This window comes from Toxotes jaculatrix, chromosome 4, assembly GCF_017976425.1.
Source record: "Toxotes jaculatrix isolate fToxJac2 chromosome 4, fToxJac2.pri, whole genome shotgun sequence".
NCBI classification, from domain to species: domain Eukaryota; kingdom Metazoa; phylum Chordata; class Actinopteri; family Toxotidae; genus Toxotes; species Toxotes jaculatrix.
The window spans coordinates 14,945,397-15,078,472 of record NC_054397.1 but is presented as its reverse complement, the minus strand read 5'-3'; the positions used below and the strand labels follow the sequence as shown (position 1 = coordinate 15,078,472).

General features: G+C 39.4%; 6 protein-coding genes across 11 annotated transcripts; 3 read left to right on the top strand and 3 right to left on the bottom strand.

Moving 5' to 3' along the window:
- The first annotated feature begins 25,932 nt into the window (after positions 1-25,932).
- s1pr5b (sphingosine-1-phosphate receptor 5b) lies at positions 25,933-29,915 on the top strand. The gene is made up of 2 exons (XM_041037164.1): positions 25,933-26,021; positions 27,484-29,915. The coding sequence occupies exon 2, from the start codon at positions 27,731-27,733 to the stop codon at positions 28,958-28,960; it is 1,230 nt and encodes a 409-aa protein (XP_040893098.1). The 5' UTR covers positions 25,933-26,021; positions 27,484-27,730; the 3' UTR covers positions 28,961-29,915.
- Positions 29,916-32,239: 2,324 nt separating this feature from the next.
- keap1b (kelch-like ECH-associated protein 1b) lies at positions 32,240-50,662 on the top strand. 4 transcript variants are annotated; one of them, XM_041035566.1, is made up of 8 exons: positions 32,240-32,323; positions 32,641-32,830; positions 40,604-41,994; positions 42,715-42,960; positions 44,693-45,369; positions 46,651-46,856; positions 47,521-47,697; positions 48,425-50,662. In XM_041035566.1, exons 3-8 carry the CDS (start codon positions 41,689-41,691, stop codon positions 48,688-48,690), a joined length of 1,878 nt encoding a protein of 625 aa, XP_040891500.1. In that variant the 5' UTR covers positions 32,240-32,323; positions 32,641-32,830; positions 40,604-41,688; the 3' UTR covers positions 48,691-50,662. The 4 variants fall into 4 exon arrangements, with proteins under 4 accessions (XP_040891500.1, XP_040891498.1, XP_040891501.1 ...); XM_041035567.1 differs by having other exon boundaries at positions 32,252-32,323; positions 32,695-32,830; XM_041035564.1 differs by having other exon boundaries at positions 32,242-32,830.
- Positions 50,663-51,781: 1,119 nt separating this feature from the next.
- si:zfos-323e3.4 (volume-regulated anion channel subunit LRRC8C) lies at positions 51,782-67,923 on the top strand. Of its 3 annotated transcripts, XM_041036630.1 has the most exons (4): positions 51,793-51,835; positions 52,328-52,426; positions 52,556-52,714; positions 62,084-67,923. In XM_041036630.1, the coding sequence occupies exons 3-4, from the start codon at positions 52,574-52,576 to the stop codon at positions 64,370-64,372; spliced, it is 2,430 nt and encodes an 809-aa protein (XP_040892564.1). In that variant the 5' UTR covers positions 51,793-51,835; positions 52,328-52,426; positions 52,556-52,573; the 3' UTR covers positions 64,373-67,923. The 3 variants fall into 3 exon arrangements, with proteins under 3 accessions (XP_040892565.1, XP_040892564.1, XP_040892566.1); XM_041036631.1 differs by lacking the exon at positions 52,328-52,426 and having other exon boundaries at positions 51,782-51,835; XM_041036632.1 differs by lacking the exons at positions 51,793-51,835; positions 52,328-52,426; positions 52,556-52,714 and adding an exon at positions 61,510-61,638.
- A 2,868-nt stretch (positions 67,924-70,791) lies between these two features.
- Positions 70,792-73,716, bottom strand: cdkn2d (cyclin-dependent kinase inhibitor 2D (p19, inhibits CDK4)). The gene is made up of 3 exons (XM_041037012.1): positions 73,298-73,716; positions 72,760-72,918; positions 70,792-71,933 (listed from the first exon to the last, which is right to left on the bottom strand). The coding sequence occupies exons 2-3, from the start codon at positions 72,898-72,900 to the stop codon at positions 71,580-71,582; spliced, it is 495 nt and encodes a 164-aa protein (XP_040892946.1). The 5' UTR covers positions 72,901-72,918; positions 73,298-73,716; the 3' UTR covers positions 70,792-71,579.
- A 134-nt stretch (positions 73,717-73,850) lies between these two features.
- Positions 73,851-78,681, bottom strand: ap1m2 (adaptor related protein complex 1 subunit mu 2). The gene is made up of 12 exons (XM_041037011.1): positions 78,469-78,681; positions 77,279-77,435; positions 76,984-77,051; positions 76,675-76,805; positions 76,409-76,556; positions 75,867-75,993; positions 75,621-75,763; positions 75,299-75,370; positions 74,975-75,133; positions 74,677-74,802; positions 74,258-74,333; positions 73,851-74,103 (listed from the first exon to the last, which is right to left on the bottom strand). Exons 1-12 carry the CDS (start codon positions 78,508-78,510, stop codon positions 74,078-74,080), a joined length of 1,275 nt encoding a protein of 424 aa, XP_040892945.1. The 5' UTR covers positions 78,511-78,681; the 3' UTR covers positions 73,851-74,077.
- A 7,236-nt stretch (positions 78,682-85,917) lies between these two features.
- ldlrb (low density lipoprotein receptor b) lies at positions 85,918-98,090 on the bottom strand. Its single transcript, XM_041035822.1, has 18 exons — positions 97,818-98,090; positions 92,969-93,094; positions 92,176-92,298; positions 91,204-91,581; positions 90,856-90,978; positions 90,567-90,689; positions 90,162-90,284; positions 89,836-89,964; positions 89,558-89,729; positions 89,096-89,323; positions 88,851-88,969; positions 88,589-88,728; positions 87,984-88,125; positions 87,730-87,882; positions 87,446-87,640; positions 87,111-87,185; positions 86,848-87,008; positions 85,918-86,741 (listed from the first exon to the last, which is right to left on the bottom strand). Exons 1-18 carry the CDS (start codon positions 97,897-97,899, stop codon positions 86,703-86,705), a joined length of 2,631 nt encoding a protein of 876 aa, XP_040891756.1. The 5' UTR covers positions 97,900-98,090; the 3' UTR covers positions 85,918-86,702.
- Between the last annotated feature and the right edge of the window lie 34,986 nt (positions 98,091-133,076).

Below are 133,076 nucleotides of genomic sequence, written 5' to 3'. Positions count from 1 at the left end.
CTGTATTTGCATTGAAGTAAAAGATTTGAACCCTACCACTGCAAAGTGTTATTTGGTCTGTGAATGAGACCGGGCCATAATGATTTCTTTTTTCTTTTCATATGTAGCCTGATCTCTCTGGAGATGGTTTAAGTGAGGATGACGACACAGACTTGGCATTAACCTGCTTATTTACACATTTTTCTCTATTCATTCATTGCTTATTTTATATTCTTTCTGATTACTATCTCCAAATCAAACTGCCGCTTATAAAAACCTCCACCGCATTTATCTCACTTTGCGGACACAGATTAGCTCCACCTCAACTCACATCACTAACTGTAATACATTATTAGGAAATACAATGATTTATGAGCATACTGCATTTGATGCTATTGTGTTTTGTTTAAGTTGCCGTATTCACCAGTATAAACCTGTTGAAGTCATGTTCCAGTTAAGGAACTGGGACTTCCCATAGTTCAAAGGAATATATTTTATATTTCCACAAAGTCATAGTCAATGTTAACCCCCATGTTCACCAGTATCACACAACAGTAAATACGTGTTCTGCCCTGTTTTTGTGCACTGTAGAAGAAAACAAAAACCAAGATAAGTAATTGGATGCAGTTTGGCTGTGGAAATTATTTTTTTTTTTGTTTTTTGTTTTTTGACTATGACCACTGGTGTGTGACGTTAAAGAAGCACTGTTATGACTACATGCTGGTCTCTATCTTACCTCTCTGGGAGAGGGGTCTTTCTTACTTTACAAATGAGAGAGAAAATATCAGAAAATATAGATCACTGTCTTTGACATCCAGTTGGAGTGAAGGGAAGTTATTTAAAAAGGAATAAAGCTTTTAAACATATAATCCCTTTACAGAGTAGTAAAGCTCCCACAGGCGAGCATTGTGTTGATGTTTGAAATGTGATTTATAGGCTTGAGTGACTCTATAACGACTGATAAGGTCATCCATTGGGATGACACTATAACATTTTGTTTCTTTTTTTTCAATCTTTTTTTTTTTCATTGCCTCAAAATGATGTGTGCATTCAGGGAAAAGCACACATTTAAAGTTGGTCTTAAAATGTATATTAAACAAGCCCCCCCATCTGGATCTGGCTGCAGGAATCCTCCCATGTGGATGGTAATAAAAAGTCAATGGAGCGCTCTCATGTCTAGCTTTTATTTCATTGTGAGTGCTAGGAGTCAGCTCACTGGCATATAGATTATTGCACTTTATATACTCTAAATCCACATAATGAAACACTGTTACACTTCCATGTATGTACTCTCTCAGAGACACACCTGCACATGATTAGTGTCCAGGGACAGTTTACCTGTGTGTCTGTGAAGTCTGTAAAGTTATAGCACTTAGTATATCATTGGGCCCTCTTTGTGTGTGTGTGCGTGAGTGCGTGTGCGTGTGTGTGTGTGTGCGTGTGTGAATAGGTGTGGTGGGTGGAGGTTGTTACACGCTTGACTTGGATATAAAGTGGCCCCTAGCTGTTCCTTCAGATTACATTCCCCTCACTCCCTGATGACTACACATTACAATAACTCATACACCTCCACACAGACAACACACACTCATACTTCCTAAAACCATTCACCCTGAAATACTTAAACAAGACACTTCTTGAGACTGACATGCACATGAAACACGCGGTTCACAAACACTATTCTAACACATCCCTCCTGCAGAGCCCAGCAGCAACAACATGTGTGGACATTTGAGCAGTGATATAGCAATCTGATGAATCTCCCCGGAGAATGCCATGTATATCTGTACAGCCTATGTTTCCAAGGACAGATAAAGCATGGAAAAACACAATATTTACCAGCAGTCCTTTGGGTGCCATTGAGTAACTCATCAGAATTCCCATTGTTCCCATTTGGATGTACAGTATTTACATTTTTTACATCAACATTTGGGACCTGGAAGACCGGCTTCTTTAAACTTCTTTAAAAAGGCAAGCCTGGGATTATTCTGCCCAAGAATGGAAAGTACTGAGAGATGAACAAAGACATTGTTGGTGTTTACATTAAGAAGAACATTGAATGATGCCTGCTTTCACAAAGTCAAATCAAATATTAATTAGTCAAAACATGAAGACATCCAAAGCTGGAGTGCAAGGTTTTTCCAAGTGTATCAGAGTGTGTGAATGTGATTTCAAATGCCTCTTGCATGCTTACTCACAGTCTGCATGTGTGTTACTTCCCACATTTGTTTGCTCATGATTTATTGTAAGTACATCATCAGTTATGATAATCTGCTCTAGGCAACTGAGTTGAATGACAGACGCTGTTTCGTTTGATTTCACTTGTGTTACTTTCCTCCTTCGGGAACAGTCGGGGAGTGCAGACTTTGAACATTTCACGGTGCGGCATTGTCCTTAAAAGTAGCTTTGAATGATGCAGCCAAGTGCAGGGAAACATTTACACCCCAAAAGTAAATGCACAGATTTCCTTTTGCTTTGGGGCAACATTTTGAATCAGTTTTACTCAAATTGCCAGCAACTTTACAGCTGACATCCTACTGAGCTTGAAGAGAATCTATTGACAACAGGACATGTCTGAACCACTGGTTTTACTGTAATCTTATCATATCATCTTCATCTTCATGTTTAAACCACTTGCTTGCTTGCTTGCGTGTATCATTGGGCCCTCTTGTGTGTGTGTGTGTGTGGGCGTGTGTGGGTGTGTGCATGTGCGTGTGTGCGTGCACGTGTGTACTTGGCAGTTGTGTAGGTTAGCAGTGTTTCTCAAGCCATATCACGACTCCTTCTCTCAGATGACTCACAGAAACTTCTGAGAGTAACTAATTAGAAACAAGTAAAAAAAAGTAAAAAAAAAAAAAAAGTAAGTGCCCCTATGTCCTTTCTCACTTGATCTGTGTGGGAACGCTTGTTTCTCTTCCTAGACAAAAAGCAAACTCACCATCCGTGTGAGTAAACACACCAACAGCCTGAGAGCTGGCATTATTACAGAGAAAACACCCTCTTACTCAAACTCTTGGGATGTTTATATGTCTGGGACACTTTCTCTATTGTGTGTCACACATTTAAAGGTAGCACATTTTAGGAGTCTCCCCTGGGCTCAGGGTTGTGTTGCCTTGTTTGTAATTAATGACCCTTTTCACACACACAACACTGAAAACTGCACAGCGGCCAGCAGTAAGATGTTTGTTTTAGCTTGAGGTCTGGACGCAATTTAGCAGTTTCAGTCTGTGCTCTCTGCAACTGCTGTCTGCACTGTGACAGACAGCACTGACCACTGACTGTTGACCTTTGACACCAGATAAAGAAAGGCTGCAGAGAGGGGTCAAAGACTTGGGAGGTCAGAGAGGTGCAACGAATCATGTCAACAAATCCAAACACACCAAGGAAGTCATGTGTCCAATCCAATTATGCTGTCTTTTCTCTTATTTTGGTAAAAAAGTTTGTAGAATGTGGATAAGGGTTTAACATAAAATGCCCGTGATAGGATTTCATATCATTTAAAGAATAAGACTGGATATATTCTATGTTTTAGTTACTGTCAAAAAATCCCACGAAGAGACCAAAACCAACAATGCCTTCATTAGTCTTTCCCAGCCTGTCTGTGGCTTTCAGCCTCAAGTCAATTCCTTCCTACTAAAGACTTTTAAAAATAGGTCACGAATATACGTATACTTTCACTTTTTTTTTTTTCACTTTGTCCTAAAACTGCTGGACACTGTAGTTTTTAGCAAACACTGCAGAGTAAATATTGAATTTATTATGAATTTTCGTGGCAGATTAACACACATTAGCGCTAAAGAGCAGCTCCTATCCCAAATCTCATGGTGAGATTGTTTTGCAAACTGCGAGCACTTAATTTCTGCAGCAGGACATTGTATGTGGGATTGACTAACAGCAGTTGAGGCCTTTGGCACAGAAGAGTAAGCTCTATCAGGCTTTGGCTGACCACAACACAATTATACTGTGAGCCCAACCTCAGGCCTTCTTCTGTTGCCATGGCAGCAGAATGATCGACAGGCTTCTTGAGGAAAGAGAGCAGCTCCATGCCTCCTCCCTGGGTTGACAGTCAGGTTAACTTCATACACAGTGCAGTAAATAGAAAACAAATCTGAAATCACGATTTGGAGTCACTGCCCTCCGCCTTTAAAGCTGCACCAAATCTACTCTTGCATACTGACTCCATGATCAAGGCTCTGTGGGGTCCATACCATCAGTTGCAGCACAGTTTTTTTTTTTTTTTTTGAAGATAGTTCTTTAAGACTCTGGCTGTATGTTTGGTGTTGTTGCCACATGCTGCAGAATGAAATCTGTGACTGATCAGACGCCTTCCTGATGGTATGGATAGTAATCTAAACATCTAAACCTAAAATGTTTGCACAGCACAGTTGTGATTGGCTGCCTACCGGCAATGTGTGTGCGTGTCTGTCTGTTCGTGGAGTTCTGGGTGCTGTTGTTGAATTACGGCTTTAACCGTGACTGTAATTGACCCACCATGATCCAGACCTACCCCCTGTGAAACATTTAGTCCAAAACACAGTACAATGTCTCTCCGGGGACTGAGAGGTGTTAACTCTGTGGCTAACTGGACTCGGTTTCTCTCCACATGATCCAAGTACAACTTTTCATTGCAGCAGTAAATTTTTTTCATTTCAACAATATATTTCAAAATGGCTGAATAGCCTTTAGAAAGCACCATGCCCGTGATCACAGTTGTTTGCTTTTACTTTTAGAGGTAATTTTCATTAAAGAAAATAAAGTATGAGTGCATGCCATGCCAGGGTTTATGAGCACACCACCCCACTCTGTCTCACTGAATAGCAGATCTAACTGAGCACCAACAATTCCCAAACTGTCAAGTCACACTGTAGTTAAGACAGAAGGAGTCCAGACTCACAACTAAACCAACACGAACAGAATCTGGTTCTTGTTTGCCTGCTTTGTACTGTAAAACAAACATCAGCACATTGCAAAGTCTTACATCTGTCTGGCTTTGTGAGTCTGTTTGGATTTTTTCCTGTTTGATAGTTTGTAGTTTATATCTTTATATTCAGATCCCATTCTTTAATAGTCTAAAACAGTTTCTTTGATAATTTCTTCCACTTCATGGTACAGCTACATTTTTCTGCCTTTGGCTCCGAAAGGTGCTGAAACCTACAAGAAGATCAAAATACATCCCATGTTTGGCATCAGGGGTGTACGTGCTCCTGATCATTGTTTTAATTTGTTAGCTTCATATAAAGTCTTATCTTCCTCTTTTTGCCTCAGCAGCTTTTAAGAGAAGCATCACTCTAGTATCACGTCAAGCCTCAATACAGGATTTCTGGTGCTTCTCCATCCTGCACATTCTCCCTTTCCATTCTTGAACCCCCATCCCTCATCCACTACGTGACCAAAACACAGCACAAGCACTATTTTTTTTTTTTTTTTTAGTGGATCAGACATGTCTGCCGAATAGCCAGTCTAAACAGTGTTATCTGTGCTACTTGCAGACTGAAACAACCCAAAGCAGCATGAGGCAGGAAACCTATTTTGTGTGTGGCTATTGTTTTGTTGTTGCATAACTTCATGGCAGGCATCAGAGTATGAGCATAAAACTCTGACATTTCCATGTGTTTATTATTTGTTTCCTGGAATGTGAAATGAAAGTCCTCAGGAACACATTTAAAATCCACTCTGAGATTTTAAGGTAAAAAAAAAAACAGCCATGTATCACTGATTTAATCTGCGTCTCAACACTGAGAAGTGCCTTATCTGTTCTTAACCATTAGTTCCATATTAATCGTAGTGATGTTCAGTAAATAGTTTATTTTGTTATCTGAAACGTATGATGTGGTATGTGGAGCCAATATGTGGTATGTTTTTCTTTGCATGTGTGGTTTGTGTGTGTATTGCATATGTTGAGGTTGTCGTCTCCTGCCTGGGTACTGTTATTCTCTGGACCTCAGGGCTTTATCATTGCACAGCAGAGACGATAAGAGACAACTCAGGCCTTAGCGTAGGCCAGTCTGGGATGCGTCTCTGTCCATAATACACACACGACTGTTCACACTGGTACATGCACGTTGGTACCAAATAACCAATTTAAAGTCTAGCCTGGCCCCTATATGTGGTGCTGTAAAATTCATGATTCATTGCAGTCTTTGTCCTCAGGATATAAATCTTTAATCTATGAGCACTTTTCATTTGAACTACTTATACTGAAGAAATAGTCCCAGTGAAAATAGTTGACAGCTTTCTGTGGATCATCAAAAGTAAAGAGCTACTGAGCCTGGAAAGATTTGTTGCTGCCGAGCTTTTAAGATGTTGCCTCAGTGCTGTGAACATCATAAACGAAATTCCATGCACATCCATTGTGTTGGGATGAAGGCAGGAAACACAGAGGCGGATTATTTAAAACCTGGACAAAAGAATCCAAAACTACACTAAATCCAAAACTTTTTTTTCTTTTTTTTTTTTTGTAATTTGGTTGTACTGACCCTTTAAGAAGTTACACAAACTCTCAAGTCAAATCACATGTGTGAGGAAATCCCTAAACATGATAATTTCGTGTTTGTCAACCAGCACCCTTTCCACATGTATAATGCACGATGTATGCAAGCCATCCTTGGATCTGAATTAATTTTTCCTTTCTGGATTTTGATCATCCAGATGTGTTGAATTCACTCATCTCATTTTATTTTCTTCACTAAAAAGTACAGAAAACTCAACAGACTAAAGCACCTTCTTTGTTTCCAGGATCCCAACATGTGTGAAATCATTTGAAGTTCTGCATATAAAACAACTCTTCTGTGAATTTGTTTTTGCAGTTTTAACAGAGCTTGAGCGAGCTGCAGAGGATTTTCTCTTTCGGACTTCAGATTTAATCTAGGTCTCTCTCTGATGTTGGTGTTTGCACTGAAAGCTCTGCTGCAGTTGAAGACATGTGAGAAGATTAGTCTCTCCAAGCTGTAAGATGATGATTTAAGATTCAAGCAACGCTTTAGCAAACTTAAACAAAGCCTTCATTCTTTTAACATCTCAGGGGTTTGCGCAGCAGGCTGGAGGAGGATTATGACAGGACAGATTTACAGGGAGATGGATCGGAGAGCGTGCAAGAGTAGAATATAAAAGGCCCAACTGGGTCAAATCAAACTCAGGAAAAGACATCTAGTTCAAACTGGCACCTAATGGTCATTACAGACCAGACACGTCCAGTGAAAAACATATTACATTACATGAGGTATGATCCAAAGAACAGCCAAAACTTTCCTTTCATTTTAGATGATAATTTGTTAAGTAAATGAACATTACGCTATCATATTAGTAAGAATGTGCTCATTGTGTGGAAAAGATTAATGGTTTGCATGATTTTCATTATGGAAATGAAGGCAGGCACACATACACACACATACACACACATACACACACACACACACACACTCAAACACACCAACACACACACACATCTGCCTTCCACCAGCTTTTCTGTCACTTTTACTCTGTGCACCAATAATATGACGCAGTTCTTTAAACAGATCCCTTCACTTTATCTCCTACCAGTGGCCACATTGTACCCCTTCCCCTGCATGTCCACACACACACACACACACACACACACACACACACACACACACACATTTCTACACTAGGACAAGGAGGTGATGATAAAGGCTTGGCAGGTGGCAGTTGAACGGTCTTGTGTGGTTTTTCCTGGAAAAGGGGGCAGCTGTGAATGGCATCACCTCAGTTGGGACGGTGTATCTGCACTGGGCATCACAGCGGCTCCTGTCATTGCCCTGTGTGAATTATTACACTGGGGTTTTCCTGCTGACACAGTCACAGACACGGACATGAACGCACACAGACACACTTGCTGTCAAATGTGTGATGTATACATACACTGTAAACACACGCAACCAGGAGGGTTTTTGGGTCACGTGTGTTGCTTGATCGTCTCTTTATCACCTCAAAGTGAAGTATAGTGGACTCACGCAGACATACAGTATATCTGTCTTTAGGGTTCCCTCATAAAAGAGTGGAACCAAAACCAGACAGTCCAGGAGGTGACATGGTGGGAACAGGTGTGTCATACGCTACTGTTTGTGTCTGTCAGTGTAACATCAAGCCGGTGCACAATGCAGCTTTAGTCATATGCATTCCAAGACATGAACATTCACACCCGCACTGCACACATCCAAACAAGTAGTCAGACTCAGACAGACAGAGAAATGAGCATTCAAACCCCTGCCGCACACACACACACACACACATACACACACATACACATACACATACACATACACACACACACACACACGGGGTCCTTTAATTATCATGATACACTTACCTCATCCGCTCTCTCAAGTCTATACGGCAGCACCTGGTCACATTAGTCATAAAGACTAAAATAAACCTGCACACACACATGTACAAACAAGCAGTCAGACTCTTAGTCAAGTCATTTTGATTTATTTACAGATCACATTTACAAAACAGCAAATGCTGGCAAAAAAACTAAAAGTAAAAGAAGATAAACAGATGAATAATTAAACAGATAATTTTAATAGTCAATATTGTAAACAAGGACGAATAAGAAGATGACATTCAACAAATGAAAAAAAGACTGAAAAGACTGTATCATTACTGGAAGTTTAGCCACAGAGGTCGTGTGCCAAATCTATGGTCGCACAGTCATTTGACAAAAAATCCATTTAGTAGTCTGGTTTTTAATTAAAGTTGCTGCATAGATGGGGGGTTTTAGTTCTCATAGTCAGTGCTATAGGGATGAAAGGGGAGCGGGGGGTTGCTACACATTCCACTGGCAGAACACAATTTAGACAAGTCTAATAGTAACCCACCAGCATGTGGAAAATCCCTGCATGGAAAGTATTCATTAGAAATGACTTTTTCACTTTCCTCAAGGCATTTCATCACTTAACATGCCAACATTTCTCTCTGTGAGTCAGCTACAAGTCAGTGGACCCTCAAAAGTGATAATACTTTGTGAAAGATTATCAGACAAATCAAACGTATATACATTTTACTCTTCTATTTATCTGTCACTATCTCATTCCCTTTTTGTTTTCTTTGCACATTTGATCAGTTATCTATGTCCTGGTCTCTCCACGCAACATGTACTGTTTTTCATTTTCAGTTTTTGTTCCCGGTTCTTTGGTTGTGTAATGTCAGTGAAGTGTGGTTAGCTCACTTAACTGAAAACACTGGCATGGATCATCCTTCTCAGCGAGCTACTAGCTGAAGCTAACTTTTGTCATAAAACTATGCCAGATATTGCACTAGAACAGCAACAGTTACTCAGGTGATTGCTCACTGACTATTTTGATAATCAGATAATGTTTCTTTCTTTCTTTCTTTCTTTTTAGTGGACATTTTTTAGCAAAAATTCCCATGTGCTGGTTCCAGATTCAAATGTGAGGATTTGTAGTAGACTGTGTAGGTCTAGGTTTTGGACACTTGGTCAGAAAAAAGACATTAGATTGTGTCAACTTGGGCTGTGGGAAATTATAAAGTGTATTTTTCACTATTATTTGACATTTTATTGACAAAATGATACAATGGCAAAAATACTCTGCAGATTCACTGGTAAGGTTTGATTAGTTAGGAAATAATTGCTGCAGTTGCAGCTCATACATATTACATACTGCTGTTGCATCACTGCTTAAACTCTAATTAGCGAAAGCATTTTATAGACACAACATTATCTTCAAATGCATGACTTTGTTTTTGTCAGTGACTACAATGGAAATGTATACTTGAAGGATACGTGCATGTAACTAACAATATTATTTATTGATCCAGTTATATTTTTGACTTATTTGACAACATTGTACTACAGGTCCTTCGCATACAGTCTGGCTTCAGTTTTTTGATGTTTTTTGATCACTGCATTTTTCATAAAGCTTTTCGCTGATGTAAGTTTTTCCCTGCAAAGAAAATGAATAGTTTGTGCCTTCTGGTTTGGGTTGCCTCCACCCGAGAGGTCAGCTTTGCCATCTGTGTACAATATGAAGACATGCTTGATGAGGAGCCACAATACCAAGCGTGCAAGCAGGAGCAGCAGGGGGATGAAACACACGATGTGTCCTTTTAGCAGGTTCACTCTGTGAGTCTATACAATGGCTTTAATAAAAAGTACATGTGTGAGAACTAGAGTTGAAATTCTTCTGTAAACTCTTCTTAATGATTCATATGAAACCACAGGATGGGAGGATATGCCAGTTACACAGACTGCACTCCCTCCTGACTCTATAACTCCCACCGTGCCAATAATTACTCTTGTTCTCTTCCCAGCTCCCATTTCCATCATGTGTTTCATGTTGCTATGTTGAAAGGACTTTGGTGGAAAGCCCCGTCTAAGGAGCAGGTCTCACAATAAATAACTTATGTTCAAACACTGGTATCTCTCTATTTTCTCTCTCCCTTTCCCTCTGTCCTTCTGTGTTCTTTTCCACACATGATGAATTGAGTGTGACAAGTTGCCCATCTCCCCCAGACCCATCTTTATGTTTGTAAAAAACAGATAGCATCTACAGCTTCATAAGCTCGAGAACATCATCCATCTTATCAACAAAGGCCTCCTTCATTGACATCTGCAGGGGTCCATCTGCCCTCCCACACCCACACAATGGTCGTAAAATGTTGTGTATGTACGTGTGTCCCCTCCACCCTCTACGGCACGCATGCTTCTTATCTGTCCCTGCAGGTTTCCATTAACTATCTGCTGATCTATCACATGTTGAAGTTAAACACAGACACTTGGAAACAGAGAAGAATTTTACGGGCAATTTGTGGTGATCTGCTTTTCTAAAATTTAGCTGTAGAGTAAAAGGAAACGGAGAATTTAGCATATCAATGTGCTTGTATTATTGTCCTGGCAAGTGTGTGAGTGCATGTTTCTGAGTGTGTTCAGTTCAGCGGGTTCTGTCTGTGTGAGGTAAATCACTCTGTTCCTGGGTAGAAAGCCTGGCGGGCCGCACCCACAAACCACACTCTCCTCTGGCTCACACTCTTACCGGGGGTACAGGCCCGTTGGAATCTATACATCTTGACTTCCTGTGTTTTCTCTCAAACTAACCTTTCGTCATTGTTTCTCTCTGACATGTGCTTTGGCAAGGTCTCCCCCTTTAAAAAACGTGAACGCCCAGTCCCGAGAAAGGGAGTCAAGGAAGGAAGGAGAGAGGAAAAAGAGGGGGAGAAGTAAGAAAGAGAAGAATTGAGAGAGAGAGGGAGAAGAAGTCAGTTTCTGTGACGCCTAGCACTCGCCAACCCCAAACCCACAAAGAATGAGATTGGAGGAGAAAGGGAGGAAGGGATAGAGAGGAGGGAGTAGAGGGGCTTATGAAAACGACCATGGATGAAGGCAATCTTTAATAAGGAGAGAGCCTTGGGTTTCTGTGGTGGCTGGTAATGGCTCCAGTTGTCTAGGAGGAGGACTGAACAACACAGTTTGTTTACACAGAGTAGTGGGATTTGCTAGTTTTACAGTTTGCATCTCCGGAATGGTGACAGCATGGACCGGCTCTCTGGTCACTTTCTGTTTTTCTCTTTGTTAACAGTCAGCAATCCAACATTTAGATCCAGAGCAATCTGAACTTGTGGCTGTGACAAAAGGTCTTGTCACACCAGAAAGTAGAAAGGTGAAGTTGCGACCTAGTGACCAAGTGTTCTCAGGCTTGGTTACTGCTAACACACTAGCATGATGGGAAAAGGTGAGCATTGGTCAGTCAGCTCAGCAGTTGCAACATCAAGCTAGCTGGATAAGTTGCTAACGTGACCATGAGTTCATACAGTTTATTCAAGTGATGCATTTGTACAATCCACTCCTGTCTCATCATAACTGTCTGCAAACCATTCCTGTTTTGTGTTTTGTGGAGCACTTTATTCTCCTGCTGAGATGGCTTATTCAGTTACACAGCAAAAAAAAGCTGCAATAGTTTCCTCTATATTCCCTCAGAGGTCAGCGCCGTCAAAAGGGCTTGCTATAGGTCAGCGCAAATTCATGCATCGAAGTTCAGCCAAGTTGAACAATGCAAAAGATGTGTGGGCAAGTGCGCTGACTGTGGCAATTCCACTGAAATGAAGTGATTTTTCCACAGAATTTTCCCGTTTAAGGCCCACTCACACAGTTCCTGGTGTGAGTGGGCCTTAAAATGGGCAGAAACTATTATGAGGTTTCAGCATTGTGAGTTCGCCAAATCAAGTGCATATTTTCATTCTGACAGTGTTTTGTCCCAGCAACAAGCCTACGTGCAACAACCAGTAAGTATTCCTACCCCCCCACTCAGAGAGAAGAAACACAGGGGAAACACAAAAAAAAAGGAATTAAAAACTGTAACTCTATACTCAAATTATCTGGTTGTTAACTCTGCTGCTGAAACCTCATATTAACTTTGGCAGAATCTTCAGCATTTCTTATAGTGGAGTGGTGGGGAGGTATCACGTCATCATTACAGCAAACAATAACTTTTTTTGGCATAAATGTGGCATGGGAATATTATATTAAAGTAGACTTGAAAAAAATTCTGTACTTTGTGTATCATCACAATAAATTGAGTTTGGCAATAGGAAGAGAGCATTATAACCTTTCAAGTCAAAAGTTTCACTCTGGCTCCGCTATTTTCCCATCAGCAGTGCGCCTAGACAACTGAAATCTTTTTAAACTGGCCTCTTAGACAAAAACTTTAAAATACAGGGGCTGATGGTCAAGGGTGGATCATGTTGTGAAAAACAGCAGTAATTCAATAAGATTTATTGCTGAGGTTTCAGGCAAAGATATGTTAGTTGGTCAGTGATAAAAACCTAGGAGTGAGAAAATTAACCTAATTGTGACCATAGCCTCCAGAACAGTAATTGACTCTGCAGCAAGAATGTCAGGAATGTCTCTCTCTCTCTCTCTGTCTCACTCACTCCCCCTCTCTGTAATGTGTCTCTGAAGGGTTCATTAGTGGGGGATGTGACATCACCTAAAGACTGTGCAGTCGCTTGTCTGTCGACTGCCATGTTGTGTACGTGACATTAATTCTATGTTATTAAAGCAGCACCAAACAGATTTGGATTACTTAGAGTGCAGTTAATGTAAACTGAGGATCCTGTGACGCCATTACAGTGTCACTCCCTTGTTTAAAGCCAAAGGTCATTAATGACCAGTGTCACTCCCCACACACTTTTTGTCTTCAAAATGTGCTTTTCTCTTGCAGGGAGTGAGAAGAAACACTTTGAGGGAGTTTAAGTTGGGAATGTGGCTTGTCTGCATGGTGACAGCACAGCACTGCCGGACAAAACTTGTATAAACCCTCCCTGGGCAGCCAAAACCTTTTGCTTTGTCACCGCTAACTTGCCGCCTGCTCCACAAAGGGGTAAGATAGGAGTGTTTAAAACACCGTTGACTAACTGACAGTGTTTTAAAGGGTTTTAACACAGTCTGTGAATTCACAATATGTTGGTCTAAGCAGATAAAAGATGTTGCTTTGAGGTGGAAAGAAGATGATCATAGAGAACACTGCTCTTCCTTTGTTTCACCTCTTGTTTACATGAAACACACACATGCATTCAGTTCTTCATCAGAATTAGACGTGTTTTATGGTGTGCAAGCAGATGTGAACCACATTAGCATCATTAAGCACATAAGCGACCCCAATGACTGCGTCATTAAAAAACTCCCCAGACGCCAATTCTTCCAATTACCTACTACTTAAGCTATGATGTGGCAAAAGTCTTCTCTCGATTCAAGATCTGCTTAAAATTTGAGATTTATAGTCGAGCTGACTGCTTAAGGAGCAGTTAGATCCAGAGATCAGAGCCACATAAACCGATACCACAAGAGAACACAACCAGTGTTAACTAAGCACAGATGAGAAGATGGGCTTGTAAAAACCACATTGCCTGACACAGGAGAAACCTCCACATTGGCGCTCGGCAGAAAAGCAACCAGTGTCCCAGAGTCGGTTTGGGCTTTAAATTGTAGATTCTGCATTGCCCTTGTGTTTCTGAAAGACTTATTCAAAATGCCAAAGCTTTCAAGGAAATTAATACTGACTTTCAAATTCTTGACTTTCTGAAGTTTGTGCTAATTTTGATTCCCTTATCTTTTTTTCCCTTATGATGTTTATAATGGCACCAACTTCATCAACTGCGTGTTGATTAAATGGGAGTTGATCATTTGGGTCAGAGGAAAGATTAAGGTTTTTTAGTTCTTCTGTTTATTATCTTTCAGGTTTAATTGTTTTCAGGTTTAATTGATTTTGCTATTGGCAAAACAGAAATGAACGTAAATCATCCCTGACAGGAGGCCAGATGCAGTGAAGGATACATGTACATGATTTGCAGTCATAACAGAGGGACTAGAGCAACTTGCTAAATCACTTGTATGGTCCTTAAAAGCTCCCTCTTTATCTTAAAACAGTGAGTGAGTGACGGTGCTACTCTCAGCTGGTGAAATTTCTACCCCACCACCTGTCTGTTATTTCAGTGAGCTGTCATCATCCCTGGGGCTCAGCTAACCGGCGTGAGTTATGCTCCCAGAACTGGTGAGTAAGCAGATCAAACAATACAGGTGATTTAAAATGCAAAACATACATAAAATAATAATAATTAAAAAATGAGTAATCATTTTTTTATCCTGGCATTTGTTTACAATATGTCTCAAGTGGAAACAAGAAATCCTGAGTCATGAGAGAAAAGCTTTAAAGCTTGATTCCACATGAACTGCCTAAGGAGAGCAGCGATGATAACTTTCCCTCGAGAACACAGCTGTCTGGTTTGGACAAAGTTTACCGGCAGTAGAATCTGCAACATTAGTTTACCGGTACATGCTGCTAATCAGAGGCCAATTTCTCTGCACAAACAATGGAAATTTTTATATTTGGCACAAACAAACATTGATGAAATAGCCACAGGACATGTTTTTAGACTACCAGACAAACATCACACTGATAGAAGCGTCTCCTGTGATCAGCTTTGGTTCTTGAACCACCCAAAGCTGTTTACATCGTTAAAACACAAACATGACTTAATCACCACCACAGACTGTTCAGTTTCCCAGAACCAAAACATAATATCATAATCACTGAGGTGTTATCATTTAGACAGCTCATAGGATATGATTGCTCATGAGGATTTAGCAAAGACAGGCTGCCTGATTAAATGCAGCCCAACAGTCTCTGAGCTGGTAAAAATAGAGCTCCTTTTAGGGTATTTAAAATCAACAGGGACAATTCTCATCCTTCTCTTGTGACAGAAAACACATCTCCTCATCTCCCCTGTTGTATCCTGTGAGTGTTTTTTCACTGCCCTGGAAAACATCTGGATCCAGTCACTCCACCGCTGGCTCGCGACTGCAGCTCCTAATGGAACATGTGAATGTGTTATAAGATCCGGCTCGAACAGCTGCTATTAGCTCAATTACATATTTGGCTGGAGAGCAGCAACGTGTTAACTCTTCACGCATTCTAGTTTAATTGTGTAAATTGATGTTAATGCGGATCTTAAGAGCTAAGGCAGAGTGTCACAGAGTTAAACAAGTGGTCACATCTAAAAACAAGAAAACGTGACGCTGAGCCCTGAGGCTTGGATGAAGGGTTTAACAGGAGCGGGTGGGGCGTTAAAGCGGGAATGAGGTAAATGTAAAGAATGAAAACAAGCTCTCAGGAATCACCATTAAGAGCCAGAGGTCAAAGTTGACAGATACTGTTGCTGAACTTCGTGAGAATATTTTGGGTTTTTTTTTTTTTGTTTGTTTTTTTTTTTTTTTTTTGGAGTCCATGACTGTACCTGTCTCTCTGGCCTGGGGCAGCATTACAGCAGCACACACACACAGAAAAACGTGCCTAAACATATGCAAATACACATGCTCGTAAGTGAGCCAAAGGTATCAGTAAACCTCCCCTCCATAGTTTCCTGCAGAAACTTGAAAGGTCACCCATGGCGAGGTGTATATCTTTATAAACCAGTTAAGAGCCACTGGAAAATCATGTCTGCAATTAGGGAGTGCTTGAACAAGAAACAAAACAAAGAAGTAGTCCCAGTTGTAAAAATATACAAACAAGGCCTGGAGATGTAATCTGATTTGTTCGCTTAATCACTCTTCCATGTCCTGCTGGCATGACATGCATGCCTTCATGCCTGAAAAAAGTAATAGTAATGCATGATAGTGAGTACTAGCCTTTAAATGAATGCACTTCGATGATGATAGCCTGTTTTGTTCCTGTATTGCTTAGGTTCTCTAACAGAGTTATCCAGAAATGGGCATGAAATTGTCAGCTGTCCTGGAGGAGATGGAGTTTGGGCAGTAGCCTGCAAGGAGATTTGGTCACCATCTGTATTCTGTTTCCATTAGACCCATCCAAATATTACCAACCAACAAAACTCTGCAACTGAAGTGGATGGAGAAGTACTAATCATGGGAAAGTGAAGTCCTATAATCTTTTTCCGCCTTGCTCAAAATGACTGTGACAGAATGATCACACTATTTCTGTATTTTCTTTTATGTGTCATCTTCAGGCTGCATGGTTATGTTCTGAAAGAGATGTGGACCTATTTTCCAAATTCTAGTTCCAGAAATTTTGGTTTAATTTTACATTTTCCAATTTCTGTCTTTGTTGATCACAACACTGACCATCTAAATCTGTGTGTAATGTGAGTCTGCAAGAGACACTGATTAAAGAACAGAAAGAGATTCTGTAAAACAAGAGTCAGCGTATGCGGTGGGTTACAGAGCAAGTCACACGCTTAAGACTGGGACATGGTTGAAACAAAGTTTGTCTGATGTGGCGTCTGTATAGATGTTCCAAATGGCAATACTCAAAGGCAGAGAGAAAAGTTTGATGTCATGGAGAGGGGAGAGATGCAGTAATCTTGCACCTGTGGACAGTTTTGCTCAAAGGCGTTCATAGTGTGTCACTTGTTCATACACGTGGAAAGTGATGTGAAGAATAAAAACAGAGGGCTTGAGAGAGAAGTTTCTCAACTCTGCTTACCTGGCCTAATGCTGCTTGTCAGGTTGTCTGTTTTAGACTCCACCCCCCCCAGTTCCAATGTAAGAAAAACCACACAGAGGCATTGATGCTGATCTGTGAGTTCACGGGCAGACAGAGTCAAGCAGATGACCATGAGTTAGCAAAGAGTGATCTGAAGGGAGAAATAAACTGGAAAATAGTTTGAATGGGAGCTGTGGTGTGGGGGACTAAGAGGAAACAGGGGGATTCAAGGAAACAGAGAGAGAAAGTCGGAGCCAGGGGTGGGTGAGAACGGAAGCGCAAAATAGTGGACTGTACAGTAAATAAACAACCCCCACTCCTGATGAGGAAAGAGCCCTGCAGCATGTCCAGCTGAGTTCACACACTTGTACTGAACGTGACCATGTTTCATCACATCCCCATCCCATTCCCATACTCCTCTGCTAAGCCCTCCATTCTGATGTTCCTGCTGTCCCATGCGCTGCTGCCCAATATGTAAATACAGACTTGAACCCACTGATTTATAGTCAAACACCAAACTAGTGGACTTAATGTAAGTGCATGTTATGTATACCATGTGTCTTTTGTGAGGTTATTAGACACAACATGCTAAAATACGTGCCACAGCTGATGCATTTTTTTTGTGAACAGTCATCAAGTGTTGCAGGGGGTTTTATGTTGTCCTGTCCAAACATTAGCACAAATGTGCAAGAGGAGACATTTATCCTCTGAGCCCTGTATAAGGAGCAAAAGCCAGATGAAAGCATGATCAGAGAGGGAGCAAGGTTTAGGTTATGGAAGGGGAAAAGACACCAGATGACAGCGTGAGGAATTATAGAGGATCTTTTGCTCTCTAGTCTAAACAAGCTTTAGAGAAGAGAGCCATTTCTCTTCAGGCACTGGCATATTCCTGGCTATTCAGTGAGAGAGGCACTCACGGCTCTTTTCCATGTTTTCACTAAAGCTGTTTCATGAGTGAGGCGGGAGAAAAGTAATGTGTAACTGGCTAATGTTTAAATCTAGTATATTGCCGTTTTTGTCTGAGTTGTCCTTTTTCTCCCTGTCCAGCTTTCTCTTCCCCTCAAAGTGACTTTCTTTTTCTTTGTCCTTGACTGTCTTTCTCTCTTCCTTCTCCTCTCCTCCTCCTCCTGGCATCATACCTTTTAGAGGGGGGGAAGGGGAAAGGTCCAAGATGACAAGTCCCAGTGGGAATGTCGGAGGCACCTCAGGAAGCTTGTGAAATCCATCACCATCGGCTCCGTTTCCAGCTTCTCCTCCACATGTAAAAATACCCCCACCTCTATCAGTCCCTCTCAGTACTAACATTTAGCATTGAACACCTTTCAAATAGGCACTCAGCACAGCGTCTACAGTGTCAGTGAACAGTAAAATGGTTTATAGCAGCTAGCAAAGACACTCCCAGCTCTTTCACCAAACTTCAACAGTTATAGGGTGGCCCTTAGGGGGCCCTGAGGGACTCATTTTGGGATCAGTGTGTTGCCCAGTCACTCATATAATTGTGCTTCCGTAAACAACGAGGCCTATCAGTCATTGGGAAAACTAAAATACCCTCCCTCCTGAAAAGCACCCAAACAAAACACCAAAATAAGACATGGAGCTGAAACTCAGTGACCCTCTGATCCCTGCAGTCCCGTGGTGCTGATTAGTACTGACACACAACTATGTACAGACAAAACATGAAGTGTGGGATTTTAACTGTATTATTCCAGAGATTTCTCCCAAAGTTCCCCTGAAGTAGTGTCAATGAAATAAAATGAGATAAAACGAGTTTTCCACAGATATCGTATACTGCTTCTACATGTTCCAGCTCGTCACTGAAGCTACATTAGGTAACCGAAATATTCTTATGAAAAATGGAAAATTCTGATGTCTTGTGCGTCATTTTGTACACATTCCCCTGTAATTCATCCTGGCATGTTTGATATCATTTGCTTTGGCATCTTGACATCTTGAAGTTGCAAGTTCTGTGGGTTTGAGGAAAGTGTTGCATAGACCTGCCAAAAGGTTTGCCAGGATTGACGAGTAAAATCCTTAGAGCCAGGATGTTTAGTTTAGGCAAGTGAGCCCGAGGACCGCTGCTTGATTTGACCATTGGGTTGACTTAACAACTTTGATTGCAAATGCTAACAAACGAACGAACAACTCTAAGATTTGGACTTGTCTGGACATAAACCGCAAAGTAACTTGATCCCTTTAGCGGTTATGGGTTGCAATCAAATGAAAACTGTTTAATCAAAAGTCAAGACTCATTGGAACACAGCTGAAAACATGAGAAACGGACAGATTTTTTAACAGGATGATGTTTGACTGGGAACTCTGCGACACTGGAGATTTCTTCTGTCCCTGCTGGCTGTCAGCTGAGTCTATTTCTGATCTCCTGAAGCTTGAGGGCAAAGAGAGGGGAAAACTGAGGAGTCAAATATGGCTTTGGAAGAATTTACCCCACTCCCAAGTGGTTATGTGTGTGTGTGTGACTGTGTACATGCCCATACATGTAAGTGTGTAGGCCGATGTGATTATTCTGCTGCTGTAATCGCTCAAGGTGGAGTAGGGGAAACCCTGCAGCTCACATTTAGAACAGTTCAGCTGAAATTAAAATTCCCTTTTCTTTTCTTTCACTTTTCACCATGGAGCAAATTAGCTGCAGAGGCCAGCTGGTTTGTATCCATGTACAGTCTCCTGATGGGCTCATAGTACATTTACTGAAACCTGCACTGAACTTGCACCGCGGCACACAGAAACAGGACCCAGCTGCTGGTGTGCTTGTGACCTGACATCTAACTGTTTGCAATGGAACAAGCAGCCCCGAAATGTGGTTTCTGGAGGAGGAGGGGAGGTGGCAGTGGGGTGGAGGGGGAACAGAGAGACTGGTGACTGACACATAGATGTGAAGGTTCAGAAACCGAGGAAGACATTAAGTTTCTGCATTTGAATTTCTCTGAACCGCACATAATTGGTTGCAGAGTCTGAATGACATCAGAGCGTTGACTTCTGCTAATGGGCTCGCTGAAAGAGCCGTGGTGTCATTCAAAACAAAATCATACATGAGGCTTTACACACAATACAACACACTCTTTCATAATCTAAAGGTCTGTATGAAAAAGCAGTGTGACTTGAGTTCTTTGAATTAGAATTTCCCTCTTTCCCATACCGTCTATCTCAATGTGTCATGTCAGGCATCTGTTGGCAAGGCAGTAGGATAAGATGTGACAGGTATTACAGGCACAATAAGAGGCTGAAATATGTGCTGCTGCTCTGATAAAACTTCCCATTGTAAAACTGAGCAAAAATGATTTAGGATAACAACACATATCAGATGGCAGAGTGCCAAATGTGTTAACAACACAGCTCAGATCTAGGACACATGTTTAGCATGTTGCTCAATCCTGCAGCTTTGATTCTTTCAAGTATGTGACGTAGCAATGTTTTGAATTAACTTCTTTTTTGTGTGTGTGCGTGTGTGTGTGTATAATATGTGTGGGACTGTGTGTGAAGATTTACACTTTACAAGTTGTGCTAAACATTGTGTTAACAGGACTGAAAAGGGAATCAAACTGTCTAATCTAATCAGCATACTGGAAAACTCTAAATACTCAAAAAATTCCATACATTCAGAGGTCCACACCTGGTACATACCAAGGGCCAAAAACACCTGAACATCCCACCAAGGGAGGGGAGTTTACATCTGCCCAAAAAGTCACTAGATTTGTTGCTTGGCTCTTTATCACAAAAACTCACTACAGGGGTCTTTAAACTTCCCAACTGTTGTAAGAACATCAGGCTCCAACACTGGAGCCAGGACACAATTAGTTTAGGTTAGCCAGTGCAACTCCATCTATTTGGAGTTGCACTGGCTAACCTGGTTCAAACTTGCCCTTTTACACTTGTCACAGTTTCAAACTGACTGAAGAACCAATAGGAAAAAGTCTTTGAATCATCAGTGCTGTCAGCATCACTTTGGTTTGGTTTGAAGGAGATGTGAGGGGCTAATTGTTCAGCTGAGGTCAGCAATTTCTTGAGTGGTGTGCTCTTCAAGTATAAACAGTGGAAGGAAAGGGGGAAACCAGACTTCATTTCAAATCACTTCCAGTCACGCTAACCTTACCGTCTGGTTAACTGAGCTTATACTCTGCCCATTTTGCCGGAGCCTCTCTCTTTATAAAACATCTTCTGAATGGAAACAAAGAGAAAGTTAGTAAGAAAGAAAGTGAGTGGAGGTCAAAAGCGGAAAATGAGAAGGGGGGACTAAAAAGGAGAAACAGAAGGAAAAGGTTTCAGGCCTGAGCTTGTCTCGTGCCGTTCTCCTCACTCACCTTATCAGCGTCTTGGCTGCACGTTTTTTACAAATTATTCCAGGATGCAGTGAGGGGCCAAAACTTCAGGAGATCTGGCATTCATTTACATTCTTACTGGTTTGTGCCTTTCCTGCTCTCTTTTTTTTTGTAAAGAAGACAGAGCAAGATGGAATTTCAAGGGGCCAAAAAGGCAAAACAGAGCGAGGCTCGTTCAAGCAACAAAATCCCTGAGTGAGCGTCCCACAGGGATCTGTATGGCTGCCGTGCGGTTGTAATGTCTTTGTCCGCCCATCTCCTCTGATTACCATCATGTCTCTAGAGGGGTCCATGAGGGCAGAATTCGTGTGTGTCCATGTGTGTATGAGTGTGTTTGCAAAAGTATAATCCAGCTGCAATTATCATATAATATGGGGGGAAAGTATCATATTGTGACTTAAATATGTATTTATATACTTACAAAATTCTTATGAAATGTATTTGGTTAAGTGGTGGGCACAGTTGTGCATGTATATTGGATAAAGTTGAATCTGTATTCATTCATGGGGTTTTTTTGGTCAGACAGCAGTGACATACAGCACCTTTTAAAGCTGATATAGCAAATATGTCTGCAAACAGTTGTTTATTTACACCAACCCCAGACACAGAGCAACTTTAGCATTCGTGTAGAGTTGTGTTTTCTGTATACCTGACAAATATAGTCCAACATTCACTGTACTGTACTACTGTACTATAGCCATAGCACTGAGGGAAACTACAATGATTGATGATAATGATAAAGATGTGTGTCTCTGAGTGACAAACGCATGTCCAAATGCCCTCAGGGACAAAGCCTTGAGTGGCCTTGTGTGTTTAAGGGTTGATCGAGATGGTAACAGCCCTCTGGAGGGTGGGGGGGGGGGGGGTTCAGTATCACACACTAAACCAAGAAATTTCTCAATCTGGATCTCATTAGCCCTGTAGTCTGCCAGTGTTGGAGTGAACACATCCACAGCCACACTCACCCAACAAAGCTTCGGCACTGAGACACAGCCAAGCCAAAAGAAATAGACTCACCAATAGAGTGCTCAGTGACCAGAACCACCTCTACAGTATGGGGATGGAAACCACTGGATGAAAACTGCAGACGGGTCCAGATGTCTGCCTTCAGCAGCAACAGTGAAAAAACACACAGAAAACAGATGTAGACACAGTACATGCACAGGTATACTTCCATTCATGCACGAACACACACAGGGATCATTGGTTTCTCTTTGTCCAAGGTGTTATCTCCTGTTATCACTGTAATTGGGGAAATGAGGGGCCATTTCCTATGAGAAAGGAGCTTAATTGTGATGATTCATTGCTCCTCGCTACATCTTGCAGCAACCACTAGACTGTCGTCAGAAGAAGACCAGATCGCCTGTACCCCCGTCCCACAACCCACCATTCCCCCACCCTCCTTCCTCTCTCAACTTTTCCTCTGAGCTCATTCCTTAACTCATCCCTCCTTCTGCAGCCACCGTGCTCTGCGAGCACTTCAAAAGAACACGGATCCTCGTAAATCGCCCTTGAGTGGACCCCAAACCGCTGCAAGTCAGCTGGAAAGTCCAAACAAACAATGCACTGATGAGTGGGTTGGACTGTCTTAGGTCATGCGACACAACTCCCTGAGCCCATCGAGTGATTGGATGATGGAAAGTAAAGATCAAGCTTCAGTGAGTCTGTATGGAAATGTGCAGAGTGGTTGATAAAGTTTAAGTGGAGAGTGATAATCTGCTGTTGCTGTGTGTGTGCGACAGGGGGAAAAAAAGGACAAAAAATGAGAAAGAGATACAAATGCTAGCAGTGAGGAATGTTTTCTTATCGTCACAGAGCTGGTCTGGCTAGTCTGATTTTCGGGACTTATCAGTGGATTAGGACTGAGGACTGAGTGGTGATAGATTGCAAGAGGGGCAGCGGCGTGATAGCCTTAGAAAGACCCCGGCCTGAAGTGTTTAGGTGATGAGGAAGAGGACTGCAGAGAACTTGGCAGGAAAGGAGCATTTGGATGGCATATCTCTGCCTCTTAGGTAATCAAAACCTCAACCCGTATGAATGTCTGACAGGCAAAAGCTGAAACTCTGAAATAATGTCTGGGATATTTTAAAGTTTTATTGCACTGAGAGGAAGCATGGGTCAGGTTCATGTGCAGGACAAAATTCACCGTCAAAAGTGAAATAAATACCACGATGCCATAAGAGTTACATGTTTCCATTCTAAAACTGTAGGTGGTCCTGATTTACTAGACTCTCTGATGGCAGCGTGCGCCTACTTTTGACAACTATGTCTTTCCCCACAGGCTGCAAAACATCAAAGACATAAAAATATTAACGTTACATCATGTAGTGTGTGTGCTTCCAGTGTAGAAAGTGGAGCATGTGAAAGACAGACAGTGATGAAAACGAGTCAAATGGGAGGGAATGAAAAAAAAAGAACAGGAAAACTGTGATAAAGACAGAAACAGCAACAAGGAGGCTAACACAGACAAGACTGAGTAACCCTCAAACGATCCAAGATGAGGAGATGAAAGAGGGCAGCTTTTCCTTCCTGCTCAGGATAGTGTGAGTCCTGTTGGTCTGTTAGACTACTCATCCTCAGTGTCAGCGTCCCATTTCTCTGTGAGGCTTTGATGTGAGGCCTCTGCATTCACCCTGACAGGATAATGATCTCCTGAGAGGGACTGCCTCCTACACAAAGTGGTGCAGCCAGCAGGGAGTGTGGGTGAAACATGTAACATTTGCACAGACTCACACTCACTCAGCAAAGAAAGTTCACCCACCATGCCCTGCACTAGCTACACCAGTGGTTCTCAAACCTTTTCTGGTATGTCCCTTTCAGGGGGCAAAAAAGTTCAAAACCCCCACCCACTCATCCTACCCCATAATTTTTATCAGCAAACTCTTGTCTGGTTATCCTCCCCCCCAAACACACATACACACACACACTACAGTAATTACTACATACAATGCATTACACAGCACTGCAGCCTTCTGGCTTCCCACTGACGCAAGTAGGATGCAGTCATCTTTTGTGATGGGAGAAGTTCATGTTTTTATTTCTTCCAGAGGCTCCGCCTGATCCCGTTTCAATACAAAGCCCCGAGCACACTGGCCTTTTTCATGAGCAGGCTCGGGGTATTGTTACCGTTTGATCTGTTGGTTCAATGTGTGTCAGTATGTCAACGGTCACTCTTAACCGACATTATCAGGGGCCCAAAAAGCAGGCACTTGACCCTGTCAGACACAAACACAAATTTTGATGAGGAACATGCGAGGCAGAGAGAGTAAAAGAAGAGTAAAAATAGAGGAGGTGGGATGACAGAGAAGAAAACCAAAAGAAAGACATAGTCTCAGACACAGACGTACACAAAGGAGCCACAGGATTCTTCAGCTAAACCAACTAATCCCACAACAAACAGGTTTAGCTGAAGGAAGCCTCTGTTTGAATAGTCACACGCTGTAGTGTAATGTATCAGAGGAGCAGCCGGATAAAGAGCAGGATTTCCAACTGTCAAAAAACTGTGGAAAAGGAAACTTGTTTGAAAGAACCACATACCAGAGTATTGGTGGTATGTTAGAGCAAAAGAAAAGTCACGGCTGCTTCAGATATTGTCAAGGGACAGTGAGTTTGTGTGTTCCTGCATGTCTAATATCATGTTTGTGTAGTATGAACATGTGGGACAGCATGTGGATCACACCAACCACTGGCTTTGAAACATACAACAAACCAATAAAAGTTTTATTTGGGGCCTATACAGCATCCCTCTCACCTCTCCCCTGCTCTGTTTTTGTCCTGATAAACCCTGTACAGGCCCTGCAGGGGGAGGTTTGCAGGTGAGCTGCTGAAGCATGTCAAAGCACGCTGCCGTCTCATTGACAGGCTCTTGGAATGGTTTACTATATAAACCATGTGAATCAGATACACTTCACTTCCTCCTGCTGCATAAGTACGGGCAGTAAAACAGATAATCGTGGGAACAATAGATCTAAATTCTCAGGAACTTTAGAAACACAAAAGCTCAGCGTCCACATTTCACTTTGCTCAGGGAAGTTGGAGAATTGATACTGAGCCATTTCTTTTCAAAACTGGTTTCTCCAGCAAAATGGCAGCAACATTTCGTCAACCTTTAAGGAAGCTGGAAAGTGCTGTTTGTTTAGAACACATGGACACCTGAAAAGCAATAGCAAGTTCAGGATTTGGGGAAAATTTTGAGGTAGCCTTCATAAGAAAAGTCAACTGATTTCTTTTGCTGTTATCATGTTATCATTGTAACAGAAAGAGAGGAGTCCTTGTGATTACGTCAAGAAGACACAGTTTATTTCACCCATTTGTGGTAGCCTGTAGATCAAGGACTACAATGTGAACTTTGAAATGCAAAAACATCTCACAGCTACAACAGCTGGGCATAGTTGACAATCCTGATGTAATGATCGTTCCTGTTCATCACCCAGCACAGATTTTTTTTAGTTTAAGAATTTTCAACATGCACCCAGGAGAAATGTTTTTTCCTCTATGTCTGTGTGTGCATGCACTCAAATGTCTGAGTTACTGTATGCAAGCGGGAGCGAGAGCACGCGGGGGAGAGAGGGAGAGTTAGTTAAGACCAACCCCCTTGTAGCTGTTGCATGTTTCAGCTAAGGTCTCTCTTCACTCCCTCTGCTTTGTCAGTTTGACTGTGAGCCGCTTGGTGTTTGGATTCTCCTCACTGAAAAGCAGATGAAGTGTAGGATGAGGGCAATGCTTCAACAATTTCAAGGTAATTTCTCTGGGATTCCCATGTCTGATGCAATATGTGATAGAGGAAGCTATTATTGGTATTACTTGTTTCAGATATTTTCCCTGCAGGTGAATTTGTGTCGTAATTGTGTCTTGGTGATTTGTGTTGAAATTAATTCATGTTTATGAAATGATTTACACATGAAGAAAAGACAGGCTGCTAAAACTTTTGAACTAAATTTAAAGGAGATTGTACTATTAACAAAAATGCACATTCTCCAAATTTACTAACTACTTTTTTTTTTGTTTTGTTTTAAACTTCACCAATTTCATTGTGCAGTCTACGTGTACAATGATGATAAAGACTTTTCTATTCTATATTTTTGAAAGAAAGATCTGGTTAGTATTCACAGCACAAATGCTGATGCATGCAGTTAAAATGTACAGATTCTCTCAATCGTATATTGTTATCGATCATTTGACACTCAAATAGCGGTACCCATTTCATAATCTCCATTCATATTTTAATCCAATCTGTGCTCCTGGACACTCGGCACTCAGTCGTTTGTGCCAACATGGACATGTTACATTATTTTCCCAAATTCTTGGCAACAGATTGAATAGGTTAAAATCTCCAGACCGTTTCTTAAATGTTAACATATGACTCAAGAAGCGAGAAAAACATTCCCTCACACAACAGAGACTCAAAGGAATGCAACCCTAATCACCCCGATTATTTTCAACATGAAAGTGTAAGGTCAAATAATTCAACCACAACCTTCAGTGTATTTATGATTGCAGTTTGCAAATGCCATAAACTTTGGACGTGCTGTTCCTGTCTTTAAACTGTGGAGGTTTAAAATATATTTGCATGTGTTGGGCAATTCAAACACACCTCATCTATACTGTGAAAGTGGAATGGTGATGCTGAAGGGAAAAGCAGCTGCATGTGTGCCAAATTAAGTGCACATGTTGTGATGGTTCTTGTCTAACAGCCTTACACTGACTGACATATGCTTTAAACACAACGGGAAAGACTAAATGTTTGTTTGACATTAAAATGATCCCTCTGTGCGTTTGGCCTTTAGTATCACATTCTGCTCTGCAAACACAAAAAGCACTAATCATTCAGTTTCAAAGGTCGTGCCTGTGGTTTAAGTTTCATATCATGACGATTTCTATTCAGACGACAGAAGAACGTGTGCGTTGAACCTATCTAGCAGCAGTATACTTTACTGTATATGGCAGGGCAGAACACAGGATGTTTTACATTGTAATCACATCACCATCTTACACTTTGCTTTTCTGTGGAACTATGATTCATAAATCCTCACTGCATTTCGGCTAAATGATTTGAATGTCAGTAATGCAATGTAATGCAATGTAATGTAACTTAATCCTAATTTAGTGCTAAAATGAATGTTCACTTATTTGTTTTAACTGAATAGTGGGATGTTTTGTAAGTAATCTTTAAGGATCAGGACTTTCTTGTCTTTCTGCAGAGTCTGGACCCTCTAACAGGGACAAACAGAGCTCAAGAGCACCGTCTTCTGGCAAAAAGGAAAACATCTAGGGATTCTGGTGGATTACACTCTGTCAACTTCATGTAAGCCCTCCATTTGTTAAAGGAGCTTGGGCATTTTTTGTTCTTGGACTAACTCTTCACAGCTCCTCCTGCCAGAGCATGTCTGCAAAAATGGCTTTATAGCCAATGACTGTAGGCAGAATAGAAGAAAAACAACATAAAGCATGGAGGCTTCAAGTTCTGCTCATGCAGGGACTTCCCCCTCTACACCCATCTTCCCCACCTCTCTTTCTCCATCCTCTCATGGCTACTTTCAGTTCTTCTTGGAGTACCAGTGCAATTCTGTCATTGTGGAACATTACAACCACACTGGCAAGCTGCAGAAAGACCGCTACCGTGAGGGGCTCAAACCTGAGAGTATTGCATTCCTGGTGGTGTGTCTTCTCATCGTCCTGGAGAACGCTGTGGTTCTCATTGCCATTTGGAGGAACAAGAAGTTCCACTTGCCCATGTATTACCTGCTAGGTAACCTGACTCTGTCTGACCTGCTGGCTGGGATTACCTACATGGCCAACATTATCATGTCTGGACCTAATACTTTGAAACTGACACCATTGCTGTGGTTCCTCAGGGAGGGAGGGGTCTTCATCACTCTGGCTGCCTCTGTCATTAGTCTGCTGGCCATTGCAATTGAAAGGCATGTTACTATGGTGACCATGAGGCCATACCATGGGGCAAAGCGAGGACGGATGTTGGCGCTGATTGGTGCAAGTTGGGCCCTGGCAAGTTTTTTGGGGGTCCTACCTATTCTGGGATGGAACTGCATCCACAGACTGGACCAGTGTTCAACAGTGCTCCCACTTTATGCCAAAAGCTACATACTCTTCTGCGTATCCGTGTTCAGTGCAGTGCTCCTGGCTATTGTGGTCCTTTATGTCAGGGTTTTCCGCATTGTCCGCACCAACACGCAGCGCCAGCGGCTGGGTCTGTCAGGCAGCATGCGAAAAGGCTTAGCGAGGAAGTCACAGAAATACATTGCCCTCCTCAAGACAGTCACCATCGTGCTGGGCGTCTTCATCGCTTGTTGGCTGCCCCTCTTCCTCCTCCTCCTCCTGGATTTTTTTTGCCCAACCCGCAGCTGCAGCCTGCTCTACAAGGCTGATTACTTCCTGGGAGTAGCCATGGTCAACTCGCTTCTCAACCCCATTATCTACACTCTGACCAGTAAAGACATGAGGAGAGCCATTCTGAGGCTGCTTTGTCGGCCGTGTCTGATGACCAGAGACGGCCAAGTAAAGAAGATCGGGATGCCATTCCTGGAGTGCAGTTTCAGTAAGACTGAGGTGGCTTCACAGAAGTTGGAGGGGGGACTGGAGACGACCATTTCCTCTGGGAACGTTGTCACCACCCCATCTCCAATTAAAGCTCTCTACCCTAAACTCTTCAAGTCATAAGGAGATAGTCTGACTGGTTGAGTCCATAAACGTGTGAATGGATTTCCCACAAAACAGAGGACATGTAGCACAAATGCATCTTATAAAGAAGAAGCAGATCTGGTATTCTCAAATTTGGAGTATAGCCAGAAGCAGATGTTATGGAGGCACAAGAGAATCATGTTAAGGCAAATGTCTCACATTGACAAGTCAAAAGTGGTGCGGTTGAAGCAACATAACCACATCCACAAACTTCACTGTGACATGATCACAGAACAAAAGGCCATAAGGATGCTACTCAAATGTGAACAAGCCAACAAACTAGCCTAACGTTCATGAATATAATGCAAGTGATGAGTCTCCTTAACAGATTTGCACTGAATTCATAACCATGAATGGAGCCGCAGGTTTGTATTAAAGTTTCCTGCGGCTCTGCAGTTTGCTTTGAAGTCTGGAAGTATGTTTCTGTGAAAGCAAAGACTCTTGTGACTGAAAAAGTATAAACTGAGCACAAACATTTTCACCGAGACCTGCTTGGTTAATGGTGAATGAGTGTGACTGTCTTTTCCACTCTCCGCAGTTTCTTATGCCTTTAATACATCACAGGCACCATGGTGTGCTAGATTTGATATTGTTCAGCACCCCTACGCATATAGTATCTGTGTACACAGGGAGAGTTACGGGGTAAAGAAAGATAACAGGAAAGAGAGAGGTGGCACTTACTCTTAACTGCTCTTGCAAAGACAGCTCAGTGGAGAATGCTGCGACCTAGTCGTGGGAGGGAGGGAGGCACAAAATTAAAATCCCCCTCTGTTTTGAAATGACAGATGGTTAACCAATTTAAACCCAAGCGGATGGTTGCTGGAGTTGCTCTCTGACCTTTTGAAATGTCATTCAGGCATCTGCAGGAAAATTTCTATACCAACTAAAAAAACAAAACGTCATCATATAATCTGATTAATTGTCAGACGTAATAATGCTTGGAAATAAAGTTGTAGGTGTAATTATCATCATGCAGCTGCATTGGGATTTTAAAGGACAAGAATGAGCCTGCACTTGCAAGCTAAATCATGTAGAATCAGAGCAGATTCATCACTCCAATACTTCCCTTCGCTATTCATCATGTTAACAGAATATTTGTGGTTATAGTTTAAGGTACTGAACTTTTCTTATTATGAAATTCTTTTGAGATCAGTCTTTTTATACTTTTTTTTTCCAGACCATAATTGATGAATGAGGCAGTGTGCTTTTTTGTACTGTAATTCATGTAGAGAACTTTTTGTATTTCTGAGGACTTTTTATGTCATCTATATTGTAAATTATATATATTTTGTAACAAGAAAGGGCTAGCAAACTTTACCTTTCTTTTCATAAAAGAAATAAAATGGTTTCTTAAATGCTTCAGAAGAGTTTTCATTGTGTGGCCACTGAAACAGTGCATTCATAAAAGCTTATCTGTGTGTATTTCTTTATGGTTATGCACGGTTGTGTGAATGGAAGAACAGTTCTTGAAGAAGCACCACAGGAAGTCAGCCCCCTTGTCTCACATCTGGTAATGGCATTGGCCTACATACACGCTCTACTATGAGCTCTGCATGTCTGAGGACGGCTCAAGCACCACACAATGCAGCTTTTATTCAGACATCGAACTCTCCATTTTTCTTTTTCTTTATTCTGTCAGCCTGTGGGTACGATTGGCCATCACCTCAGTCTGACCTGCTGTCCACGCTTGTCATGGCTGAAACCGAGAAAGTTAATTTGCAGCTGGCTTTAATGTTAGCTCCTGGGGAGCTGTACCTTCTGTAGACGGGACAAACTCAACAGGCTGTTAATTCAACTAAAGTTTGTGTATTTCCCTGCATTTCCCATGGCTAAAAGAGACATTGTAGTCCCACTGTGGGGCGTAGTTCAAGAGAAACATTGTGTGGGTTTTATTTGGTATTTTATCTCATACAATTACGAAACACTGATCTGGGGTATGCTTATTCTAAATGCCACAAAGGGAAAAACATGTGAAATGATGTCTTGATCTGCTGCGATATTTTGCAACCACAGATGCTGAAGGCTTGCCACTGCTCGTAGAATCTCTTTCCAAGCATAAAACATTATTAAGATTGCAAATCTTTCTGACTAAACATAAGCATGGTGTGGCAAGGCAATTATTTATTGTTTATGGAAATACTATATGTGAACTTTACACAGCTCTCAGAGGAAGTTGGTTGTGTGCAAAGAGACACATTCGGTAGCTTCATGCACAGCAAAGTCCTACAGTATCAAAACAGGTAGCCTGACAAACTATATGGTTGTTTCACTTTTTGTTTAACCTTCGGTGACCCAAAGACATACTGAGACACCTTTGATACAGTTTATATGGGTGCAGGTGTTTCTCCAGATGTGGGCTGTTTCCACCAGCGCGGTGCCTGCTCAGAGAGGTCAGCAAGTCTGGGAATTTTTCCTGTCCCTCAGCTTCCTTCCTGCTGCTGAAATCACACAACAAACTGGGCAGGTACATGCCGTAAGTCATTTGTCATGACCACCAAGGATAATCCCACCCTAAGGGTTTGTATTACAGATGTACAGATGCAGACTGTACTGTTCCCTGCTCTATACCCAACACTTCCTAGCTTCACACCCACCAGAGCTTTGGCTTGTGTAGTTAACTTGTTAAATAGTAATGGTATAGTATACGAAAGTAGATCACAAAACTGAGCCTAGAGCTGTATAGGAGTGCGGCTTTAACCTCCAGAGGCATGAGAAGCAGACAGACAGTATGACACTTGTCTAGGATTGTCCATGTGGTGTCCCAAGGTTAACCTCACGTAATTCCTCTGGCTATGACTATACACAGAGTGATGGCAGTCATCGCTCAGATGGGTAATTATTAGTGAAGGTTGATTCAAGGCTTGTCATAACATATCATATCAAAAACTTTTCATGAGTGCTGATGTTTTATCATCTATTTCGTTTTGGCTACAGGAGGGGAGATATAATCACAGCATGAATTAGCTGATGTAATCAGCCTTGAATCCTGGCTATAGGGCATCAAACCTGAAATATTTTAGTACTCTACAATTACTGGCAGCTCATTTTCAAATAATTAAAACTCATCTGACAATAAGTAAAGTACATTGAGCTAGTGAGGCAAAGTGGGTCTGTGGACGTGCGGTGTAACAGTTGGGTTTTGATGCCACCTTGTGGCTGTTAACCAGAATAGAGGCTACAGAATGCTGTATTGACCTGAATTACGTATTTTGCAAGAAAGGAAAAAAACTTAGTGGTGTGTCAGCACCTGTCCAGAGCAAGCAGATTTCAGTCAGGCTGTTTTGTATTGAAGGAGCCATTAACAAACGCGGAGGTTTTGAGGAAGAAAGCCTGACAGGCAAGGTGAGCCGCACATACAAATGAGGAAAGCAATTTGACTTATAGGCTAATCAGGTCTCATGAGCACCATTATGCTTTCATTTCACATAATTAAATAACGGCGTTTTTTTTTAATGTAATTTCCTGTTGAGCTTGCAAAATTTGTTCACATTGCTCTGAAGTGATGTTACTGGATTCGTCCTTGTGTAGTCTGAGATGAACCTTTTCTTAACATGACGGCATATCCTTTTCTTACAAAGCGTTGCAGGCACATTTTAAAAAGTTTATCGTATAGGTGGTTTTATTTGTTTAATTTGTAACCCATTTGGTTGATGTTAAAGCTACAGTTCGTGGCACACAGCCAACAATCGGCCTTGTTTTTCCTTCATTTTGAGAGCTCCTTCTCAATAAAAGCCCCCTCCCTCGGGATGTATGTCATTGCCCTTACTCTTCAACGGAGGCGGGTCCAGTGCCGTGGAGGCGGACTCTTATTGTGAAAGCGAGAAGAGGCCGGTACAATGCTTAGTCACGGTGAGTTACAGCTTTACCCCCCCCCTCACCCCCCACCCACTCTCCCCCCCCCTCCTTCCTATGTGGCGCACAGCTCGGCAGTCGGCAGACCGCGATGGAGGAATTGAACTAGACTACGTGAGTTTCTTTTATTACAAATTTAAGCAAACGGTAATGATTTATAGGAACGGTGTTGTGGGGGAGAAACGAAAGCCCGCGCTCGGCTGACAGTAGGAGTATGTTTGGAGACCGCTTTGTTAGCATTTTTGAGCTCGGGTCGGCTCACAGCCGTTACGCTACTGTCTATTATTAGGAGCCTATTTCGCTGTCAGCTCTGTTTCCGAAACGTTTAACTTGTTATTTGCGGTGTCTCCGGCTGTTTGTCAATGGACAGCTCGCTTCGGTCCGAAAAAAACAAACTCGACCCCGCTTCACCTGTGTTGCCCTAATGTTTCGGTGCACGCCAGCGCTATGGATCATTTTCTTGATCAAAACAAGCGCAGAAATGATCAGCGTAAAACTAGTGATTGGACCGGGAGGCAGAGAGGGAGACAGAGAGGGTGGACGGGGCTTTTGTGTGAAAGCTCTTCATGTTAGATAGATGGCGCGGAAATCTAATTCCATCTGGTTTATGTAAGGACTGGCTTCCCTTCTGGGTCATGTTTTGGTACATCCAGTTCCACTGTTTGCTCGGTGAAGAGTTCAGGATGAGTCACCGAGGAAAGCTCTTTGCCAGAAATGCTCATGAAACACGTTAAACACTCCTGTTTGTTCCACTCCAGGCTCGTCCTCGTTCGCCTGCTTTGTAGCCTGAAAAGCGTTCACACGGCTGTGCAATGTAGGTGTAACTCTTATTGAACCGATAAACTTTAAAGTTTGAGTCGCTCCAGTTATTGTGCAATCCCTGCTGAAAGGTGTCCAAGCACTGCAGGCCTGAACGGTGGTTCCTAAACTGAGGTGCGGGGTCTATGAGAGGTCCTTGAAGGTGTTGCAGAGAGGCCGCAAGTGCTGAGGAGCAGTTAAATCTCAACATAGTATTACCTAACCTCACACTGTCAGAGAGGGGCCTGTATGCTTGGGTCATATATTTGACTGTACCCACCGATTAAATTCATCTCAAGTTTTAGCAAAAATGCCAAAAATTGTTGCTTTTCTGTGTTCTGTCAGTGCCACTGTTGAATAGCATTGTAAACTAAACATTTGGACTGTTAGGCAGAAAACGATAAGACATTTGAAGATGTCTCCTTGGACATGAGGAACTTCTGATGGGTATATTTTATCATTAACAGAGGAAGTAATCTGCAGATAATCCAGTAATGAAAATTATCATAAGATACAGCCATAATCATTTGGTTTCTAAAATGTCAGAAGTCACTGTTTTGCAGATCTCAGCACGATGTACCAAAACCAAAAAAAAAAAGTCAATTTGCTGGGATGTAAGACACGCAAATAATTTAAACAATGAATCGCTTCGCAAAATAAACACATTTTCTGCTGATCAGTAAAGGCACCAGCTCAGGCACAGGGAGCCTGTTTGTCAGCAGGCAGTTTCTGTCTGCCTCTGAGAGCAAGCGGGTTGAGCAATATGTTCTCCTGTGAAACTATTTTACCCAGAAACCTGGGAGGAGAAATGCACGGCAGTAAATCGGAATCACAGTGTGTTTCATATTACAGTAGGCTCTACTGCTGGCTGGCTGGCTGACTGCGTATATGAGGAGCTCCATGACGGCCGCTGACGTGTCACCATCAGTTCATAAAATAAAAATGTCCAGACATAATAAACAATTTGTGTCCTCGCCTTTGCTGATTAAAGAATACACAGTAACACACAGGGAGATTGGGAAGTAGAAAGGCCGTACATATCTGGCCTGTGCACTGCGTCCTCTTATCACCACTTCAGGGTAATGATAACTGTGTGCACAACCTACAGGTGTTTTGTTATATAACCCTGAGCACTCACAAAGGCATTGTTGCTGAGTAATTGTGACTCTTACTGATTAGATACCAGACAATTAGCGACTGTTACTGTTACTCTTACAGGCAGTTCATTTTCTGAAAATGGACTGACAGTAAAGAGAGGTTTTAATTTTGCAGCCTCCGTCTAGGTTATTTTAATGCCGCGCAAAAGTGCAACTTTTCCTCTCCATGGACCTGAGCCCGCATATTCCCAGTAGAAGTATTCCTTTCCTAACTTGTCTGCATTGCTGTCCCCTGCTTGGTTTATCATCCACTGCAGTGGGTTTCTCAAGATTTCTTAAAGTAAAAGTAGCCCGTGGTGCAGATTGAAAGATGATGTTTGTTGTTAAATTGTTACAAGCTTGTCTCGTTACCATGCGTCTTTTGTTATTGAGAACTGGGCACAAATCATTCCCTCTGTTCCAGCCCCCAGCTGGACTGGTCACAGGACCGAGTAAAAACACTCAGTCATGCTGGTCAGCTAAATTCAAGCCTAATTTGAGTCACTCCGTCGTCCTTGAAAGCGGGCATTCCTCCCTCTCTATTCCTTATACTCTCATCTTCACTATTTATCTGTTTCTTTTTTGGCTAATATTGTAAAGCTCTTTTGTTGTGCAGTTCTTTATAAATTTGGGGGATTAGATGTGGAAGTGTCACGTTTGTTAAGCTTCTTTCAACATGTTGAGGAAACTGAGATTGAGACACCTATCAAGGTGTCAAGTTTAAAAATAGCAGACGCACCATGAAAAGGAGGAAACTTTGACCCCATTGACCTGCAGGAGGAAGAATAAACCATGGGTGCAAAAGGCATAGGTCCACAGTGTGTTGAAACTTTGGCTGTATATGCTGATTGAGAGAGACGCTGAGACACTTGATTGTCTCTCGCTGCAGTGTAAACAGCTGGGCGTCTGACGTCTGTTAGCTGTTAGCTGTTAGCGCTAACTGAAACTTTGTGCGATGGAAAATTCGTCCAGCAACAACCGGTTTCGGTCCGCAATGTTCAACCACGACGATGAGACGTTTTCTGACATGGATCCGAATAAGACTGAATCTGAGAACACTACACTGACAATTGCACTCAAAACAATCACTAACCTTAAAGAAGATGTTAGACGACTGTCCCTGGAACTACAGAGCAAGGAAGCTATGTTTTCCAAGCTTATGGACGTTGCTTGTGGGCAACATAAGCGTTTAACGTCTATAAGCGCTGCATACCTGGACACAGTTATCTGGGACCGGTCCTCTGGATCACGACCATCTTCGTACTCTACTCCGAAGAAGGAATCGTTGGACGGAGAGGACACAGTCCACGTACGGATGAGACGTTCGGCTGGGTCCATAAACGTGCCCTGCCTGAGCCTTTCCAACCGCTATGCAGCCTTGGCCCCAGTATCACCAGTCCCACCAGCTGCAGCTTCAGTGACACCGCAGGTTCTGCCCGATCTGGAGTCGTCTATGGACTTTCCTGCCTTACAGAGAGATGCCCCACACTCTGTGTCCACTGAGCCCGTCGGCTGTGACAGTTCCCCGGCTCTGCATCAGGCGCTATCCTGTCCAACTCCAAATGCTCCTGCACCTCGAACAGCTCTGGGCCAGCTGGACAGTGCCAACAATAAACTGTCACGTCGACCTACAAAGTCCTCTGCTCGGAAGAGAATTCTTAAGGAGGCGGTTCTGAGACGTTCTGGCGGACTCCCTACACCGATAATCCCGAAAGACCAGCGGCCAGCGCTGGTGGATCAAGCCCCGACTAACAGCCCACCACTTCAGCAAGGCAGCCCCGATGATCCACAGACGGTGCCACACTCTTCTTCCCTGCCTCGTCCACTCTTTCCTCCGACTACCCTGATAGTCGGAGACTTCATCATAAGAAACAGTCGATTCTTCAATGCTGTCACACACTGTATCCCTGGAGCCACAGTTCCAGTCCTACTAAGTAAACTTCCACCTCTGCTTGATTCCCTCCCATCCACAATCCACAGAGTAATAGTGCATGTTGGCACTAACGACACAACACACGGGCAGTCCGAAGTCACGAAAAAACATTTCAATGAACTTTTTCAACTTCTGCGACCCTACCATCAAAATGGATTATCTGTCTTCATCTCCGGCCCCATCCCCACTCTGAACCGTGGAGTTGGTCGGTTTAGCAGGATACTAGGTCTCAACACATGGCTCCAGTCTGCATGCAGGTCGAACCACATGCAGTTAATAGATAATTTTAACTTGTTCTGGGGCCGCCCTTCACTGTATTGTGCTGACGGCCTTCACCCAAACCGACAGGGCAGCGACTTGTTAGCGGCTAATCTGCAGCACGTTGTGCAGAACTCCACACGTGACTGACTGTTTACAACAGACACTCCTTCAGAACTCCCGGAACACACTATCGGTCCATCTTCACTCAATCAATCTGCGTACACCCCCTGTCTGTCGAGCTGTGCACTGCACCGTTGCAAAACCTCAGGCACAATGACAAGCAAGTCTGACAGCACGGACGATGGTATAACAAAATTAGACCTGAGCGAAAATCAGGACAGTGTGCCCAAGGCTAACCCTACTACCACTCTCTCTGCTCCTTCTATAATACCAGCCAGAATCACCAAAAGGCGAAATGTAGTATCTCACTCATCCAACTCAGCTCGACTAAATAACCTGATTCCTGTAAGGACTTCAACTCAGTCCCCCAACCCGATGGCTCATCTCTGCCTGATTAATATCAGGTCTCTGGCCAACAAATCCTTCCTATGTCAGGATTTTATTTTAAAAAATGACATAGATTTCCTATTCATAACTGAAACATGGCTAAGCCCTGGTTACTTCGTTCCACTGTCTGAAACATGCCCACCCAACTACCTATGTCTGAACCAACCCCGACTCACTGGCCGTGGAGGTGGAGTTGCAGTCATTTATAGAAATTGTTTTAAATGTTCCTATTTACCAACAGACACTTTTACAACGTTTGAGTCATTGGTTTTTCGCATATGCGCCCGACATCCAGTAGTATGCATTTTAATTTACAGGCCCCCCAAGAGCGTCAATAGTTTCATTGATGAATTCTCTGATTTTCTCTCCAATATTATGAGCAGATATGACAGGGTTGTCATCCTTGGCGATTTTAATATACATGTTTGTTGCCCTATGTCTTCTGGTTTGACCACCAATTTTGTTCATCTTGTCGAATCTTTTAGTCTTGTACAGCATGTAACCGTTCCCACTCACTGCAAGGGACACACACTAGACTTGGTACTTTCAACCTGCGACCTTATTAGAAATGTGCAACCTCTGGATTTTAGTGTGTCTGACCACAAAGCTGTAACTTGCTTGTTGCAACTATATACTCCTGAGCTAGACACACCTCATTTAAGTATACGTACACGGACATTTAAACCTAATGCATCTGCTAATTTTGTTAGAATGTTTCTGACATCTAATAGCTGTCACACAACTAATGTATCCGTTGACACCCTACTTGATGGCTTTAACAATACATGTACAGCAATTCTAGATGTAATTGCCCCATTCAAAAACAAGCAACCAAAGCACAAATATTTACCTTGGCTAAATGAACACACTAGAAACTTGAAAACGCAATGCAGAAGAGCAGAAAGAAAATGGAAAAAGGATAACCTCACTGTGTCATTGGAAAACCTCAAACATCTAATGCATGCATACCAACAAGCAGTAAAAGATGCACGAAATTCCTACTTATCCGATCTGATAAACAAAAACTGCAACAATCCCAGAATACTCTTTCAAACAATCCATTCTGTAGTCAGACCTCCACCAAGTACTCCTATTGAGATATCTGCTTCAAAGTGTGAGCAATTTCTTCACCACCTTTTGAAAAAAACTGAAGACATCAGGCTCCACATCCCACCAGCCTCACCTAATACTGTCCCGCTGATTGAACCTGCTTCCTACCTAACTCAATTTAAACAAATAACACTAGCAGAGTTACACCATCTCATTAACCAAACAAATAACTCCACTTGTCAGCTGGATGTGATGCCTACAAGATTTTTAAAACAGATTCTGGATACAATTGGACCTCATATTCTCTCCATTATTAACTGTTCATTGTCTACTGGTGTGTGTCCCAACAGTTTTAAAAAAGCCATAGTGCGACCACTTCTTAAAAAGCCTACACTTGACCCTCTAGATTTTAATAATTTTAGACCAATTTCGAATTTATCTTTCTTATCAAAACTTTTAGAAAAGTCAATTGCGTCTCAGCTTATTGCACACATGAATAATAACAACATTTTTGAAACTTTTCAATCAGGCTTCCGTCGCCATCACAGTACAGAGACTGCCCTCCTTAAAGTCATGAATGACCTGCTTTTAGCCGCTGACAATGGGTCCTGTTCAATTTTGATCCTGCTGGATTTAAGTTCCGCTTTTGATACAGTTGACCACGGAATTTTACTACAGCGGCTGGAAAGCTGGGTTGGCGTAAGAGGCACTGCACTTTCCTGGTTTAACTCCTACCTATTAGAAAGGCCATTCTCTGTAGTACTCGGACAGTGTGCTTCTTCTTCAGCCTTGTTGTCCTGTGGAGTTCCTCAAGGTTCTACTCTTGGTCCAATCTTGTTCTCAATATACATGCTCCCACTTGGCCACATCATCAGAAGACACAACATCCAATTTCACTGTTATGCTGATGACACACAGCTGTACATCCCTCTTGCAGCCAATGACCCAGATTCACTGATCCACATCTTTAACTGCCTCTCGGATATGGAGAGCTGGATGTCTCAAAACTTCTTAAAGTTAAATAAATCTAAATCAGAAATTTTAGTTTTTGGGCCTAGGAATGCGAGAGAAAACCTGAAAGAAAGCCTCGGAAATTTGAGACCTCTAATTATGCCTTCTGCTCGTAACTTGGGTGTAATTTTAGATTCGGATTTTAACTTTGAGACACATATAACAAAGGTGGTGCAGTCATGCTTCCTGCATATACGCAATATTGCCAAAATTAAACAATTTGTGTCATATGCTAACCTTAATAAAGTCATTCATGCTCTCATCTTCTCACGAATAGATTATTGTAACTCTCTATACACAGGACTGAGTCAAAAAACATTGAATCGTCTTCAGCTGGTTCAAAATAGTGCAGCAAGACTTTTAACTGACTCAAAGAGGTACGAGCACATAACACCTATTTTAGCATCACTTCACTGGTTACCAGTTAGTTTTAGAATTAATTTTAAAATTTTATTAATTACTTTTAAAGCTCTTCATGGCCTTGCCCCCTCCTACATCTGTGACCTTCTCTCTCCCTATGCTCCGGTTCGCTGCCTGCGCTCCTCAGGTCAGACCCTTTTGGCCATGCCCTCCTCCAGACTCCTCACCAGAGGAGATCGGGCTTTTTCAGTTATTGCTCCAAAGCTTTGGAATTCTCTACCTGAGGAGATCAGGTTGGCCAACTCTGTGGTCACTTTTAAATCTAAACTGAAAACACACTTTTATAGATTGGCGTTTGGGTAGAAATGCCCAAATTGTTTTATATGACTGATTTTAAATGTGTGTCTTATCCTACTTTTTTTTTTTTTTTTTTTTTTTTTTTTTTTCTCTTTTGCTGTTTTATTGATTGTCTGTTCTTATTCTGTAAAGCACTTTGTAACCAAGTTTTGAAAAGTGCTATAGAAATAAAGTTATTATTATTATTATTATTGTTTCATAAGTACATATGTCAGCCTTTAGTAAATATGTACACAGATTTAAACAGTAACAGGATTTATAAACTGCATATTTAAAAAAAGCATCTTATTAAATTGTAGAATCATTGTATATACATACAATCTCACTGCCTCTCTCTCCCTTTCTCTTTCCTTGCAGTTGTCAGCTGAGCCGACAGCTTCCTAGTAAACACAGCAGTGCAAACAGATTCCTTAGCTGGGAAACCTCAAGGAAGACTTCTCCGTAGAAAGCCACCGAACACCCCCCCCCCACCCTCCTCATTCCCAAAGGGCTCCAAGTTACCCATATGACGCTTTTGGCACTCGACCTTCAATTTTTTTTTTCTTCCCTTTCAGAGTTGACAACCCTTCCATTGCCTCATCTGCTGTATCTTACTTTGCAGCTCTCAGCAGAAGCACAGCACTCCGAAGGCAGATTTAATTAATACTTCTTTAAAATGAAGCCGTGAATCAAATTTTTTTTCCCCACTCTTTGGAGTAATCAATATGCAGGACAGACCTGCCCCAGTGGTGAATCTCGCAAGCATTCACATCAATCTTCAGATAGGTTTATTTTTTACTTAGGGGATATCTGATGAATTACTTTATTAACAACATTTGAGCAATTTAAATAAATCTGTTGACATAGACCTAAAAAAAAAAAAGATGATTCCCTAGAGAAGTTACACATATCTTCATATCTGACTGTTTTTGTGGACTCGATTGATTGACAAGCTGCTGTCGACGTCCCCAAGAACGGAAAGAAAAACGCTTCTGTTGTCAACTCAAACAGCTGAACTAAAAGAGACTCTCTTCAGTTTTCTTGAACGTGTTCAGTTCTTACTGTCACAGAAATATTCTGTGCCTGTCATCCTCTGGCTTGGTTTTGTAAAGTTAACCCTCAGAGGAAACCCAGAGGAATCCTGAACTCAAAGACATTTTGATTATGTTGGAACTACAGCATGTTACAGCGCACCCAGCTATGACTGGCAGCTCGCATAGGCATCTTTAGTAATGCCCTAATGAGCGGTATGGCTGGACTCGAGTGCTGAACAGAGCAAGGAACTCCTCATGTCCTCATAAATCAGATTTAAACGTGAACCCTTCCACACAGACAACAATCAGGCATACCCAGGAGAGCCTTTTCTTTTATTTTACCCATGCTTGCATGTGGTGCAAGGATGCCCCATAACAGTGTGTGCTGTTCTTGAGAAAGAGACTAAGGAGGAGGAGAAAGGGTAGGAAATGACAGAGTGCCTGACAGAATGCAAAGCGCTGGTGACTCCGTCCACGCGCAACGGCCACCGCGTCTTCAGCTACACGCTAGAGAGCCACACGGCAGCCGCCTTCGCCATCATGAACGAGCTGCGTCTGGAGCGGCAGCTGTGCGACGTCACACTGCGTGTGCGCTACAAAGACCTGGAGGCGGTGGACTTTGTGGCTCACAAGGTGGTGCTGGCCTCCTCATCCCCGGTCTTCAGGGCCATGTTCACCAACGGCCTGAAGGAGTGCGGGATGGAGTTAGTGCCCATCGAGGGCATTCACCCGAGGGTGAGTCAGACGTCTTGTTTTCTTAAAAGAAACGTTTGCTTGACATGTTTTTACACACTGTTCCACTCACCACCGCATGATTAAGCATGATTCAGGGTCTCAGTACAGAAAAGAGGACTGGAGTTACAACCATCTTAGAGGTGTTATGTGTGACATTTTAATACAAATAACTCAAAAATAAATTTGAAATCAAAATAATTATCCGAAAAAGATGAGAAAATAGCATTTTTATTTTTGCACTAGGTTTTATTGGCACAATTTCCACTACACTGGGATACATTACAATGGGATTTTTTTTATAACTGTACTAAACAGTAATAAAGTTTTTTTCTTCTTCTGGCATAAACAGAGCTTAAGTTCAAGATTTCAGCCTCTTGCCATGGCAGCATCATTGTGTTTGGAACCAAGTGTACACCGTGTGAAGTACAATAAGACCTGGCCGAGTATACTTGGTTTGACCTCTCTTACTTAACCTGGATGTTTACTAAGCTCACATAGATACATACATGGACACAATACCTACCCCTTGTTAGCTTATGAGATGCCAATCTGTCTGTACTTTCCTGGGAGAAATGAAAAGGCTTCTGAATAGAGCGTTAGAGCCTTGCTTTCCCTCCTTTTCTCTCCCAGTGACCGTTTCTGTTCCGTCCTCACCCCATTTTGTCTCGCTCCGCTCTGCCGTCACCTTCCTGCAACCCTTTGTCTTCTTCGCCCATTCAGGTAATGGACAGACTGATAGAGTTTGCCTACACAGCCAGCATCTCTGTGGGGGAGAAGTGTGTGATCCACGTGATGAACGGCGCTGTCATGTACCAGATAGACAGCGTGGTCAAGGCCTGTTGTGACTTCCTGGTCCAGCAGCTCGACCCCAGCAACGCCATCGGCATCGCCAGCTTTGCTGAGCAGATCGATTGCACCGAGCTCCAACAGAAGGCCCGAGAGTACATCTACATGAACTTCAGCCAGGTGAAGACCAGGCAGCATTTCTAACACAAGCTCCTCTGTTTTGACATGCAACAAATATATCCAGCTGGGGAACATGGGGCTTATGTGATACGCATCTTGACCATCGTCTCATAAAATTTGCCTTGGATTGAAACTTGGCTAGCTGCCTGTTGTTCTGAACAGATGTGAGATCAGTCAGGCTGTGCCACGTGCACATGAAAGAACTGCTCCTTCTACCAGTCTATGTGGTAGATATACTTAACGGCAAACGAGTTGTCCATGAATTTTAATCGCATGATTTAGTGGCTGATCCCTGCTGCGATAAATCAGTTTTGGTTGCATATTTTCTGATCAGAGTCTAGCCACTAGCCACACTGTGGTTTGACTTAATTTGAGGGCAATGACATGCTCATTTAAAAAGTCATAATATCAACTTAAGTAATGCTCATGTAAGCTGAAAGTCATATAAAATAATCAGAGTTTTTCTACTAGAGCAGTGATACACTATGAATGTATCTTCACAGCTCATAACTGAAAAGAGAAACTGAGCTTCACTATTTATACTACTGTTTGTACCAGGGGACTTGTGTGTTAAGCGTTTCATGGTGCAAGTAAAGACTGTTTCACTTGTTCCACTGCGGTTTTTGTTGGCTGGCTTTTTTTTTTTTCCAACTTCAGACCTGCTCACAATGATTGTCAAGAATGCAAGCTATGAGTCATAACAAGTGGTGTGTGGGTTTACATGTGGCTGGAGCATACCTGACTGCAAAAGATGACAACACAATGCAGCAACAAAGAAACAAAGCACGACTCGATATTAATTCCTCAGAAGTCGGTGAGAAAGACACGGCAGTGGCAGGTTAGGGAGATCACTGAGTCATAATGACGTGTCACATAATATCTATCAGTGTCGCTCCTCGTGTCTTTTGATATGAGGAAATGAGTTAAACCCAGACGGTGAGGGCATATTTTGAAACCTATTTAGTGTTTCTCAAAAATTACACAAACAAATAGCGGCATGTTTGATGCATGCACGCCCCTCCAAAGATTTGGCTTGAGATGTACTTTGACAGCCGAGGCAGGAAGTTAGATTTCCTGGGTTTTCAGTCTGTGTGCTTGTCTAAATAAGCCTTATCTTATTCCTGTATTGTGTCCAAGATAATCTTGACATTTGACTAAGGTGTGAATTATTTTTGCCAAGAGTTGGATTTGTTTCCAGTCAGCACATACTGACTGTTGTATCTGATTGAAACAATTAAACATAATACAGCTGTCATCTTGACACTGAAATGATTAGTCGGTTAATCTGTTAGTTGATAGATACGACAAGAATTGCACAATTTTTCTGGTTCCAGCTTCTCAGCGGTGAGGATATTGTGTCTCTCTTAGTCTTATGTGATAGTAAACTGAATATCTTTGGGTCGTGGACTGGACAGACTAAAAGAAACTATCTGGAGACGTCTTGGTCTTAAAGAAGCTGTGATGGACATTTTTTCACTCCCTCTTTGATATTTTTATAGCCCAAATGATCAACAAATCAATTGAAATCAGATTAAGTGATTAAAATAAAAATATTCTTTAGCTGTTTCACCATTCTGAATTTTATTCTCCTTTCCTCAACACAGTTGGTTAAATTCCTCTTAAATTTCCTAACACCTGATATTTTCACGACTCTATATTTAATTGATCAGAGCTCAGCACTTGTGTTGTAAAAACACTAATAAAAAGTTTTTATTTCTACTTCTGTTTCCAGGTAGCGACCCAGGAGGAGTTCTTCAACTTGTCCCACTGTCAGCTGGTCACGCTCATCAGCCGCGATGAGCTCAATGTGCGCTGCGAGTCTGAAGTTTTCCAGGCGTGTGTGGCCTGGGTGCGCTACGACCGGGAGAACCGACGACCGTACGTCCAGGCCTTACTCCAGGCTGTCCGCTGCCATTCCCTCACCCCCAACTTCCTGCAGGCACAGCTCCAGTCTCTAGACTGGGACCCCCAGTGTAAAGACTACCTGGCCCAGATCTTCCAGGATCTCACCCTCCACAAGCCCACCAAAGTAATTTCTTGCCGAACTCCCAAGGTGCCACAGCTCATCTACACGGCAGGGGGTTATTTCCGTCAGTCTCTCAGTTACCTGGAGGCCTATAATCCCTGTATGGGAACCTGGCTGAGGCTAGCTGACCTGCAGGTACCCCGCAGTGGCCTGGCAGCCTGTGTGATCAGTGGGCTTTTCTACGCTGTTGGTGGAAGAAACAACGCGCCTGATGGTAACATGGACTCAAACGCGTTGGACTGCTACAATCCTATGAACAACTGCTGGCTGCCGTGTGCACCCATGAGCGTGCCTAGGAACCGAATCGGAGTTGGTGTCATCGATGGCATGATATATGCAGTTGGTGGATCACATGGGTGCATTCATCATAATAGTGTGGAAAGGTAAGTGAGTGGGGCATTTAATGGGAAAGGCAGACCGTTTATATTTGATATCATCTTCAGCAGCTCCCCTGAAGCAGTTAAATACAGTTTTAGCTAACACGTATTGCTTGTACTGCCACAGCCTGGTTCATTGTTAATAATAATAATAACATATAATTTTTTAACTAGCAACAGCTATATCTGCTTTCAGTGTGCTGCAGGTGTGCTTTTATATGTTCCAGGCTGTTTTTAAAGCCCTTTAGTTAAAGATGAATGTCAATACGTCTGTGTTTCTGTGGTTCCTATTATTGTATTGATTTAGTTATAAATCAACAGTGGGATATGTGACTAAGGTCCAGCAGAGGACAGTTACAGTGTAGACTTGAGCTCTGGTCAGGTTACTTCCTGGAAAGTTTTGTTCCACTTCCTGTAATATATTTTCAATTCACATAAATGTCAATGAGGAAGTTTTAAAGACTGGGAAATGTTTTTTGTGTTATAAACCTGAACCGTGGATGATGTCATGGCTAAAAATAGAAGTTTTCATTATTATTTTTTTTTATCTTCAGCCTAACGAAAAGTGCCCATTAGCAGTCATACTTACTGTATTCCTAATAAATGCTTGAATTACCCAGCCACACTACTGCTACAACTGTGAAATAGCATTTTTGTTTGTACAGCTTTCTCTCAACAGTTGGCCTGGACAGTGAGCCAGCAACAACAATCAATTTTAATAAAGAATAAGAGGCAGGATGATGTTAAGCACATAGCCCATCAACATGTCCCACCAACAAGCTTCTAATGTACTTTCCCCTGCTGCATTTGGCTCGGCTCAAACCCAGACAGAGACCTCTGACCCAGTCCTTAACCTGTCAGGTTGTCTATAAAACAGAGAATTATGTAAATTATATTAATTTGCAGTTGAAAATTTACTAAACTCTGGTTTTGGATGACGCAGACAGAGAGCAGTGACAAATAGCAAATATTAACCAGGCAAACCACTATGACTGTGAAAAAGGAACATACCTGACCTGTCTGAGTGCTCACAGACTGACTCAGTGCAGCACAATCACAGACTACAGACACAAATAAATCTGTGCCGCACAGTTCAGTTCCCAGTGGTAGTACATTTAACCTGGGGGTGCGTTCCAACAAAAACAATAGAGCTTTGAGTTGGAGTGAGAATCTGAGTTTTGTCCTTGATCAAACATTAACTAATCCTGCTGAAGGAAACCAGGAGAAATAAACCCTAGAAAAAAAAAGTTGGAAAACAAACTGATTTCTGTTGGTGCTTCTCTGAAGGTATGATCCAGAAAGGGACCAGTGGCAGCTGGTAGCCCCCATGTTGACACGGCGCATCGGCGTGGGTGTGGCTGTCATCAACCGGCTTCTTTACGCCGTGGGAGGGTTTGACGGGGCCAACCGGCTCAGCTCCTGTGAGTGCTACAACCCGGAGAGGGACGAGTGGAAAACTATGGCCCCCATGAACACTGTCCGCTCTGGAGCTGGTAAGTGAAAAATAGAAACCCACTTTCTAGTGAAGAAGTCACATTGATTGTTGTCCCTTAGGGGATCAATAAAGTATATCTATCTATCTATAGTCTGTTTGAAAAGTTAGGCAACTCATAAGTGGCTGTGCAAAGTCACTCAATAAACGTCAACAGAAGTCTGATTTGTGCTGGTGAGATCATAATGGGGTTTTAAACCACACAGGAACTGGGTCCTGGTAGCCCAGTATTTAATACACATCTCTTATAACCATAATGTCACTGGTTTGATTCCCACCAGGAACACTTTGTTGCATGCCAGAGCCCTTGTTATACCCCAAAACTTTCCATGAGCACTTAGTAAGAAGCAATGAATTCATCTTTCACTGAGTCAGAAGGAAATAAAATAAAATAGCCACTCTATTAAAAAAATCATGCTGTCTTCACGTATTCTTAATTATATATTTGAGCTGGTGTTACAATATTTAGTTATATAATTATAGTAATGTGGATATACTTTTTTCAGTATTCTTTCTGACCATGATGGCAGTTATATATTGGTACAGTATAAAGGTTAATCTTCTGCTATATCATCATGTGTCGTGTAGGTGTTTTGCAACACTGCTCACTCATATTTAGATAAACTAATCTAACGCTTGAACATCTTTTGATCTGTGTTTTTTAGGTGTGTGCGCACTGGGGAATCACATCTTTGTGATGGGAGGCTACGATGGCACCAACCAGCTGAACTCAGTGGAGCGCTATGACGTGGAAACTGATACTTGGAGCTTTGCTGCCTCCATGAGGCACCGGCGCAGTGCTCTGGGAGTCACTGCATTACACGGACGCATCTATGTATTGGGTGAGTATTAGTGTAAATGGAAACTAGAGTAAAAAGCACCAAACCTAAGTGATGCATGAATTTCACTGTAGTTGCTCTATAGTTTTGCTGTTTGTTGCAGGCACATTTAAGTCTTATAAACTGACCACATTTGTTTTGGATATCAGGGCCGCGGCCAACTAATGTTAATCAAAATAACTTCATAGATTAAGTGAGGCCATGCTTATGTATTCATTTTGTTTGTCAGTTTAATGTATCACCAGCAGTATAAGTATAAGTAGGCTTATTTTATTTACTGAATTTGCACATTTAAAAAGAAAAAAAGAATAAATAAGGAATTTTCTACTTTCATGGTTTATTGTCATACATGGCTCAATACTAAAAATCATACTCGAGTGTATGAAACATTGATCTATGGCCTGGACGTTGAATTAAATAATGAGCTGATAGTGACAGTGTAACAAAAAGAAATGTATATCACAATTAGATTTCATTTATGTGTCCCTGTAAGCCAGGGGTTTTCAAACTATGAGGCCTGTGTAACTTGTACTTTCTGGGGATATCTCTGATGTCCATCATGAGTAAACATCTCTAACTCCCCTTAGACATCAGAGCATCTTTTAACTCCAGAACTTTCCTAGGAAACTGTGTTTTTAAGCTTTGTTCTGTATCAGAGCAACTAAATCTCTGAGCAAAAAGTCTGAGCATAAGCTTTATGTGAACAAAATCTCGATGTTATTATTTACAGGAGGTTACGATGGCAACACTTTCCTGGACAGCGTGGAGTGTTACGACCCAGAGAACGACACCTGGTCAGAGGTGACTCACATGACCTCAGGGCGGAGCGGCGTAGGCGTGGCCGTTACCATGGAGCCCTGCCAAAAAGACCTGTCACCGTGTCAAAAGTCTGAGAGGGAGAGTGGTGCAGCGTCCTCGGCCTGTCAGTCGGCCAGCTCCGGGTTTGGCTCTCATCACAGTCCGAGGCAGAGCGGGCCCTTCAGCAAAGGCACCTGAAGCTCAACTCAAGACCCTGTCACACATGCACATATACAAACAAGCACCCCCAAAACCCAGCTCTGTCTTCCCAAATCAAAACAAGGACCCTCACAACTGATTAGAAGCAAAGGTGAGCTGAAACACCACATGCTGCCTCACTGGTTATAGATATCACACTTGATGTGAATTAAAAACAACAAAAAAAAAAAAGATAGAAAATCTGTGACACTTTATTTTGAAAATGCAGTGTTGATACTCTTCTATAAGGTGACAAAACTGTCCAAATCACGTACGATCCCTCAGACCAGTTTCCAAGACTTGAAATTTGATGAATTTGTTTGTGGTGAGTTGCGCTTCGCCAAATCCGACCTGGACCTCAGACCATCTGTGTGTTCACATCTGGTATTTGAAGTCCTTGGTTGGACCATCACCTCCCAGGTTTGAACCATGGGAGGAAAGGGCTGCATACTAAATCGAGTCACATATGGGCTCACAGTGTCATCAGGGGAAAAGTTGGAGAAGTTTAATTTTGAGGGGAGGAAAAAAAATCAAATAATCCCATTATGTAAAAAAAACAAAGACAAAAAAAGTAGCATTTGTCAGTTAGTATGGGCAGTAGAGATCAAAGTGCCATTACAATGCCTGTGGGCATTACTGTCATCAGTATATTGTCACAAGGTGCTCATGTTGGAAAGCCACAGTCAGTGTGGTGCATAGAAATTGTACAAGTAAACACAGGCGGCCACAAAATGACAATTCTACATGACGATGGACCTCATGCAAGAACATTTTTATTTTCTTGTCCTAAACCTTTTTCTTTTTTTCTGTGACGCTTACTCATGTGTTCCAAGTCAGACTGAGCAACTCTCTTTACTGCACAAACTTGTTGTAAATTGCTCATTTAAACCCAATTTATGCCACCTCTTCGTGAGGAGGTGCACATTTGACTTGTGTGCATAATCAGTGCCCCCAGGGCACTATATATGTCTATTTGTTCTGCTTATTCCAGATTCCATAAGTTGTCACTGCAAAATCTGGCAGTAAAATCTTCAAAGATACAACAGAAATTAAGCTCAAAGTACTAATAAATTGCTTGCACATGCCAATTAGGAATGAATCTAGTGGTTCTTGCATGAGGCCTCAAATTCAGGTGTTGATATGGGAGAAGCAGGACCTTACAGTAACTGCATTAGTAACTAATGTGTCCTTTGACTAATATCCACTGGTAGGTTCATAAAATGTGAAATTTTTTGGAAAAAGGTGTTAGAAAAACAACGAGAGACTGAGCCTGATGTAATTGGTATCCGGAGTGCCAAGAGGATGAATTAAATGGGTTTCGACTGTGTTTAGAGGAAACAGAATACTGTAGCATTTAAAAACTTGGATTCAAATATCTCACTGAACGTGTTTTATAAAAACACTAATTACTGACACGATTGAGAACCTCTCCCTACAGTTGACTCTTTGGTTTTCACATCCACCAGACCTCAGAAACAGAAGTGACCATGTTTGTGCATTAGTGTTCAAATATTGTATGCTAATGACAAAAACTTGCTTAAAGAAGTGTATTTGTAACAGCAATTTAAGCTACAAAGGTTTTTAAGTGACGTTTTGTACATTGATATTCTAAAAAGTCTTGTACAGAATTTCAGAGCTCACTTTTTTATTTATTTGTTCAGATTCTTTTGGTTTTTCTCGTTCCTCTAAACTGACATCAGCTTTGTATTGAATTGGACCCTGGTGTTGTGTTTTTGAATAACTAGCATGCATTGTAACTGAGTAGGAATGCCTGTTAATGCTAATTTTGGATGTTTGTAAAAAAAAAAAAAAAAAAAAAATTTTGCTTCACTTTTAAAGGGACTTTTTTTCCTGTCCGTCATTAGTTGGAATGGAAATTAGAATATTTAAGGTCTGCTTTGTACATTTTTTTTCCAGCAAAAAAATGCCCTGTACAGTAATACATTGTAAAGTAAAATATATGTTTATTGTACTGCAGTAGTCATGTAATGATTTGTTAGTTCTGATCTGTAAACATCTTTTGTTTTTTGGGGGGGGTTTTGGGGTTTTTTTTTTTTTTACATTTAGCCCCAAAGCACAAGTTTTAATGTGAGGCTGACATTTGGATCATAAAATTACGTTTGTGCAGGTTTTCACAGCCGCCTTGGCCACTGGAGGGAGCTGTAGATCTTTAATACTGAACAAAACGTACCTGTTCCTTGCATATTTGACATAAACAAGTCATTGCTACCAGGTTTAAATTAGACTATAGATACCAACAAGCCAAGTCACATTTTTTCTTTGGTTTCTACTCTTTCATTCAGTCTAGTGTGCCATTAATCGACCACCCAAGATGGCTGCCAACACATCTCATCTCATTTCCTCACTGAGCCTGGCAGGTGGATGAGATAGACCATTATTATATTATCCAAGAGGAAAACTTCCCTGATTATGTGGACTTACGAGCGTATCAAGGCCTAATCCTGCCAATCTTAGGAGAACTGCAGCGGCCCTCAACAAAGGAAAACTGACTGAGCTGCAGTAACATCCGAGCCTATAAGAAAAAGGATTGTCATCATTTAATGCATTTAAGGCAGATGATTTGCTGTGAATTCCACAAGTCAACTACCGTTGTAAATCCACATTTCAAAATTCACCAGGTCTAACCCACCTAATAACAGGATTACAGGATACCTCGACCATTAGACCCTCAACAGGCAACTGGTAATATAGTTTAATGGTTGGGATTCAGTATGCAAGAAAGTAAAAATCTCCTTTTTTTTATGTCTGTAATATATCTCAAGATATTAGTGTGTCATGTCAGGACTGTTCATTTCTCACAAAGGAAACCTTATATTTGGACAACAGAGTGGAAGTTGCAGCTCAGAATAGTAGAGCGATTTAGTGATTAAAACTTTATTAATTCAACACAGAGGTCCCTATAATCTACAGCAGGCCCTATGAAGTCTCATCGTTTGTAAAGTTAGCGATCAAAAGTGCTGAACTGGGTTGTTGCGAGAGTGTATCTGTTTATTTTGAAAATCCCGTCCGGATGCGTTGTGTTGTTTCTCTGTAACTTGACACCGGTGCGGTCGTCTTTAACCATGAAAAACAGAGTCCCGATCCCGATCCTCACCGGACACCAGTGGATCCTCTTCTGGCGCAGGTAAGTTAAATTCACCTGGTTAAAGCTGAATACCACAAATTTGTTTACTGCGCCGTATGTGCTTATACTTTAGACACACATTTAAGAGTATTTTCAAAACAAATAAGTTAATGGACGGTAGTTTGAACTTTGACTGTAAAGGTTTTACAGAAAGTCGTGTAGTACCCTTAACGGTGTGATGTTAAAATGTATGGTTTTAATCAAAAGGACGTAGAATCGTTAAGAAAGATGATTAAAATCCCACTGAAAGTTTACAGCAGTTTGTCTTATTCGTTGACTCGTGTTAAGTGTCACGTCTGAACGCTTTACACCAGAAATTAAAAAGGCTCATTTGGATCAGTGGTGTTTTTAAGGGGGTTGAACATTTATGGAGAAATCTCTTCACAATTATCAGGAAAATACCTTAAAGATTACCTCAACCCTGCAGAGTTACTTTTTGTTAGACTTTGCTGTCAAACTAGTTTATCCACTTTGGACCCACCTTCCACACAGGAGCAGGCTCTCCATTCACTCAAGGCCATTGATACCTGAAGCTTTTAGTCACTATCTACATAATGAACCCAGAGATTCACTCCTGAAAACATATTATATGTGAGTAAATCATGTGTCATTTTGTGTCATATGGCTTTAAAACCTTTGACAAGATGTTCTCCAGTGGCTGCACTGTGTTGAAAGCCTATTTTAGCCTCATTGTTCACAGCCACTCATTTCTTTCATCAGTGTGGAGCAGCAGCCAGGATGATCCCTGTGGGTGAATTCAGAAACCTCGGCACAGAGCAGAACTCAAAGTATCGGGTCCTGAAACCGTGGTGGGATGTGTTCTCAGAGTACCTGTGCGTTGCCATGCTAATGATTGGAGTCTTTGGGTGCACCTTGCAGGTGAGGCGCCTACAAACCAGCCACTTTGTAATCATATGCTCTTAAAATCCTTAACCGTTAGCCTATTTAATAACATAACCATTACTAACCTAATACAACCCTAACCTGTCTGATGCAATATTTGCATCATTTGTATTTATTGTGGCATGTCAGAATAACTTCTGGGGAATATTTTGTTCCCAAACACCCTCCTCTCTGTCTTATGCCACATGCCACAGCAATTCCTACATTATCTGACCTCCAAGTCAAGTGAAAACACAGTGTAAATGAACTAACTTGTCTCTCCTGACCCACTTACTGCAGATTCAGATCACTAACTTGCTTCTTAATGTGTCTCTCACCGCCTGATTATTGTTTCTGTGTCATATTAAAATAGCACAGAAGAAAAGCAACGGTATTATATATATGATAATAACCACTGAGAGTAAGTTCTGCTTTTTGTCTTCTTGTTTTGTTAACATGCTGTCTCTCGATGAGAAAGGTGTAGGTGTTGCTTCAATAAAAAAAACAAAAAAAACAAAAAAAACAAAAACAAAAGTAGGAACAGTCCAGGGTCCTAATTAGTGTAACTTTACTGAGACACACATGCTGAGAACAGAGGACTAGTGCAGAGGAAACATCTAAAAGAAGACCAGTAAATTGCACCCTAAGGACAGCTGTCTAAATCCCTACATCATCTACAGGCACTACGGGTTCTACTGGATCAGAAGTTTAAACTGTTGCTTACAGAAAACACACAGACTACACTAAAGTGAGGTGGGAGTGCGATTAACATTAACAATATAAGACAGATGCAGTTGTTTGCTTAACAAATTGACTTACAGGGTTTTCTGTTGATCTTGAAAAGACTTAAAAAGCATTGAATTACGTTATTTTAAAAAAAAAAGTAATCTGTATGATAATGTTTTTGTCATTATCCGGGAACCATGAATGTAGGAGCCATGAATGTATTATGTATTTTTTCCCAATAGTAGTAAGGTTAAGGGATATTGTTTGTTTGTTTTTTGTTTATTAGGATATTGTTTATGTGATCATGTTGATTGGGGGGTTAGCGGGTCACATGATTATGGGCGTGTATATTAGTTGATATCACCTGTTGGTCTGGTTTTTTTGTTTGAGAGAGAGAGGAAGCGGGTGGGACGCCGTATTTTTTGTTGACCGCTAATTTTCTTTGATCACTGAGGTTATTTTTGGTTATATTTTGGAGCACGTTATCATGAGTTGATTATCTTTTGTTTGTTAATAAGCTGTTAAATTTAGGTTCGAAGTCTCAGTGGACTTTTTTTTGTAGCGCGTCAGACAATAGGGCCCAACAAAAAAAGGCATTAATCTGACGGAGCCGAAATCAAGAGGACCAAAAGAGGAAGAGGATGAAATACAGACATCGGGGACAAAGTATGGAGGTAGGCGCTGGTTGTGAAAGTGAAGTTTAAGGAGCCGCTGTCAAAGCGAACTACTGCCAGGTGAGCTCACCTGTGGATGTGCGCGTGGAGGCCGCGTATCAATTGAGAGGGATTGCGGCCTGTATGTTGACTGCTGACTGTTCATTGGGAACGTTTGTCTGGTTGATGGAAGGATAGCGGCTTGTATATTGACTGCAGATTGTTCATTGGGAACGATTGTCTGGTTGTTAGAGGATTGGATTCTTCGGCGCAATGTATTGCGATGTTGAAATTATCTTCGAGCTGTAAATATGTATCTGCGCTCTGTCTCCGAAGTTGATGCTGCTCCGCTGCTACGTTCAAAGTGGATGAGTTGATGTGTTAGATAAATTTAGCTTTTGTCAGTGGACGTGTTTTTAAATGCACAAACAATACAGTGGTTGAAAATCAAACGGAAATTAAAAGAGGAAACGTGTAAATAAATGCTGACGTTGCAAGTTGCGGAATGGATGTATTTTAAATGCATATGCTGAGAAACAGTCAAAAGGAGATCAAGGAAAATGAGTGAATTAAATCCTGCTGAAATGGAGTGTGGGGAAAAGACAAAGCAAACTCACAGCCAAAGCCTGGGCAAATAAAATCGAAAAACTTAAACATAAACGCAAAATCATTCTGAATAAAATGAAAGCACTCATACCAGAAATGAAGTCTCTTATGAAAACAAAGGAAATGTTTCACATTTTCAGTCCCATTTTGAAAACTTAAAACAACTTTGTGAAAATGCTACTGTGTCACATGAAGTTTTGATTCCTTTGCTCATGGAGGATGAACAAAATAGATAACATGAATGGTTTTCCAGCATCATGAAATACAGCAACACATTTAAAGAGGATGTTATGAACTGGCTGAGTGAAACAGGGGAATCACAACAACATCCTCAATCCACCTCAATCTGATCCAGCTGCAATAACTGAGGAGGTGCTTCAATGCCCAACAGTGGATGAACCTCAAGTTCCAATTCAGGCTGCATCAATACTCAGTACAGAGGACATGCAAGATGACGTAAAACCAAATGACAGTGTTGCAAATGTGGGAAGCAAAAACTCTTCTACTGGAAGAAAGTCTGCTGTTTCTACTGCTTCTTCTGCACGTCTGAAGGCCGAGGCTGACTTGGCAGCATTAATAGCAAGACAGAAACTGTTATAAGATAAACATGAACTGGAGGAACAGGAGGAATGTGTGAAAAGGAAAAAGGAGCAGCTTCAAATGGATGAAGACATTGCAGCACATATGGCAAAATTAAATGTGTTAAGGTCTTAGAGTATCCCTAGTGGAAAGAGTTCCACAAGGGGTTCAGATCGAATGAACTCGTATTTGGGAAAAGGAAAACCAAAAGCTCTTAATGCTAATGCAAATTCCTTTATTCCTCAAATGTCAGTGAAACAAAGGGAAGCTAAACATGACTGCCTGCATCCAGAGAAAACTGCACCTTCATTCACTCAGTATGAGCCTGTGTCAATTAAGGCACCCAAACATCATTCAGTGAATCACCAGGCAAATGATTTCACAGAAACTCAATATGGTTACACTTTGAATGCAGGATTTGGGTCAACAGATGACCATCAAGACAATATGCTGGGAATCATGAGAAAGCAAAATGAAATAACTTCACTCTTAATGAAACAGCAATGCCTCTCATCATTACCAAAAAGAGAAATCCTAGTTTTTGATGGGGATCCATTAAAATATCATGCTTTTATTAAAATTAAAAATTTATTAAGAATTTATTTATTAAAAATTTATTAAGAATGGTGTGGAGAGAAATACAGAGAACTGCAGTGACAGACTCTATTTCTTGGAACAGTTCACTAGGGGTCACCCTGAGGAACTGGTGAGAAGTTGCCAACACTTTGACCCAGAAAGAGGCTATGTCAAAGCTAAAGCTTTGTTATGTGAGCACTTTGGAAATGCACAGAAAGTTGCTTCTGCATACATGGAAAGGGCTCTTTCATGGCCTGCTGTTAAGACAGAAGACATAAAGGCTCTCCAGGACTACAGCCTTTTCCTTAGAGGCTGTTCTCATGCCATGGAAGGAGTTGAATATCTGCATGACCTTGATCTGCGTGCCAACATGCTTACCATTATAAGGAAATTGCCTTACAAGTTCAGAGACAAATGGAGAACTGTAGCCTGTGAACTGCAAGAGAGACGCAACCAGAGAGCTACATTCAGTGACATCACTGATTTTATTGAAAGACAAGTGAGAATTTTAACTGATCCAGTCTTTGGGAACATACAGGATGCTCCCTCAGTGACAAGTAATAAAGGCATGAACAAATTAAAATCACAATCTCGTTCTGGAGCCAAAGGAACAAGTTTTGCCACCACTGTGGCTTCTATGGAGAATAAGACACAACCAGGGATTAAAGGAAAGGAGCAAATTCAACCAGCAAATACAGCTAGGAGGACATGTCTTTGCTGTGGAGGAGGACACATTTTGGATTCGTGCCCCCAGTTGGAGAAAAGAACCCACAAACAGAAGATAAGCTTCTTAAGAGAAAAGGGTGTCTGTTTTGGCTGTTTGTGTATTGGACACATCAGAAAAGATTGCAGAAAACGGATTCCTGTGTAAAATGTGGTCTCCAACATCCAAGCATACTTCACATTCCTCCAAAGGAAAAGGAAAATAACTCCAGTCAAGCCAAAATGGAACCAGAGGTGGTAGTGGACAGCACCTTGGTGTCAAGTGGGCTCACCGGGGCTGGTGATAATGATTGTAAACTCCCTATTGTTCCTGTGCAGGTTAAGTCCATGAAAGGCAGCATGATCATCAACACATATGCGTTTCTGGATCAAGGAAGTACAGCAGTTTTCTGCACTGAGGCACTGATGTGCAAACTAGGCCTCACAGGAAAGAGGTCACACATTCTCTTGCGGACTATGTGCCAAGAGAAAGTTGTAAGAAGCCACATTGTTTCAGGCCTGGAGGTTGCAAGTTTAGAAGGTGACAACTTTTGTGAACTGCCCAAGACTTATGCTCAGGAGCGTATGCCTGTCCACAGGAGGAATATTCCAACAGAAAGGGATCTTCATGGATGGCCTCATTTGAGATCTGTGCATCTGCCTGAGATAGATGCAGATGTTGAGCTGCTGATTGGGACTAATGTTCCAGAGGCTTTGGAACCATTGGAGGTCATTCGCAGTGTAAATGGTGGACCTTATGCAATCAGGACAATGCTGGGCTGGACTGTGAATGGACCTCCAAAAGTGGAAAGTGAGGGAGCACTGGATTGTGAGCAACCACAGTTATTGGTAAACAGAGTTTCAGTTGTGAATTTGGAGGAACTTTGACTGCAGCAGTTCAAAATGGATTTCCCTGAATGCAGTGTGGATGAACAATCTGGAACATCAAGAGAGGATCAAAAGTCTGTTGAACTGGTCACAAACTCAGCAAAAATTGTGAATGGTCATAACCAGATTAGTTTACCATTAAGAAACATGGAACTCAAAATGCCAAACAACAGGTAAATTGTTGAGCACCGTGCTTCATACTTAAAGAGGAGGCTGCAGAGAGACTCAGCATTCCATGCAGACTACGTAGCCTTCATGAATGATCTGGTCACGAAAGGTTATGCAGAGAGGGTGGCTGAGGAGGAGCTGGAACGCTGCAATGGTAAAATCTGGTATATCCCGCACCATGGTGTCTACCATCCGACAAAAGGGAAGATCAGAGTTGTCTTTGATTGTGGAGTGAGTTTCAAAGGAACATATCTCAATGCTCAGCTTCTACAAGGACCTGATCTGACCAGCTTGCTAATTGGAGTGGTAACCCGATTCAGGAAGGAACCAGTGGTGATCATTGGCAGATGTTGAATCCATGTTTCACCAGGTTAAAGTACCAGCAGGAGATGCAGATCTGTTGAGGTTTCTCTGGTGACCTAATGGCGATTTAAATCAAGATCTCACTGACTTCAGGATGCTGGTGCAAATCTTTGGAGAAACTTCCTCTCCCAGCTGTGCCAATTTTGCTCTTAGGAAATGTGCAGAAGATAAAAGACAGTTCAGTCAAGAGGTGGTGGAGATGGTTCTTCATTGCTTTTACATTAATGACTGTCTGGTGTCAGTGGCTTCGGAGGAAAAGGCAGTATCTCTCTATCACCTTGTCTCCATCTGTGCAAAAGGTGGTTTCCAGCTTACAAAATGGATAAGCAACAGATATGGGGTCATGGCTGTGATACCTGAACATCACATCTGTGGAGATAGTGCTTGGGGTGGAATGGTGTATTCAGTCATGCCTTCAGGTTCAAGATTGTGATCAAGGACAGACCACTCACCAGGAGAGGAATTCTCTCAACTGTTAGCTCCATCTACGATCCTCTTGGAATCCTGAGCCCTGTTGTGTTGTCAGCTAAGAAAATACTAAGGGATCTATGCAGGAGAGCTCTCGGCTGGGATGACATCATACCTGATTCAGTGGCTGAAAGGTGGATGAGTTGGGTGTATAAACTGTGTCGCTTGGAGGACTTTAAAGTCATGAAATGTCTGAAGCCCTCAGACTTTGGAGAAACAACAAGGGCACAGCTGCACCATTTCTGCGATGCAAGTAAAGATAGCTGTGGAGTAGTGACTTACCTACTGTTGCATAATGCACATTCACAAGAGCATAGTGCTTTTGTCATGGGGAAGGCTAGGATGGCTGTGTAAGTCTGTGACAATCCCTCGAATGGAGCTCATCACTGCCACCATGGCAAGTCACCTTGATGTCTTGTGGAGGAGAGAGTTACACATGGATCTTCAGGATTCAGTGTTTTGGACAGACAGTGCCTCTCTACTTAACTACCTCAGGAATGAGACCTCCAGGTTCAAAATCTTTGTTGCCAACCGAGTCTCAGAAATTCTCAGGGTTTCACAGGTTTCTCAGTGGAGGTATGTAGACACTGCACGTAATCCAGCTGATGTGGCCTCCAGAGGTTTGAAATTGGATGTATTTCTGAAGAATGTGACATGGGTGTCAGGTCCCCAGTTTCTCATTCAACCTGAGAGTGTGTGGCCTGTTAATCCTGATGATTGTGAACTTCCAGCGGAAGACCCGGAGGTCAAGAAAACTATGGCAGTGAATGTTGTACAAGTTCCAGAGAAGGTTGATGCTGTGAGTCAAATGATCAATTACTTCTTGTCTTGGACTGGCTTGAGGAAATCTGTTCCTTGGATCTTGAGATTTCAGAAGTGGCTCTTGGCTCATTGCCAGAAGAGGAGAAAGTTAAGGATGGATTTGACACAGTCTGGTCTGGATTTGCAGGAAAGATGTTTGTTGGAGAAGGATATGGACACTGTCAAAGGAGAGAAAGTTTGAAGTTGTCTGTCAGTGGAAGAGCTGGAGAAGGTTGAGCTGGAAATTATAAGGTTCTGTCAGAGGAAGAGGTTCCCAGAAGAACTCGCCAGGCTGCAAAGTGGCAAAGCTGTGAAAGGTTGCAGCCACATTTATAAACTCTGCCCACTAGTGGAAGATGGTGTTCTGAGGGTTGGTGGTCAACTGAGCAGGTCAGCTATGCCAGCAGAGGCTAAACATCCCTTGATACTGGCAAATGATTTCCATATCTCAGACATTCTTCTAAGGCATATTCATCGTGAAGTGGGGCATGGTGGTTGTAAACACGTTATCCAAACTGAGGGAGAAGTATTAGATCATTGGTGCCAGCACAGCCATAAGGAGAGTTTTGTCCAAGTGTGTTGTCTGTTGAAGACTGAATGCTCAGCCAGTGTACCAGCAGATGGCAGACCTGCCTGTTGAGAGAGTTACTCCGGATGAACCCCCATTTACTCTGGTTGGAGTAGATTACTTTGGACCGTTTGAAGTCAAGAGCAGAAGGAGTGTAGTGAAGAGGTATGGTGTGATCTTTACCTACCTGGCCATACGTGCAATTCACATAGAGGTGGCGTCTTCACTGGATACTGACTCTTTCATAAATGCACTCAGACGCTTTATAACAAGGGGCCAAGTCCTGGAACTGCGCTCTGATAATGGGATGAACTTCGTAGGAGCAGAGCGTGAGTTGAGAACAGCCATTGAGCAGTGGAATCAGTCACAGATGAATTCAATTCAATTTTATTTATATACCGCCTTCCACAATTAAAATTGTCTCAAAGTGCTGTACAGAAACCCAGAGCCTGACCCCAGAGCAAGCACTTAAAGCGACAGTGGCAAGGAAAAACTCCTGGTGTACTTCTTCAGAAGGGAATCAAATGGAGTTTTAACCCTCCAGCTGGCTCACATCATGGAGGACCTTGGGAGAAGGTAATCAGATCTGTGCGGAAAGTTCTGAATTCCACTCTGAATGTTCAACATCTAGATGAAGAAGGTCTTCACACTGTTCTATGTGAAGTGGAATCCATCATCAACAGCTGGCCAATTACCAAAGCTTCCACAGATCCAAATGACCTGGAAGCACTAACACCAAACCATCTGCTGCTGCTGAAAACATCTTTACCACCAGAGACTTTTAGGAGGCTGATGTGTTTGCTCGGCGATGATGGAAGCAGGTGCAATACATGTCAGTTATTCTTGAAAAGATGGGTAAAAGAATACTTACCTCAGCTGCAGGAGTGTCAGAGATGGTCTGGAGTGAAGCGGAACATTATCCCAGGGGATATTGTGCTTGTCATGGACAACACAGCACCTCGAAATTCCTGGATCATGGAGAGAGTTCTACAAACTTTTCCAAACAGAAGAGGATTTGTGCGTCAGGTGCGGATTAAAACAAAGAGCAGTTGCCTTGACCAACCAATAACAAAGATCTACCTAGTACAGGAAGCTGAAGCTGGAGGAGCAGCAGTTGCTACACACTGATATTTTGATTTCCATCTTGATTTTTAGTTTGACATTCATGGCACAGAATGATGGCTAAAAGGGACTGTGACTGTCACAGACATTTGATTTTATTGACTTATGACTTAAGAAGAAAGAGGACAAAATGTGAATTGTGGACTTTGAATGTTGAACTTTTAGCGAATCATGTCTCCTATTAATATAAATGTGGGTAATTATTATGTATGATGGCCTAATAATTAGGGGCTGGTATGTAGGACCCATGAATGTATTATGTATTTTTTCTATTAGTAGTAAGGTTAAGGGATATTGTTTGTTTGTTTTTTTTGCTTATTAGGATATTGTTTATGTGATCATGTTGATTGGGGGGTTAGCAGGTCACATGATTATGGGCGTGTATATTAGTTGATATCACCTGTTGGTCTTTTTTTTTTGTTTGAGAGAGAGAGAGAGAGAGAGCAGGTGGGACGCCGTATTTTTTGTTGACTGCTAATTTTCTTTAATCACTGAGATTATTTTTGGTTATATTTTGGAGCACGTTATCATGAGAATTATCTTTTGTTTGTTAATAAACTGTTAAATTTAGGTTTGAGGTCTCAGTGGACTATTGTCAGCGCGTCAGACAATAGGGCTCATCCTTCTGTCTCTCAGCGACTCTTACGACTGCGAAGTCGCTGCAATGAATGTCTGCACCAATTTTTGGGCCAATCTGTCAAGTAAGTGTAGAGATATATAAGTGAAAACGTTGACCTGCTGGTGGTGCTAGATGAGAAGTCAGGGAATCAAAGTCATTAGAATTCATCATTTGGGCACTCTTTAAACCTGTCATCATCCCAGTCCATTCAATAGTTGTTTGGATAGTTTACTAAAAAAATAAATACTCCTTCAATAAATACTCAATATTCGTTGGCACAGATTTTCCAGATTTCCATCCAGAGCCAGAAGTCTCCTTATCTCTAATTTGTCTCCTGTTAGCATAGCAGTTCAAATACACATTAAAAATGTTGAAAGGATTTGTAACTTTTTGAGTAGATTTTTTTTATATTTACTCAACATTAATTTTTTTTTTTTTTTTTTTTTAGAAACCTGATAAATAATATATGTTATTAATTAAATCAGATGCATCACCTTTTAATTCATTTGTGCATCCATTCTCCACAGCTCACCCAAGACAAGATTGCGTGCCTGCCCAGTCACTTCACCAGCCCGACACCAGAGGCAATCGACTGCAGCCACATCCGGACCTACAGGGAAAATGAGACATCACAACACACACTGGTCAAGCCTGTGAGCCCCATCATCGAGGAGGTGTTTGGACGCAAGAACAATCTCGACATCCACCAATACGTGTTTGTCAACCACTATTGCTATGAGAGGTTTGTCCACTGGTATGCAAAGTACTTCCCATACCTCGTTGTGATCCACACGATCATCTTCATGGTAGCGAGCAGCTTCTGGTTCAAGTTCCCCGGGACATCTTCTAAAATTGACCTTTTTGTGACCATCCTTGGGAAGTGTTTTGATTCGCCCTGGACCACGAGGGCCCTGAGCGAAGTTTCTGAGGAGAGAAGAGAGGAGAAACTGGTCAGCTGGAGGAGGAATACCATCTCAAAGGATTCCACAGAGCGGCGAGCAGATGAGGAAGAGACTGCGGGGCTTCTTCGTTCCTCTTCTGTCAAGTCTAATTCAGAAAAAATATGCCCGGAGTCTCAGGCAGCTCCCTCTGTCTTGGATAAAAAGGAAGGAGAACAGGCAAAAGCTCTATTTGAAAAGGTGAAGAAGTTCAGAACACACGTAGAAGAGGCAGACATTTTATATCTCATGCATGTGCTACAAACAGCACTGAAGGTTTTCAAGTTCCTTATAATCATTATCTACACTTCAGTGTTGGTACCGAACATTGAAATAGTAGTGCGCTGTTATGTTCCTCCTGAGCTGACTGGTTTTGATATCTACTGCTGTAACCACAACAAAGCCCATCTTTTCTCCAAGCTTGCCTACTGCTACATCTGCTTTGTGGGAGTGTATGGACTTTTATGCATCTACTCCCTCTACTGGCTTTTTCATCGGCCTCTGAAGGAGTATTCCTTTGAGCAGGTCAGACTAGAAACAGGTATTAACGACATACCAGACGTTAAGAACGATTTTGCATTCCTCCTTCATCTTGTGGACCAGTATGATGCCCTTTTCTCTAAAAGATTTGCTGTCTTTCTTTCTGAGGTCAGTGAGAGTCGTCTCTATCAGCTCAACCTCAACTATGAGTGGACTGCCAAAAAGCTGCGCACTCGTCTTAGCAGGAATACAAGTAACCAGTTGGAGCTCCACCTGTTAATGTTATCAGGACTTCCTGACACAGTCTTTGAGATTTCTGAACTGGAATCACTTAAACTGGACCAAGTTAAAAATGTCATCATCCCAGCTAGTGTGGCAAAGCTAGACTCTCTTCGGGAGTTATCGCTGATCTACAGCCCTGCAAAGCTCCAGCTGCCTGCCCTGAATCACCTCAAAGAGCATTTAAAGGTCCTTCGTCTGGCTTTTCAAAGTTTAGACGAGGTGCCTATGTGGATGTACTCCCTGCAATGCCTGGAGGAGTTACATCTGAGTGGTCCTTTAACCAATGAGGTGTCCAGAAGTGCCACTCTGGACTCACTCCGAGACCTTAGAGCTCTGAGAGTCCTCAGTCTCCGCTCAAACCTTACAAAGATCCCACCCAGTGTAGGGGATGTAGCATTGCAGCTGCAGAAGTTGTGCATTCATAACGAAGGTGTCAGGCTCCAAGCATTTAGCAGCCTGAAAAAGTTAACGAACCTAGTGTCGCTGGAGTTAGTGGGCTGTGAGTTGGAGCGCATCCCAAGTGCTGTGTTCAGCCTGAGCAATCTGCAGGAGTTGGACCTGAAGGACAACAAACTAACCACTGTGGAGGAGATTCTGAGCTTACAGCACTGTCGCCGTTTAGTGACACTCCGACTGTGGCACAACAAAATCACTTACATCCCCGATCATATCAGTAAGCTGCACACCCTAGAGATGCTGGACATTAGCTGGAACAAGCTGAGGAAGCTTCCCTCTCGACTGTTTTATTGCACCAAGCTCAGGCACCTCGATGTCTCCCACAACCAGCTCACCTCTCTACCTCCTGAGGTGGGCATCCTGCAGAGCCTCCAGTTCTTCTCCGCTGCTTTCAACTCTTTAGAGACGATACCAGAGGACCTGTTCAACTGTAAAAGGCTAAAGTCGTTGGCTCTTGGAAACAACTGCCTGTCGTATCTTAGCTCCAGAGTGTCCAACCTGGCTCAACTGGTCCGGCTGGAGATTAAAGGGAACCGTCTGGAGTCTCTGCCTCTGGAGATATGGGACTGTCCCCAGCTGACTGTCAGTGGGTTGATAGTAGAAGAGAGCCTGCTGGATCTGCTGCCATCACATGTAGGAAGCAGGCGCTCTAGCAGCTAAATTTGTAGAGCTGACGGACTCACCCTTTCTCAATCTAGCATATTAGTCAACCAAAAATACCTTTAAAAAAATAATACTAAGTTGATAGGTGTCCTGTAAATACCTGTATTTATTTTTTACAAAACTGGATTTTAATGTTTCTGATTTTACTGGTGCAGATCACACATCAGTGTAAAGATTAACAAAGATTATCATAAAGACAGGGTCAGAATCCTGTCATGTGTGGAAGAGACAAGCGCTCAGCACTCTACGAAAATAAACCAGTGAGAAAGACAAGAACTTGAAATTGTCACTGGCCAGCATTTTCACTCAGTTTTTTTCTAGTGAATATTTTGTGGGTTTCTCAGAGCAAAAGTCAAGGAATTTCTAATTGTGCTGTATCCAGTTAAACAGGTTTCATACAGCATGAAGAAGCATTTCTCACAGTGAGGTGGCTCACGTTGCTCCCTTTCAGGCACTAAACAAGTGGAGGACGAAAAAGCCTTTCAGTAGCAGAATAATAGGTGTCCATTGCTCTGTTTACATATTCTGTAAAATGGAGAAAAGACAGAATTCATGCAGGAGATGATGAATCAGATAAAGGTCAAATTGACATGCTATTTAGTGTGCGAAACAGGACACAATAAATAATAGTTTACAGCAAGAAAGAATACAGAACTCCTGTTTTTAAAATGCGTTTTGGATGAGTAATATGTTGAGTGCAGTGATGTCTGTGATGACGGGTAGTACTCCTTTTTTCTTTCAACACATCATGTACGAAAAAAGGGAAAACAGGATGTGATTTCCAGACAACACTGTTGACCAGTTTGAATTTGAGTGATAAGATGTAAAATAACAAACGTGATGTTTATTTTGCACATCATAAACTGGTGCAAGTAAATTTAGAGTGCCTTTTGAACACACAGAAACAAGGAAATAAAATCTTTGGAAAGTTTCTGTTGCTAGACTGGAGGTCACGCGTTTTTAGTTTTGGTTGAGAGGGACAGTAGCTGTTGAAATCCTTTGGAGGAGAGACATTTGGAAACTCCCGTGTTTGGTGTCTCACAAACACTTGCTTTTTTTTTCATTCTTTCTTTCTTTTCTTTCTCTCTGTGTTCCCTCTACATAGCAGTCTCTCTGTGTCAGACTCTGCATAACACACCTGTATTCCTTTGTCAGGATTTCCACAATTTTGCCCGAAGCACAGTGCAATCGTGCAGTGCAGTCGTGTCCTGGCTTGCAGGGCTACAAAATGGGATCCTGTCAGACAGTTTACGGACATACCACAGTAATATTTGAGCATACACTGACCTGCCCACGCTGCTACATTCCTGCATAAAAACCCTGTGTTTTATCTCGTTCATATTTTATGAGTTAGATGGATTTGAGAGCTGAAAGTTGTCAACAAAGAGCAAATGAGGGAGACTGAACCATGGAATGTTCCAAAGGTGCATAGCCAGAATTGTATGCCTAATGTTACAATGCTTTGTCAATCATTTCCATGCTTCTTCTCACTGAAGGTGGCAGTCAAATGTGTTACCAGCATTAACCAAAACAGATGCAACTGCATCAGGGCGACTAAGTCTTGGCTGGAAATAACTAACAGCATGTCTCCAAGAGGGTTGCAATAAGTTGTTAGGTGTGATATCTTCAGTTAGAAGTCATACCAGTCTGAAATGTACAAGTGCTGCAATCATCCTACTTGTGGAGTGTGCTACTCGGACTGGCTGTCCTAATGCAGTATTTACATTTGAGTAGGAAAATCAGATTGGAAAGCTTCCTCTCGCAATGTGAGGTTTCTGATGTTTAACTTTCTGTAAAGGTTAGGATTCAGTCCCTGCAGGCTGTCATTTCCAAGTGTAGATCTAAGTATATAACCCAACAGAGCATGTTACAGTGTCTGTTAACGGTCTACTGTGACTCACCACTTGTTATTTCATCCCAGATTTTTAAGTGTGACTAATAGTAAACTGGTATCAAAGTCCATGACTTATAAAATGTTTTATATCATTTTACCACTATTTTATATCTTGGTTGGTATGAAACTTTCTTTTGAACACGCATGAATGAGAACTTTAAGAAAGCTTAATATGTCTAAATACAATGCTCATGTGTCCATATGACATTGAAAGTGTTACTAGTTACTAGTCATCTTTCCTGTCCACAATGACCATACAGCGTGGCTTCAGCAAAGAGAAACAGTCCATGGGAACAAAACAAGGTAATTCCAGTGTTACGTGCCAGGCTACAGTGTTTGTGTGTGTTCTTTTCTTTCCTGGTTTTCCTTCTCTCTCCTCCTGGTTTTTTCTCTCCTCCCCTGTTTGCTCTCTAGGTGCCGCCTAAGCGATTGACCTGTGACTGACTGCCTTCACCCAGGACCCTAGAATAAAAGGACCAGGCTCGTAGAGTATCGCTCTCTTTCTTTTCTCCTTGCTGCCTGTATGCCAAAGCAGAAAACTTTGATTTAATGTTTGTTAAAAAGAGGTATGTGGAGGGAGGTTGAGAACAATAGGTTAGTTGGGGTACCCTCTACATTATTTCACACGCCTAGTTTCCTTTGTTAAACACACCAGGTTAGAGGTTGGTGCCACCCCCTGTATTGGTTTTGGTTAAATCACCTTTTATTTAGAGAAGCTAGTTAGCCCTTTTGTTTGGATTTGCTTTTTAGAGGTAGGGGGTAGTTAGGCCTGGTTTTGTTTTATTGGTTTCATTTGTTTTGCACAACCTCATTTTACTCATCCTCCCCCACATTGTTGTAACACCTCTGTGATGTGAGAGCAACTAGGATTTAATAATTTTGCATTGTCCACTGCTGTGATGCTCTCAGCTTTTGTTGTTGAACTGTTGCCATCCTATTTCCCCTAGGGGACGTAACACCAGACTAACAAGACCAGAGGATATCTGCTTGATTTTGCTGTTGAAGCTTCTTATTACCTTCAGCTTAACTTCAAAATGAATTTTCATACAAAACAAGGACTGCGGTTTTTTCATTCCTTACAGTGTCGTCATATTAGGAAGGTAGCACTTCACATCTAGTACAGTGAGTACGAGTGAATATAATAATATATAACTAATGAATATAATCTGACACGTGAGCACTGTATAGACCAGGGGTCGGCAACTTAAAATTCTCAAAGAGCCATTTGGACCGTCTCTTTGGACCTGTATGCTATGTTTAAAAACTATAGTGTGTGGCATTTATGAAATCAATGAACTGCTACAGAGAACACAAAATTTTATTTCTGTATGCAACAAAAACATTTTGAACTCCGAACAAAAGACGCTTGGTTGATGCTAACTTTCAAATGAAATACTCAGTCTATTTGAGTCCTCCTCGTATTTACAAAATAAAACTCCAAACTTAAATTATCCACCTGCAGCGAGCCAAACTTGCTGTGTGCTTCTCTGTTCCCTCATCACTTTATTGCGCGTACTAGAGCGTGCAGACAGCTGTCAACCTGAAAATGTTGCCGTCTGGTGTCGCACATCAGCGGTTGTGACGCATATTCTGAGCGACAAAAAATTAAAAACGCTTTATTTTTAATGTTACAAGATCACCATAATCTTCAAATTTAGAAGTACATTAAAAATGAACGAACTAAAGAAAAATACATTTAAATTAAATACTCATTCTTTATTTTCCAAAGTCACAGGGAGCCACAGCAGAGGGACGAAAGAGCCACATGCGGCTCTGGAGCCGCGGGTTGCCGACCCCTGGTATAGATCTACAACTAATAACAACAAATAAGTTGCAGGTTATTTTCTTGATTAATTGATCAACCGTAAAAGACAATAGTAAAGAAAAAAAATCCCATCACGATTTCATCTCTGCTTTTTGCGGATGATGTTGTCCTGTTGGCTTCGTCAAACCAGGACCTTCAGCATGTACTGGGGCGGTATGCAGCCAAGTGTGAAGCGGCTGCATACCGGCCTAGGACATGCTGGAGGGACTGTGTCTCTCGGCTGGCCTGAGAACGCCTCGGGGTTCCCCCGGAAGAGCTGGAAGAAGTGTCCAGGGAGAGGGAAGTCTGAACGTCTCTGCTTAGACTCTAATCAGAGGAGGAAGATTTGTTAAAGCCCAAAGTGACGTCTTCAGATGTCTCGTTTTATTTGACCGAAGGTCCAAAGTCCAAACAGAATCAATTGACTGCAATATGAGATAAGAAAAAGCTGCCAGTTGATAGATTTGATGAACCTGAAACAATGACGTTTTTGGCATAGGTAAACTTAACTTTCTGTCGCTCAAACTAATCAAATAATAGATGGAACTTTTAAAAGAGCAGTAAGGTACATGCTTGTGGACCATGGACAAAGGGACCCTGTTCAAGTATAGTCAGAGGTCTTTGTATCATGTCCCTTTCTCTCTTCCCATTTCCTGTCAACATTATCAATTGGCATTGTCAACTTTCCACTGCCTATTATAATAAATGCACACCACAAATATACGTAGGAACATGTTTAAACTGTCACCAACAGCACATATTTAGTTAGACAGTTCATTCCTTTGTTATCGTCTTTCCTCTTTAGTAGGAACAAAAGTTATCTCATTAGTCTCTTGACTCATACTTTGAGTCAGTGTTCTCATCATGAATTTGCATAAGTCTGTCCACATGCGTGAAGGAGTAGGCTGACACTGGTTTTTCTTGTTTACTCCCACTATTTTTTGCTGCTTGCTAACTTATCTCTCCTCTAACATGCAGAACAAACCAACCACAACAGTGTTTACATAGGGAGCTTGCTTGTCTAGCAAAACACCCACATGCGTGCACAGTGAAGTCAAGCAGCTCTACCTAGTGGCTGGCTGGCTGTATGTCTGTCTGAGACTGTATTTCTCACGATCCGAATTACAACAGTTTTGTGACTGTTTTTGTTGTTAGGGTGGGAAAATGCGCTTAAATATTGTTCATTGTTGCGTGTCTTTATTACACAAGATGAGGGAGTGGTAGCACAAAAGATAGAGAAGCAGACTTCTGACCGGAAGATTTGTTTCAAAACCAAAGACTAGTTGGGAAAATATGGGTGTGGAGAGTAAATGACTTTTTTTCTTCTACTCAAGAGCTACTGCTGAAGTGCCCTTGAGGCAGACATTTAACATCGAGCAGCTCCACTAGAGTTGTTTTAATGCCCAGAAGTCAAATACTGTGGTTGGACTGTGCAGTTCTATGCAGATGTGGGACTATGTAAATCTGAAACAGGAAGGTAAAAAACAAAACATGCGACTGCACACTATTAAACCCAGTGGCAGAAGACCTGCAGTGTTCAGAGCCTTTATTTAAGTATAATTAACAAAACTACACAGTAAAAATGCTGAGTTGAAGTACACAGTAGGATAAAATGGAAACACTTGAGTAAAGTACAAGTACAAAATTGTACGAAAGCATAGTACTTGAGACATTTTACTCCCCACAACTGTTTAAATCACAGTGATATTCTAGTGTCTAGGATTTCCCTGTTAAATCAAATGCATTTAAATGTGCTGACATTGTGACAACACAGAAACATAAGAACATTGTGTTTTGTTTTGTTTTTTCTGTGACATCCTGGGCCTCTGCACAGAGAACTGCCAGCACAGTAGCTGAACTGTATCTCCTTTCTCGGCTGGTGAAGTTGGCCCGTGGCACAGAAAAAAAAAAAAAAACAACAGAATACCCATTGTACCGTAAGAGCTTTGAGCACAAACATCAGCAAACTGTGCTGCTGTTACCTACAAGCCTAAAAAAAAGAGAAAAAAAAAACAGGGCCCTCATTCATGTTGAGTTTCAATCCAGCTATCTGTGTGACCTTTGAGAGGGTTTTCATTGTGCAGTGCATTCCAGTGTGCGGTTATTATAAATGCCCTTGATGCGTCACCTTGGGGAAGTGCTGGATACTTGAGGAAATATGTGTAACAGTTAACAGTACACAAACCACCCTGATTTGTTTCTTAAGGCAGAGCAGGAGAGCATTACGACTGGAAAGGAACATGGTGTCAGTGTGGTTTAGCAGATATCTATAGTCAGCCAAATCAGTTAATTTAATTTCTGCTTCAGTACAGGTATTCTTATTTTGTTCTTAACAATTTGTTATCTCTCCTGTTCTGTTAACCGCTGGTCTTCTGCATGATGATTAAAACGCTGTTTCATAGCCTTCTGCAAACTGCCTGGAATTAAATTAATCAAGAAAAAAAACGTTCAATCACTTTATTTCAGCATAATGAAATTTTTGGAATTTGCCTGCACAATAATGTTATATGGAATGTAAGCTTCTCCTTAGGTCAGTGGTGTCCAAACTGTTCCACAAAGGGCCGGTGTGGCTGCAGGGTTTTGTTCCAACCAATGAAGAGCACACAGTGTGACCAATCAACTGTCTGAAGAAGATCAGTTGATTAAATGAGTCAAGTCTGGTGTGCTGCTGCTGCTTGGTTGGAACAAAAACCTGCAGCCACACCGGCCCTTTGTGGAACAGTTTGGACACGTCTGCCTTAGGTCATAAAACCACCCAAACTCCCAGAAAAATATAAAGAGATGACGACAATGACCCTCAGTGGTCGCTACACCCCTTGAATCAGTTCTTCTGATTATCTTGCCAAATACACAGTAGCTAACTACAGTATACTGTACAAAATCCACACTATAACTTCAAGTTCAACACTTTATTTTGTGCTTTCATCTTCAAATAGTAAAGTGAATTATCTCACTTTTGTTTTAAAAGTATTTATATAAATAACATTTCAACAAATCACAATAAATGTCGCTATTTACAAAGTCACAGGAATATTAAGTTCTATTCCAACAATAAATAAGAGTAAATTCAGAGTCTAAGTACATCTAATTAAGAGAAACACAACTATGCAAAGCAATCAGGGTGCACCATGTCAAGTTTGTAAAATTTTAAAAAACACATACATTGTATCAACTGTTACAATTCTTACACAATGGAAATAATGCAATAATTACAAAACACTGAGGGAAAACTATCTACAAATGTGCACTCCCAATTAATGGGGAAAACAGATACATAAGGTGCCTAAATTGCACTGTGCAAAAGAGGTGTCTACTGTATATAGCCACCCATCCACTGAAAATAAGCTGCCAAGACAATATGTCCTGTGTCACATATTAATGCTGAGCCACTATTAACAAAAAAGTAATCCTTTACACAGCAATGAATTCAAGTCACCAGGTTTGAAGCAAAACAAAAAACGTGAGGTTATGGTTACCCAGAAAGCACCCAGCACCCAGACTTCCGACTAACTATGAATGTGAGCGAAAAGCAAGTCAATCATATCAGGCACGCACAAAGCTCGGGCCACGTCTATCGCCGTCTGCCCGCTGATGTTGGTGTGCTTCAGGTTGGACCGCGGTGCCAAGAACTCCACAACATCCCGGTGGCCTTCCCGGATGGCAATGTGGATAGGCAGGGCCCCGTTCTTGTCAGGGATGTTTACCGAAGCACCGTATTCCACCAGAACCTGTAGAGTGTCCAGAAATCCTGTTCGGGCTGCATCGTGAACAGGAGCTATCCCGTGTTTGTCCTGGACATTGGGGTCTGCTCCTTTTTCCAACAGCAAACTGGCAATTTTAGAGTTCCCCATCATCATGACCTGCAAGAGATAGGGAAGAGACAGCAAAAGCACACAGTAAATTCAATGTCTCTGTGTAAAGAGCAGGTTGTGACCCTAGACTCTCTCAAACACAGAGGCTCTTTAACCTTTTCATGTAAAGGATTTGAGAAGACAAATCCTTATTAAATGTTTAATACTAGTCCTAAACATATATCGTGAAGATTTGTCAAATGGGACATGGCAAAGAATTAAAAACACAAACTGTCATTAATATTAGTGAAACTAACCTTTATGATGGTTATAATGTACAGTTTTTGTGCTTATGTGTTTAAAGATAAGTTGATTCTATTTTATGATTATTTTGGAGGCTGTAGTTTACATTGCTGTTGAATTATATTGCATTATACCAGGAGGTGTTTCTATTTGGTAAAGCTAAAAGTAAAATGAGTGGTGGATTAATTTATTAGTCTGTTAATGGAAAATTTATCAGCACCAAATCTGATGATTAATTAATAGGTTAAGTCCATTATCAGGTAAAATGCCAAACATTTTCTGGATCCAGCTTCTCAAATGTGAGGATTTAATTATTGTCAAATACAGGCAATATCGTGTACAGTGATTTTGGGAATACTTAGTTTTAGCATGTACACATACACTTTGCTTTAATGCAAAGCAAATATAACAAATTCATGAGAGGAAGCTGTTCAGGGAAAATTCTAGACAGCCATATGTAGGATACTGTGCGTCTAAAGGACTGACAAACCCTCTGGACTAACGTATTTCTACAGTAAATGTATCTGTATAGTTAATACCTCGGTAAACATGAATCATGTATGAGCATTTGAACGTGGGGACTGGTCCTCACCTGCAGCGCAGTCATGCTAAATTCATTGGGAGTATCAGGATGCACTCTGCTTTCCTCCAGGATCCTCTGCACCATACTCGTATTCCCTCTGGCTGCTGCCGCCGTCAAAGCTTTACCGGCATCCATCTGACTAAGGACCATTATACTCTCTCTTCCTGCCTGTTCAGTGGGAGATGTACAACAGTTTACTACACAGCGACTCCACCGCGGACTCCTCATGATGACAATTAAACGACGACGAACAGTAAAAACAAAAGCGAAGCCAGGATTCAGGAAGATTAACTTCGGCTACAACTAGCTACTACAGCATCCGGCTAACGCAAGCTAGCGTTCCCCGTTGACGCCATGTTATCTGACGTTGCTAGCGTAATGTTATATCGGGTCGTTTTCACAAATCGTACGTTTAAACAACAAAGCTTTGTGAGAAGATTTCTTTTCACCGAGGGAGAGACTGGTCAAACGAATGTCACAAACACTTAGCATCCGGGCTAACCGCTAACATCAAAAAGACGGCAAACTGTTGAGGTTTTTCACATACCTTGTTCGGTTCGTCAAAATCCACAGCGTCCCCAAGATTTTATATCCCGCTGTTTCTAAAGACCAGTAAGTTTTAAAAGAAGTCCAAACAAGGAGGGTTTGTCAACATTAGAAAAATACATTTGCGCGCTGAGATCTACACAGCGGCGTCTCCAAACTACAATTTACAAACATTGGAGAGAACACACGGTGACCAATCACAGCTCGCCCAGAGGGTGTTGTACTTCCATAAATGGTAAAAGAGGTGGAGTTAAAACTCTGTTACTACGCTGTCACTGTGGTAACAGCAACAGTCGACCAATCAGAGCAAGTAGTGAAGAAAGCGGGCGATTCGTATACGTTGATGTCTTCCAAGGCAGTTTCATTCACATTTCTGATCTTTGGTTGTATTTCTCCAGAGGCAAGCGTAGAAAAAAGGCGGGTGTAAGTTTTTCATTTTAGGCGGAATTTAGTGACTGTGATTGCACAAAGCGTTCCTACAAAATGTAGACAAAACCTGCCCTTATATGGTGTTGCAAACTCATGAGAAAAACAAAGGGACACATGCAAATTACTAAGGTTACTCATAACAATCTTTAAAAGGAATCATTTGATTAAGCATTTAAATAATTTTCAATGGTCCCACAATACAAACATTAAAATCAAGTTGCACACAGACTTCATGAAATAAGATCAACATTACAAAGAGCCGGTGAAATTTTGAAGACATTCTTTCAGTCCAGTTACAGTGATCATTGATGCTCCTCTGGAAGTGAAAAATAGTATAATAATCCCTCAGGCTTTACACATTGGTCCTCAGCTGATAATCTAAATAAAAAGAGAACAAATGTTAGTGTGAAGTTAAATGTGATCCAGTTTCTACATCCATTTGCATCTCACTGCTTGCCTAAATAGTACAATGTGTTCCAGAAACAGCATTTCTTATTAAATTTAGGATACTGATGAAAAATTGCTAATGTACCTCCGCTCTGCGTAATGTAGCGGACCCAGGGCAAAGCCTGGTAACCACTTTTTTCAATGATCTTCATATATCGCACCTGGTGAAAAAGAATGAGTGAAACAGAGACACAGCGTGTTGAGGCAAGAAACATAAATGTGCATCATCAAATCAAATCCAGTTTCCAAGAATAAGCACACAATATCAGCTACAGGACCGGACATGAATATCCACAAGCTGTAAACTAGACGCCCTGTGCAGAGCAGTGATCATCTCAGGTGACGGTTAGCACTTTATTATTTACATATAAGAAAGATATAGCGCATCTTGATAGGCTTCAGATGCAGGACAAATGTGTGTGTTTTGCAGGCTATATTTTTGGGTTGTTTGGCATTAAAGGGGAACCTCACCGTAATCACACTATAACTTGTTTGCACACATACCTGTATTCCAGAGACTGTGAAGTATGGGATTTCAAATTTGACAGTAATGGGAGGTTTGCCCTCAATCTCATCATTTTCCACACTGGGCAGACCGAAATGAGCTCTCATTAGAAACTCTTTCCCTCCCTGGATAGATGAATGTACACACAGACAAATGGATTAGACAGATATTCGAAGAGATACAGAGTTAAATACAAAACCAATTTGAATCTTTCAATCTGAATGTCAATATACAATGAAGACAGTAATATAATTTGAACTCCATGGAATATAAAAGACTGAGTTGTGAATTTCTTACAGGGAAAGACTTGATGGTCCACACCACCAGGTTCTTCTCAGGCATGTATTTGGCATGGCCCGTGCTGGTTTTGAACTTTGGTGAGTCAGCATCACTGGGGACAGGAACCCTCACCTCCACGTTATTTGCCACAGACTGTTTTTTAAACTGTCCCTTAGCCTAAAAATACAACACAATATAGCAGGATATCTTGTGAAAGCCTCATCCTTGCTGTTGCCTCAGGGCAGTGAATAGTATTACTGAGAAGACAGTAAAAAAAATTTTTTTTAAATGGAGACACAAGAACTGAAAAATAATTTTTGCTCCATTTCATAGAAGTAGTACCTTCACCATGATTTCCACTCTGCTGTGAGAGAACTTCTCTATGACTGATTCGATCCATATCAGAGGCTTCACCTGTTAGAGATAAAGGATAGTCTTTCATTATGCAAACAATTTTACTATTAAAACAATGTGAAAATGTTTTGAGTAACATTTGCATATGATGCAGTATATTTGTTAATTCAATTCATGTATTTACATGCACACAAAGATAAGGCTCAATAAGAAATTCAGAGTTGCATTATTTCTGCCCATCAACTTATACATTTTATCTCTCTCTCTCTCTCTCCAGCACATGCAACATGCAACATGACATTGAACTAACGTGAGTATTGATGCGGTAGGACATGAGTTCAGACTCCCCGTCTGGTGGGATGAAGGAGATCGTACGATCACTCTCAAAACGTGAGAGACGGACACACTGGTGGAACTTCACATCTTCCATCACCACTGTCTTCCCCTTGTCACCTGAACATAACATGATGAGAGGGGTTAATTTAAACATAACTAAAGCAGAGAGACTAGCTACATTACTTTCTAGATAACAGGAGTAACAGATGCGCATACGTACGTCCAGTGAGGGCAAAAAGCACTCGATCGTTGAGGCCCAGGCGCAGTTCAGGCATCCCAGACAGCATGGTTTTCAGCTTGATGCTGCCCACAATGTCACTGCTCATCACACTGCCGTTGGCATTCACCTGCATAAGCAACACACAGTGGTCAACAAAATCTGAATACATTATGTAACTAAAGAAATCTTTATCACCTGAGTTATTTAGTAAATTAAACCAAACAACAGGCAGAGAAATGAAGCTCAATATACATCAGAGAATACAGTATCACAAAGCATGAAATCAGTGCCATAGATACTAAAACTACTTGCACTAACACATGTATAAATTGTTAAATAACAAACAGCCAATGGATGTAGTATAGCAGAAGCAATAAAACAATGATACCATTAAGGCACTACAGAGCGTAATTACATCCTAAGATACACAAAGTCTTTCACTACTGACTCTAGAAGTACAATTAAACTTTCTGCTCCAATTTCTGTGATTCATAAGTACTCCCTGACAACTATTAATAACAGTGCTCCTCATCCCATCTCACCAGCACGTTGATGGATTCGATGACATCAATAAAGACCTCATTCTTCTTGTATTTGATCCCCTCTGACCTCCAGGAGACAGCGTTGGTGACGGTGGTCGGCACCTTGGTCTTCGCCACCTCAAGCTTGGCACCTTCCTGAGTAATATATCTGCAAGGGGTGAGGTGAGAAGAGATGGCCTGCTGTGACTGAACATCTCACTCTTTATCAATATACATCATGTTTCTTTGTCTGTACGTGCGTCAGGGGGCATCTTAGTGAGTCTTACTCCTGTAGGATCTTGCTGTCTGTAGTTTGGGGGAATCCAAAATCCATCAGCTCATCCAGCAGCTCGTAGACGACCACAAAATTATCCTGAATGCTCTCCTCCTCCAGCTCTTTGAAGTACTCTGTGAACACCTGCGCGATATGCACAACAGACATCAGCCTTATCTGTGGAGGCTCTGAGCAACTGCCAGTTTTTACTCTGAATTACCACTTTATTTGACCGCCGTCTTTCACCAGCTTTCCACATGAACGCATACAAACTCTACAGCAAACATTTAAATGGTAAGTCACCGCTGTACGTGCCACTCACCTCGACTAGTTTGTAGAGAAATGAGTACACAAGGGAGGCGTTGGAGTTCTTGTTTGAGGTGGCCACCACTGCAGGCATCACGTCAAGGAGTACTCTACACAAAAATCACTGTTGACTTCCTATATTTTAACCTCAAGTTGAACTTACTGGACCTGCCATGTGAATGAAATTCTGTTGGATGTATTTGACTTGTGGGTTACGTGTCACACTTCAAAGCTAACTACATTACTTTGTACATCATGACTCCAGCCCCTAAATGACCAGCTGGTGAAAACAACATCCAGCACAAGGATACAGTAAAGGTTGCTGTGTTTGATCCACATGAAGTGAACGTTGCCATGTGACATTACAGGACAGATAAGCCCTTCCTCTTCATGTTGCATGAGTAAAGGCATGAAGTGGTCGATCTCTGCCATGTCCACATCGCCTTTGTAGTTCCGACAAATCAGCACCTGAGCAGAGAGGATGACACCATATGGTTATCAGACAATGGTAAATACAAAATAACAGTGAAAACATTTCAGTAAGTGATCAAAACTGTGTGATATTCGACCTTTTTAAAGTTTCTTGTTTTAAAGCTAAAATACCAAAAAATCCCACATTCAATTGTGAGGATTTGCTGCTTTTATACTAAATTGAAAATCGGTGGTATTTGGGCAGTTGCTCAAATAAAACAAGCACTAAGGGCATTAGTAACATTGTTATTTTTTACTTTTTCCTAACATTTTATAGACCAATTGATTAATTACAGATTAGTAATACTATTGGGAACAGTGGTCACTGCCAGTTCTGTCTGCAGACCCTTCTTTAAGAGTAATATCCTACAATACCACAAGATGAGATGTCTAAGCTGAGACAGATGTGAAACAGGTCACACAGCTGTTCAAGATGCAACAACCTACTGCCAGTCAGAGGAGACAAGCAGCTGCTTCGAGTATATAAAAAAAAAATTAAATGTCACATCATGTGTTGCTGTACAAGGCACACACCCTTTTATCACATCATCACAGAACATCTGAAACCACGTGTGCTTCCACTCCCGTTTCTCAGTAACTCTAACTTATGTGTCAGGTTACATTTTGCGTCTGGAGATAAGGGGATCTTTTGTGCCACTCAATTTCTACTACAAAAAAAAGAAGAAAAAAAAGATGATGATAGAAATGCCGTGACTGTAAAGACTACACAGCTGCTGCGACACGACTGGCCACTTTCACACTTTGGTGCCATGACGTTATTTGAGGCTGCAGCCAGCTGTTTCCCCTGACAGACATGCATCCGGAAGTAAAGAAGAAAGAGGCCAATGAATGAGTCTGTCGCAAGCTCATTATTAATTTTTAACGACGCAAACGCGATTAATGTTTAACAGTTAAAGCAACAGTTAAAAGCTCAACTTACACAGCCAAATGGGTGGAATAAATGTGGAGTTGTATAACTTGTGTAAGAACAATTATCAGCGTCCACAATGAGCTCGAGTTTTGATCTCACCTTCCCCTTCAGATCCAGTACGAATATAGCGGAGGCAGACATCGTGTGTAGAAGGACGTGAGTTTACGAGGCAAACACACTCGGCTTCAAGTTTCTCTCGAGTCCTCAGTGTGGTGTCCTAACGTGCTTTCGCCATTCAAAACTACAGAAACGAATCAGCCTGTGGTGGTCATGTACTCCACCGTTTCTCTTTCCTGAAGGTGTATTGACGTCATGTCATGCAGGTGAAACATTTACCAGCTCACCTGAGCAGACACGGGAGGGGAGGGAGAGGAGGGAGGGGAGGAGGATGAGGAAGGTGTGCTGCTCAGTTTAAGCGCTAGAGAGCGCTGCTGACGCACAGATCAGAGCAGGGGCAAAGTGCGTGCTGTTGACTTCATGATCTTTGGATCGGGGGGGGGGGGGGGGGGGGGGTTGTAGGTTTCAGCAGTGAGGATCACTTCCGCGTTCAAAAAGCTGCAGTTCCTCGGCTGCCGCTGGGGGCTGGCTCCATATTTACAGCCTGGTACATTTTTTGTTTTTGGTCTCTATTGATAGTTTCCACCTCCGTGAACACTGTGTGGGAGGCGGGGGGGGGGATTTTTTTGGTACCACAACCGTTTTAGGGTTATTTAGGCTTAAAATTCTTACATAAATTGGGGCGTGGTTACGTTGAGTAACAGGCCCATACCGTGCCTGTCCAGCACGGCCCGTGCCTGTCCAGCCCTAGGCGGCTACATCCAGAGGCCTCCGGCTAACTCCAGCGGTTGACAGGGTCTGCAGTGTCCGTGTTTGTTTGCCAATGATCGGATAAGTTTTTGTGACAATATGTCTTGTTGTAGTGTAGACTGTACTAACCGACCGTCGAAGGAGTCTGTGTTGCAGTTTTTTCGGTAAGTAAATTTCTCACTATTTTACCTGGATGTTTGCACTAATTAGCATGTATTAGCATATTTTGCCGCTGGCTTATGACTTCATTGCTGACGTATGGTCGCTGCTGATACAGATAGGGGACCGGAGCGGATAATGTTAGGAACGCTGCTGGGTGTGTTCCGTGCTCTCAGAGTCTGTTTATTGCGGAAATACTAGGCTACAATTTTATTTCGTCTCATTTTTCTGTTTAAAAAGCCCGACATTGCATGGACAGAGCAGCTCCGTCAGTAAGCGGCTGCTGTTGTTTGTGTGCTGCTGTAACTAAGTGGATAGTGGGTGGAGGCAGTGGTGAAAGTAAATATTAAACATTACAAATTTTAATATATTATTATTGTTGTTATTATTATTATCATTAATAATAAGGACAATGATAATAACAATGATGTTTTTTAACGTTTTAATATATTTTATTAATATGAAATAATGATTGTTTCACAGTTAAATAATAGGCTAGAAATAAATTTCCCCCCACAACTCCACCAAACCCTGCAGCTCCACCTAAAACCTCTCTATCTGAAACAACATTATGAGCCCTGTTGTATGCTGTGTGTCGCGGATACACGGGGTCGAGCTAGTCGGGTTGGACTCGGGGATTGTCGTGTGGTGGATGTAGTTGCGTGTAGCTGCTGCTTAGCTTGTTAGCCTAGCTGATTAGCCTTAGGCTAGCTCGGTTGCTCTGAGCTAAGTGGCCGGGTCTATATACAGTCTATGGTGTGGATCAGAGCTGGAAAGAGTCTGAGTACATTTGATTGATCAGTGATTGTACTTAATTACAGTTTCGAGATATTTGAAGAAAAAAATAACTGTGTACAATAGAACTTTATTTTTTATTCTTTCCTAACCGCCAGATGTATCTTGTGACCCATAGGAGACTATACTGTAAAATGCTTCAAACTAGTTTGTTCAAACACATTTGTGTGCTTGTTCTGTGATGATTAAGTTGTTTTTTACATAGTGTCTCTATCCTGGGTTTGAATGAAAGTGAACAAACTCGTTTGGCTATCTTGTATGGTGTACTGAAGAAGAGCTATGCAAAGAATACAGGAAACAGCCGGAATTTTTGATCCAAAAAATGGCCCAGACTGACCCCCCACATTTATGGCAGATCACTGATCATTCACCACCAGGCAAGAGGTTTCATCAGTTGGTTTTCACGGTCTATTGTGCAATAAGACAATCCAAACGGATAGCTACAGAAGGGAAAAAAGCACGTAACAATACAAAATTTTGTTTTCCAAGTCTTTCTTTATTTTTTCGTTCATGACACGTCTCCCCCTGCTGCCAAGACCTTGGACACATTGATTTGTTTCTTCTCATGCATTTTGTGTGCTTATATACGTTCACCTGATAAAGACCTTTGTTGGAATGTTGTATTAATAAGAACTTTAGCTTGAAATTTTCAGTGTGCAGTCAGCTTCTCCTTTTCCTTTACTGTACATCTTGTTAAAGTGGGGTGCAGCTGTACATCTTTAGGCACAAACAGTAGAGAAAAGGGGACCTACATGCATGTGTTTTTAATTCTCCAGAAGATGCACTTCTGCTCTACCTTGATCTGAGAGTGTGACCTGCAGCTTCTGGCCTCAGGGTTGTAGAAACACTTACAGATCACATGCTTGGGGAACTTCTTAAGCCATAAACCTTGCTCTACAAGACCTCCAAGTATTACCAGCCCCTCCACCCCCTCCCCATTTGGGCCTCTCTGTGTGGTATTATGCCCCAGATCCCAGCCTCATTCCATATTCCTATGTCTGCTTCTTATCTGCTGTGTGTAGGAAAGGCAATGACTAAGAATAACACACTGCCATAACAGAGGCATGTGAATATGTGTCTCTGGGGGCCAGATGGAGATCAGTCTCTTCCAATATCCCACTCCTTTTGTCCCTATTTGGCTCTCCTTATCTGGCCACTGTTTATCTAATGAGACACGACCACATAGGAGCTATAAATGAGATATAGCCACACCTCAGACATGTTGTGTTCATACAGGATGTGAGCCATAGTAAGACTATCATAAAGATCTTGCAAAAGGATTATTAAAAACTTGTTTTTAATAATTGTTTGAGACAGTCAAAGTCTGTCTCAGTCACTATATTTGGCACTTTTTCCATTGAAGCTTGTGCATTTTACCCACTTTCCAGTTTGTCAGTATTCGAGGTCAGTATCTACGAATATTTGGGGTTTAAACATCAACCTCACAATCCAAATTAGTCTGAGACTACAGGATTTTTTTCTGTAATGTAAACATCATCCTTACACCCTTTCGTCTTCAACTACAGTATGTGTTTGAAACTCCCTCACTGGTTCAGGAGGTGAACAAAAATACAGACACCGATGCTTCCCTCCACAGTGGCTGGGGTCCAGCTCAAACATATGGAAATACTTCACAGTCAGACAAGACGTAAAAATGGGGTTTTTCTTCTCTTAAATCTGCAGCTCCAACTACATTGCACTGTATCTGACCTACTGTAATGACAAAAAGTTTCCTCTCCTACATCCTTACTGTAAACATATGATTACATTATTATTTTAATATGCATTCCTTCAGAAATTAAAATCATGTAAGCCTAAGACATGAGCATTAACCCGGGATCAATGTAGTCCTGGTTTTGAAATATACTGCAGCAGCTTGGCCTAACCAGTAACATCACATCTGGGCACAAATGCAGAAGAGATGAAATTATGAAAGTTGACTGACAGAAAAGCAGGCAAATAAAACTCAAGTTTATGAGCCACTTTTAAAACATGACTTTCTCCTTTGACATTAGCAGAATCACTGAAATTGTTGACATTTAGTGAGTTCAGTTGAGGTGAGCCGGGTTTCATAAAACACCTTAGGATAATAATCACCTCAAATCCATCATGGTGTTATGGGAAAGATAGCTATGAATTGTGGTCTGTAACCTTTCTCGATTGGTCATGTGTTTGCCACTCAAGGACTCTGCTGTTGAAAGTGAAGAGATACTGTCAGGGTCAGAGGAGTTTAGCTCAGCGTGGTGGATCAGGGAGAAAGAGATATAGGTGAGAATTCTTGTGATATGTGCTTCAATAATCTCTGCAACTGCTGGTTTTGGCACTGATACAGCATACCCAGCAGAGATGCTCATGACTTTCACTGCCTTTGACAGATACGTTAAATTATCCTCGCTTTACAGTTTATTAGAATAAACATTTTTCGCTTTTACAGCAGAAGGATCAGTTGCATCCTCCTGCCTCCGCTGGAGACTCGGTGGTTCAGCGTGTTTGGCCCTCAGGTTGTCAGGCAGAGTCCAAACAGGCTATTGTTGTTACCTTATCATCAGGAGACTTGGTGTCTTGTTTGGTAACCTGACAGGGGAATATCTGTCCTCCATCCACCCCACTCACCTCCCTCTCCTCCTCCAATGTCAGTTTTTAAGCACACTCCCCTTTGCTTACGAGTCAGTGGTGTGAGAATCAACTCCACCCTGTGGGTGACAGCTGGCCAATTGGAAGTCAGCGAACAAATGTAAATAGTGAGGTGAGGCGAGGATATGGATGACAGAGAGCGTAGCAGGGACCAGGTGTCATTGCCTGTTGTCTCATGGGTATAGCATATTACCACACAATAGCCTAATTTGTTATGAAGAACAAAGTGTCAACAGTGATGCTATTTGCAATGGAAATGTACCATTTTCGGTTATAGATGCGCTTTGACTGTAGATGTAATCAGCTCCTATAGTTTTTTCAGAATCACAGTTTTATCTTTTTATCAAACACAATCTAAAAATGCACAAAACTAGAGATGACATTTGGCCTTCATTGTATGTGATACTCTCGGGTGAGGAGTCATCTACACTGGAATGTGGATCACGGTTCCTGACAGACAACATACCAGAGATTTCCAGTAAAATAAGCTTGTGGTGCAGCATGTCCCTGAACATGGCCTGTCTGTGACGTCAAACACACACACACACACACATATACATCCAAGCATGAGTATATCTTGGCCATGTTTAGTGTAGTTTCAAGGTTCACCAGTAATTCGATCTTTTTTATGCCTGTAAACTGAAGTGTTTTCAAAACTAACTGTGCATCAAGAAGTTTTGAATTTAAAAAAATATTTTAAATTGTTGTCAACAAAACACTTTCTTCCTTTAAAACTGTTTCCCCTCCGTCATTTCTGCTGCTAGCTGGTCCACTTAGATAAAGATGCCTTTATTCTCTTTGCTCCAGTCTACAGATTCACTGTTACAATGCAGTCGTATGATGCATGAAGTTCACAAAGCAATCTCTGTACATGTCCATGGTTTGAAAAATAAAGTTGAATTTGGATATACTTGAATTACATTACTTTAAATCCTTCATGTTTTGTTTGGGTCACCAAAGTAGATCTAAGTAAAGTAAATCTTTATTTTACTTTTTTAAATCTTTATTTTACTCTCACTTGGTGAGAGAGAAACAGTATTTAGATTTTTCTGTATGTCCTCCACATATAGTGAATTGTCAATAAAAAATCTTTTGATTTTTTGATCTTTGAAAAAAAATTTCAAACCTCATAAAACCAGTATCCTTCCCTTCCTGTTGGGAGGGCTGTATCTTGTTGATAAATCACTTCCTAATTGCTATTGATGCTACAGCACTGCCTACCACCCCCACTGCTCTCTAATGCACTATAGCAAACAGAGCACTGCTGGGGCTTTTACTGTACAGAGAGGAAGCATTATTAAGTATGAATTATGGAGGAAGTTTATTAGGTTACTGAGAGGATGTTTGCTGGTTGTTTGCTTTTAGGGGCATGTGTGGCCAAAGAGCACCACTCTTTCTCCCTTACATGAATTGATATCCTTCATGTTGACATTACTTGTGTTGAATTCTACACATTTAAAGAACATTACCATCTAATGGGCGCACGTGATAAAATGTTATGTGAAGATTCAGGAATTAAGAAAACAGAGACATAAAACAGTTTGGGACATCTTTTTTTCCAAACCCATATTAAAGTCGCTTTCAGTCTACAATGAAAACCACCAAGTCATGTTTTAGTATCAAAATATTTGATCTGCAGAACTAGAGGAGACATTGTGGGTACTTCCCTAGGAACTGAACATTGTGCATCATTTGCTGCTGTTGCTGAACCAAACAACTTTTCACTTTCCTCCTCATCATAACTGGAAAGTAGGAGTTTATTCCTTTGGAGTCCCTTTAAGTTTAGATACTGTAGATAATATTAAACTCTAGACCTTTCTGTGAAAACTAAACCAACAGGTCACCAGCAGATCACGTAAATGACAGGAACAGCATTTGTTTAAGTTGGCTCAGATACGAACACATAAAATTCCCCATCATGTGATAACAAAGCTTCTCTTCTGACAAAGGCAGAGAGGAGAGTCTGATAGTGATTAGTTTAAGCACTCAACCGCTCTGTGTGCAAGTTAGTATTGTGTTGTCGGTGGGGAGTGATGGCAACATGGTTTCCAGGCAACAAAAATATATATCAGGTTTCATGGGCATCCATTGTAACCGGTCCAGAATAATTAGCTTTGTCAGTGGAGAGCTTTGGGAAAAACATTTAGAGCTAAATGTTATATATTCTAGTCATCAAGATTGGATTGGATGAGACTTTACCTGTGTGTCAATTACATTCCACAAAAGTGTTCACATTGTTAGTTAAAATTGTTTTATACAAACATGAAATGATTTGCACCATCACCAGCTGTCAAATAAACTGAAGAAGTATAACTATTTCACCACATCCAGAATTTTTTTAAACTGTCTTTTCTTAAATGTCCTTTTCTTAGATGCCTCAATCTTTATAAAACTTTTCCCAGCGGTAAAACAGACTAATATTAACATGAGAAACAGGCACGTTTTTTGTTTTCTTTTATTAAATAAAAAAAAAGACCAACACAACCAAAAATGAACAACGCAATGCGCAGACTGTTGTGCATAAATCCTAAAGGTTTGTACATACAAACAACTTGCTGTGACGGAGAACATCATCCTTTTTAAACTGTGTATAGTAACACAAAGGCAGAAGCAAAATAAATTATGATTTATCAGTGAGAAAGAAACAACGGTGTAAAGAACAGAGTTTCTTCAGTGTTTTTCTGTAACGTGCAGTACACAGATGAAAATGATAAGCACTACCCTCATACAGGAGGTCGTACACACAAAACTGAGCAGGCGTCCAACGGTTGGATTGGACATAAGTTAAAAAACATCTGTACAATGTGAAGGTTAAACTGGCCTAGCTGGAACAAAAAACAATGCACCATGGCTGGTGCTAAAATATGTACTGTATTTAGAGCCAGATGACAACAACCAAAAACCTTTTGTTATATATTTCCATAAATAAATAAAAGAATCTTATACATATTTACATTTCTTGATTAAAATTTACAAATGTAAAAAGGCAACACCAGAGAAAACGTAAGAGTGTTTTACAAAATAAATTTACAGATATTATTTACAGTGTTACGATAGGTAATCACCTACAGTACAATCACTTTTTACTTTAATTATCTTCATATTTTTTTTAAAATATTCCTTCATTTTGGTTGACTTCAGAAAACTCAGCAGCTTTTCCATTTACAAAATAAACCATGTATGACTCTTGACACTCAGATACCTAATTTGGAGATTGGTCACTAAAGGAAAAAAAAAAGAAAAACATAAGACAACTGATTTAAATGTGACTTATGTTTAAGAAAGACTATAATGGGTGATGGCAGATAAATGCCTCTGATATGGGAGCCAACAAAATATGCAAAGCCGTAACCAGGAGAAGGGAAGACCACAATATCATATATTGTAATGGAGGCCATCACTGCCTGGGGTTAAAGCACTATGGCATCAACTACCACAGAAACTGGTTTGGAAGGTAGAGGTGTCAGTAAGGCATTTGCTGTATATATATCCAGTAAACTTCTCTAAACTACTGGAGTGTGGATGGAAGGCACACATGTGTTAAGACAATAAAGGCCAGGCTTTAAATAACAGGATACTAAGAAAGACAATTTTCACCTAGCTTCAAAAGCGTCAAGGCTCTGTGATCAAAAGCATCTTCTGAAACTGTGCGTTAGTCCTTCATTCTGAAACCATTTTGTGGTCTGAATAAATGGCTTCCTGTAGTTACGGTCCATTTTGTCATACAAAAGTTGCAAAGATCTTTTTTTTTCAGTTCTGTACTAAGACTTGGACGGCACAGTGTTGAGGTCAGAAACATAAGCCACAAAATGAGGACACCGGGGGAGGGAGGGGCTGTTAAGCAGCAGCAGTAGAAAAAAAAAAGATTGGTCTTTGTTGCTTCACTTTTGCATCAGAAAATCACTTTAAATAAAGCTAGCGTCTTCTTCATCTTTGGGTCATGCAACATCCATGTCCTCCATGCTCAGCATTTGCCTCTGTAAAAAAGAAGGAACTGAATAAGCAAAGCTTTAAAAGTACATACTTTCATTTTCAGAGACATCTAATGATAAATGATAAAGTGGCACCGAAGCACCCTGATACCTGAGGATAAACGTAGCCATCAGAGCCGTTCCTGCAGATGTGCACCTCGTCCTCTGTGGTTTTCTGGTACACTGGGTTGTCAAAGTGGATGGTGTTAGTGTTCTTCAGACGCCAGTGTCTCCATAGCAGTACTGCTCCAAAGACCAGCAAGCACATGGCCACTGTACAGAAGAAGAAGAAGTTAGGGTCATTTAGATTGGACTGTGTGACTGCACAGGGCAGGCTGTGTTGCTGAGTGTTTGACAGAGAAATGTAGAACTTACATATTGGTAACACAACATAGAGGGCAATAGGTTGGGATGGAGGGGCTTCTGCAGGCAAGGCTGCCAATTTGTTACCTGTAAAAAAAAAGCAAATACAATGTTTTCTTGATGAAATTTCTTAAAGTCAGATAAGAAGATTGATACCACTTGCGTGTGTTTGTGTGGTAAATATTGTGGGAAAGCTACTGCCAGGAGATGGTTAGCTTAGTTTAGCAAGCAGTGGAGACAGCAGGAAGTGACTGTAGCCAGCAAAGAGATACGTCCCACCTGAGTCCAACACTTAATTCAAGGCCTTTCATTGATAATTTCAGTAGCCACAGAAACGGTTTCTGTACCTTGAGCAGTGGCGGCAGGTTGCTGTGTGCTCTGTGTGGGCTGGGTGGATGAGGTAGATGTGAGTTTTTCGGTAGCTCTGGTGGTGGCTCTAGTTGTAGTGGTCGGGACAGGTGGCGTGGTTGTAGTAGGTTCGGTGGGAGCTTTGGACGTGAGTGGTGCCTCAGTTTTGTTTTTGGGAAGAGCATCACCTGAGCCTTTTGGGAAAGAAAAACATGTGGGTTACTGTGGTGACTCCATGTTAATTTTCAGTTCATTTGCAGTGCCATGCGCAGGTGACATTTACCTGCCACACATATCCTCATGTCAGGTCCCATGGTCATGTGGTCAGGACAGGCACAGGTGTATTTAGGAGAGTGCTGGTTGATCAGAGGGGCAGGGAGGCACAGAAACTCACAGCCTCCATTCATTCTGTTACTCTCTCTGCACCAGTTTGTTCCTACAGGACATCGAAGTGGGTACAAAAGCATTAGAAAATACTGTATGGCCTTCAAAGAGTGTTTGTTATGAATATTCCCAGATCTTGTGATGTTTCTGTACCGCTGGGTTGCTTGAGGTTGTGATACAGCACAATGTCCTCTGGCTGCTCCAGGTCCACTGCCAGCGCCGTAATGTCCTTTCCCGTCAGACGGTTGGCACTAAAAACAGCACTGTTGCTCATGTCTGTCCAAAACACTTTCTCCTGTTTAAAGGGAAAGAAACACAACTTTATCTCAGTATCTCTGTAATTATTTGCTGAAGTTTCCTCAAACACGAATGGATTAATTATCAAGACTGATTAAGACTTAGTACCACTGATCTAAATTTATAAGGGATAAAGTGCACACACAGCAGTTAAAGCTCTGGCTTTAAACTCAAAACCATTTCAGCCAGATAACTGCATATGTACTGGATTACTGACTGACTAGTAAAGCACAATTTAATGAAATTGCATAGCAATGTATTAAGAGACCAGTTTTAAGTAGAGGATGGTCCAAATTGTCCTTTGAAGCACATCACAGTTTCCGTTGTGATTCTCTTAATGTTTCAGACCAAAAGTATTAATTCTGTGCGGTCCAGACATTTTCGTGATAACGTGACGCAAAACACCTTCAACCTTCAGTCACTTCATTTTCATCTGGGGATAAATTTACTTCATCACTAACCTCAAAGACAGTCACAGAGAGGGGGTGGGAGAGCTTTTCCTCGCTGAAAATGAGCCTGTGTCGTGTCCCTCCATTCACGTCAATGCTGGAGAGGGTGTGCATCTTGGAGTCCACCCAGTACAGACGCTGGTTGGCCATGTCTGTCCAGAGAGAGCGTGACACACAGAAAGATTTTGACCAGTTATCATGGCTGTAAAATCATCATACACTTTGAATTTAAATTTGTGGCTTCCATTAAACACATTCATAAAGTTCTCCTTACCAAGGGTGATGCCATTGGGCCACAAAACATTGTCTGTCACCAAGGCAACGCGGTCTGCTCCATTCAACCCGCTCTTCTCTATCTTAGCCTCCTCACCCCAGTCTGTCCAGTACATAAAGCTAGAGAAAGCACAAAACAATTCATAAAACCTGGAATCACAAACATAATAATAAAAATAATATTATGAGTCATCTGAGCTGTGATATCTGTTCCACATCTACAACCTGTCTGAAATTTTGACTTACTTATTTATTGGGTCCACCGTGATGGCTCTCGGCTTGTCCAGGTTTTCCGCGATGAGGGTCTTCCTCTTACTGCCGTCTGTCGTTGCCACGGAGATAGTCTTTAAAATGCTGTCAGTCCAGTAGATGTTGCCATGGATCCAATCCACCGCAATGCCCTCTGGGGCCTCAATCCCACTGCCAATCACTACATTGTGGTTAGAGGAGTTACCGGCCATGTCGATCTTAGAGCTGTCGGGAAGCAGATGAGGGTGGAGAGATTCACTTTAGAGGGAGATATCACATTATATGCAATATAACCCTACACTACAGTCTCTCGCTGACAATGGAGTAATCTATATCCATCTGGCATCTAGTCAAAAGCAGTGCAGAGTAATAGATACAGGATTTCTGGTGCAGTACAAGCCTAATGGTAATAACATAAACGAAAGGACTTCTCACACAGCCTGATAAAGTCTTTCTAACCTGTAGATTTTCTTCAGAGACAGGTCAGACCAGAAGATCATCTTGTTTGGCATATCTATATCCAGAGCCACCGCATTTTTCAGCTGTGGGATCAGACGGACGTAGTCGCTGCGGTCCACCGTCATCTTCCTCACCTCATGTTTGTTGGTAAAGTACAGGGTTGGTACAGTGCCTGGAGGACACAGAAGAGAAGAGTTTACAGACAGGACCATACATTTAAAGAAATGCTAGCTGTAAAGTAAGCATTGAGGAGGGACAGGCTTTCTTTCAGACATTACCTGATTCAGCCTTGCATGTCTTGGTTGCAGGGTCGATCTCATAGCCATCCTTGCAGTCACACTTGTAGCTACCGGGAAGGTTGATGCAGACCTGACTGCAGGTGTCTGGTTCAGCACATTCATCAATGTCTACAGGTGGAGGAAGGCAAAATAAAGGGGAAAATTCAGAGTTACAGTAGCAGTTGGCCAATTGGGACCATTTCTTACGAAGTCAAGCCTCTAATATACTGTTTCTTAAAATATGCTTCCCTGATCCAAAGCTGGTCATGGCCTACTTTTAAAACAGACTGAGACTAAATCTCAAATGTCAGATTCCCTCCTCTCACCTTCACAGGTTTTCTTGTCCACCTTCAGGCTGTATCCAGCAGGGCACGAGCAGTTGTAGCCAACCTTCAGATCACTGCAGTAATGGGAGCAGCCGCCATTTTGGGTCAAACACTCATTCTTGCCTGTGGAGATGCAGATACACTGGGCTTTTAAATAGTCTTCATGACAACCATTTTCCTAATGGTAGCTCAAATTAACGATGAACTCACTCATTCAAACCACAAACTCTCGAGGCCAGCAGGTCTGCTTGGCTCACTGGTCTAATCATATTTTCCACGCTATGATGTGGTTTCACTTTTTCTCAGATTAGAAGCAGAGCTGAGCACATTCCCAAACTCTAATACACTTCCTAGTCTGCAGATTTTTTGGCTATTGGGTGGATGGTAAAATAAGCCTTCACTTACCACACTCTGTGACGGGTTCGTCTGACCAGTCTCTGCAGTCACTCCGTCTGTCACACACTTTCTCCATGCTGATACACTCCCCACTGCCACATTTGAACTTGGTTGGGCCTTCACATATATTTTCTGTGGAGGAGAACATGGAGGAATGTGAATTTAACTGTAATCTAATAACACAAAACTGCTCTGCAAAGCCCTGAAGACTTTTCCATGAGCCTCAAGAAAGAAAGTACTAGCTTTAGTCTGGATGTGTGTGGGTGAAAATAGGTTGCATATAGCTGGCGAGAGTCACCTATGTAGCAGCCCAATTCATCACTGAGGTCCCTGCAATCAGCCACTTTGTCACACTGGCGGCTGCCATGGATACAGGTACCATCATTACACTGGAACTCATCTGGACGACAAGTGGGACGACCTACAAAAAGAAGACAAATGGGTGAAAAAGAGACCGAGAGAGAGATATGGATCTTGTGTCAATATTAGTTATACTGATTATGTGCAGGAGGCCCTGGTTGACAACGGGTTGTCGTGTGCTCAAGCATGACTAGGCTGCATATGTTAGGCTCAGTTTTCTATAAACATAAATTCTAAATAGGAGGAAAACAGAGGAACAAATGACTCTTTAAGAACGCCAACTCACTGCAGTTGACTTCGTCCGAACGATCCTGGCAGTCCAAGCCTCCGTCACACCTCCAGCTGCTGTGGATACACTCCCCATTAGCACACTGAAACTCGTGGACGGCGCAGCGCGTCGTGGTCTTGTTAGGCTGCCGTTCTGCGCAGTTCTCCGGCCACTCGTCTGACCCGTCGGCACAATCCTTGTCTCCATCGCAGCGCCATAGCACCGGCACACACACTGAGTTGTTGCACTGGAAAGACCGAGAGCTGCAGGTGGGTTTGGGGCAGGAGGCTTCATCTGAGCCGTCTGGGCAGTCGTTGTCATTGTCGCAGACGAAGGCTTTAGAAATACACTGGCCGCTGGCACAACGAAATTCTTCAGCTTTGCACTGCTTGGCCGCTGTCATGAATCAGGAGTAGGAGAAGAGAGGAATTAATGTGACTTATTGTTATCATAACCTTATGTTTATTTCTAAATACAAGATTTACATATTTTAACAGTGCATCAGGATCTAAATATGAGTACCATTATCTGAAAATACAAGAAATCAATTTCATTCTAGTGCAATTCCTGTATTGAATTAATCTATCTATATCTATCTATCTATCTGTCTATCTATTATTGATTCACTTTAATTCAAGTCATTTGTGTCTCAGTACACTCATAGTGTACACTATAGTGTCTAGTTTTTATTTTTTTTGGTTACTTATTTATCTATCGCTGTACGTCATTTTGCTTGTGTGACACATCCATTTGTTTATCTAAGTTTAACTCATCTCATCTCAAACAAAATCCATCCCCGTAGGATACTTTACTTTCACAGGTAAACTCAGGGAGTTACACCTTTTCACATATTCAATGTGTAGTTTACTACATGAATGGTTTAAACCTCTTTGTATGTGTCTTTGTGTGTAACCCTGTGTGTCGCTTAATTATCCAGTTTTTATTGTTCAGATGTTGAAGTATCATTCGTTTTATCGGTGTAAAACGTACTGCAGTTTTTCTCGTCAGCCCCGTTGTCACAGTCTGCTTTGCCGTCACAGTGCCAGTTTCCTGGGATACACTGGTTCATGGGGGCGCCACAGCTGTACTGTGACTCCAGACAGGTTCTGGTTGCTGAGGACAGAAACAGGAAGCATGACTCAAGTGATTTCATGTATTAACAGAGAGATAAAGTTCGTGAGTACAATGAGTGCAATGTAAAACTGAATAATCATTTACTCCTGTAAACTACTGTTCTACAGTAGCTTTTTTAATGCCTTTCTGATTCACTGCTGCTGATTGTTATGTTACAAGTAGGTCAGCAGGTAAAACAATCAGGTCAAGAGAACAGGTCTTCATTTGTTTCATTTCATGTAATGTTCTTATTTGTGTTAAAAAACATGTAGATTTGATTATTGTTAAATGTTTCATTAATCAGTTAACAGAAGATTTTGATGAATTATTTCCATTTTTTTTTTAGCAAAACTGCCCAAAACAGCACTGGCTGCAGCCTCTCTAATGTGCAGATTTGATGCTTTTCTTTGACACATGTGATAGTAAAATGATAAAACAAGAGATTTGAAGATGTTACATTGGACTGTGGAAAATTAGAACAAGTGTTTTTCACTATTTTCTGACATTTTGTAAGAAAACCACTGTTGCTTAATCAAGAAAATAATCGTCAGATTAACACACTGAGAAAACAATCATTAGCTGGAGGCCAGTTCCCATTTGTTACATTTTTATTTTCATTTACGAATAGGATCAGTCATAGTCGTTGGTGCTCACAGATGAAATGACATACCACAGGTTGCAGGTAGTTCATCAGTTCCATCACCACAATCGTCCGTTTGATCACAAATCCACCTGCGGGTGATACACCTCCCGTTTCCACACTGAAACTGCGTGGAGCTGCACGTGAATGCTGTATCTGTGAATGATAAAAAAGAACAGAGATCATTCAGTGGGACAGGAGAACAAGCTAACACCTCCATTTACATTCAACATAACAAGAGGCTCTGAATTTATCAGCATTTACTGCTCAATTTACATTTTTCTGCTCGTGAGCACTTTGTAGTAATTTGAGCTTGTGTCAACACAAAAAAAATATCCTGTGAGGTTAATATTTAACTGAAAATTACACACAGGACAAAAAAATCCAAGGTCACTGAAATAAATTCAGATAAGTGACAGTGTGAAAACCACACCTTTTACTCTTTACTTAACAAAGAGGAATTACCAAATTACGATAACTGTGTGGTGCCCTGACTCATGTTAGAACAAGATATGAAGTAAGAGGACTTTAATGTCCGGTATTTGTACAGAGAAGGCGATTCCTTTGTGGGAACAAAAAAAAATAATAGTTCTGTATTTCTTTATTGCCCAGTGATGCACACATGCATTCACACACTCAACCACAATTCAACAAAATTTAAGTTCATCTTACTTTACTTTAAGACAATAAAGTGCATATTTTACAAAACTAAAGAAAAAATAGGAGAAAAATAAAAGATAAATAATAAATAAATGATCACATAGAGAAAATGCAAAAAAAAAAAAAAACCCAAACATATTTAGATACTCTAAAATGTCTATTGCTGCCTTTATACTGTCTATGATTGCTGCAGCTTTAGAAAATGCTACTCATCAAGTAAATTGTTTGTTGTTATTTAATTGTTATTTTGTTTATTATCTCCTTTATTACAAATTCTATTACTATACTCCATGCTCTCAGGAATGCAGAGAAAGCATGTTCAACCAAACCCCACAGCCCTGTTACTCACAGATGTGACACATTTCAGGTACGTAACAGGACTCGCGCACTTCTTTTTGTCATGCAGGTGAGAACAGTTTCACTACCTGCTTTGAGTTTGAAGTTCCATGACCTTTGACTGACCCAGATTTATTTTGAGCTCTGTGGCTGTAAACCCTCCCCAGGACAGTCACACCTCAGTGAACCCGCCCGTCAAAGCAAAGAGGGCATCAACATCAAGGAGCATGTGAAACCAACACAGGCCATTCACACTCCTGGAGGAAGTGTGTGCCTTCCTCCATGACCTCTGCACTGCCAGTCTCCCCTGTGACCTGGAGGCTGGGGACATGCCAAACTATCCCTTTAAGACAATAGGATGGGAGGAGTTGAACAATCACACCACCAGTTGCTGATTGGTCCCAGAGTGGCATTCCTCACAACAGCATCACCACAGTGACCAGCACACAGAGGCGGAGACTCTAAACACAAGGAAGTCTGTCAGTCTAAGAGTGTCAAAGAGTGATGAAAGTTAAAAAAAAAAGAAAAGAAAAGAAAAAGGAACAGGTCTGGCTGATTGCAACAAAGTGATGGGTTTCAGGAGCTGATGCTTTCTCAATGCTAGGCTTCCCACCAATAGTTGCCTCCCTCCTCCTTTGAAAATGTGAAAACAAAAAGAGAAGTTGACTTTCTCATCTTTTCTTATACTTGGGGAATATTAACATTGAGTAAATGTGGGGTTTCACAGAAACCTTTGCTAATCTTGAGTAGCTCTTCCTGCGTAGTCCATACGCCCATGCTTTCAGGGAAACCACAAACACACACAAACGCTCACACACATGATGAGCAGGCCAGGCATGCAGCCAGCAAGGGTTCCAGGAATAGAGTTTCCAAAGCACAGTCCAGCTGTTCCTGAAGATATGCTGTGATGAGTTAATAACAAAAATGGAAAAAATTGAAATTGAAAGCTTCTCAGCAACTCTCACTCATTTTATGAATCGTCCACTTATTACACTCAACAGAGAGGGACCAAAAGTAGGCCAAACGCTGGCACTTCCTGATCTTCAAACTCCTGACCTCATGTCTGAGGGTGGAAACTATAAACTACACGGGCCAATGTTTTCATTTTCCACTGCTAATCTCCCCTACTGCTTCCACATGTGGGTCACACGCCTCCCAAGAAGGGGAGTCTTTTCTTTGGACAGAAGCATAGGTTTAGCTTGGCTATTGAAGAAGTTATTCCCTTTGGTAAAATATTCAGATCAACTTCATTTTCAGTGGAAACAAGTAGCAACCAAATGTCCCATTTAGCACTGTATATGTGTAGTGGAACACAATTCTCTCTGGAAATTGAATAGGGTCACCTAAGCTAACCTAAGCAGAGGTGAGAAAGCCAAGTTCAAAACCAACTGCCAATGCATCTTACTTTGAACAGAGGAAAAAGCCATGTGAAACTGATATTAACACCTTCAGACAGACTACAAACTGCAGGTAAGTGGGCCTGTTTGAACAGCATCTAAGGCAAAGAGCGAATCAGTTGCTCCTGTGGCGAAACTGAATCCTTCAGATGCTATTTATACCCACATTTTAACCTGACAACCAAAAACTGCCCTGTTATAACACTACCATGTAAGGCCATTCGAGCACTACCTCAAACACACCAGAGTGCTATGGTTCAGTCCAAAATGTATGAAGAGGGATACTTGTTTGACAGCAGAAACTGGTCCAATGAATGGCAGATAGTTACAAGAGGTTAGACAAGTCATCATCACAACGCTGCATGACAACAATCCTCCTTTGTGGCCACATGTGACATTGCTCACTAACAATGCATTCCTGTCTTTTTATGGCACATGCATGCAATATGCACACCCCTCAAACCTTCACAAAGAGGTGTGTTTATTGACTCAAACATACATGCAGCAGTTAATAAATAACCAGGATGCATGTGTATCATGAGGACCAACAGCACTGACTTCTGCTTTGTATCCGGGTTTTTGCTGGTTCAGTTCTGAGCTGAGCTGAGTTCCCTGTAGTAAATTAATACTGCTGTACAGTAATGTGGCCAAATTAAGTTTGATTCCCACATGCCAAGAAGTTATCTATCTAACCATCTTAGTTTAAAGACTTCGGGCTTAAATGACTTCAAATGCAAGACTTGATAATGAGGTTACCATCAGCAGCCGAATCAAACTAGTGCACGTTTCCTCCTCTGTGGCTTTCACTTGAAGTCAGCATTTTACCCCTGCAGGTATATTTTGAGTAACCATAGTAAAGACACTACAATGTATTAAGTGCAGAGAGCAATAGTGTGTGTGATGCTGCATAGGTATTTCAATAGATGATACCCCCCAGCATGTCTTTCTGAGTCACCAAAGTCTAAAACTAAAACTCTTCCATGCAGGGGGAAAAAAAGCACAGGTCTTTTTTTAACTGTTTTTTTTTTTTTTCAACAGCACATGGCAATACCTCATTTCAGGAGTATGCTAAACACAAAGTGAATATATTAAACAAACCAGAGACAGACATTTAAACAGAGAGAGAAAGCATACATTAATATTTATATATACACACAGTTAACACACACACAGAGTAGATCTGATGACTGGAAGTGAGCGCCATGAAGTGGGGGAAAAAAAGTTTTAATCTGAAAAGCTCTTGGAGGAGAGTTAAGATTATTGGGGGATTACTGGAGCAGCTGGCAGAATGGGGCTATAGCCAGGTTAATTCTCAGCGCATTTTTTGCCTTAAGGGGCATTAGGTTCACTCCTTCCCCACTTGTGTTTTGTTTTTGTTTTTTTGTCTGAAAATAAATGGCTAATTAATGGCTAATGATGCAGCCCAATGAAACCAAATCAGTGCACATCTTTGAAACCCAATTTGTGCTCTTTGGCTTGGCTCTTTAATTTTACTTTGTTTTACTAGTTTGTGGGCCGTACATTTAATTCTGTTTGTTCACTCTCCCACCTCTTTCTATCTTGTAATCTTGTTTCCTCTTCCTATCCCTGTAAACCACGTTTTAACTTCTGTTTCAAAAAGTGCTATAGGAAGTACACTTTCTTCCTTCAGTGTGGAATATGTGTAATGCATCAGTGGTATCTTGTGAGTGGTCTGTTGGGGCTTTGGATGTACAACATGAAGCACAAAATATTTATGAATTCATTCACTCCATACAAGTATAGTCCTTAGAAGCTTTTTTTTTCTGGCATGACATCTTTGGCTGCACTGTGTGTCCAGTGGATAAGTTGACAAGGAAAGGGTACACACACACACTTATTAGATTTGAATAAGCTTGTGTAGCTGCGAGAGAAATTCAAATTTTCCTGCATCCCACTGAATCCAACATGCAGCAGGGAGGATGCCAAAGAGCTGGTGTTACGGCCGCACCCTTTCTCGTTGACAGCCTCCCGTTTCTTCGTTTAGTCCTATACTATTTGAAAGCTGACACCGGCCGGCAACACGGCGAACATGACTGGCTGTTCGGTTGCATTCTAGAGCGAAACGAACCAATCAAGGCGCGGTGCGCAAATTTCATTCATATACAACAAAATTTGTAAACCACACAGTTTGGTGCCGACCCATGTTGATTAATTATCAATTCCCTTGTTGTATGTGTCGCACTTATTGAATTTACAGGGGGATTTAAAGTAAAGATCAGAACGAACCAATCAATGTCATTTTCAGCGCAGGGACTCCTTTAAATTTGTAAGAGCTCAACAAAACCAAATAATAAAGGAACAAATCAGTAATTCCCATTCAGTGTAAACGGATAAACAGTGACACAAGGAATAAGTTTGATATTCTTGTGTACAGCAACATTAAATCAACTTCGACAACTTAGAAACAGTGGAGCATCCCTCTGTGTGGAAAGAAAGGTACTTGGATGTGAAATCCAATATCTTACCTGCTTGAGGCGAACAATGAATCAGCATCAGCACACACCAACATGTTGACAGTCCGGCGAGTCCCCTCCACATCCCGAACATGTCCTGTCCTCCTTATTTGACAGCTAAAGTAAAAGCCGGTCAGGTATGAGCACGGGTAAGGTCAGGTATGAGCACGGGTAAAGAGGAAAGGGCGAGTCCACTGCAGGAACTGTGCGTAAAAAGGCTCTGGCTCAGACGGACTGGGAAGACAGCAGAGTCACGCCGCGGGTGTGCGTAAACGGCGAGTGCCAGCCAAATATTATGGGGGCCCGAGTCACATCTGACCATTTTCTATGAGGCTGACAGGAGGGCGGTGCTTCAGCAGTGGTGTGATGTTTGAAATTGACGTGTGCGCCGCCGGGGGAGGAGCCAAAATGTTGCTGTATCACAGATGGTGTGTGTGTGTGTGTGTGCCGTCCTTCGGTCACCCCTCATTCATTCTTCTCTTCCTCCCAAACCGGTGTGTTTTCCTCTGTGTGTGTGTGTGTGTTTCCTGTGTGTATGAGTGGGAGAGAGAATGAATGAAAGGAAGAGGAATAACAGACAGAATGAACAAAGGCAGTTCACATCCAACTAGACATTTACTCATGAAATGGCAGACTCTGTAAGAAGAAGCAGTTTTTATGTTAACATTTACAGAGGAAACAAAATATAAAACCACAGTCACACTGCAGAGTCAGGATGACTGTAATGATTGAACTCTTTTAGAGAAGAAACCCTTTGTGTGCATATCAGGCCACATGCCAGCATGTGCTCACACATGGGGAGCCCTCTGCAGCAGCAGGGGTTTGTGAGTACACTAAAGGCTGAAGCATGCTGTAGCTTTGTTTCCTGCAGAGATGAGCTGGAGGCAGATTTTTCCCCAAATGCTGCCAGACTCTCACACATACAGAGAGAAACTTTCCTCACATCTCATTGTCAGAGTTTTGTTTTTTTTTTTTCTTTTAAAGCTCTTGGCTTGTGTGATAGGGGAAAATTTTGTTTTGGTTTCTGAAATTTACACTGAAATGAGTACTCAGGGTTTTTCTGACTTTTCACCACAGTCAAACTGTTTCAGTTCAGTTCACATCATGATAAAAATACTCAGGTGTTGTAACGTCACTGGGAGGTGGAGTGAGTTTTGGTTTAGAGGACATGGCCATGGGTATATTCATGGGATGAATCAAACATAAATAAAGACAAACGGTTTCTTATGTGTGTGTGTGTGTGTGTGTGTGTGTGTGTGTGTGTGTGTGTGTGTGTGTGTGTGTGTGTGTGTGTGTGTGTGTGTGTGTGTGTGTGTACAGGGGGAGGACCTCAGCTTACTCCTGGTAGAGGCAGGGAATGAGTGCTGTGGGAGGTATTCCTGGAATGTCAAAATAGCGGCTGGATTACATATTCTGCTACACCCATCCTCTCTACTCACATACACACACACACACACACACACACACACACACACCCACAGAGAGATATGCTGAAAGTGCTATGTGCATGTGTGTGTTGTGGCATTATCCAGTACATCAACTTCAGTGACTTACGAAGAAGACAGCAACAAGGGAGTCATAGGTGACTCATTCATACCTTTTCCTCTGTGCTGCCAAACAAAGCTTGTTCATCTAATTATTTACATAGAGTTCTAGATAAAATAAAGGAAGCTCGTGTACCTTCAAGGCTGGAAGATTTGACATTTTTAGATGACTGAAGTGACTCCCGCTGGAAAAAAAAAGTTCTATCAAACTGAAACTCCTAAGAGGAAACTACAGGCTGTTTTTACAGCAGGTATTTTGACTTGTCATGGTAAGAAAAGCACAAGTGTTACTAATAACATTAAAATGACTCTGGTCTATAAAAGTGTCTCAATTAGGCCATTACAATGGGACAATGAAGCAGCACGTACAACATCAGAACCCTGAAACTCAAGCAGCTAAATGGAAATAATTCTTATTATCATTGACACCTGTGCTTTTCCTACTGTGACATGTCAAAAGGTCTTCAGTGAAAAAGGCATGTGTTATTGTATTATTTTCAACCAACTTTAACCACTGAGTATAACAGGTTTTTTTTTTTTATGTTTTTCACTTCCTCAAGAGTTGACAGTCTGGAGATGCATGGATCTCATCTGACAGCAGAGACATGCTTTTTTTACCACTTTGGAGATTAATCCAATTCTCTGAACATCATTTGGAAAATACAACATAAATGCAAAATATGCATAGATGCAAACAAACAATATTTGTTTTGCTCGGTTGCCAAACATATTATTCTTTTGACATATGTTGTACAACTTGTCCTTTTGTCCTGATAAAACAATAGCTTGAATTCCAGCTGACATATTCCAACTTGCTGTATCCGATGGCTCCTGTCTACAGCTTCAATCACTGCGTGTGCACACTGCATTGGCTGTGCCCTAGTACTGACTGGCAGCCCGATAATCAGAGGTCTAGCACCAGGCTACCTGATTAGTTTCTCCTAATTAGACTTTTTCAAATATTCCTCACCGAGAGATGCTCGGCAGAGTCATCAATGCAGAAAACATGAAACATAGATTAACATAAGAGCTACAGGCAGGCAACACTAATAACATACAGTCTTGAGTTCTTATCATACACTTAACATTACCACTCATCTCTATACCACTGCACATTTCTTTATCTAATACCAACTATGTGCACTGTATGTGTGTGTGTATGTTTTCTGCCCTTGACTATTCACTATTCACGCCATGTGAAAGTCATGTCCAGTGTCCCAGGGCCAGGACAAGCCTACACACACACACACACACGCACGCACTCATGTCTAAACATGAGTTTTCACAGCTCAAGGTCTTACAGTCATTCAGGCCTTTCTATGCCTGAAAACCAATGCTTATCAATGTCTGCATTGCAACCCCACTGTGGCTTATGGGAGATTCTGAACTAAATATAAATTGTTGCTCTGATGAACACAACTGTATTTTTCTGCAAACAAGTTGACCTGTGGTTGGCTCTTCTGCCACATGTAAATATGTAATCTAAAAGAAAGATCCTCTATTTTTAAAGCTCTAATCTGAAGATATGCAGAAATATAAAGGTCATTGTGAAGTTAGTAAAGACCACTTTGTCCATGGATTTGTATGAAGAACAAAATTAAATTTAGAGTCAGTTGGAGTCACCAGATTAGAGCTTTAAGAAGCAAAAAAAAAACAGTTGGCCAGAAAAGCTTTAAAATGATCCCATAGACCCACACAATTCAGTACGTTATATGTGTATATGAGATATGGTACTCTTGTGTGGTGGATGTGATCCGCAGAGGAACAGTGGACGTCTTTTCTTTTTTTTTTTTACTACTCCTGAGTAGTTTCGGGTAAAAGCCTATGAGTGTGCTGTGAGCTGCAGCCGTGTCCCTCCCCCTCCCCCAGCAGATGCTAACAACTGGTTTCGAGTTGCTGAAGCAATCTAGGGGTTCCTAGAAATCAGGAAACCAAGTCCATCTCCCTTCCCCCTTTACTTTTTTAGGGAGCAAACACTTTAATGTCCAACACAGGCCTCACTGTTGTGGTCCTGTTTAAAACCACTCACATCTCAACGTGTGCCAAGGTACCGCCTCCAAATGGGCACTGTACATTCAACATATTGGTCTCTGTGCCCACCGACCCGCTTACAAAATAAACATAAATATCAGGGGGTATATTGAGACTGTTTATATCCTCTGGATAAAGAGCTTGTTTGTATTCAAAGGCCTTATACCAACCTGTGTGTGTGTGTGTGTGTGTGTGTGTGTGTGTGTGTGTGTGTGTGTGTGGGAGATGTTCAGGTGTGGGGCGTGTTACCAGTTAAGCAACGGGTCACTGGAAGGGCAGGTAAAAGCGGCCAGAGCGCCCCCAACTACAGTTGGAGCCGTCCAGACTGGCTCAGGTAACACTAGCTTCCAGAGACAATAGTCTGCTGTAGCCACAAGGGGGCAGTAAATTACAATGTGAATGCAAACAGGCAATTCTATCCTTTAAGGGACAGAAAGCTGTGGAAAAGACAAAAGGGGAGAAATTGTTCCGCTTCTGATGTCAATTTTTTAGCTTTAACTGGTCAAACACTGCTTGCCTTGCTTGTCCTGATGGCACAACATCCTTGCCTCAGAACTGAACTCAGTACAGTTTCACTAAAACTTTTATGGGAGCCCTTAAACTTTTCCAGCTTCTGTGGAAATTGAGGCTCATTACAAGTGTTTACCTCTTTGACCATAACTTTGAAACAAGACCATTTGGAGAATCATTTTCCTTCCTCAGAGACTAATATTTTTTTTTTCTTTTTTCCCTTTACCCAGACACTAAAAACTGAAAGTTAACTGAAAATGTCCATCATGCAAACATCCTCTAAGGATCTGTATATAATCGATGTGCGTTATAAAAGACTTATCAGAAGCTAATGGGCCCACGCTGCCATTCAGCATAATGAAAGTGGTATCACTTGCTAATTTCATGTAAAATATACAACGACCAAATTAATTTAGATAATGGTGACTGGAAGAGAACGTCAACAGTTTACTGATGTGCTCAACATGAGACAGCTCCACTTAGCCTAACACCTTTAAGCTCCTTGAGCGAGGAGACAAACAAAATGTCTGTTGCTCAAGTGACAATATTGATAAGCATGCCTAAGCTCACCTACTCGCTTACGAAAATCAGGTCAAACTATAATAGCCTGAGATATTCAGCAGAGTGATACAGCCTTAACTTTAGGAGTTTTCCTGAGAGAAGATGTTTGGAGGAGCTCTGGCATATCATCTGTCTTCATTTGATTATCCAGACAGCCAGAAAGACTCTTGTATTGATGGGACATGAAGGACCGAGGCTTGCAGACTTTTCAGGCACTGTAGCAGGAGGATGTGTCACTTGCTGAAGTAATGCTGTGCCATATCAAAGCTGAAACATCAGGAAGCTAATGCAATCCAAGTAACAAGCGGCCTTTGATGCCACATTTGATGGCAAGCAGATGTTCTGCAGATGATATAGAGTGTGTGTGTGTGTGTGTGTGTACAGAAGTCGTGTATGCGCCTCTGTGTGCATGTGTCTACAATTTTCCACTAAAAGCCTAACACTTTCTCTTTTCCTTCTTTGTCTACAGGTGTAAGTGCTGCAGCAGAACAGGATTGCAGAGTCAGAAATGTAAGATCAAAAAGGTGAAAGAGGGCAATAAAGCTGGCCACAGCTGAAATGAGTGGGTTTCTGAGTCGCTTTCTGCCGTTGCAGGGAGGCATTATCAACTTTTGGATTCAGCATTCATCATTCATCATCCAGCAATAGAGCTGTGATGGCAACTATCAGACATTTTGATTAAATCATTAAATGAAGGCCTGATTAAACTGTCAGTACTGTGGTGAAAACAGAGATCAAGAAAAAAAAGGAGCTGAATGCCAAAATCCATTATTTACCCAGAGGCTCATTAATTCCATTTCCCCTTCTATATGCACCACTGACCCAAGTAAATGGTGACAAAAAATGGCAAGACAAAATGAGACAATGGGACACAGAGGGTAAATATTAAAACTTAAATTAAACAAAATTATTTTTACCCTTAAACCAGTCTTTATCACCAGTTATCTTTTAACTTATTTCTAAGTATTTGCAGACACCCATGCATTTTATTCATCACAACTGGCACCGCCACAGTTGCTAGAATTTAAGTGAGATGTGATTAAGCCAATTTTTATTTTAAGTTTGGTGACTAACAAACCTCTCCTTACTAAAGTTCAACTGAAAAATTAGAAAATGTCTAATAAACTTATTTCTTACAACTTAGCAACCTATTTTATTCTTTGCTAGTGTTACTCAAGGTGAACATTGTTTTGATCTATCATTGCTTGTAGCACACACAGACTAGAAAAACAGACCCTGTCACTGCAGAACAGCTGGGACGAATCCTCCCATTCACTCATTTGCCAATACTTATGCAGCAGCGACTCAAGTTTCCTTTGTTGTGCATGGACTAACGAGATTGGTAGCATGATCTAACAGAGTTTGAAAAAGGCATGATGGAGGTGCCATGTGCAATACTGCAGACTTGCTGAGCATTTCAAAGACACCAATCCCTAAGGTGTATAATACATGGACCACAACACAAAACATCTCATCTTAACATCTGCTATTTGGGACCCATTGGTGAAGGAACAGAGGAAACGTCTTTGTTCAGGCCAGAACTGTCAACAACAATACAACAGTGAACATCACAATTCAATTACAGGGTACAATCAGCTATTTTGGGCGATGCTATGAATCACACTTAGACCTGTGTAGGGGATAACAGTAGTCAATCACATAGGGCATCTCCCCTGTCACTGATAAAGCATTTTTACAGTAGTTGTGGAAATAAGGTCTGGACAAATGATGGTTGAAGTCTGGTCTGATGAATCACACTTCAAAGTCAACTGTCACAATAGTTGAATTAGGCTGAGGTGTGAACAGCAAAGGCATTTGTAACAATATAGTCTTAGCTCAAAGGTCCTCTTACTAGGTTTTCTTCACACTGTGAGATGCTGTTGAAAGCTCCTGTCACGATTCCTGCCTTGACTGTTTATTTTGATAGAAAGCTGACCTTTGAGCTTACTTACTTCACACATTCTTCCCAAATGTCAAGAAACAATCTTCATGGGTATTATATAAAGCATCACCTGTGTAGTATAGTGTCAGGGAGGGAAGGTGCAACTATTTGGGTGACCGTCAACTGGCATGTGTAATAAAATTTAAATCCAGCTGATCCTGTATAACAAGTCATCAAAATTAAATGATGAGATATATATCGCTGGACTCCAGATTGACGGACTGAAGCATTTTTCTGTCACTCTATAACTACATTGCCTGATTTCCTCCTTTGCTCCTGTCATAATTCTTATGGTCGCTAGAGGGTGTTCTCGCTCAAACATGAACATAGAGTTTGTTGTTTTGGGACAATTCCAGAAATGATTGATTATGTTATTTCTCTTGGGAGGACAGTCTCTCCTGGGTCACTAACTGGTACAAAAAGAACAAGTAAAATGATGACTTCATTCAGAAATCTTTAGCGAATGAAATATTCTCTACTGGAAAGCCACTGTAGGTAGATTCACAAGCCAGATTCTTTCAAAGAGAGAGTGTAATATTTGCTGCTGTCCACTTTGTATCTTAAATATGGCACAATATTTAGACATTAAAAAAACAGACTTTATTTTTCCTTGCTTTTCCTTGCTCAATCGACTTGAATGGAGGTCCAAACTTTCCAATTCTTAATAGCATAACTGGCATGCTTCTACAGTAGCTCTTGTCTACTGCGTCTAGTGAAACAATTTCCATATATATTCTTTAGATTTGTTCAGCATGTTTATTACAAACTTTGCAAATCTCCTTAATAGCATTGTAAGAAGCCACTGCCAAAAATTAAAATTATATCTCCTGATATTTTCTAAGGTACATGACAGTACCACAATGGTAAAAAACTGATGGCCCCTTCATGTGACAACGTCTGAATTATCTACATAACCTACATATACAAATTGTTCCTGTACTAACTCAATGGGCTTAGCAAGTGGCTTTTTAGAGTTTGAACTCAAGCATGGGCAATTCTGTCCATCCACTGAAGAACGTGATTTTTCAGATGAAGTTAATGTATGAAAATCACAGAGGCCTTAGATGACACTGAGATGCTCAGTATTCATTCAAAGACACATGACAGTTGTGACTGCAGGAGAAAAAGGGACATTCAGCTCTTTGATTGGCTGTTTGGGTGCTTGTGCAAAGCAAAGCGAGAGTGAGAGTGTTTTCTGCAGTAAACAGAGCACAATTAGGGAACTCCGTGAAGTGGCACTATGAGAAATGCTGTATAGAAATGTTATTTGTTCTCACTGTAATTGCTGAGGTGTTTAGCATGATTGCAGCCATTAACTTTAAGCATGGTGGCTCTGTGTGTCTATGTGCGTCTGTATGGCTGCACATGGACTTAATTTCGTGTGTGTGTGTTACTGTTTCATTTTGGGACATAATTAAAATACACTTTAGATTCACTTTAGACTCACAAATTGCTGCTAGGTGAGACTTGTGGGCAAGTTTTGGCAAGTTAGACATGTAAACCTGTCCCATCTCTCAAATGATTTCACTTTCAGGGAGAGAATGGTGCAGAACTCAATAATGACAAAATGCAAAAAGGCCCAGAATCTCATTTCTACTCTATCCATCTGAATTACAGTGCCATCATTATTATTCCAATGTTGGAATTTTACACTCCATCAGCTGGAATAAGCAGTTTCCACCGACAAGCTGACTTTGTGTGTGCATATTGCCCTTGCTGAAATTGTGTGTGTGTGTGTGTGTGTGTGGCATGTTTATGAGGGAAAACACACAGACTAAGCTTTCACATATAATGTACACATGTATTTTCTTTTTTCTGTGTCAAAACGCAACTTTCTCAAAAGGAGTAATTGTCAAATGTACAAAAATTTATAACCAGACATACTATGAGTTGTGAATACACTAAATGTGATGGATTTTCCTTTCCTATCTCTGGCCAGCTATTTTTAAATAAGGATAAATTCAACCTTATGGAGATGACAAGATACCTGTGCTAAACTAAGCTAACCTGCTGCTGGCTGTAGCTTTAAATTTATTGTACACACATCAGAGTGATATCGATCCTCATCTCAAACTCTCACCACAAGAGTGAACAAGTGTTCCAAAGGTGTTGAACTTCAGAATTTCTTTAAAACTTTTAATGACAGAGGGCAGAGACAAATGCATCGATTATTTCCAATTACTACACAATATTTAATTGACTCATGTGACCCATTCTCTCGCATCACTAACCTTAATGGATTTCATGTTTGAGCTCAGAGTTAAATATAGCCTAGATCCAAGCTGTTAGGCATAAAACGTTTGGGCTCGTGTTGAAATTTATCTGGCTGATCTAAGATGTATATGTCAAAACTCTAGGACAGTTGGCGACCATGGTTCATTGTTGAGACAGTAAAGTATATGACAACTGCCAAGAACACAACACACATTTTTTTGGAGACGAATTGATAAGAAAAAAACCAAATCAATAACTTCAGTTTCCAGGTGAGACAACAGTGATGACTAGAACCAGCTCAGAAACATTCTGTATGAATTACTTTTGGGGTACTGGTGGTTCTATATTTAAGTCGTCAAAGAACAGTAAAACCTTGTAGCTCTCAGAGTGTTTTTACGTCAAAACTGAGGAGCGTAAACAACAAACACTCCCTTGAGTGTCCCCAGATTGTTCAAGTGTACTAAAAGAGAGAGATGAGAGGATGTGAGCGACGCACTGTATATAGCTTAATGCCACATCTGTCATTCATTTAGCGCTTTTATTTTGAAATTTAGCATGGGCACTCCCAGTGGGAAATGATTCTCTAACCCTGAAGTGCTACTACCAAACTCTACCAATAATCTAACCAACTCTCTGAGTGTGGGGACACACTCTCTGACTGGGAGCAATCATATTTTAGTAAGACCTCAAAATGTCAGAAAAAACGTCATAGTATAGTAAGGCGTTTTTTTCGGCCAAAAAAAGTCAAAATTTTTTTTGACCTCAAAATGTCATTAAAAAAAACGTCATAGTATAGTAAGGCGTTTTTTTCGGCCAAAAAAAGTCCAAAATTTTTTTGACTTCAAAATGTCATAAAAAACGTCATAGTATAGTAAGGAGTTAAAATCGACCAAAAAAAGTCAAACTTTTTTTTGACCTCAAAATGTCATAAAAAACGTCATACGGCCGTAAGGCGTCAAAAAGTGCCAAAAAAAGTCAAAATTTTTTTTTACCTCAAAATGTCATAAAAAACGTCATAGTATAGTAAGGCGTTTTTTTCGGCCAAAAAAAGTCAAAATTTTTTTTGACCTCAAAATGTCAGAAAAAACGTCATAGTATAGTAAGGCGTCAAAAAGTGCCAAAAAAAGTCAAAAATTTTTTTGACCTCAAAATGTTATAAAAAACGTCATACGGCCGTAAGGCGTCAAAAAGTGCCAAAAAAAGTCAAACTTTTTTTTGACCTCAAAATGTCATAAAAAAAGTCATAGTATAGTAAGGCGTCAAAATCGGCCAAAAAAAGTCAAAGATTTTTTTGACCTCAAAATGTCATAAAAAACGTCATAATATAGTAAGGCGTCAAAAAGTGCCAAAAAAAGTCAAAAAATTTTTTGACCTCAAAATGTCAGAAAAAATGTCATACGGCCGTAAGGCGTCAAAAAGTGCCAAAAAAAGTCAAAAAATTTTTTGACCTCAAAATGTCAGAAAAAAATGTCATACGGCCGTAAGGCGTCAAAAAGTGCCAAAAAAAGTCAAAATTTTTTTTGACCTCAAAATATCAGAAAAAACGTCATAGTATAGTAAGGCGTCAAAAAGTGCCAAAAAAAGTCAAAATTTTTTGACCTCAAAATGTCAGAAAAAACGTCATAGTATAGTAAGGTGTCAAAAAGTGCCAAAAAAAGTCAAAAATTTTTTTGATCTCAAAATGTCATAAAAAACGTCATAGTATAGTAAGGCGTTTTTTTCGTCCAAAAAAAGTCAAAAATTTTTTTGACCTCAAAATGTCAGAAAAAACGTCATAGTATAGTGAGGTGTCAAAATCGGCCAAAAAAAGTCACAGTTTTTTTTGACCTCAAAATGTCATAAAAAACGTCATAGTATAGTAAGGCGTTTTTTTCGTCCAAAAAAAGTCAAAATTTTTTTTGACCTCAAAATGTCATAAAAAACGTCATAGTATAGTAAGGCGTCAAAATCGGCCAAAAAAAGTCAAACATTTTTTTGACCTCAAAATGTCATAAAAAACGTCATAGTATAGTAAGGCGTCAAAATCGGCCAAAAAAAGTCAAAATTTTTTTTGACCTCAAAATGTCATAAAAAACGTCATAGTATAGTAAGGCGTTTATTTCAGCCAAAAAAAGTCAAAATTTTTTTTGACCTCAAAATGTCATTAAAAACGTCATAGTATAGTAAGGTGTCAAAATCGGCCAAAAAAAGTCAAAAATTTTTTGGACCTCAAAATGTCATAAAAAACGTCATAGTATAGTAAGGCGTTTTTTTCGGCCAAAAAAAGTCAAAATTTTTTTTGACCTCAAAATGTCATAAAAAACGTCATAGTATAGTAAGGCGTCAAAAAGTGCCAAAAAAAAGTCAAAATTTTTTTTGACCTCAAAATGTCAGAAAAAACGTCATAGAATAGTAAGGCGTCAAAAAGTGCCAAAAAAAAGTCAAAATTTTTTTTGACCTCAAAATGTCAGAAAAAACGTCATACGGCCGTAAGGCGTCAAAAAGTGCCAAAAAAAGTCAAAATTTTTTTTGACCTCAAAATGTCATAAAAAACGTCATAGTATAGTAAGGCGTCAAAAAGTGCCAAAAAAAGTCAAAAAAAATTTTTGACCTCAAAATGTCATAAAAAACGTCATAGTATAGTAAGGCGTCAAAAAGTGCCAAAAAAAGTCAAAAAAATTTTTGACCTCAAAATGTCAGAAAAAACGTCATAGTATAGTAAGGCATCAAAAAGTGCCAAAAAAAGTCAAAAAAATTTTTGACCTCAAAATGTCATAAAAAACGTCATAGTATAGTAAGGCGTTTTTTTCGGCCAAAAAAAGTCAAATTTTTTTTTGACCTCAAAATGTCATAAAAAACGTCATACGGCCGTAAGGCGTCAAAAAGTGCCAAAAAAAGTCACAGTTTTTTTTGACCTCAAAATGTCATAAAAAACGTCATAGTATAGTAAGGCGTTTTTTTCGTCCAAAAAAAGTCAAAATTTTTTTTGACCTCAAAATGTCATAAAAAACGTCATAGTATAGTAAGGCGTCAAAATCGGCCAAAAAAAGTCAAAAAATTTTTTTACCTCAAAATGTCAGAAAAAACGTCATAGTATAGCAAGGCGTCAAAAAGTGCCAAAAAAAGTCAAAAAATTTTTTGACCTCAAAATGTCAGAAAAAACGTCATAACATAGTAAGGCGTTTTTTTCGTCCAAAAAAAGTCAAAAATTTTTTTGACCTCAAAATGTCAGAAAAAACGTCATAGTATAGTGAGGTGTCAAAATCGGCCAAAAAAAGTCACAGTTTTTTTTGACCTCAAAATGTCATAAAAAACGTCATAGTATAGTAAGGCGTTTTTTTCGTCCAAAAAAAGTCAAAATTTTTTTTGACCTCAAAATGTCATAAAAAACGTCATAGTATAGTAAGGCGTCAAAATCGGCCAAAAAAAGTCAAACATTTTTTTGACCTCAAAATGTCATAAAAAACGTCATAGTATAGTAAGGCGTCAAAATCGGCCAAAAAAAGTCAAAATTTTTTTTGACCTCAAAATGTCATAAAAAACGTCATAGTATAGTAAGGCGTTTATTTCAGCCAAAAAAAGTCAAAATTTTTTTTGACCTCAAAATGTCATTAAAAACGTCATAGTATAGTAAGGTGTCAAAATCGGCCAAAAAAAGTCACAATTTTTTTGGACCTCAAAATGTCATAAAAAACGTCATAGTATAGTAAGGCGTTTTTTTCGGCCAAAAAAAGTCAAAATTTTTTTTGACCTCAAAATGTCATAAAAAACGTCATAGTATAGTAAGGCGTTTTTTTCGGCCAAAAAAAGTCAAAATTTTTTTTGACCTCAAAATGTCATAAAAAACGTCATAGTATAGTAAGGCATCAAAAAGTGCCAAAAAAAGTCAAAATTTTTTTTGACCTCAAAATGTCAGAAAAAACGTCATACGGCCGTAAGGCGTCAAAAAGTGCCAAAAAAAGTCAAAATTTTTTTTGACCTCAAAATGTCATAAAAAACGTCATAGTATAGTAAGGCGTCAAAAAGTGCCAAAAAAAGTCAAAAAAAATTTTTGACCTCAAAATGTCATAAAAAACGTCATAGTATAGTAAGGCGTCAAAAAGTGCCAAAAAAAGTCAAAAAAATTTTTGACCTCAAAATGTCAGAAAAAACGTCATAGTATAGTAAGGCGTCAAAAAGTGCCAAAAAAAGTCAAAAAAATTTTTGACCTCAAAATGTCATAAAAAACGTCATTGTATAGTAAGGCGTTTTTTTCGGCCAAAAAAAGTCAAATTTTTTTTTGACCTCAAAATGTCATAAAAAATGTCATACGGCCGTAAGGCGTCAAAAAGTGCCAAAAAAAGTCAAACTTTTTTTTTACCTCAAAATGTCATAAAAAACGTCATAGTATAGTAAGGCGTCAAAATCGGCCAAAAAAAGTCAAAAATTTTTTTGACCTCAAAATGTCAGAAAAAACGTCATAGTATAGCAAGGCGTCAAAAAGTGCCAAAAAAAGTCAAAAAATTTTTTGACCTCAAAATGTCAGAAAAAACGTCATAACATAGTAAGGCGTTTTTTTCGGCCAAAAAAAGTCAAAAATTTTTTTGACCTCAAAATGTCATAAAAAACGTCATAGTATAGTAAGGCGTTTTTTTCGGCCAAAAAAAGTCAACATTTTTTTTTACCTCAAAATGTCATAAAAAACGTCATAGTATAGTAAGGCGTCAAAATCGGCCAAAAAAAGTCAAAATTTTATTTGACCTCAAAATGTCATAAAAAACGTCATAGTATAGTAAGGCGTCAAAATCGGCCAAAAAAAGTCAAAAATTTTTTTGACCTCAAAATGTCAGATAAAACGTCACAGTATAGTAAGGCGTCAGAAAGTACCAAAAAAAGTCAAAAATTTTTTTGACCTCAAAATGTCATAAAAAACGTCATAGTATAGTAAGGCGTTTTTTTTGGCCAAAAAAAGTCAAAATTTTTTTTGACCTCAAAATGTCATAAAAAATGTCATACGGCCGTAAGGCGTCAAAAAGTGCCAAAAAAAGTCAAAATTTTTTTTGACCTCAAAATATCAGAAAAAACGTCATAGTATAGTAAGGTGTCAAAAAGTGCCAAAAAAAGTCAAAATTTTTTTTGACCTCAAAATGTCATAAAAAACGTCATAGTATAGTAAGGCGTCAAAAAGTGCCAAAAAAAGTCAAAAAATTTTTTGACCTCAAAATGTCAGAAAAAACGTCATAGTATAGTAAGGCGTTTTTTTCGGCCAAAAAAAGTCTAACTTTTTTTTGACCTCAAATTGTCATAAAAAACGTCATAGTATAGTAAGGCGTTTTTTTCGGCCAAAAAAAGTCAAAAAATTTTTTGACCTCAAAATGTCATAAAAAACGTCATACGGCCGTAAGGGGTCAAAAAGTGCCAAAAAAAGTCAAAATTTTTTTTGACCTCAAAATGTCAGAAAAAGAGTCATACGGCCGTAAGGCGTCAAAATCGGCCAAAAAAAGTCAAAAAATTTTTTGACCTCAAAATGTCAGAAAAAACGTCATAGTATAGTAAGGCGTCAAAAAGTGCCAAAAAAAGTCAAAATTTTTTTTGACCTCAAAATGTCATAGTATAGTAAGGCGTTTTTTTCGGCCAAAAAAAGTCAAAATTTTTCTTGACCTCAAAATGTCATAAAAAACGTCATACGGCCGTAAGGCGTCAAAAAGTGCCAAAAAAAGTCAAAATTTTTTTTGACCTCAAAATATCAGAAAAAACGTCATAGTATAGTAAGGCGTCAAAAAGTGCCAAAAAAGTCAAAATTTTTTGACCTCAAAATGTCAGAAAAAACGTCATAGTATAGTAAGGTGTCAAAAAGTGCCAAAAAAAGTCAAAAATTTTTTTGATCTCAAAATGTCATAAAAAACGTCATAGTATAGTAAGGCGTTTTTTTCGTCCAAAAAAAGTCCTAATTTTTTTTGACCTCAAAATGTCAGAAAAAACGTCATAGTATAGTGAGGTGTCAAAATCGGCCAAAAAAAGTCACAGTTTTTTTTGACCTCAAAATGTCATAAAAAACGTCATAGTATAGTAAGGCGTTTTTTTCGTCCAAAAAAAGTCAAAATTTTTTTTGACCTCAAAATGTCATAAAAAACGTCATAGTATAGTAAGGCGTCAAAATCGGCCAAAAAAAGTCAAACATTTTTTTGACCTCAAAATGTCATAAAAAACGTCATAGTATAGTAAGGCGTCAAAATCGGCCAAAAAAAGTCAAAATTTTTTTTGACCTCAAAATGTCATAAAAAACGTCATAGTATAGTAAGGCGTTTATTTCAGCCAAAAAAAGTCAAAATTTTTTTTGACCTCAAAATGTCATTAAAAACGTCATAGTATAGTAAGGTGTCAAAATCGGCCAAAAAAAGTCAAAATTTTTTTTGACCTCAAAATGTCAGAAAAAACGTCATAGTATAGTAAGGCGTTTTTTTCGGCCAAAAAAAGTCAAAATTTTTTTTGACCTCAAAATGTCATAAAAAACGTCATAGTATAGTAAGGCGTCTTTTTCGGCCAAAAAAAATAAAAAAAATTTTTGACCTCAAAATGTCATAAAAAACGTCATAGTATAGTAAGGCGTTTTTTTCGGCCAAAAAAAGTCAAAATTTTTTTTGACCTCAAAATGTCAGAAAAAACGTCATAGTATAGTAAGGCGTCAAAATCGGCCAAAAAAAAGTCAAAATTTTTTTTGACCTCAAAATGTCAGATAAAACGTCACAGTATAGTAAGGCGTCAGAAAGTACCAAAAAAAGTCAAAAATTTTTTTGACCTCAAAATGTCATAAAAAACGTCATAGTCTAGTAAGGCGTTTTTTTTGGCCAAAAAAAGTCAAATTTTTTTTTGACCTCAAAATGTCATAAAAAATGTCATACGGCCATAAGGCGTCAAAAAGTGCCAAAAAAAGTCAAAATTTTTTTTGACCTCAAAATGTCATAAAAAACGTCATAGTATAGTAAGGCGTCAAAAAGTGCCAAAAAAAGTCAAAATTTTTTTTGACCTCAAAATGTCATAAAAAACGTCATAGTATAGTAAGGCGTCAAAAAGTGCCAAAAAAAGTCAAAAAATTTTTTGACCTCAAAATGTCAGAAAAAACGTCATAGTATAGTAAGGCGTCAAAATCGGCCAAAAAAAGTCAAAATTTTTTTTGACCTCAAAATGTCAGATAAAACGTCACAGTATAGTAAGGCGTCAGAAAGTACCAAAAAAAGTCAAAAATTTTTTTGACCTCAAAATGTCATAAAAAACGTCATAGTCTAGTAAGGCGTTTTTTTCGGCCAAAAAAAGTCAAAATTTTTTTTGACCTCAAAATGTCATAAAAAACGTCATACGGCCGTAAGGCGTCAAAAAGTGCCAAAAAAAGTCAAAAATTTTTTTGACCTCAAAATGTCAGAAAAAACGTCATAGTATAGTAAGGCATCAAAAATTTCCAAAAAAAGTAAAAAAATTTTTTGACCTCAAAATGTCATAAAAAACGTCATAGTATAGTAAGGCGTTTTTTTCGGCCAAAAAAAGTCTAACTTTTTTTTGACCTCAAATTGTCATAAAAAACGTCATAGTATAGTAAGGCGTTTTTTTCGGCCAAAAAAAGTCAAAAAATTTTTTGACCTCAAAATGTCAGAAAAAACGTCATACGGCCGTAAGGGGTCAAAAAGTGCCAAAAAAAGTCAAAATTTTTTTTGACCTCAAAATGTCAGAAAAACAGTCATACGGCCGTAAGGCGTCAAAATCGGCCAAAAAAAGTCAAAATTTTTTTTGACCTCAAAATGTCAGAAAAAACGTCATAGTATAGTAAGGCGTCAAAAAGTGCCAAAAAAAGTCAAAATTTTTTTTGACCTCAAAATGTCATAGTATAGTAAGGCGTTTTTTTCGGCCAAAAAAAGTCTAAATTTTTCTTGACCTCAAAATGTCATAAAAAACGTCATACGGCCGTAAGGCGTCAAAAAGTGCCAAAAAAAGTCAAAATTTTTTGACCTCAAAATGTCAGAAAAAACGTCATAGTATAGTAAGGTGTCAAAAAGTGCCAAAAAAAGTAAAAAATTTTTTTGATCTCAAAATGTCATAAAAAACGTCATAGCATAGTAAGGCGTTTTTTTCGTCCAAAAAAAGTCATAATTTTTTTTGACCTCAAAATGTCAGAAAAAACGTCATAGTATAGTGAGGTGTCAAAATCGGCCAAAAAAAGTCACAGTTTTTTTTGACCTCAAAATGTCATAAAAAACGTCATAGTATAGTAAGGCGTTTTTTTCGTCCAAAAAAAGTCAAAATTTTTTTTGACCTCAAAATGTCATAAAAAACGTCATAGTATAGTAAGGCGTCAAAAAGTGCCAAAAAAAGTCAAAAAAATTTTTGACCTCAAAATGTCAGAAAAAACGTCATAGTATAGTAAGGCGTCAAAAAGTGCCAAAAAAAGTCAAAAAAATTTTTGACCTCAAAATGTCATAAAAAACGTCATTGTATAGTAAGGCGTTTTTTTCGGCCAAAAAAAGTCAAATTTTTTTTTGACCTCAAAATGTCATAAAAAATGTCATACGGCCGTAAGGCGTCAAAAAGTGCCAAAAAAAGTCAAACTTTTTTTTGACCTCAAAATGTCATAAAAAACGTCATAGTATAGTAAGGCGTCAAAATCGGCCAAAAAAAGTCAAAAAATTTTTTGACCTCAAAATGTCAGAAAAAACGTCATAGTATAGCAAGGCGTCAAAAAGTGCCAAAAAAAGTCAAAAAATTTTTTGACCTCAAAATGTCAGAAAAAACGTCATAACATAGTAAGGCGTTTTTTTCGGCCAAAAAAAGTCAAAAATTTTTTTGACCTCAAAATGTCATAAAAAACGTCATAGTATAGTAAGGCGTTTTTTTCGGCCAAAAAAAGTCAACATTTTTTTTTACCTCAAAATGTCATAAAAAACGTCATAGTATAGTAAGGCGTCAAAATCGGCCAAAAAAAGTCAAAATTTTTTTTGACCTCAAAATGTCATAAAAAACGTCATAGTATAGTAAGGCGTCAAAATCGGCCAAAAAAAGTCAAAATTTTTTTTGACCTCAAAATGTCAGATAAAACGTCACAGTATAGTAAGGCGTCAGAAAGTACCAAAAAAAGTCAAAAATTTTTTTGACCTCAAAATGTCATAAAAAACGTCATAGTCTAGTAAGGCGTTTTTTTTGGCCAAAAAAAGTCAAAATTTTTTTTGACCTCAAAATGTCATAAAAAATGTCATACGGCCGTAAGGCGTCAAAAAGTGCCAAAAAAAGTCAAAATTTTTTTTGACCTCAAAATATCAGAAAAAACGTCATAGTATAGTAAGGCGTCAAAAAGTGCCAAAAAAAGTCAAAATTTTTTTTGACCTCAAAATGTCATAAAAAACGTCATAGTATAGTAAGGCGTCAAAAAGTGCCAAAAAAAGTCAAAAAATTTTTTGACCTCAAAATGTCAGAAAAAACGTCATAGTATAGTAAGGCGTTTTTTTCGGCCAAAAAAAGTCTAACTTTTTTTTGACCTCAAATTGTCATAAAAAACGTCATAGTATAGTAAGGCGTTTTTTTCGGCCAAAAAAAGTCAAAAAATTTTTTGACCTCAAAATGTCATAAAAAACGTCATACGGCCGTAAGGGGTCAAAAAGTGCCAAAAAAAGTCAAAATTTTTTTTGACCTCAAAATGTCAGAAAAAGAGTCATACGGCCGTAAGGCGTCAAAATCGGCCAAAAAAAGTCAAAAAAATTTTTGACCTCAAAATGTCATAAAAAACGTCATTGTATAGTAAGGCGTTTTTTTCGGCCAAAAAAAGTCAAATTTTTTTTTGACCTCAAAATGTCATAAAAAATGTCATACGGCCGTAAGGCGTCAAAAAGTGCCAAAAAAAGTCAAACTTTTTTTTGACCTCAAAATGTCATAAAAAACGTCATAGTATAGTAAGGCGTCAAAATCGGCCAAAAAAAGTCAAAAATTTTTTTGACCTCAAAATGTCAGAAAAAACGTCATAGTATAGCAAGGCGTCAAAAAGTGCCAAAAAAAGTCAAAAATTTTTTTGACCTCAAAATGTCATAGTATAGTAAGGCGTTTTTTTCGGCCAAAAAAAGTCAAAATTTTTCTTGACCTCAAAATGTCAGAAAAAACGTCATACGGCCGTAAGGGGTCAAAAAGTGCCAAAAAAAGTCAAAAAATTTTTTGACCTCAAAATGTCAGAAAAAACGTCATAGTATAGTAAGGCGTTTTTTTCGGCCAAAAAAAGTCAAAATTTTTTTTGACCTCAAAATGTCAGAAAAAACGTCATACGGCCGTAAGGCGTCAAAAAGTGCCAAAAAAAGTCAAAATTTTTATTGACCTCAAAATGTCAGAAAAAACGTCATAGTACAGTAAGGCATCAAAAAGTGCCAAAAAAAGTAAAAAAATTTTTTTGACCTCAAAATGTCATAAAAAACGTCATAGTATAGTAAGGCGTTTTTTTCGGCCAAAAAAAGTCAACATTTTTTTTGACCTCAAAATGTCATAAAAAACGTCATAGTATAGTAAGGCGTCAAAAAGTGCCAAAAAAAAGTCAAAATTTTTTTTGACCTCAAAATGTCATAAAAAACGTCATACGGCCGTAAGGCGTCAAAAAGTGCCAAAAAAAGTCAAAAAAATTTTTGACCTCAAAATGTCAGAAAAAACGTCATAGTATAGTAAGGCGTCAAAAAGTGCCAAAAAAAGTCAAAAAAATTTTTGACCTCAAAATGTCAGAAAAAACGTCATAGTATAGTAAGGCGTTTTTTTCGGCCAAAAAAAGTCAAATTTTTTTTTGACCTCAAAATGTCATAAAAAACGTCATACGGCCGTAAGGCGTCAAAAAGTGCCAAAAAAAGTCAAACTTTTTTTTGACCTCAAAATGTCATAAAAAACGTCATAGTATAGCAAGGCGTCAAAAAGTGCCAAAAAAAGTCAAAAAATTTTTTGACCTCAAAATGTCATAAAAAACGTCATAGTATAGTAAGGCGTCAAAAAGTGCCAAAAAAAGTCAAAATTTTTTTTGACCTCAAAATGTCATAAAAAACGTCATAGTATAGTAAGGCATCAAAAAGTGCCAAAAAAAGTCAAAAAATTTTTTGACCTCAAAATGTCAGAAAAAACGTCATAGTATAGTAAGGCGTTTTTTTCGGCCAAAAAAAGTCAAAATTTTTTTTGACCTCAAAATGTCATAAAAAACGTCATACGGCCGTAAGGCGTCAAAAAGTGCCAAAAAAAGTCAAAATTTTTTTTGACCTCAAAATGTCAGAAAAAACGTCATAGTACAGTAAGGCATCAAAAAGTGCCAAAAAAAGTAAAAAAATTTTTTGACCTCAAAATGTCATAAAAAACGTCATAGTATAGTAAGGCGTTTTTTTCGGCCAAAAAAAGTCAACATTTTTTTTGACCTCAAAATGTCATAAAAAACGTCATACGGCCGTAAGGGGTCAAAAAGTGCCAAAAAAAGTCAAACTTTTTTTTGACCTCAAAATGTCAGAAAAACCGTCATACAGCCGTAAGGCGTCAAAATCGGCCAAAAAAAGTCAAAATTTTTTTTGACCTCAAAATGTCATAGTATAGTAAGGCGTTTTTTTCGGCCAAAAAATGTCAAAATTTTTCTTGACCTCAAAATGTCATAAAAAACGTCATACGGCTGTAAGGCGTCAAAAAGTGCCAAAAAAAGTCAAAATTTTTTTTGACCTCAAAATGTCATAAAAAACGTCATAGTATAGTAAGGCGTTTTTTTCGGCCAAAAAAAGTCAACATTTTTTTTGACCTCAAAATGTCATAAAAAACGTCATAGTATAGTAAGGCGTTTTTTTCGGCCAAAAAAAGTCAAAAATGTTTTTGACCTCAAAATGTCAGAAAAAACGTCATACGGCCGTAAGGGGTCAAAAAGTGCCAAAAAAAGTCAAAATTTTTTTTGACCTCAAAATGTCAGAAAAAACGTCATAGTATAGTAAGGCATCAAAAAGTGCCAAAAAAAGTCAAAATTTTTTTTGACCTCAAAATGTCAGAAAAAACGTCATAGTATAGTAAGGCGTCAAAAAGTGCCAAAAAAAAGTCAAAATTTTTTTTGACCTCAAAATGTCATAAAAAACGTCATACGGCCGTAAGGCGTCAAAAAGTGCCAAAAAAAGTCAAAAAAATTTTTGACCTCAAAATGTCATAAAAAACGTCATACGGCCGTAAGGCGTCAAAAAGTGCCAAAAAAAGTCAAAAATTTTTTTGACCTCAAAATGTCAGAAAAAACGTCATAGTATAGTAAGGCGTCAAAAAGTGCCAAAAAAAGTCAAAAAAATTTTTGACCTCAAAATGTCATAAAAAACGTCATAGTATAGTAAGGCGTCAAAAAGTGCCAAAAAAAGTCAAAAAAATTTTTGACCTCAAAATGTCATAAAAAACATCATAGTATAGTAAGGCGTCAAAAAGTACCAAAAAAAGTCAAAAAAAATTTTGACCTCAAAATGTCAGAAAAAACGTCATAGTATAGTAAGGCGTTTTTTTCGGCCAAAAAAAGTCAAATTTTTTTTTTACCTCAAAATGTCATAAAAAACGTCATACGGCCGTAAGGCGTCAAAAAGTGCCAAAAAAAGTCAAACTTTTTTTTGACCTCAAAATGTCATAAAAAACGTCATAGTATAGTAAGGCGTCAAAATCGGCCAAAAAAAGTCAAAAATTTTTTTGACCTCAAAATGTCAGAAAAAACGTCATAGTATAGCAAGGCATTTTTTTCGGCCAAAAAAAGTCAACATTTTTTTTTACCTCAAAATGTCATAAAAAACGTCATAGTATAGTAAGGCGTCAAAATCGGCCAAAAAAAGTCAAAATTTTTTTTGACCTCAAAATGTCATAAAAAACGTCATAGTATAGTAAGGCGTCAAAAAGTGCCAAAAAAAGTCAAAAAAATTTTTGACCTCAAAATGTCAGAAAAAACGTCATAGTATAGTAAGGCGTCAAAAAGTGCCAAAAAAAGTCAAAAAATTTTTTGACCTCAAAATGTCATAAAAAACATCATAGTATAGTAAGGCGTCAAAAAGTGCCAAAAAAAGTCAAAATTTTTTTTGACCTCAAAATGTCATAGTATAGTAAGGCGTTTTTTTCGGCCAAAAAAAGTCAAAATTTTTCTTGACCTCAAAATGTCATAAAAAACGTCATACGGCCGTAAGGCGTCAAAAAGTGCCAAAAAAAGTCAAAATTTTTTTTGACCTCAAAATGTCAGAAAAAACGTCATAGTATAGTAAGGCGTCAAAAAGTGCCAAAAAAAGTCAAAAAAATTTTTGACCTCAAAATGTCATAAAAAACGTCATAGTATGGTAAGGCGTTTTTTTCGGCCAAAAAAAGTCAAAATTTTTTTTGACCTCAAAATGTCAGAAAAAACGTCATAGTATAGTAAGGCGTCAAAAAGTGCCAAAAAAAAGTCAAAATTTTTTTTGACCTCAAAATGTCAGAAAAAACGTCATACGGCCGTAAGGCGTCAAAAAGTGCCAAAAAAAGTCAAAAAAATTTTTGACCTCAAAATGTCATAAAAAACGTCATACGGCCGTAAGGCGTCAAAAAGTGCCAAAAAAAGTCAAAATTTTTTTTGACCTCAAAATGTCAGAAAAAACGTCATAGTATAGTAAGGCGTCAAAAAGTGCCAAAAAAAGTCAAAAAAATTTTTGACCTCAAAATGTCATAAAAAACGTCATAGTATAGTAAGGCGTCAAAAAGTGCCAAAAAAAAGTCAAAAAAAATTTTGACCTCAAAATGTCAGAAAAAACGTCATAGTATAGTAAGGCGTCAAAAAGTGCCAAAAAAAGTCAAAAAAAATTTTGACCTCAAAATGTCATAAAAAACGTCATACGGCCGTAAGGCGTCAAAAAGTGCCAAAAAAAGTCAAACTTTTTTTTGACCTCAAAATGTCATAAAAAACGTCATAGTATAGTAAGGCGTTTTTTTCGGCCAAAAAAAGTCAAAAATTTTTTTGACCTCAAAATGTCAGAAAAAACGTCATAGTATAGCAAGGCGTCAAAAAGTGCCAAAAAAAGTCAAAAAATTTTTTGACCTCAAAATGTCAGAAAAAACGTCATAACATAGTAAGGCATCAAAATCGGCCAAAAAAAGTCAAAATTTTTTTTGACCTCAAAATGTCAGATAAAACGTCACAGTATAGTAAGGCGTCAGAAAGTACCAAAAAAAGTCAAAAAATTTTTTTGATCTCAAAATGTCATAAAAAACGTCATAGTATAGTAAGGCGTTTTTTTCGGCCAAAAAAAGTCAACATTTTTTTTTACCTCAAAATGTCATAAAAAACGTCATAGTATAGTAAGGCGTCAAAATCGGCCAAAAAAAGTCAAAAATTTTTTTGACCTCAAAATGTCATAAAAAATGTCATACGGCCGTAAGGCGTCAAAAAGTGCCAAAAAAAGTCAAAAATTTTTTTGACCTCAAAATATCAGAAAAAACGTCATAGTATAGTAAGGCGTCAAAAAGTGCCAAAAAAAGTCAAAAATTTTTTTGACCTCAAAATGTCATAAAAAACGTCATAGTATAGTAAGGCGTCAAAAAGTGCCAAAAAAAGTCAAAAAATTTTTTGACCTCAAAATGTCATAAAAAACGTCATAGTATAGTAAGGCGTTTTTTTCGGCCAAAAAAAGTCAAAATTTTTTTTGACCTCAAAATGTCATAAAAAATGTCATACGGCCGTAAGGCGTCAAAAAGTGCCAAAAAAAGTCAAAATTTTTTTTGACCTCAAAATGTCAGAAAAAACGTCATAGTACAGTAAGGCATCAAAAAGTGCCAAAAAAAGTAAAAAAATTTTTTGACCTAAAAATGTCATAAAAAACGTCATAGTATAGTAAGGCGTTTTTTTCGGCCAAAAAAAGTCTAACTTTTTTTTTACCTCAAATTGTCATAAAAAACGTCATAGTATAGTAAGGCGTTTTTTTCGGCCAAAAAAAGTCAAAAAATTTTTTGACCTCAAAATGTCAGAAAAAACGTCATACGGCCGTAAGGGGTCAAAAAGTGCCAAAAAAAGTCAAAATTTTTTTTGACCTCAAAATGTCAGAAAAACAGTCATACGGCCGTAAGGCGTCAAAATCGGCCAAAAAAAGTCAAAATTTTTTTTGACCTCAAAATGTCAGATAAAACGTCACAGTATAGTAAGGCGTCAGAAAGTACCAAAAAAAGTCAAAAAATTTTTTTGATCTCAAAATGTCATAAAAAACGTCATAGTATAGTAAGGCGTTTTTTTCGGCCAAAAAAAGTCAACATTTTTTTTTACCTCAAAATGTCATAAAAAACGTCATAGTATAGTAAGGCGTCAAAATCGGCCAAAAAAAGTCAAAAATTTTTTTGACCTCAAAATGTCATAAAAAATGTCATACGGCCGTAAGGCGTCAAAAAGTGCCAAAAAAAGTCAAAAATTTTTTTGACCTCAAAATATCAGAAAAAACGTCATAGTATAGTAAGGCGTCAAAAAGTGCCAAAAAAAGTCAAAAATTTTTTTGACCTCAAAATGTCATAAAAAACGTCATAGTATAGTAAGGCGTCAAAAAGTGCCAAAAAAAGTCAAAAAATTTTTTGACCTCAAAATGTCATAAAAAACGTCATAGTATAGTAAGGCGTTTTTTTCGGCCAAAAAAAGTCAAAATTTTTTTTGACCTCAAAATGTCATAAAAAATGTCATACGGCCGTAAGGCGTCAAAAAGTGCCAAAAAAAGTCAAAATTTTTTTTGACCTCAAAATGTCAGAAAAAACGTCATAGTACAGTAAGGCATCAAAAAGTGCCAAAAAAAGTAAAAAAATTTTTTGACCTAAAAATGTCATAAAAAACGTCATAGTATAGTAAGGCGTTTTTTTCGGCCAAAAAAAGTCTAACTTTTTTTTTACCTCAAATTGTCATAAAAAACGTCATAGTATAGTAAGGCGTTTTTTTCGGCCAAAAAAAGTCAAAAAATTTTTTGACCTCAAAATGTCAGAAAAAACGTCATACGGCCGTAAGGGGTCAAAAAGTGCCAAAAAAAGTCAAAATTTTTTTTGACCTCAAAATGTCAGAAAAACAGTCATACGGCCGTAAGGCGTCAAAATCGGCCAAAAAAAGTCAAAAAATTTTTTTGACCTCAAAATGTCATAGTATAGTAAGGCGTTTTTTTCGGCCAAAAAAAGTCAAAATTTTTCTATGACCTCAAAATGTCATAAAAACCGTCATAGTATAGTAAGGCGTCAAAAAGTGCCAAAAAAAGCCAAAATTTTTTTTGACCTCAAAATGTCAGAAAAAACGTCATAGTATAGTAAGGCGTCAAAAAGTGCCAAAAAAAAGTCAAAATTTTTTTTGACCTCAAAATGTCAGAAAAAATGTCATACGGCCGTAAGGCGTCAAAAAGTGCCAAAAAAAGTCAAAAAAAATTTTGACCTCAAAATGTCATAAAAAATGTCATACGGCCGTAAGGCGTCAAAAAGTGCCAAAAAAAGTCAAAATTTTTTTTGACCTCAAAATGTCAGAAAAAACGTCATAGTATAGTAAGGCGTCAAAAAGTGCCAAAAAAAGTCAAAAAATTTTTTGACCTCAAAATGTCATAAAAAACGTCATAGTATAGTAAGGCGTTTTTTTCGGCCAAAAAAAGTCAAAAATTTTTTTGACCTCAAAATGTCAGAAAAAACGTCATACGGCCGTAAGGGGTCAAAAAGTGCCAAAAAAAGTCAAAATTTTTTTTGACCTCAAAATGTCAGAAAAAACGTCATAGTATAGTAAGGCATCAAAAAGTGCCAAAAAAAGTCAAAATTTTTTTTGACCTCAAAATGTCAGAAAAAACGTCATAGTATAGTAAGGCGTCAAAAAGTGCCAAAAAAAAGTCAAAATTTTTTTTGACCTCAAAATGTCATAAAAAACGTCATACGGCCGTAAGGCGTCAAAAAGTGCCAAAAAAAGTCAAAAAAATTTTTGACCTCAAAATGTCATAAAAAATGTCATACGGCCGTAAGGCGTCAAAAAGTGCCAAAAAAAGTCAAACTTTTTTTTGACCTCAAAATGTCAGAAAAAACGTCATAGTATAGTAAGGCGTCAAAAAGTGCCAAAAAAAGTCAAAAAAATTTTTGACCTCAAAATGTCATAAAAAACGTCATAGTATAGTAAGGCGTCAAAAAGTGCCAAAAAAAGTCAAAAAAATTTTTGACCTCAAAATGTCATAAAAAACATCATAGTATAGTAAGGCGTCAAAAAGTGCCAAAAAAAGTCAAAAAAAATTTTGACCTCAAAATGTCAGAAAAAACGTCATAGTATAGTAAGGCGTTTTTTTCGGCCAAAAAAAGTCAAATTTTTTTTTTACCTCAAAATGTCATAAAAAACGTCATACGGCCGTAAGGCGTCAAAAAGTGCCAAAAAAAGTCAAACTTTTTTTTGACCTCAAAATGTCATAAAAAACGTCATAGTATAGTAAGGCGTCAAAAAGTGCCAAAAAAAGTCAAAAAATTTTTTGACCTCAAAATGTCAGAAAAAACGTCATAGTATAGTAAGGCGTTTTTTTCGGCCAAAAAAAGTCTAACTTTTTTTTGACCTCAAATTGTCATAAAAAACGTCATAGTATAGTAAGGCGTTTTTTTCGGCCAAAAAAAGTCAAAAAATTTTTTGACCTCAAAATGTCATAAAAAACGTCATACGGCCGTAAGGGGTCAAAAAGTGCCAAAAAAAGTCAAAATTTTTTTTGACCTCAAAATGTCAGAAAAAGAGTCATACGGCCGTAAGGCGTCAAAATCGGCCAAAAAAAGTCAAAAATTTTTTTGACCTCAAAATGTCAGAAAAAACGTCATAGTATAGTAAGGCGTCAAAAAGTGCCAAAAAAAGTCAAAATTTTTTTTGACCTCAAAATGTCATAGTATAGTAAGGCGTTTTTTTCGGCCAAAAAAAGTCAAAATTTTTCTTGACCTCAAAATGTCAGAAAAAACGTCATACGGCCGTAAGGGGTCAAAAAGTGCCAAAAAAAGTCAAAAAATTTTTTGACCTCAAAATGTCAGAAAAAACGTCATAGTATAGTAAGGCGTTTTTTTCGGCCAAAAAAAGTCAAAATTTTTTTTGACCTCAAAATGTCAGAAAAAACGTCATACGGCCGTAAGGCGTCAAAAAGTGCCAAAAAAAGTCAAAATTTTTATTGACCTCAAAATGTCAGAAAAAACGTCATAGTACAGTAAGGCATCAAAAAGTGCCAAAAAAAGTAAAAAAATTTTTTGACCTCAAAATGTCATAAAAAACGTCATAGTATAGTAAGGCGTTTTTTTCGGCCAAAAAAAGTCTAACTTTTTTTTGACCTCAAAATGTCATAAAAAACGTCATAACATAGTAAGGCGTTTTTTTCGGCCAAAAAAAGTCAAAAATTTTTTTGACCTCAAAATGTCATAAAAAACGTCATAGTATAGTAAGCCGTTTTTTTCGGCCAAAAAAAGTCAACATTTTTTTTTACCTCAAAATGTCATAAAAAACGTCATAGTATAGTAAGGCGTCAAAATCGGCCAAAAAAAGTCAAAAATTTTTTTGACCTCAAAATGTCAGATAAAACGTCACAGTATAGTAAGGCGTCAAAAAGTGCCAAAAAAAGTCAAAAAAATTTTTGACCTCAAAATGTCAGAAAAAACGTCATAGTATAGTAAGGCGTTTTTTTCGGCCAAAAAAAGTCAAAATTTTTTTTGACCTCAAAATGTCATAAAAAACGTCATACGGCCGTAAGGCGTCAAAAAGTGCCAAAAAAAGTCAAAATTTTTTTTGACCTCAAAATGTCAGAAAAAACGTCATAGTACAGTAAGGCATCAAAAAGTGCCAAAAAAAGTAAAAAAATTTTTTGACCTCAAAATGTCATAAAAAACGTCATAGTATAGTAAGGCGTTTTTTTCGGCCAAAAAAAGTCAACATTTTTTTTGACCTCAAAATGTCATAAAAAACGTCATAGTATAGTAAGGCGTTTTTTTAGGCCAAAAAAAGTCAAAAATTTTTTTGACCTCAAAATGTCAGAAAAAACGTCATACGGCCGTAAGGGGTCAAAAAGTGCCAAAAAAAGTCAAACTTTTTTTTGACCTCAAAATGTCAGAAAAACCGTCATACAGCCGTAAGGCGTCAAAATCGGCCAAAAAAAGTCAAAATTTTTTTTGACCTCAAAATGTCATAGTATAGTAAGGCGTTTTTTTCGGCCAAAAAAAGTCAAAATTTTTCTTGACCTCAAAATGTCATAAAAAACGTCATACGGCTGTAAGGCGTCAAAAAGTGCCAAAAAAAGTCAAAATTTTTTTTGACCTCAAAATGTCATAAAAAACGTCATAGTATAGTAAGGCGTTTTTTTCGGCCAAAAAAAGTCAACATTTTTTTTGACCTCAAAATGTCATAAAAAACGTCATAGTATAGTAAGGCGTTTTTTTCGGCCAAAAAAAGTCAAAAATTTTTTTGACCTCAAAATGTCAGAAAAAACGTCATACGGCCGTAAGGGGTCAAAAAGTGCCAAAAAAAGTCAAAAAAATTTTTTACCTCAAAATGTCATAAAAAACGTCATAGTATAGTAAGGCGTCAAAATTGGCCAAAAAAAGTCAAAAATTTTTTTGACCTCAAAATGTCAGATAAAACGTCACAGTATAGTAAGGCGTCAAAAAGTGCCAAAAAAAGTCAAAAAAATTTTTGACCTCAAAATGTCAGAAAAAACGTCATAGTATAGTAAGGCGTCAAAAAGTGCCAAAAAAAGTCAAAAAATTTTTTGACCTCAAAATGTCAGAAAAAACGTCATAGTATAGTAAGGCGTTTTTTTCGGCCAAAAAAAGTCAAAAATTTTTTTGACCTCAAAATGTCATAAAAAACGTCATACGGCCGTAAGGCGTCAAAAAGTGCCAAAAAAAGTCAAAATTTTTTTTGACCTCAAAATGTCAGAAAAAACGTCATAGTACAGTAAGGCATCAAAAAGTGCCAAAAAAAGTAAAAAAATTTTTTGACCTCAAAATGTCATAAAAAACGTCATAGTATAGTAAGGCGTTTTTTTCGGCCAAAAAAAGTCAACATTTTTTTTGACCTCAAAATGTCATAAAAAACGTCATAGTATAGTAAGGCGTTTTTTTCGGCCAAAAAATGTCAAAATTTTTCTTGACCTCAAAATGTCATAAAAAACGTCATATGGCTGTAAGGCGTCAAAAAGTGCCAAAAAAAGTCAAAATTTTTTTTGACCTCAAAATGTCATAAAAAACGTCATAGTATAGTAAGGCGTTTTTTTCGGCCAAAAAAAGTCAACATTTTTTTTGACCTCAAAATGTCATAAAAAACGTCATAGTATAGTAAGGCGTTTTTTTCGGCCAAAAAAAGTCAAAAATGTTTTTGACCTCAAAATGTCAGAAAAAACGTCATACGGCCGTAAGGGGTCAAAAAGTGCCAAAAAAAGTCAAAATTTTTTTTGACCTCAAAATGTCAGAAAAAACGTCATAGTATAGTAAGGCATCAAAAAGTGCCAAAAAAAGTCAAAATTTTTTTTGACCTCAAAATGTCAGAAAAAACGTCATAGTATAGTAAGGCGTCAAAAAGTGCCAAAAAAAAGTCAAAATTTTTTTTGACCTCAAAATGTCAGAAAAAACGTCATACGGCCGTAAGGCGTCAAAAAGTGCCAAAAAAAGTCAAAAAAATTTTTGACCTCAAAATGTCATAAAAAATGTCATACGGCCGTAAGGCGTCAAAAAGTGCCAAAAAAAGTCAAAATTTTTTTTGACCTCAAAATGTCAGAAAAAACGTCATAGTATAGTAAGGCGTCAAAAAGTGCCAAAAAAAGTCAAAAAAATTTTTGACCTCAAAATGTCATAAAAAACGTCATAGTATAGTAAGGCGTCAAAAAGTGCCAAAAAAAAGTCAAAAAAAATTTTGACCTCAAAATGTCAGAAAAAACGTCATAGTATAGTAAGGCGTCAAAAAGTGCCAAAAAAAGTCAAAAAAAATTTTGACCTCAAAATGTCATAAAAAACGTCATACGGCCGTAAGGCGTCAAAAAGTGCCAAAAAAAGTCAAACTTTTTTTTGACCTCAAAATGTCATAAAAAACGTCATAGTATAGTAAGGCGTTTTTTTTCGGCCAAAAAAAGTCAAAAATTTTTTTGACCTCAAAATGTCAGAAAAAACGTCATAGTATAGCAAGGCGTCAAAAAGTGCCAAAAAAAGTCAAAAAATTTTTTGACCTCAAAATGTCAGAAAAAACGTCATAACATAGTAAGGCGTCAAAATCGGCCAAAAAAAGTCAAAATTTTTTTTGACCTCAAAATGTCAGATAAAACGTCACAGTATAGTAAGGCGTCAGAAAGTACCAAAAAAAGTCAAAAAATTTTTTTGATCTCAAAATGTCATAAAAAACGTCATAGTATAGTAAGGCGTTTTTTTCGGCCAAAAAAAGTCAACATTTTTTTTTACCTCAAAATGTCATAAAAAACGTCATAGTATAGTAAGGCGTCAAAATCGGCCAAAAAAAGTCAAAAATTTTTTTGACCTCAAAATGTCATAAAAAATGTCATACGGCCGTAAGGCGTCAAAAAGTGCCAAAAAAAGTCAAAAATTTTTTTGACCTCAAAATATCAGAAAAAACGTCATAGTATAGTAAGGCGTCAAAAAGTGCCAAAAAAAGTCAAAAATTTTTTTGACCTCAAAATGTCATAAAAAACGTCATAGTATAGTAAGGCGTCAAAAAGTGCCAAAAAAAGTCAAAAAATTTTTTGACCTCAAAATGTCATAAAAAACGTCATAGTATAGTAAGGCGTTTTTTTCGGCCAAAAAAAGTCAAAATTTTTTTTGACCTCAAAATGTCATAAAAAATGTCATACGGCCGTAAGGCGTCAAAAAGTGCCAAAAAAAGTCAAAATTTTTTTTGACCTCAAAATGTCAGAAAAAACGTCATAGTACAGTAAGGCATCAAAAAGTGCCAAAAAAAGTAAAAAAATTTTTTGACCTAAAAATGTCATAAAAAACGTCATAGTATAGTAAGGCGTTTTTTTCGGCCAAAAAAAGTCAAAAAATTTTTTGACCTCAAAATGTCAGAAAAAACGTCATACGGCCGTAAGGGGTCAAAAAGTGCCAAAAAAAGTCAAAATTTTTTTTGACCTCAAAATGTCAGAAAAACAGTCATACGGCCGTAAGGCGTCAAAATCGGCCAAAAAAAGTCAAAAATTTTTTTGACCTCAAAATGTCATAGTATAGTAAGGCGTTTTTTTCGGCCAAAAAAAGTCAAAATTTTTCTATGACCTCAAAATGTCATAAAAACCGTCATAGTATAGTAAGGCGTCAAAAAGTGCCAAAAAAAGCCAAAATTTTTTTTGACCTCAAAATGTCAGAAAAAACGTCATAGTATAGTAAGGCGTCAAAAAGTGCCAAAAAAAAGTCAAAATTTTTTTTGACCTCAAAATGTCAGAAAAAATGTCATACGGCCGTAAGGCGTCAAAAAGTGCCAAAAAAAGTCAAAAAAATTTTTGACCTCAAAATGTCATAAAAAATGTCATACGGCCGTAAGGCGTCAAAAAGTGCCAAAAAAAGTCAAAATTTTTTTTGACCTCAAAATGTCAGAAAAAACATCATAGTATAGTAAGGCGTCAAAAAGTGCCAAAAAAAGTCAAAAAAATTTTTGACCTCAAAATGTCATAAAAAACGTCATAGTATAGTAAGGCGTCAAAAAGTGCCAAAAAAAGTCAAAAAAATTTTTGACCTCAAAATGTCATAAAAAACATCATAGTATAGTAAGGCGTCAAAAAGTGCCAAAAAAAGTCAAAAAAAATTTTGACCTCAAAATGTCAGAAAAAACGTCATAGTATAGTAAGGCGTTTTTTTCGGCCAAAAAAAGTCAAATTTTTTTTTTACCTCAAAATGTCATAAAAAACGTCATACGGCCGTAAGGCGTCAAAAAGTGCCAAAAAAAGTCAAACTTTTTTTTGACCTCAAAATGTCAGAAAAAACGTCATAGTATAGCAAGGCGTCAAAAAGTGCCAAAAAAAGTCAAAAAATTTTTTGACCTCAAAATGTCAGAAAAAACGTCATAACATAGTAAGGCGTTTTTTTCGGCCAAAAAAAGTCAAAAATTTTTTTGACCTCAAAATGTCATAAAAAACGTCATAGTATAGTAAGGCGTTTTTTTCGGCCAAAAAAAGTCAACATTTTTTTTTACCTCAAAATGTCATAAAAAACGTCATAGTATAGTAAGGCGTCAAAATCGGCCAAAAAAAGTCAAACATTTTTTTGACCTCAAAATGTCATAAAAAACGTCATAGTATAGTAAGGCGTCAAAATCGGCCAAAAAAAGTCAAAAATTTTTTTGACCTCAAAATGTCAGATAAAACGTCACAGTATAGTAAGGCGTCAGAAAGTACCAAAAAAAGTCAAAAATTTTTTTGACCTCAAAATGTCATAAAAAACGTCATAGTATAGTAAGGCGTTTTTTTTGGCCAAAAAAAGTCAAAAATTTTTTTGACCTCAAAATGTCATAGTATAGTAAGGCGTTTTTTTCGGGCAAAAAAAGTCAAAATTTTTCTTGACCTCAAAATGTCATAAAAAACGTCATAGTATAGTAAGGCGTCAAAAAGTGCCAAAAAAAGTCAAAATTTTTTTTGACCTCAAAATGTCATAAAAAACGTCATACGGCCGTAAGGCGTCAAAAAGTGCCAAAAAAAGTCAAAATTTTTTTTGACCTCAAAATGTCATAAAAAACGTCATAGTATAGTAAGGCGTTTTTTTCGGCCAAAAAAAGTCAAAATTTTTTTTGACCTCAAAATGTCAGAAAAAACGTCATAGTATAGTAAGGCATCAAAAAGTGCCAAAAAAAGTCAAAATTTTTTTTGACCTCAAAATGTCAGAAAAAACGTCATACGGCCGTAAGGCGTCAAAAAGTGCCAAAAAAAGTCAAAATTTTTTTTGACCTCAAAATGTCAGAAAAAATGTCATAGTATAGTAAGGCGTCAAAAAGTGCCAAAAAAAGTCAAAAAAATTTTTGACCTCAAAATGTCATAAAAAACGTCATAGTATAGTAAGGCGTCTTTTTCGGCCAAAAAAAATAAAACATTTTTTTGACCTCAAAATGTCATAAAAAACGTCATAGTATGGTAAGGCGTTTTTTTCGGCCAAAAAAAGTCAAAATTTTTTTTGACCTCAAAATGTCATAAAAAACGTCATAGTATGGTAAGGCGTTTTTTTCGGCCAAAAAAAGTCAAAATTTTTTTTGACCTCAAAATGTCAGAAAAAACGTCATAGTATAGTAAGGCGTCAAAAAGTGCCAAAAAAAAGTCAAAATTTTTTTTGACCTCAAAATGTCAGAAAAAACGTCATACGGCCGTAAGGCGTCAAAAAGTGCTAAAAAAAGTCAAAAAAATTTTTGACCTCAAAATGTCATAAAAAATGTCATACGGCCGTAAGGCGTCAAAAAGTGCCAAAAAAAGTCAAAATTTTTTTTGACCTCAAAATGTCAGAAAAAACGTCATAGTATAGTAAGGCGTCAAAAAGTGCCAAAAAAAGTCAAAAAAATTTTTGACCTCAAAATGTCATAAAAAACGTCATAGTATAGTAAGGCGTCAAAAAGTGCCAAAAAAAAGTCAAAAAAATTTTTGACCTCAAAATGTCATAAAAAACGTCATAGTATAGTAAGGCGTCAAAAAGTGCCAAAAAAAGTCAAAAAAAATTTTGACCTCAAAATGTCATAAAAAACGTCATACGGCCATAAGGCGTCAAAAAGTGCCAAAAAAAGTCAAACTTTTTTTTGACCTCAAAATGTCATAAAAAACGTCATAGTATAGTAAGGCGTTTTTTTTCGGCCAAAAAAAGTCAAAAATTTTTTTGACCTCAAAATGTCAGAAAAAACGTCATAGTATAGCAAGGCGTCAAAAAGTGCCAAAAAAAGTCAAAAAATTTTTTGACCTCAAAATGTCAGAAAAAACGTCATAACATAGTAAGGCGTTTTTTTCGGCCAAAAAAAGTCAAAATTTTTTTTGACCTCAAAATGTCATAAAAAACGTCATAGTATAGTAAGGCGTCAAAATCGGCCAAAAAAAGTCAAAATTTTTTTTGACCTCAAAATGTCAGATAAAACGTCACAGTATAGTAAGGCGTCAGAAAGTACCAAAAAAAGTCAAAAATTTTTTTGACCTCAAAATGTCATAAAAAACGTCATAGTATAGTAAGGCGTCAAAATCGGCCAAAAAAAGTCAAAAATATTTTTGACCTCAAAATGTCATAAAAAATGTCATACGGCCGTAAAGCGTCAAAAAGTGCCAAAAAAAGTCAAAATTTTTTTTGACCTCAAAATATCAGAAAAAACGTCATAGTATAGTAAGGCGTCAAAAAGTGCCAAAAAAAGTCAAAAAATTTTTTGACCTCAAAATGTCATAAAAAACGTCATAGTATAGTAAGGCGTCTTTTTCGGCCAAAAAGAATAAAACATTTTTTTGACCTCAAAATGTCATAAAAAACGTCATAGTATGGTAAGGCATTTTTTTCGGCCAAAAAAAGTCAAAATTTTTTTTGACCTCAAAATGTCATAAAAAACGTCATAGTATAGTAAGGCGTTTTTTTCGGCCAAAAAAAGTCAACATTTTTTTTTACCTCAAAATGTCATAAAAAACGTCATAGTATAGTAAGGCGTCAAAATCGGCCAAAAAAAGTCAAAAAATTTTTTGACCTCAAAATGTCATAAAAAATGTCATACGGCCGTAAAGCGTCAAAAAGTGCCAAAAAAAGTCAAAATTTTTTTTGACCTCAAAATGTCAGAAAAAACGTCATAGTATAGCAAGGCGTCAAAAAGTGCCAAAAAAAGTCAAAAAATTTTTTGACCTCAAAATGTCAGAAAAAACGTCATAGTATAGCAAGGCGTCAAAAAGTGCCAAAAAAAGTCAAAAAATTTTTTGACCTCAAAATGTCAGAAAAAACGTCATAACATAGTAAGGCGTTTTTTTCGGCCAAAAAAAGTCAAAATTTTTTTTGACCTCAAAATGTCATAAAAAACGTCATAGTATAGTAAGGCGTCAAAATCGGCCAAAAAAAGTCAAAATTTTTTTTGACCTCAAAATGTCAGATAAAACGTCACAGTATAGTAAGGCGTCAGAAAGTACCAAAAAAAGTCAAAAATTTTTTTGACCTCAAAATGTCATAAAAAACGTCATAGTATAGTAAGGCGTCAAAATCGGCCAAAAAAAGTCAAAAATTTTTTTGACCTCAAAATGTCATAAAAAATGTCATACGGCCGTAAAGCGTCAAAAAGTGCCAAAAAAAGTCAAAATTTTTTTTGACCTCAAAATATCAGAAAAAACGTCATAGTATAGTAAGGCGTCAAAAAGTGCCAAAAAAAGTCAAAAAATTTTTTGACCTCAAAATGTCATAAAAAACGTCATAGTATAGTAAGGCGTCTTTTTCGGCCAAAAAAAATAAAACATTTTTTTGACCTCAAAATGTCATAAAAAACGTCATAGTATGGTAAGGCATTTTTTTCGGCCAAAAAAAGTCAAAATTTTTTTTGACCTCAAAATGTCATAAAAAACGTCATAGTATAGTAAGGCGTTT

Coding starts and splice junctions, on each gene's coding strand:
- s1pr5b (XM_041037164.1), top strand. CDS start 27,731: ATGGAGGCTTCAAGTTCTGCTCATGCAGGGACTTCCCCCTCTACACCC.
- keap1b (XM_041035566.1), top strand. CDS start 41,689: ATGACAGAGTGCCTGACAGAATGCAAAGCGCTGGTGACTCCGTCCACG. Junction 45,370..46,650: donor CATCATAATAGTGTGGAAAG/GTAAGTGAGTGG, acceptor GCTTCTCTGAAG/GTATGATCCAGAAAGGGACC. Junction 46,857..47,520: donor CACTGTCCGCTCTGGAGCTG/GTAAGTGAAAAA, acceptor TGTGTTTTTTAG/GTGTGTGCGCACTGGGGAAT.
- si:zfos-323e3.4 (XM_041036631.1), top strand. CDS start 52,574: ATGATCCCTGTGGGTGAATTCAGAAACCTCGGCACAGAGCAGAACTCA. Junction 52,715..62,083: donor TCTTTGGGTGCACCTTGCAG/GTGAGGCGCCTA, acceptor CATTCTCCACAG/CTCACCCAAGACAAGATTGC.
- cdkn2d (XM_041037012.1), bottom strand. CDS start 72,900: ATGGTCCTTAGTCAGATGGATGCCGGTAAAGCTTTGACGGCGGCAGCA. Junction 71,934..72,759: donor TTAGCATGACTGCGCTGCAG/GTGAGGACCAGT, acceptor TATCTCTTGCAG/GTCATGATGATGGGGAACTC.
- ap1m2 (XM_041037011.1), bottom strand. CDS start 78,510: ATGTCTGCCTCCGCTATATTCGTACTGGATCTGAAGGGGAAG. Junction 77,052..77,278: donor CAAACACAGCAACCTTTACT/GTATCCTTGTGC, acceptor TGATGCCTGCAG/TGGTGGCCACCTCAAACAAG. Junction 74,334..74,676: donor TCACAGTCTCTGGAATACAG/GTATGTGTGCAA, acceptor CTTTTTCACCAG/GTGCGATATATGAAGATCAT.
- ldlrb (XM_041035822.1), bottom strand. CDS start 97,899: ATGTTCGGGATGTGGAGGGGACTCGCCGGACTGTCAACATGTTGGTGT. Junction 91,582..92,175: donor GGCTGACGAGAAAAACTGCA/GTACGTTTTACA, acceptor GATTCATGACAG/CGGCCAAGCAGTGCAAAGCT. Junction 87,009..87,110: donor CTATGTTGTGTTACCAATAT/GTAAGTTCTACA, acceptor TCTTCTGTACAG/TGGCCATGTGCTTGCTGGTC.